The sequence below is a fragment of the Argiope bruennichi genome, chromosome X2 (genome assembly GCF_947563725.1).
Source record: "Argiope bruennichi chromosome X2, qqArgBrue1.1, whole genome shotgun sequence".
Taxonomy (NCBI): domain Eukaryota; kingdom Metazoa; phylum Arthropoda; class Arachnida; order Araneae; family Araneidae; genus Argiope; species Argiope bruennichi.
In genome coordinates, this window is record NC_079163.1 from 75063893 (window position 1) to 75185975 (window position 122083).

A 122083-nucleotide genomic window follows, 5' to 3' on the forward strand; every position below is an offset into this window, starting at 1 on the left:
CATTTCAAAGATCATAAGGTTTTGAAGTCTATTCTGAACAATTGCACTGCGCATATAACTTATTGGAAAATATGATAAACCAACTCATAAAGAAAATTAAAATGCACTGAAACTTCTTTCGCATGTTATTAGCACTTGTAGAGTGAAAAAACACGACGCATATTATCCAGATAGATTTTTAAATCTTGTGATTTGCTGCAGTACAACTGATCAAAGACAACAATATCTTTTGCTCTGAAAAATGTCAGTGACTGTGGTACCAAAGCATTTAAGCTTAAAAGCGTCCACGACCCAGCTATCCATGCATGCATAGTAAATCTCGTAATGTTTCAGATGAAATAAAGGAAATTTGCCAATAGGAGAAAATTACAAAAATTTCTTCTCAAAGAAAGTCTCTCCAAGATTTTTTTTTTTTTTACTTCGTTGAGGAGTACATGATCCTTGATGATGAGGGGAGGGCTCCTCACTGTTGACACCTCTGATCATACCGTTGATGGATTTCGTCCACATTTTGGAACATATCTAATGATAATGTAATCAGAGGCGACGGCAGAAATTTTCCATCATGAAGGGCAAGCAAAATTCCTCTAATTCGAAGTAACACACAATAATTAATTTTATGCTCAAATCAAAGCAACGTTCAAAGTACTTAACAGATGATTTAATTATAATAAATAAGTATCTGCAGTAATTAACTTTTTATATAGTATTGAGGAATAACAATTGTACGAACGAACGACAAGGAGTAATGGGAAAAGAAGGATCAATCACATGATCTCATATGAAATGTACCACACTAATATTGTAAACAAATTTTCATATTATTATTTAAATTTTATAACAAAAAAATACCTTAAAATAGTAAAGATAATTATTAATTTTATATTAACCCTCCAGCTGCTTATCCCACGATTTCTGCTGGTTGGCAATCAATCCATTTTGTATTGCCTCTCGCGTTTTTCGCAGTTTAGAATGTTTATTTTTACGATTACAGATTTTTATTATATCGTATTATTATCGGTAACATATAGGATCAATTCACTTTGTTTAAAAATATTTGAACTTATTTTGCAAACGCATCTAAATAGTGATTTTAAAAAATTACGCAGTCAGAGGGTTAAACTTGACAACTGAACAATATATAATGCTTATTGAATTAAATTTACAGAAATTAAATGGATGAATATATGAAATGAAATTAATTATATCAAATGTTAAAGAACATTAAAGAATCAAATTTGGATCGTTCACTAAAATATCAATTAATTGCTGTTATTTTTGTGAAGTAAATAAATACTTAATTAAAATAAAGTTTCTATTTCTCAGTAAAAATCAGAGTTTTGGTACCAAATTTTTTAACTAGAGATTGCATTTTTCAATTTCTTAAACTAAGTCAACTATGAGTTCTTTTGAAAGTAAGCATTATAATAAACACCACAAAGAAGTATTCTTAAAATGTAAACTTCCTGTGAACCACTAAACCCCTTAATAGGCAAATGATGAAAAGTTGAAGTAAAAAATTTTTGGAGTGCACATATTAACTAAGTAGTATATATAAAATATTTCTTGGAAGTTTAATTAATTAATATAACTTAATCATTTCTTAGAAACTTTAATTATTGCCCAGAAATCTTTATGCAAAAGCATGATGACAATATTCATATAAAGAAAGCATTTGGAGTAATACATTTCTCTTTAATGAAAACATGTTACTTATGAGCAAACATGCCAATTAAAAAGTTAAACATTAACTATTTAAAAAGTTTTTCCACTTTCATAAGTTTGACATGCATTAAAAGGTAGCAGTAGAACATTTTTAGCTTGAGAACATAATATATTTTTATTTTGTTACTGCATTAAAATTTAGTTCAAATAATAATACATTTTTTATGCAGTTTTTTTTTTCATTTCATTTTTTTTGTTTTTAACAATTAATACTTTTACCTTATTAAAATAATTAAGTTCAATATCTAAATTAAAACAAGGCTGACATTATGAAGTTGACGTTATTAAAATGATGAGTGAAGCAGCTAGTTGGCAAAGACAGCTGTTTTATAACATGCAAATTATATTAATTCAAAGATTTTTTAAATATTATTTTAACCTCTCTGGCACTTTTTTGGAAGGATTATGCAGATTATAGTTTAAAATATAAGGAGAAAGATAGCATTTTAGTATTTGCCGGGCAGCACTTTTCTTTGTATGTCTCTGGCAAAAGCATTAACTTTTAATCATTAAACTGGAAATGTGCCAAACAATTTATAATTATTTCTTGGAACTTAAGAATGGTAAATATTAGTTCTCAGATAAATTTTATTCTTCTCATGCTGCATTATTAATATACACTGGTTATTAATCAAATATAAGAAAACGTAATTAAGTTATTACATGAATAAATTAATAATATGATTAGAAACATCTTAAAAAGTTGGCAACTACAAAATTTTTATTTATTGATTCAGTTGACTATTACAAGAAATTATTATAACAAACAATTATAAGTATTAATAAGAAAATTGTCATGTTATAAGTTTTAAAATTTTATGGATGATACATATTTCAATTTTTACTAAATATTTTAAATTAAACAACCAAATTTGTTTTTTTATGATAAATAAATACAATGCTTTTAATGAATATTTCAGTATTATAAGAAATATTTTATTTTATATGGATTATATTGAATACATTCAAACTTTGAAAGTTGATTAATTAGATTAACTACCCAGTTTGAAATTAAGCCAGAACTATTTAGGGCATACCAGTGTCATCAATTAGAGCACTCAGTAATTAAAAAAGTGAATAAATAAATAAATAAAAAAGATTCAACTTTTAATGCAAGAAAGAAACACATATAATATTTATTCTTATCTGAACTGTAATATTTGTCATAATAAATTAACATTGATATAAAAGAAATAAAAAATTTAACTTTATTTTCCTTGCTTTAATCATATTTTAATTTAAATATTTCTATAATTTATTTTTTAAGGAAAATAACGGCAGGAGGTTAAGTAATCTTTCTTGTACAATTATGGACCTTAAATAGTTTATTATTGTTTTGAGCTTAAAAAAATTACTTTTAGATCAGTAGTTGTCATCAGGAATGATTAATAAAATTATTGAACTGGGAAATGCCTTTCCTCTTTAATGACTTTTTTAAGGCACTGAAATGGTGACTAACCTAATGACACACATGCATTTACAGAAAATGCTGCAAAATTTCTCTGTTTCCTCCAAGAGTTGATTTCAAGTAAAATTTCTATTATTGCAATCATAATCTTGGAGCAGTTTCAGATCTATGCATAAAGGAGTTTAGTGTGCAGCAATACTAGTTTTCCTAAGCATATGTCTAGTCGACTTGTCTTAAGGATAAACCTCAGAATTATGAACAGGAGTTGCATGAAAGAAATGACTCTACAAACTTTCATATCATATCAATATAAGGATATCTAACCTATGAGATTCAACAAGTACGAGGTTATCAAATATGGTAGCTCTTTGGTGGAATCGGAATTTTTAATCTTCCATCCATGAAATTCCTCAATTATATACTTTGAGAAAAAAGCTTTTTGAGCTTAAGAAATTATGGTTATCCACACTTTTACTAGAATTATTATGAATTAACATTTGACCTAAAAATTTGTAAAATGAACACGCTTTAATCTTTTTCTGAAGCAATGAAAAAAAAAAATTATATATAAAAAAAATACTCTTCAAATTTTAAGCAAAATTTAATTTGTAAAATGACTAAAAAGTCAGCCCAAAAAATAATCATTATCCATTAATGCGTCATATGGATAGTGATCACAAATAATAAGTAACATATTGGATAATAAGTAAAACTCGCAGCATTTATTAATTTATTGCAGGGTCTGAAAGAAGTTGATAACAGTTAGGATATCTGAAGATTATTTGAAATCATACTATTTTATTTTTTAAAACTTTTTTTCCTATATAAACATTCTAAATACTTAAGCTAGCCTGATACTAGAAAAGCTAGCTAGCTTACAAGATACTTAAGCTAGCTAGATTTAGAAAATGATCAGCTAAAGCCATTCGAATATTTTCTATTTGAGGTCCTATTACTATATTGCAAGATAGTGGAATTGGTTGTTTAAAAGTATTTTCAGATTTTGCTATCCAACTGTCTAAGAAAATTTCATTATTCATTTCACATATATTATGCAGAACGCAACATGCTGCAATAACAGATGGCAAGACTTCTATGCTACAAATATTACCCTGGACCAAACACATCCATCTTGCTTTTAAACGTTTAAATGCAATTTCTATAGTATTATAAGCAAATGTGAACTTTTCATTAAAATTTTTTTCTTTTATTGAAGCTTCATTTAAGAAAGGCCCTAAAACCCAATGTGATTGTGGGTATGGTGTTCCAGCCAATATATAAATAGGGATCTTAATACCATATAGTTCTTTAAGTGTATCTGGGAAAAGATTATGATCCTGACCTTTCAGCCAAAGCATAGAATTAGTGAAAACTCTAGATTCATGAACACTTCCTGGCCATCCAATGTTGACATCCCAAAATTTATAGTTTGAATCCACAACACCTTGCAACAGTACTGAACGCTCTTTATTACTATTTATGTAATCACTTGCATTTTCTGGTAAGTTTAATGTATTAACAGGCACATGTATGGTTCCAATTACACCAGCGCATTGAGGAAATCCCCATTTATTTTCAAAGTCATTTATATTTCTTTCTAAAACAGATTTTTCAGGTACTTTTAAATACTGAGGCATGAGAGATTTTATGGCATCACAAACATTTTCAATAACAATTGCAACACTAGATTTTGAAATACCAAACAATCGTCCAATGTATGCATTACTCTTACCAGAAGCCATAGATATAAGAGCAATAGCAGTCTGTTTTTCTATTGTTATGTTCATTGTACTTTCTGCTTCTAGATAAGGCGAGAGATTTTTGACTAGCTTCATAAAATTATCCTTTCCCATTCTTACATATTTTAACCACTGATTGTGAGAAGAGGTTCCTTTTACTTTTTCCCACCAATACGGAGATGATCTGTGATGCTTTCGAACCATACATGGATGAAACAACATTTTCATAAGGAAAAACTGCTCTTGATTGAGATAAGAAAGTAACCTTCGTAGTTTTATTAAACTTTCTACTTGTGATTTGCTGCTCAAGTGTAACTGTTTAGTTGCACAATGTCGATGGCTTGCACGAAAAAATATCATTTTATAAATAAGAGCACAAAATATGGGACTCCAATTAGTCATGTTTTTACAGAAATTTCCCAAAGGCGAATTATATTTGTTTTCTCTATTATTCGAACACATTAGATTATATTGATAATTTTTCGAACTGTATGCTTAATTAAAAACCGCTTCATGTTAAATTGCCCTTATAATCGAAATAACAGATCTTCACACATTTTCACATTATTATTTTCTAATTTGAAAAACTACAGCTGGTTTGTTGTCTTGCCAATTTACGTTTCGGAATCTCTAGTGAAACCGCAATGCATACCGAATCCGAATAATTAACAATAACAATCATGGATTCTTGTGATTCAAAAATATTATATTAGTGTAATTAACATAACATTTTATTCATAAAATTTTTTCGTAATTTCAGTAGCTATAATATTGACAGAAAAATTTTAATGGACTATTCAGAGACAATTCAGGGATCCAAGGACGTAATACCAAAAATACAAGACGTATTTTCGTGAGTATTTTAGTATTTTTTATATTTTAAAATAGCGTCTAAATATATCCCGATTTGAAGAAGGATATATTAATTCTAGGAGAAATATTAATGCAATTTTTCAATCCTTCATCATTTATAAATGTTCACTTCATTAAATATGTTACTTAGACTTAAAAAACTCTTGAATGCAAATAAGTATTTCTCACTTTTTTTTATTTCAAGCAATTTTTTTTTACAATTGCACTTAATTTAGCATTTGAATAAAGAAAATGGAATGGAATTTTCTTTAGAGTGTTCCTCTAGTATGACGATTTTAATTAACACAGCATTCTTTGGCTTTCCAAATTTAAACTTTTGAATGAGAATTCAAAAAAAAAATTATTGATATTTTTATTCCAATTCTTTACATTTTTAATAAATTTTTTGTAAACTATTAGTGATGAGCGGTGACGTAAGTAAAAAGTTGTAAGAAATGAAATTAAAGATGGCGAAAGAATCACGTGAGAAGACAAGAGTTTGCAGCTTCATTTGACGTCACATCCGTTACGCTTAGCCGAAATAACAAGAGGAGTGAAAAGAGTTGTCTATTTAATCAAGTCTAGTTTTGTGTTTTCTTGAATCTGGATTGGGTTGTGATCTAATTTTCGTTCATGTGGCAATTTGCTAAGATATTAGTTTTTTTAATATTTTAAAATGGCTCTTCGTAAAGTGAAAGGAAATTTGGAAAGAATTTTTGATAAAAATTTGACCGATTTAGTTCGTGGAATACGAAATAATAAAGATAACGAAGTATGTAAATCCAAAAACTTTTAAGTGTAAACAAATTTGTTAAATTACTATTTGCTTAACATATCTAATTAAATTATGTAAAGAATGTATGCTAGATTGAATGAAATTTGTAGTAATTATGACTGATTACTTATGACATATTTTTCCCCCCCTTTAAATTTGTGGGTGAATGACATTAATGCTCGTGACATAAGAAATATAATCTTTCAGGATGCTAGTTTCAAACATATATATATTTAATATCTTTTCTATTAATTCTTTTTTTACTGTTTTTAATTTCGTTTCAATATTATTTTATTTCATTTGTGATATTGTACTTCGCTGCAGAGTTTTTATGCCTTTTATTTTAGGATTTAATATAAGAAGATAGAGATATTTTGTATTTCAGAAATTATTAAACAACCTATTTATATTTAAAAACACTTCTCCCTGGATTTGTAAAATTTTATGCTGAGAAATGAGTTGGAATTATAGCTTATTTTCTATTGAAACAATGTATAGTATAGTTATGTTTGTGTGCTCTTGTATTGTTGGCTAATTGAAATTCCAGTTGTTTCAAGTCCCACAAATTATCTGTTGACTTGTACTGCAGTTAAATAATCAGTTTATTATTAATAATTCGTATGCATCAGAAAATAACTGCATTACATATAAATGAAAACATATTTTTTTCGTCTTTTGAGATGCTTAATGTCTTAAAACTTGCTGAAATATTTGAAGTTGTTTTTAAAATATCTTTTTAATTTGAGGATGGTATCAAAGCGGCTTGCAGTTTTCTGGTTTAGTCACCATGTTAAGTTAATATATTTTATTTATAATAATAGATAGTAAATAAGTAACATGATCAGTTTGTTTCAATAGAAATTTTTCTTCCAGAAGTATGAAATGAAATATAAGAATTTAGAATATTTCTTTTTGTACTGTGATTTAATATTTTCAGTTTTACAAATTTGTATATTTTTAATTTAAATTATTTAAAGAGCGGATTTTTTTTTTCTTGCATTGAAAAAATAAATAGCTTAGTTATTACATAACTCTTATGTAAGGTATGTTTTAATGAACTTGATGGTTAAGTTTATTGAAGTGAATACGTTTTATAATTATTTCCTTGGAAATATAATCTAGGTATTCGTTAATTAAAAAAAATCACCTATGTAAAAAAATGCATTGGAATGGGTGGAAATTATGTGTTATATAAATATTCACTTTTTTAGTCCTGTTTATCAAAAGAATTTAATTAAAAATATTGGATGTTGAAATGCATTAATCTTACTAAAACTCATTTGATCATTTGTATATTAATACTGATTTGGAATCAACAACATCAGAAATTTTTAGATGGGTATATTGGAAGTTAAAAATATTTATTGTGAATTTTGACTTTTAGACGGTTGGTTGAAATTAAGCATATGCTTTTAAAACCAATCTCGACCATTAGCAGACTTGTTTGGGAATTTTCTAAGTATTTCTTTTTGGAAGAAATGAGTATCCCAATCAAATAGTAGTGTTCATAACATTTTATACATGTTTTTCATTAAATAAGTAAGGGTTGCAATTTTTTTAAACAGAATTGCAAAAATTCCTTCTTTAAAATTTTTTAAGTTACATAATGACAGGAGTAATAATTTTATATTTTGGTACTTGAATTTAACTGAAATTGCATTATGAATTTTAAAATAGGTTTTTTTTGCACGATATCAGTAGTAACTTAGTTTATTTCAAAAGAATGCTTTTAGACTTGTTATTGTTTGTTTGAAAAATTGTTTTTGTTTGTTTTTTATTCATAATTTTAAATGATGGTTTATTTTAAGAGTAATTTCCAACTAAAACGTTGGCACATCTGTTTTCTGAATATAATTATTATCAGTTATTTTAGGTATTTGCTTTTGTTAATAGCTTAGATACTTGTGTTTCATTTTATTATAAGTATAATAATAAGTAGAAAATTTAAAATAATTTACTTATTATTTAGTCCTATGTTTATTGTTTTTAAAGATTGGTAATTTAAGGTTTTGTTCTTCTGTGGGTATAGTTAAAAAGAAAAGGAGGTGGGGGTCATTTTATTTTCAATTTGAAATATTAGTTCATGTAATGAGTTTTGTAATTGTTATTGTTGTTGTCATGTCGATGCATACAGTGCTAGTACAAAAGATTAGAGTCCTCCAAAAGCCTTGGTGACAGATCTGCTAGTTCTGGAGCCCAATGGCTATGGAGATTTCGATTGGGGGTGCTCCAAGTTGAAAGAGGGAACTGATTATAGCCTGGCAGTCAAAAACATGATCTGGAGTTAGTTGCGAATGGGGACAGTACTTGCAGATGAGATAGGATTTTATATTGGTTCGCGAGATCTTCATGCCCTTGAAATGCTCAGTACGTAGCCTAGCTTTTGTAGAGGAAAGGTTTCCTGGGCAGTTTAGATCGGAGATTATTGCCTTGCTAAGATGCTGGTTATAGTTCCTTCGCCTGGCGGCAGCATTCGCATCTGCACAGGTGACTACTCGAGGTTGGTCTTCGTCACATGCTTCCTTTTCAAGGGCATCTGCACATTCGTTCCCCTCAATTCCAATATGAGCTGGGATCCACTGGAGAGTGCAAGATATATTTAGTAAATGGAGAAGGGTATTAATTTCTTGCGTTATTGTTGTTTTGCCATTATGTATGGCTTCAAGTGCTGATTTTGAGTCTGAGAAAATCACAATTTCTTTTATTGAATCGTTTAGAGAATGAGAGCGAAAATGGGTAAGAAACTCTGTAATAGCGATTAATTCACTTGTGAAGTTTGAAGCAATTTGGCCAGTGGGTATTTTTAATTTGACGTTATATCCTAAGGGGTAAATGATGGAGATGCCAGCACCACCTCTGTTACAGTCAATATCAGAGGAACCATCTGTGTAGGCTATAGTGCTGTTTTCACTGGAAGTGTCTTCACCTTTTTGTAATAAAACTTAGGTTGGTTCTTTCTTAGAGCATGGTTCCAGTAGGTTAGTATTGATTTTAGTATTTAAAGGGGGCTTGGAAGGAAAAAGTGGGTCTTGAGTAATGTCCAGAGAGGAGTGATCAAGATATAATATTTATTAAGAGATTTTATTGACATGAGCATAGTTTATTTCATCTGTTGTTTAGATATATATTGATATGAATTCAGGCATTGCATTTGCAGATTGTTAAAATTTTATCCCATGTATATTTTTAGAATTTACAGAAAAAATTAATTGTTGCAGAAATGTTGTAATTTCATAAATTTGATTGTTTTTTCCTCCCAGAATATTATAATTACTTTTCATAAACATTAATAGTGCTTTTTTAAGATCTTCATAGTATTTTTAAAGTTAGTTATTTTCTGTTTTATCTACAAAAGTGTTTTTCTTATTAATAAAATTCCTTGTATCTGTTATCAGTTTCATTGCAAAACAATGAAGTGTTTTCTTTTCTGGTTTACATTTTTTTTTTCTGTTGTAAGTTTGAGTTTATTAGATAATAATTCTGAATTAGTGTCTTATTAAATTTGAAAAAGATATGATATTTTTTTTATTTTTTTTTTAAAGTTTTCAACCAGTATTTTTACTGTATATTGTTATATTAATACTTGCTTTGCTTAAAGTGTATTATTTCTGGCTCTAAATTGGTTTTCATATAATTCTTATATAAAATTCTTTTTATCATTTATATAATAATTTTTCCTATTGGAAATTCTAGAGTATTTCAGATAGTTTCAAATTTCAATTGACGATGAAGTGTGGACTAAGTTGTGTGATGTTTTTCTCTTGGGAGGAGGGGGAATATATATATTTAACATTTTTAATAATTCACTTGAACATCTGTTAATTATTTTTAATCTGAAGTTTGTATTTCCTAATCAAAGAACAAGATAAATTTACTAGTGGAATATCTGTTAGAAAGATTATTATCATATTATTATTGATCCATCTTCAAAAGCTGTTTATTATTATACCATATTTTATGATGGTTGGGTTATGTCATTTTTTAAAAAAACGGGGAATTTGGTCCACATTTTGTATCAAAGCTCTTAAAATTGATTTTATTTAATACTGTAACTTCATATGCAGTTTAAATTGTGAAAGTTAAATTATAACCTTAAATGATGAAGACTAAAAATAATTTTAATCTTATAAGATGAAAAGTGCAACAGGTATAAAAGCTAATAGTGAATGCTGTATTACAATAAACTACTAATAGTCAATGGCCTATTTTTAAAAACATACTGTACTAATAATTTTGTTCTTTGCTATCTGTATAATTTTTTTCTTGAAAATTAATGAATATTTAACTTACCTGTCATTACTCGCAATCATTATTGGATTTTATTCAGTGTTGTACTAAATTCATTTTCTGATCATCATTAGAGGGAAGAAGTGCTTCTTTACTGACTTGAAAAATAAATAAATATGGAATAGAGAAATGTTACATCCATCATGAAGTTTGAACTTTATGCCATCAAATTATCATTTATTTGTATTTTCACGGTTTACTTTAAATAGCAAAATTTACACTAATAATAATGCTGTGAGATTGCATTAGATTTAATTCTTTTATTGATCAGGACCAGAAGTTCTTGGAATGTAGGGTAAAGAAGTTGCAAAAGAGTTGGTTGGTTGTTATTGGAAAAAATTTAGTTTGTTGAGAGAGAAAGAAAAGCAATTTCCTACCAATGTAATATGATGCTGAACTGTTAAGCTCCTATTAACATTGAATGTTCATCTGGTTTTTATTGTTGCAATTGCGGTATAATCAATTTTGAACAGGTGGTCTCATTTTTTGATAACCATTCATTTTGTTTTTATCTCGCATGCCATTCAAGGTTTTAAAAAAACCTGCATCACAGGCAGAACATCACAGAATCTGCAGCTGAATACTGATAGATTCAATATTGTTATTCATTATAGTGTCATATGCAAATTGGACTTTCCTTAATAAAAACCTGTGAAGGGAACTTATTTTTTCTCTTCCCATCTATTGGTTCCACTGTCTTTGTTCCTTGGAAATTATGAATTTACAAGGGCACAACCAGAAGTCTTGTGTTTGTAAATATTTTTAAAACAATTTTCAATGCACATACAATCCATTAAAAAAGTAAGCAGTTGCATATTAAGGCTCATAATTGTCAAATATTGAAATTAAGCAAAAAATGAGTCATTTTATACATTAATGTGGGTCTTTAAATGCATGTAAAATCACATAATTGTGAGGGACCATCTTCATATTTATTTTCATGTTTTCAGATTTTTGAATTACAATCTCAGTCTTTCTTTTTTAAACGATTCTTCACATTCTGAACTCTCCAAATACCAAATTTTAGGTAATTTAGCTTAATTGATTTAGAAAAAACATCTAAGAGAATGGCTCAAAATGCACAAAAAGGTTGTTAGTTAAAACTCTTCTTTACATTTTATGTTACATTCGTTGGTTTGATGATTTAACCATAAGTCTTTCAGCAGTTCTTAAAATGATGCGTGCCGAAAGCATATATTTTACTTATCAAAATAATGCAATGCAATAAAAGCAAAACACGTATAAAAATCAGAATTAAAAAAAAAATCGTTTTTATTTTCATGTTCATTGTTAAAATAAATTAAGAAAAGATAATAAATATTAACGAAAGCTTTTTGTATTTTATATTTGTCTTTATCCATAAATAAACTTCAGATATATCAATTTTAAGTTTTCTCCTTTATTTTCAATATACAGGTTGTCCCAAAAAAAGTGAAACAAGGAATTATTTTCTTAACTATTGCAACTTAATTTCTTAAGTATGGCTTCCATTTGCCAAGTTTTATCATATAAAATAGCAAAATATATAAAATTAATTTAGCTTCTCTAGAGAAGAACAATAAAAAGTTATGATTTTTATAGGGGTCCTATAGTATAGCAAGTCGCTGAATAAATTTTCTTTCACTTATTTATACAATACAAAGTTTCGTACTTCTTTCTATAAAATTCACCGCGATAATTAAAGGCAAATGTGGATGTTTGAGCGAGACTTACGTTGTAATTTTCAGGATACTATACATATCGTACTAGATTATTAAAAGGGTCGAATGAGAAAATAATAAGCTTTGTTAATTTTCATTAATTTTTTAAAAATGGTCAGATGATATATTAATTGAAATGCTTAAATACTTATTCAATATGAACGCCTTCGATACCTTTACAAAATTGTATTCTTTTAACAATGCTTGCGCATATACGATCGAGCTCATCACTTGTGACTTTAAAGACAGGCTTTTTGAATTTTTCTGCAAAGATCCACAGAGTGAGTAATGCCAGAGCCAGTTTATCATGGTTGTCACGCAACTGGGAAACCTGGAAAACCCGAAAAAACACCGGGAACTTAAAAATCGACAGAAAAAAAAACAGGGTAATTTGAAAATTTTCTTAAAAATCGAGAAAATACAGAGAATTTTAAGTTTCTTTTAAAAATTTTAATTTTAACGATTAAGTTAATTAAGGAATTTTAAGTTATTTTTTTTCCATCTAAAAAAAATGCAGATTTTTAAAGATTGCAAGAATAAACATCACAGTCATAGTTTTCTCAAACGAAGAAATACCATTCGCGATTGTGCAATGAAGAAACACACCCATTTTCTACTCTCCCCCCTCTTTTTTTTTTTTGTATAGATCAATCCAGTTTCGATTTGTAAACCGTTGTTCTTTTTCCTCGATATTCCCGAATTGCAGCTAATGAGCATGCGTGAGACTTCTCTAACTGCGTGAAAGAATAAAATGCGTTTCTTTGGCGGGAACATTCAACCTGCGGAAAGTTAAGGTTTAGTCTACTATACTTTAATTTGTTCAGTGGTTTGTTTCGGGGCCTCCGAGAACGAAAAGAGCATTAAGTTTTATAGAAGAGAAAGCACTCTTGTTGGAGGCCCCGGTACTTTTCGCTTTGTAAGAAGGTAAGTCTGGGAATACGGAAAAAACAGGCACTTACTATAGTCATGCCAAAATAGGAAAACGTACAAGACTACGGGACAGTTTTAAAGAATCATCACTGATTGGACTTAGTATCTAAAAGGAATGCAGGTTAAGATAACACGTCAAATTTAATGCCCGAAACTAAACCGTTTTCGAACATTTTAGTTCAAGAACAATAATTTAAAGCTGAATTTTTATGGGAATTAAAACTTGATGCATCATATTCTTTCTTTAATGCATTCAATGATATATCGGACATATTTTCACATGTGTTCACTGAAAGTGAAATTGCTCAAAAATTAGGCCGTACAAAATTGTATCTTTTTCGTTAAGGGTTAGCTCTATGAAACTGATGGCTGAAAAATCTGCTGAAATAGATGCCCAAATGCATGAATTGACAAAAATGAATAAATTTTGACAAAGTAATCTTGCTTTAGTTTTTTTTAAGTAATCTGTAAACGATTTGTATCATAACAAAAATATTTTTTTGTTTGTTTGTTTTATTTCACTCGACTCCTTAATGTTTTGTGCAGTTTACAGTTAAAGAGTATGAGGAGTAACATATCCCCCCCCCCTTAATATATAAATTTTGTCTTGCTAAATTCCAGATAATAAATAAAGAAAAATTGTCTTTTTTTGTGTATAAATATAAACCTTCTTTTAATATGCTATTATTTTGAAAAATGTTAAATTGTTTCCTTTCCTTGCTTTTTCTACTCCTTAAAACCATATTCCATTATAACTAGCACATGAGTGCTATTTGTGCATTTCCTTATATCTTAAATATACGTAAAAGGAAAACACAGGATTTTTTTTTTCCAGATTTGAGTGCAACCCTGTTTATTCATTCAGATATAATTCCTATCATAAGTAGCTAAATAGTTGAGTAGCTAAATCCAACCACTGTAGTACTGAATAAAAACTACCAAAGAGTTTCTAAAATTACCATACCACACATTTATAGAAAATTGCCACTGATGATAAATCTCTTGTACGAAAAATTACTTTTGCAACTACAGTACACTCCCGATTATCCGCGGAATTGGGTGGCGCGGCCGCCGCGGATAACAAAAATCGCGGATAATCCGAAAAAAGCTAAAAACGGGTATAGCAAAAAAGAAAACAGTCATTCCAACTTTGAGAAATCGTTTTATGTTCAATGAAACCTAAAATAAACAGCAGGAAATGTTTAACTAACGCTTAATATTTTAGTATATCACTCAAAACTAACCTAAAATGCGTTTTTTTAACGAAAACAGAAAAGTGCTTAGTATTTACGAGAAGCGTCAAGGATGCACAGAAAAATTAGTACATATGTACTGTTTTAATACTGTAATGTATTATGTAATTACAAAAGCATAACTGTAAAACTGCACCTTTTTAAAAAAATCAGTCAAAAAAAAAAAAAAAAAAAAAAACCTTTGTGCGGCAGGCGCGGATAATCCGCACCGCGGATAACCCGCACGCGGATAATCGGGAGTCTACTGTATCAAAATCCATAGTTTTAAAAATTCATATTTGTCTCAATTAAAGCCAACATTCGCTCTCTCAAATTGCATTTTTCAGAAAAGGATTTGAGTAGAGTAGGGTACATTTTTCAAAAGGATTGAGTAAGGTAGGGTACAATTGTAAAATTTTAGACGTCGATAGTGTAGTTGCCTATATAACTGTTGTAAAAATCTGTTAACTCAGAGAAGGCTATATGGATGTCAGTAATTACATTGAAATATTCTCGACATTGTCGGTTTTAGAATGTTAAGTTTGGAATTGAATATTCGTATATTAGAATGAAGTTAACTTGAAAAATAAGCCAAAATGTCAATTTCTGTACACATACAACACTTCATTTACCCCGTTCCTTTCCGGGTTAGTAAGGATCTTGTAGTTTATAATCAATAAACCCTTGTAAATACACTTTCTAGAATCATCCCGGAAATTCGAAAACGACGTTTGTATTCTACAACTAGACCGGCATTGCGATTGCTTACTTTATAAATAGTCAGTATATTCAAATGTGCCTTGTTACTAAATGTCATTCTTTTAAAAAGCGCATATGCGCGAGCAAAGAATTGTGTTTTGTTGCTGAGCATTTTAGTACTTCTCCGAGATTTTAATTCAGTTTCTTTTCTTTTATGAATTTTATAAAGTCGCAACTGTCTACCAATGAAAGTGAGCAACATTATGCAAAATTAGCAAATTTCTTTGAAGTTAATGATGATCGGATGGTGTACTATTGGACAAATGAGTTTTCCTCAACTGAATAAATTTGCAATTCTGAAATTAATATTTTCATCTATATTTGTGAATAGTCCCTTTAAATTAAAAAAAGTATATCTGTAAATTTTGTAGATAAATGTGAAACTTTATGTGCATAGATGGATGCAAGAGAAACATTTTACTAATTGATTTTTTTTTCCTTTACATTTCGGGGGACGTATTAATTTTTTAAAAAAACTTTTTACTATCGGCCACCTCAACAACCAAAATGTTTCCATACAATTGCCCACCCTATTTAATGAAACTTTGTAATTAGAGGTATATGTCTAGATGCAATACTTGTGGAAATAAATATTGCGCTTTTTTTTTTTTTTTGACACCCAGTATAAAATCAGATTTACGATGGTCGCATGATTCAATATATCTTTCTTTATATTATCCAGATTAAAAAAGTAATCGAATGTCCTGAAAAACTTCGATGGTTAATATAATTTTTTTTTTTTTTTTATTACCAGAATAATCTTTAGACTAGCTGAAAAATGATAATTATGCGATTCTTTTGAAAAACTTCTTAATTATAAAAATTATATTTCTTACAGTTCTTTTCGAACGAAAATTAAAATCAAGTTTGAAAAATTTTGATGTGCCTCTTACTGATTTTTTTAGCAGAAAGACCTATGAATAATGTGATTATAAATCTTAAAAATTTCTATTTCATTTTTAAAGATAAAAGTATGCTTAAATATGACAATATTTGATCCACTTGTAGTTTCATTATTTTACTTCATTCGTTCGTATTTTTACTTATTCTTTCCTTTCTGTATTCGCTCTCTTTTTTTATCAAATTCTCCAAAAACCTCCTTTCATTGTTTTATAATTCAGTGACTTTGTAGAAATCTCCCTATTTAGTTCAGTATGCTTAAAAACTATTTCGTTCGAATGTCAGCAAAAGCAAATACATTTGCCCAATCGATTATTCGATTCTTTTCTGCTTTTAAAGGAAATTGTTAAATCAATCCATAATTGTTAATCTGAAGTAATATCCAACAATCTAATTTATTTTTTATTTCATTTTGACAATCTTTTCCTCCTATAGCTAATATGTTTAAATTACCATGACCGCTCGAAAAAATGTGGGAAAGACCGCATTTAGAATTTCGCTATATATCTTCCGGGATTATTGAGGAAGGAAGGGGAAGGAAAAAAAAAAAAAAAAAAAAAAAAAAAAAGGAAAAGCCGAAATTTCGCAAAGCGATGTTTTTCTGTTTTCATATATAATAACTAAAATTATAAAATATTTTAAATTAAAAAAATGCAAACTTTTTATTTATCACGTTGCAGTTTAATCTAAAACAAGAACTCTTATAACCGGTTCATTATATTTAAAGATGTCTAATAAAACTACAGCCTAATTCTAAGCAGGAAACAACAACAACAACAACAACAAAAAAAAATACCCTGTCGCAGAGAAGTGTTGGATTTTATTTGATTTCGGAAAAATTTAATCTGCTAGTTTGGATTTTGTCATTTGAAAAAACTGAATTAGTACGAAGTTTAATATGAAAACAACTTGTTACAAAATTACATTATAAGCAAAAGAGAAATAGGGAAAATACCTTCGCTTGATTTCATTCTTATCTTAACCTCAAAAAGGGGAAAAAGAAATTTTCTTAATAAAATAATATTGTCTTGCCGAGGAAGCTTTCTTATTAATTTCGTTCTAAAAGAGTCTCTTATTTTCTAATAGGAAGATAAATTTTTTCATAGGTGGATTTTTTTTTCTCTCTCTCTCCCATTTCTAGAAACTTGAATGATAATTATTTCGTGAAATAAATTAAAACTAACCAGAAACTATTTCATTGATTGAAAGCCTGCATTTTTGCTTATTTTGTTATTGCCAGTTTTAAATTTTGTATGATTCGAAAATATTTTGTAAGAACAACCGTGAAACTTCACACATGGTTTGAAATTTTTGAAAGCGATGTGACAAGGGTTTTAAATCTTTCTAAACTTTGCCAGGTATGGATATTTTTTCTGAAATTGTTGTATTTGTTTGACATTTTCTTCAATAATTTTTTCCTTTCCATCATATAATACCAACAGATTTCCTGTCACGTGTGTCATTTGTGTTGAAACGCGACCTGCTTCATTCGCATTCAAAATCCCTTCGAAAGAATAAAAAAACTTTTTTTTTTAAAATTTTATTTTAAAAAAGTTGACTTTTTTTGGGGGGAGGATTTTCAGCTTCTTTATATATGTTTTTCTTGCTTGTAGATTGAAAATGACTAATGTAACATTTACGAGGTGTTGCTTCACTATGAGAAATTCCACGATTAAAATTTATTAATGCAATAATTAATTTTTTTCCAATTGCATTTTTTAAATTATTAAAATGATTTGGTATAGTTGTAGCTACTTGACCTCTGATAATTTATGTGGCATTAGAACACCATGCGATCTAAATCAGGTAGTTCATTATTGCATTGCCCCGGGACAGTAGACGATAATGGGGCCTTCCTCTATATTTCTCCCAATATCAATCGCTTTTTCTAGTTATGGTTGATCATTTTATTAAGAATTTAAGTGGCTTAATACACTTTACCTGAAGAAAAAGTTTTCGATAAATATCTTTGATTTATCTCCTTGATAATGTCTTTTATTTTTTATTCCTGTAAAGTCATTAAAAATGTAGTATCCGAAGCTATTTGATATACAGAGCGTAATATGAAACATATGCAATATAATTAAAGTAAAATATATGCTAGAAAATTATTGAGTATACTATTTTTTTTTTTTTTCATTTGGATTACAAAAATCTGTTTATAACCATCTAGAAATCAACTCATTATTATATCAAGGTTAATTTTTGTGAGTTTAATGATATATTTCTAATGAAAAATAAACTTTATTTATGATTAGATAATTTCTCTGTTGAAAAATGAAAATATAATTTGCGAAGTAAAAATTTTGAATTAAAAAAATCTACAATATAAAAAAAATCGGTAATTTGTTTTTTAATTCACTCGTTAATTTGTTTTTTAATTTAATCACGAGCCTTTCAGCTCGCCCCCCTCCCGATACCGCCGTCATCTTAATTATGGCTCGGATTGTGTGAAATTATTGGACCTTTGAAATAACTTCAAGAATACGTTATGCCACTTATTTAAGAGACTTTTAAAAACGTAGAATAGTACTTCCAGCAGGTTGGAGCATTTCGTAATTATCTAGATGATAGAACTTGCCTTGATGGAATTCTGATGACTAGAAAATTCGAACGAAGGAGCGATATTGATTCCTTCCTCCCTACACATTTACGAGATGTCATCCCCGATGGATATCTTGTTGTGATGCATTGAAACTTAATGTGTTTGGCTAAACATTAAAGTAATAATTAACGAGTTGAGGGCATCTATTGAAAGACTTTGTAGTGAATAGCTTATAAGCCAGTTAACAACTATGCTGCACGGGCAATTGCTTTTGTATCATGGTCATGTTACTGGACTACTAACCGCAAGGTCCCAGGTTCTATCCTCGCTCATCACAATCCGCTACATTGATGACCTCGCGCGATGAACTTTCAATCTTCGTTCAGCTGTAGTGGTGCCATCTACCCGCAACCAAAGTCATCAGACTCACTTGACGCAGCAATCTCTCACCCACACACGCTCGCCATAACGCTTTGCGCTACTCAAATGGGTGCAGGCGCATTAGAATCAACAGTCATATTGTTCGTCTCACCTCCGACTCACTGGAGGGAGACTCTGTATTGAATAGCTTATAAGCCAGTTAACAACTACGCTGCACGGACAATTGCTTTTGTATCATAGTCATGTTACTGGACTGCTTACCACAAGGTCCCAGGTTCTATCCTCGCTCATATCAATTTCGCCACAACGTAATGCCCAAATATCATTTCTTATGCTTCGTGCCGTTTGCATTTTCGATCGGATTTTATCAGTAGCGCTTTACTATAAGCAGTTTTCTACCTATAATTCGTTTCCGATTAATAAGATTCTACAATTTATTTATTAGAATTAGAAAACTTTGTTATTGATTATGCAATATTAATTTAAAGTGTGTATACATTTCATGATATACCCTGTATTTGGTAACGTAGTTTTTGTCGAATGGCATGAAAGCTTTAATCAGTGAAATTTCAAAAAGAGGTTGTACTGATGTTTATATTTCATAGTAGTTTTTATTATTTGCGTCTCCAAAACATGATTTCATTGGCAATCTTGGTTAGATCAAGGTTAGCACTTTCTTTTAACTGATTTCAGGCGTTTGTTGGTTGATTCGGTAGTTGCATTTATATGCAGTGTGTTGCTGGAAAATAATTTCCGGCTAATTGATATTTTATGTTTCAGTTTTAAATTAGATGGTGATTAATCATTGAGCTGATAGATCGGATGTCTTCTATTGTTTCTGTATTAAGTTTCATAAGCGGATTAATGGGCAAAAATTTAGTGCTTTTGTGCTCTTCAGAATTCTTTAAAATTCTACTTATTCGAAATAGTTTAATGTTTTTTAAAGATAATGGATAATATTTAAATATCGTGTTGTTGCATAATAAACGTTCGTACATAAAATATCACTGGGAAGGGACAATTGAATCAGCAGCATCATTTTAATTGTGATATAACGGCTTTTTAAAACAGTACAAATTTAAATAATGGGAAGTATTTAGTTGCTTATGCTTCTTTGACATTTGAATACGGTTATTGCGACATTGGAAAATGTTTTTAAGTCAAAATGTATACTTGTCATCTGATTTTTAATTTTGCTGCTGAAATATCATTCGTGGAAGTCTATTTCTTCCTGCCTGCAAGTATCGAAACATTTTCAACTTTTTTATTACCAGAGACGATTTAGCTTCGTTTTAGGAAACACCTTTGCACAATCAGTGCTATAGGGAGACAAAATGGTTTTTGAATGTCATGAAAATGTATGTGTATGAAATTTTGTAAAGATAAATAATTATTTGGAAACTGATTCACCTTCAGAATTCGAAAGATTTGCTGAATTAAAAAAACAGAAACAGGAAGATTAGTTAGTGTTAATTACTTGATATCGTGTAAGTGGAACACAGTTTTTCCTACTGATTCATGTCATTTAATATTGGATTAGACAAGCAAGGTAGATGTATATAACATGCGGAAGTGTCTAGACAGCCGTTTAGTGTTGTTTTACAGTTCGTAAGAACATGCAGATTTTATTTATGTGACGAAATTTCTGTATTAGCTTACTGTGAATGAACGAGGCTATTAGAAGAAATATTTGCAGTGCAAAATTAAGTGATTGGATTATGTTCGCATCCATACTTCTAAAACGGAAACTGTCAATACTATTACAAATATTGTGGATGTTAAATAATATGAATTGCGCCTGAATAAATATATGTATAAAAATTTAAATATGGCAATAGCTGTAAAATGAAAGTCTGAAAATTCATATATGCTATCAATGATCAATAAAACTAATATCACATTGTGTGCTGCACATTTTTTAAGGTTAGTGAGTGAAGCATTATTAACCCTCCGCATGCTTATTCTGCGTTTTCCGCGGGTTGGCAATCAGTCCCTTTTCTGTTGCATCCCGTGTTTTTCGCAGTTTGGAGTGTTTATTTTTACGATAAGAGATTTTTATTATGTAATATTATTATCGTGTAACATATAGTATCAGTTCACTTTGTTTGAAAAATATTTGAACTTATTTGCAAGCAACATATCTAAATAGCAATTTAAAAAAAAAATACGCAGTCAGAGGAGTAAGGCTTGTATTTTATGACGCGGACATTATTTCCCAACTAAAATACTTCGATTCTCCTGTAATTCTAAGGTGTTTTTTCTCTCTCTCGAGTGTAATATTATAAGAGATAAACTAGATTCAATTTGAAAACAATACCTTTTATTTACGAAAATTATTCGTTCATTAATTGGAAGTTAGCAAAATCGCTTTTCTGTGATTATACTAGATTTGTTTTTTTCTTTCTGTTTTTGAAGAATATTTGAGTATATGGATATCGTAGTTTTGAATCGTTGTCAGTTGAATGAGGACATCCTGGATTCTTCACTACACAACTCATTTTGTGAATCACGATTAGTTTAATTAGTATAGGCTGCAAGTGTACAATCTATTTCTGGCAATGTCTAGGTTTATAAAATCATTTTTCTTTAAAGCCTGGCATATTTCATGTATTTTAAACAAGTAGTTTTTCAATTTTTATGTTTAATAAAGTTTGTTATTCTTTCATATTTAAGTTTTCAGTCAGAGAAAGAGATTGTGATTTAATTACCTTTCTTTAACACGTTCGCGGAAATGAATGTTATAGTATTCATTGTCATTATAATATAAAATGGCGAATAATATAACATTCATATTTATAAACCACATTATCATGCATTTAATTCTTATAAAATCTGACTATTTTGAAATTAATACGCGGTTTTAAAGTAATAACAAAATGAAAATAATCAACCAGTTAACCGTATCTTTTTTTCCCCGCCTACTCTTGACACATTTTTTAAACATATTTCTGTATAAAAATTACCGTACCGTATAAAAATTAACTGAGCGGTTTTAAGGATCGGTAATTTTTAATGCTTTTGAAATTGATCGGACCTAATATACATGATGATAAATTCAATTTATTCTGCTCTTTATTTCTCTTTTTATTTCAACTCCTAAATAGACGATACTTTTCCTTTCGAGAATGTGCTGTCCTACTTATTCAACAAAGAATGCATAGAATATTTGAGGTATTTGTGAATGACCTACAAATAGTGTGAAGGTTAGATTTTTAGCGCCTCTTAACTTCAAAGGTAAAAGTACTTAAGCGTTGCGTAAATCTTCACTTTTCCCGAGCCCCAATAAATTGCTGAATTAGCAAAAGTGAAAGGAATCTTATTTTCGAAAATATGCAAGCTCGCCATGGGTGAATTTTAACGCACTCTTTTTTTTTACGTTTGATGCTTGGCATATAACACGTACCGCCTTTGCGTGTGATATTTCTACTATTGTTATGGATTGGATGTATTCAAAATATCACCAAAAGATTAAATTTATTTTTCATTATTTAAGAAATTTTGTCCGATTACTACTCTTTAAGATATCTCTGCACTTCCAGTCAACTTATATATTGTGAAATAAGTTGTATGAAATTTTCAAAATTTTTGCAAAATTGATTGGGGAAAAACTCAAAACTATTTCATCAATTGTGATCGCGTATAAATAAAAGTTAGCTACTTTTCCATGACACATGCTCAATTCAAAATGTTATGCAGACGCACGTTGAGGGCGCTGCTATCATCACCAAGGTGTGATAGTGGCGCGAAGCAAAATGCAGAAACGCATGCATTTCGCTTTTGTTATCACAGAAACACCTATCATTGATCAACTCGGAAGGCTCAAAGGGTCTGTAAATCTGAGGTTCGAACTCAGAACGGATATTGATGAATTTAAATTGAAATTACGTAGTTTATTTAAAAGTTTGCTCACAATCACTGAAGCATAAAGAATATTTTAGTGAAAGTTTTTTTACTATTACAGTCGGTTTTTAACGTTAATTTTCGTAGATCTGCTAATATAATGTATATAAAACTGGATGCCCACTTGAATCATTCTCAATATCGTTAGAGATAGGCATTTATTTCCGGTTGAAAAATTGCTGTCGATAGCAAATATTTATTTAAGCCAATAAAAGCATTACAGGAAAAGTTAAAATCGAAATTTTCATACAACCCTTGGACTTTAATGTCAAAAATATATAGCTAAATATGATTAATGTTTAAAAAATCCTCTCTTTTGTGACCGAAACTGACCAAATAATAAAACTTTGGGCATCACTATTTTGGATATTTTTTCACCGTTTCATTGCCTCCTGGAAGTTCGTCAATTAACATGCAACGTTTCTCCAAGTGGTCATTGATAGGTTTAAAATTATGAGATTCAAAGCTTCATAATTCTGCCAGGTTCGCGAAAATTAATGCTGTCTAAAATTTTCAATTAAATATTTATGTGCCTTGATCTCTTATTAACTTCTTAAAATAAAATAACTTCTTCTAACTTAATAACTTCTTAAATAAAAATAATTTTAAGCTTCAAATTTTGATAGTCACATAACTCTTATTATGAAGCCTCAAGATGTTTTGTTCATTGTACTATATATCTCTAATTTGCTGCCAGCTGCCGTAAGATTTAAATTTGAATTTGAAATGATAAAACTCCGATAAATACAACTTTTTTTTTTTTTTCTGAAACCAAACATTTTTTATAAAAATATAAATACAGACAAGCGAATCCTTCTGCATTGTAATCTTTTGTGTACTACAGAATATATATATATATGCAATTTATGCAATATTTAAAGGAATCATTCGATAAAAAATTTCTGATTCATCGTAAAATTCAGTTTTACCTTCAAAAAGATTTAAATTTGGTAAATAATATTTTATTTTAATCATTAAATGAACTTTTGAAAACAATTATGAAGTCTAAATTTTACAGTCCTTCGATCCTATAATTCATATCTATCAAAATTATCTTGATGATTTCAATCCTCTGTGATCAAGCCTGACCGAGTTATAAAGCTTTAAATATCATTATTTTAAGACAATTAACAATTTCATTATTTTAGACAATAATACGGCAAGCTCTAAATGCCATATTTTCTTCAAAGGCGATCGATGGAGAGGTCTAAAATCGTGCTGTTTTATTTTATAGAATAGAGGCATTCAAATTTTGATAATTGAAAGTTTTAATTGAAAAGGAGGAAATTTTTTGCATTTAAAATATTAGCGTCTCAAGAATATTTTATTAAATATGACTCTAAGAACAGAGGATCTGCATAAAAATTTAATATTTATAATTAGTGATTTAAACTGTATAAAATATAATTAATTTCATTTAGTCTATTTTTCATTAGATATATACGCTAATTAAAAAAGTTTGAAAATTAGCTGTTGTGCGCAGATTAGAATTGATATTCTGTATACATTAAACTGCATATACCTTAAATAAAACTGAATTAATATAAATATTTTAAAACGTCAAAGAAAACTTTCTCTCACATTCCATTTTTTAGAAAATATTGCATTTCAAATTTATTTCATTTCATGTAAACAGGTACTGAACATTATACTTTCTTATACTTTAAAAAATGTTGGTAAATTTGTAAAATTTAACTTAATCTTTCAGTTTGAGTTTTTGTCAACGTGATTCGTATTTTTTGAACTTTGACTTGATGTAAAAATCATTTTTGTGCGATAATATTTTTGGAAGTTATAAACACCGAAAAAAAAACACCCCGAAATTTCGCTTAATTTTTAATTAATTAAAATTCTAATTAAAAATTCAAAACAATCGCTCCGAAATGCATATTCCCGACCTCTAAGGTACACATGTGCCAAATTTGGTAGCTGTAGCGTCACACACACACACACACACACACACACACACACACACACACACACACACACACACACACACACACACACACACACACACACACACACACACACACACACACACACACACACACACACACACACTTTGGAGGGTGGGAATGTACACCTAGCAGCTATATGTATATATATTTTGAAATTTTGATTAATTAACGATTAAGTGAAAATTTGCCGTTTTTCCGCTATAACTTCGAAAATATCTCAGTACAAAAATGGTTTTTACATCATTTTAAAATTCAAAATTCTTTTCAATCATAAGTGTTTTTACTGTGTAAATGTTTTTTCTATATATTTAATAAATTTTTTAAAAAATGTCTTAAGCATATTTTACAACAAAAAGACAGAGATACTTGAGGATTCTGAATGAATATTAAACGTATCACGAATGATAATACGAAGAAAGAAATTAAAAATTCTGGAAGATTAAAGATGCAGATATATTTTCGATTTTTTAAAATATAATCCGAGTTACTATCATCCTGTTCTAAACGAATTACTTCCGGTTCATAATTCTTAAAATATTACAAAAATAATTTTTACAACATCTTAAAATTTTAAATTTTTTTTTCCTTAATACCAATTTTTAACATCTTTTATTTTTAATCAATTTTTTAAAAAATATTTTAAGAATATTTCCCAACAATATATTTGACAAAGAATAAAAAAAACTTTTACCTGCACGAGCACTTTATATTTGCTTGAAGGGGGGGGGGAAGCTTTTATCATTGTATTGTCAGCATACCGATAAAAGATTTAATCTTCACTGCAAACTAAACCTAGAGAAATGTAATATTTAGCACGTCTGTCTGAATTAAATAAAAAAACATGATATTTTTCAAAAAAAAAAAAAAAAATGAAACGAAGAGGTTTTGCGACTCTTAAAATATCTGCATTATTTATTCAATAATTCTGTGTTACTTAAAAAAAATACATGGTTTTATATACACAGTATACCAGAGTTAATCGGAGCTCAGTAGCCAATTTCTGAACTATGTGGAATAGGCATACGCATCTAATCAGGAAAATAATCTACTGAATGAAGTAAATCATTGTTTTATGTAGTTTGAATCAGTAAATGTTCTGATAAATGTTATATTTTTATACCTTCGTTCCTATGAGTCGTATTTAGTGAAGTATTCTTGACACGTTTTAAATAGAAAGAGCGGTCCACTTTATTGCAATTGAAACTTAGTGAGTTTTGAAAATTTGAATATTACTATCTTATAAAAACGGGCGATTTTTAGACCACTCCATTGACCGTCTCAAAGAAGATACGCAAATCATCGCCCGGAGTTTTTCCAAGGTTGATTGGCTTAAAATTATGAAAATGTTGTCATAAAATAGTGATTCAAAACTTCAGGACTTGGTCAGATTTGATCGCAAAAGATGGAAACGCTTCATTTCATTCATTTATTTAAAACTTGGAGTGTCAAGAATATTTCGCTGAATATAATTCCTCATGATCAAAGGACTATATAAAATTTAACTTCTTGATTTTTTTTTTTGAAAAATACATTTGACTGAAACAAAATGAAATATTATTTACTTCATTTAAATACTTTTGAAAGTAAAATTTGAGAACATGCTGATTTAATCCAGTTTTAGATTTTTTTCTTGGCCCAGATTAATTTGCGTTTTGTTTGTACTAACATTAAAAAAAAAAAAAAATGGCAAAAATTCTTTAAATGCGTGGGAATTTTCAGGTTGGTATAATTTTAGAAATTGTTTATTAGCGTGTTGCACAAATGTTATTTGATCAAGTGACATTTGGAATGCAATTTTGATTGCCTATTTTTCACCTTGTCTAATGTTGGTGAAAATATCAGAATCCTGTTTACTACGTTTTTATATTCTATTCTTATTAAACTTTTGTCTTGCATATTTTTTTAAAAAAAATTATCTTCAAAAAATAAAAAACGAAAAAACTTTTTAAGAAACCGGTTTAAAAAAGGCTTTAAAAAGCTCATTCCGGTATCAAACTTCCGTTTTGTTTTAATTGTTCGCGGATATGAATGCCGTTGCATTTACTTTCATTAGATAAAAAAAAAAAAAAAAAAAAAAAATGTTCTAACATTCAGTTATCCATTTCAGTGTAAAAATATATTGCCTCTTTACCTCTGAAGCCCTTCAAAATGTTAACTGTCTGTAAACGTGTTCAAATGAGATGCTCTTTAAGAATAGTTATTACCTAGACAAGAGAAAAAAAAATTGTTTATGTAAATCATAAAAAGCGAATTTCAGTTTTGCTTAAATATTTAGTTCTGATACAATAGGATTTTTCGCCTATCTTTAGCCTATATTTTTTTAAATAATCCATTTAATTATTGAGAATTTGATAACTTTAAGATCAGACTTGCATTTAAATAAAACATAACATATATACTTATAATCTGTTTTTATTGTGAAAATTTGTAATATATTGGCGATTTTAAAAAGTTGACATTGCATTTGAGGTTTTTTTTTATAGCTTACTTGTGAAAATGGAGGGAGCCATTCTATAAAATTGTAGATAATTATTTTCTTAAAAGAGCATAGCATTGAAATGCTACATCTTTTAAATCCAAAACATTTTTGTTTTCTGACTTTTTTTGTTTAATCGAATTGATTTTACTCGGGGCAAGTTTACTCATTTTTAATATTTTTTTTAAAACTTGCCTTTTTCATTATTTGAAATTTGAAATATGCATTCAGAATTCGTAACTTTACGGTATATGTATTTTCGATGATGAAAATTAAATCACGAAAAAGTGGATTCGTATGAAAAATCTCCCCCCCCCCCTTTTTTTTTGACTGCTGAAGATCATATTAAAAAAAAAAAAAAAAGATTCCTCATGAATTTCTAATAACGATTATGCTATTTTTGTAGATCGAGAGATCATTTAGTTCTTAATATTACAGAGGGTTATCAGAATAATGGAAACACCTTAGTTTCCATTATTTTCATATAAAAAATTATATTTAGTTATAAAAAATCCTTTATTATTACGGTGTATGACGTCTTTGGCTTGTAATACAGCTGATTCATACAAGTGTTGAATAGTATTTGGAGGATTATTGTACCATTCTGCCTTGAGATATTGTGAAAGTTCTGAGAGAGATGCCGGTGGAGGATATCGATTCTGTATTGAATGCTCTAAAATAGACCATAACGGTTCAGTTATATTGAGGTTGGATGACTGTGTGGGCCAAGGCAGATGTTAAACTTCATCCTTGTATTCATCAAACCATGATTGAACAAGTCTCGCATCATGGATAGGTGCATTATCATCCTGGAAAATTCCATCTCTTGTAGGAAACCAAGTTCGCATGATGGGATGGATCTGGTCAACTAAAATTTCTCTATACTTCTCCAAAGTGATCCTTTCTTTCAGGGTTACGATTGGACCTGCAGAAAACCACGACATAGCTGCCCATACCATGACAGACCCACCTCCATGCTTGACAGTTGGAAGGATTTAATCACGATTAGGGATTGCAATATCGGAACAAAATTTCAATACCGGTATTCGGTATTTTTTAGATCTTAATACCGGTATTAGAAATTTTAGAAAAAGAAAACACAAGTGTTTCTTTGTTTTATTTGCCAGTTTTATTAGAAAGGGTAAATATCACAAAAAAATAATTTGTAACTTATAAATTATAACAATATATAAAGAATCACAAAAAAGTAAAGGAACAACTTATTTATTTAAATCACAAAAAATTGTAAATATCACTATTCAGTCTGTGGCACTAATATAAATTTTTGAAATGTGATCTTAAAAAACATAATGTATCAATTGTACTGTCATTAAGCCTGAAAAGTAATTGTGTAAAAATTACTAGCTGTCGAAAACGCTCTTTTGGCATCTACGATAGTTAGTGGTACTGTTAGCAATGCGCGATATACTTTTTCCAAGTATTTACCTCTAAATCCTTCATCTTCGAATAAATCGATTTCTTATCGTATGGTTTTGGATATAGCTGATTTCTGTGTTGTATTTTGGTTCGTTTTCTTTGGTTTATCGCTAATTCTAATTTTTGTTCAAGAGACAATTCCTTTTCACTATCGACATTAGTGTCATCATAATCTTCGATAACTGAACCGAATTCTTCTGAATGTTGATAGGTTTGTGGGTAAAAAATTTTAAAAAAATTTACTATAAACTTAATCAGATTTGAATTGGTTATTTTCTTTTTCATTTTCATTTTTAAAATCATTATAATTATGTAAATACCATAAGACATTTTCTATTTCTGTATGCCTTTCTTCTGTGCGATTTTTCAATGTAATATATAATCTTCAGATAGTGATGTGTGCAGTTCTAGTGTATTGTGTGCTGTTAGGAGTAAACGGTTCCAACGTGTTTTAAAATCTAATATTAACAAATATTCTGTTTTATTTTCAGTTAGTATGTATTTTAGTAATATGTCGTCTTTTATAGGGGAACGTTTAAATATCTTAACAATTTTTCAAACTTTATAAATTATAGGAAGCAATTCTTGATAGGTTAATATTTCATCCTCATTAGCAATATCTTCTTCAACAATTACATTGTCATTATCTTCATTGTTAATATCACTCTCACTCTTACTCTTTTCAAAGTTGGAATCCGAAGTTTCTATATCCACAGTATTTGGATTCTTCTGCTCTTTATTTTTTTGGTATAATACATCTATTACTCCTAACTGAATTCCATGAGCATAGCATAATTGCTGATTTGCATCAATCAACTTTCCATCTTTTTTCATAACTGTTGCTCCATCAGTCATTATGGATCTTCTTACAGGGATAATCCATGTTTCTCTAATTTAGATTTAAGCAATTAAGCCATTAATTAGTTAATTTCGCCGTTAGAGAGACATAAAAACAAAAACGTATACTATTTTGCTATGTTGGCGATCCCTGAACATACAGTGGAGACAATTTTAAAAATTTCTAGCAAATACCGAAAAACCTGTATTTAAACTTGTGAATACCGGTATTACAAAATTGTACAAATGGCTCAAAATACCGGTATTCGGTATACCGGTATTGCAATCCCTAATCACGATCATATGCTTGTGCAGATGTCCGCCAAACGTGCACCCGTCCTGTTATAGGGAAAAGTGTGAAACACGATTCGTCAGACCATATTACTTTCTTCCACTTATCGACCAGGTTTTGTGAGTGTGACGTCTCTGTAGACAATGTTTACCATTAACTTCTGTGACAAATGGCTTGGGAATTGATGCTCTGCCATAAATCTTTTGTTTAAGAAGGTGCCTTGTAACTGTAATCACTGACACATGAGAATCCAGATGGGTATTGAGCTCTGCGGTCACTTTTGCTGCAGTTGTTTGCTTTTTAGATATTACAATCTGTTTCATTACCCATCGGTCTCTTTCACTGAGCTTCTCTTTCCGCCCACTGTTTTGCTTTGCCTTGCCGAGCTTGTCTTGCCACGCTGTGTGTATTCTGTCAGGAGTTTAAGCATCGTATCTCTAGAAACGCCTAAAATTTGCAATGTTTCGGTCACACTTGCTCCAGCTAGACGGGCTCCTACAATTTGCCTCTTTGAAAATATGAGAGGTCCGACATTTTACGCTTTTGAAAAAAATCCTAGAATTACAGAACTTCATTAAAGCTAACACATAGTACCAGAATATATACATTGCTATTTATAAAAAAAAACAAGAAAACTGGTGGCTAATTTTTATATTTTAATGCTTACGAAGAGCATTCAAAAATGTCACTTTTATTCACAGGTGTTTCCATTATTTTGATAACCACCTGTACATGGGTAAAAAAAATATTCCTTCAAACAAATTAACGAATTATACTCGAATAAGATAAATATTTAAATAATAAAGGCAATTTAATGCTGAAATTTGTATTCTTCTGCTTAAATAGTAATGAAAAATAGTATTCATACAAAAATGCCCATTATTTATAGTTTGTCCAGTCGGATTTTTCGAAATGTTAAAAGCATTAGCATTCTCTTGCGACTATCAAATTACACGAAAATATGAACAAAAGGACAGGCAGAATTTCCTTTGATGGATTTTGAAAAATTTGATACAAATTTTCAATTTTGATATTAAGATCTTTTAATCTTTTAGCTGATTAAATTTTTGAACTGTGTTCAAAAATCGAACACACGAGGACAGACAAACACAATTCGTGAGTGTTTTTTTTTTCCCTCCCGAGTAGAGTTTAGAAATGTTGAAATTTGAACTACAGAATTGTCTGCGAATACATGAACCGTCTCAGTAAATAGTGTTAAAAAATCCTTGTGCTACACGATAGCTATACAGTCAAGTTTTGACCCGGAATTGTCGGGGATCCCTTGATAGGTCATATTTGTTAAGAGAGAAGGAATATTTTGGGAAGAAGTTTTACCTTTCGGATGAAAGACGAATCCAGCAGTTGCTGTAGCAGGCAATGTGTTTTCAAAATAATAGGTCCATTGCCAACTTCATTCATGATGCAATAAAATTGGACATACTGTCAGCAATAAAATTGGACATACTGATATCGATGGTGGGAACTTAATATTACCATAAATAAACCAAAACGATTGCCACATCTATCATGACTTGATTACTTTTTCTGACCTTTGAAAGTTTTGGTATACAAAAAGTCATTGATTGTGAGGGGAATATTATTGCACTCATCTTTGTATTTGCCGTAGCTGCCCAAAATATGCCAGGAACCTTAGAAATGCCCATGGTCAACGACATGAGGCATATTATATAACTCTAGCGACTGTTTGTTTCTTACATCTATCTGTTATTCATAAAATGTGCGTTCATTTACTTTGCTTTATTTTGATTATTCTCTCTGTGATAGCATGTGGTGATACGCTTCCGACGCTACTTTGCTATATTATCCCGGTTGGTATTTGAAACATTTACTCAATCTAGAAATTTGCACATTCGGTAATGAAATATCCCATTCCTATTGATTGCAAAGAGACTTAAATTTTACAGTTTCAAAGGTTCTTCAGAATTTGAAATTCTTTATTGAATTATTTTCGAAGTAGTTGTGTATTTAGCCAATGCTCTTTTTGCTGATAGTAATTGACTGACAGGCTCTAGTCTTGATTCCATTAAAGATGCATCTATGATTTAAATCTGGTCTAACTTGAAAGTCTCAGTCCTTGACTTATTAGATGCCAAGATTAAATTTTTCGTTGGGATTGTCGTGCTTAAGATAAACTGTTAAATAGATGTGATCCGCGATTTCTTTTTGTGACTCATAACTTTGGTGTTAATTTTTAATTATCGATGAGTATTAAAACTGCTGATGTGTAGCTACCTATACTTTTTTCACTCGCGACCCTATTTTCGACAGAAAAGCTATGAATCAAAATTTTGTAATAAATAGAATACGGATAATAAATAGGAAGTAGAATACCAGAAAATAAACTTAATTTAAAATGGCTAATCGGTAAATTTTGATGAAATGTTTCTAGATTGTGTTCTGTGACTCTTTTTACGTGCATAAATTCATGAATCAGAAATAGCGTACTGTAAGTTTTCGTTTTCATAATATTGCTCTAAGCGATCCCACCTGAATATCGTCTCCAACAGTTTAACTCAATTCTCATAAATAAAAATCGGTATATTCAGACCAACATTATACCTGTTGCCTTAATATGTATTTCACTGGCATAAAAAAGAAAGAAAAAAAAAAGAATGAACCAAATTAGTCAAATCTATACCTGATATCGTTTTCTATTGCTATTCAATTATATAAATTCGGTGTGGACATGACTGATCGAACATAGCATGAAATCCAAATTTCTCAAATGGGCTGTTCTATTTTTCAATATTCACGATTTGGTTGGCACAAATGTCGGAATTTTGTTAAGGAAACTGTACAAGACAGGAAATATACCGAGACAATGTTTTCCTTCAGCTAGCAGAACAATTTGTTGCTGAGTATTGAGAAACCCTGGAAGGAAAAATATTGATGATACAATCTGTTAAGATAGTATTCGAATCCTGCATGTTACTCTATAGCTTGTTATAGCCTATTAAAATTGAAACTTTCTATCATCCTATTAAAATGATCTCTAAAGGCGCATTTAACTTTTGTTTATGCAGGAATCGTTTCCATATTAAAATTTGTCTCAACTCAGTTTTTCCCCAAAATATATAACAAATTTGGAATTCGATTTTTCCACAGTAAATTGGCTCGAATACATTATAATAATGGAAAACATTTCCATTTTAAAGAAACGAAAACTGAATTATGAGCAGTTGAAATTTAGACTTCATAATATTAAATAATGTCTATAAAAGATCTTTTAATGTCTATAAAAAATAACCGAATACACTATAAAAAAATAACCGATATAACCGAACAAAGACAACTTAAAGATCCTCGTTACGAATATTATAATTCTTTCATTTATTTTGATTTGATTCTTGTTTGTAAAGATGGATTTTTTTTATTCGATTTTTCAGACTCTTCTCACTACGCTTGTCTTTACAAATTTTGTTCACTTTTGTGTTCTTAGTGGCAATATAGTATTTTAATAATTTCAGAATTCTTAATTACCGATTGTTTTCTATGCAAAATGGACGACGTGATTATAAATTTGTGAAAAAGTGAATACTAGATTTCAGCATATTTATAATAATAAATTATATTAAAATTATATTACTTTTTAGTCTTTCATTTGTATGTAATACAATTGAAAATAAAAAAAAAATCTACTTTATAGAATACTAATAAATGCGTTTTTAAAAACTGTTCTGTTTTAATTTAGAACCTTTAAATATTAGTATGTGCAAGTTATTTTAAAATTGTCTGATAATAAGCTAGATTAAGAAAAAAAAGGGGGGGGCGGATGAACTATTGAATAGTTCAGCTGTAAATCATAAAAACGATGACCCCAAACTTAAATTTTCGAAAGGATTAGTCATGTAAACGAAAGAGGAGGGGGCACAATATGCATACTCCAGGGAAAGAGCTCATAACCTGCTGATCAGAGCATTGCCTCTTTACTGATTAAGCCATTTAGTTGTAATATCAAGGTTATGTAAGGATAGTACATTTTTTTAATCTCTATATTTATTGAAATTTCAGTGGCAGTTATTAATTCAACATCTTGCAATGGAAATTTACGTTTTGTATTTAGATTTCCTTCAACTGCGAAAATTAAAAATTTTTAATGATGAATGAGACATCTGATAAACCGTGGAAACTCAAGGTGGAATTTTGACTGGAAAAGTGAGATATAATTTCATCACAAAAAAACTCCAGTAAATATTTTGCCTTTAACAAATTAAATTCATGAGGGCAGAGCCAGGCCAGGCTGGGTAGGTGCGACCGTACAAGGCACTGCTTGATTGACTGATTTTGTAAAAGAAAATTGTTCCCCCCTGCCCTTTTTTAAAAATCCGAATGCATATAATTTGAATACAATTCGGGCACTCTTCAGTTTCCACAGGAACGATTCAATTTTTTACGAACATAAGACTTTTTTAAGTACATAAGGTTTTTTGCTAGCTGATTGAAGACGATCTTAACAAGTTAATGCCGTGTGACACGTCGGCTCTTCACATTTATCTAACTAGTTCAGCCCTCCAATTTTATTAAAAAAAAACTCCTTCTCTACCACAGTTAACAAAGAACGGGTCATCTAATTAGATAGATTATTCGAATCATAGAACTGAATCATGACAGGAGCATGTTAATTGTTGTAAAAACTTAAATGCAACTTTGCATGACTTAATGATCCATTGACGAGTTTTGCCTTCCAGAATCTACTATAATATTCCGCAGTTACTTAAATATTACAATATTTATTTAAAAATAGTTTATTTGAACTTTATATTAATTTATTTCTGTTCTAAAAATTATATTGGCCTTGCCAATTACCGTAATCTCTGCACAAATATCTTGACTAAAGATTGAAAATAAATATTTTGACTAAGATATAATTCAAACTATTTATTGTTTTCAAACGTTAGTGACGAACGATTTATCTTATTACTACCAATTTTGTCCGTTAGATCCGAATGAGTTAAAAAAATTAAATCATTTATATATTGTCAATGAATTTGTTATAAAACATGCTAGGAAAAGAAGCAAAATTTGCGGATTGTAACTTAATTCTAAAAATTTACTTAACAAATTATATTTAATAAGTCTTATTAAGCTATAATTTTTGTTAATGGATTTACTAGCGATTATTTGCGTGATTAAATGTTAACTTTATAAAACTTATTTATTATCAGACATCTGTAATCCTTACAAGACCAGTCTTTGCAATGTAATAAATATTAAAACATAATAAATTTTATTTATGAAATTTGTTTCAAAGTCCCGCTATCCAGCTTTACACTAGAACCTTTTTTTATTTGGGACTGCCTTTCTTGATAGATTAGATTATAGAAACAAAATAATTCTATGCATCTAATAAAATATCCAAAAAACTTCGTCTTGTAGCATGGAATTTCGTAATTGCGAGTGCAATATATAAGCTACTTTACAGAAGTGAAGAAAAAGTCTGTCAGAAAGAATGTTGGAATTGATAATATCTGGAAATAACGTTTTATTCGTTGCTGTGCCTGCAAATAATTACTTCCTTTAATGAAGCGTGTAGCTAGTTTTCAAACTAAATGAAGCAACTGAAAACAAATTATATGTATATCAGCAATCAATGAAATACTCTTCTTAAAAATAATTCATATTAATGTGTTTTAGCTTTTCATTCGTAAATTTTTATTGTTCGTAAGGCCTTTTGAAACTATGTCAATTGTTAAAATATTTTTTTAAAAAAAAAGATGCTAACCTTTTTGCAGTTTTATGAATTGTAATATAATTAAATGAAAGTTTTTCTCCCAATTATTACTGCGTTCTAATTTTGATGAATTTGTCAAATATTGTAGTTCATTTCATATGTGATCATTTGCCTTTGAGACAATTTTTGTTTCATTAGAAATATTTTTTTTTCAGTCATACCATGATAAACAGCCAGTTCTATGCTTATTTATTTATACTATTTTTTTTTCAGACAAAATATATTGCACAATGTATCGAAGAAATAAAAGAAGAATTGCGCCAAGAAAATATATCTGTCAAATCAAATGCAGTGGCAAAACTAACTTATGTAAGTCTATTTCATATTAATTTTTGTATTATTTCTTATTTTTCATAGCATATTTAATGCTCTAAACAGTGTCTTTCTACAGAGCGAACTTTGTAAATGCTGTGTTGTTCTCGCTTCATGTAAATAACATTTGAGGAAAGAAGTGGGTGGGGAGTGTACTTTTTTCATATCCAGAGTGTTATACTTTTTTAATGTGAAATATGCACACAGATTTTTATTTTAAATCATTGAACAAAAAATATATTATTTAATAGCACAAAATCTTGAAATTTTGAATTTTTATTTTATCAGATTTGTCTTCTAGCTATTTGAACTAGCTATCCTACATGGTTATAGTGTTGTTTGTAGAGAAGTGTATTAATAGAATGCTGCTAGTTTTAAAACTTTGAAAGTGCTTTTTATTCTTTTTACTACAAAATATTTTAACTGTATGCAGAATTTCCCTCATAAATTTTTCTAATTTTATATTCGGCTTATTTTGATATGCAAGTAAGACATTCTTGAGAGGTTCCAAGATTATGCATTATTATAATAAAGAAAAAAATTAGAATGCAAAGACATTAAAAGTATTTTTATTTTTTATGGAATGTTTTTTACATTCTAAGAGTAAAATTTTTAATTTCTCTTTTGAAAAATATATATATATATATATATATATATTTAACTTTCATAAGAATTAAAAAAGAAAACTTACATTTTTAGATTTTTTTTTTTTTTTTTTTTGATGAAATTCGTTTAGTAGAGCCCTGCTTTCATATTTGTTCATTTTTTTTCTACAGCTTCAGATGCTCGGATATGACATTAGTTGGGCAGCTTTCAACATCATTGAAGTAATGAGTTCTACCAAATTTACATTTAAGGTAGTATGAAAAGTTTTTCGCTTTCTTTGCATAGCTACTTATTTTTTCAATAAGCAGTAAACTATAAAATATTCTTTGTATAAAAAATGTTTTAGAATCTCTTCAAAATATACAATTTATCTAGTTGAAATTTTTTTTTTTAAAAAGCTAGAATAAATTTTGAATTTTTTTTTATTGGTAGCATATTTTTAATATATGTTTCATTCATGAATATTAGTTCATTATTTACTATACTAGATATTTTTTTTGTATGGCCGTGTGCTTTATATGGTTCCAAAAGTAAAGAGGGTCAGACATCATTCTCTATCTGTCCACAGTTCAGAAATTTTATCTGTCACAAAATAGCTTTTTTATTGCTTATTAAAAAAAAAAAAGTAACTAGAAATGCACGATTATAATATAACACTAAAATATAACTTAACTATGCTAAAATAATTATCAGGGTTTTTTTGTCTGTCTGAATTGTGTATTAAATTTTGTTTAAACCATTTGCTTAAAATTCTGAATTGATATATTAGTATGGCCCAGTTAAAATTTTTCATTTTTCTGCCTGCACTTCCATATTTATGAAGTTGCAATTTTTTAGCAAATGTTCCTGTGAATTTCATTTAAAATTAATTTCTTATTTCAAAATTCCAAAAATGTAATGAATTAATATGAAATTTTTGAAATATATTTCCTAAATTCTCAATGAATTTCAATTTTGGAAGTGCAACACTAAATTTGTAATTTAGGGAAGTTTTTGATCATGAAAGATAAGTATCGAGATAATGCAAAATTAAGAAATTCCAGATATAACTCAGTGTTTTGATAAACATAAATATTTGGAACTAGTTTGCAGCATTTGTCTTGTTACAATACTTTTGTTTAGTTAGTTTTATTTTTTATTTGGCATTTTTGCCTTTAATGTACTGAATGTTAAACATTAAATCATTTGTTGTAACTTTCATTCAAAATTACATATTTTGAAATGAGAACATTTTGCCAGATTTGTTTTTAAAAGCTGTGGGAACTAAATTTTGTTAATTCTGCATTATCTAGATGAATTTTGAAATAATTCGTGTATTATAGATAAGTTTTCATACTTTTGTTTCCTTTCTTTCCTTTTTTACTAATAACATATGATGTTTATATGTGTTATGTAGAGGATTGGATACTTGGCTGCTTCTCAGAGCTTCCATGAAGATACTGAAGTTCTTATGCTCACTACCAATATGATAAGAAAGGTAGGATTACTAATTTTTGTGCATGAGTTCAATTAAAATATCTATCTTGCAAAAAAAAAAAAAAAAAAAAAAAAAAAAGAATGTCTTTTCATTGTACAAATGCTTGCTTTGGAACTGCTGTTTCATGTTAAAGAGAAGTTTCGTTTAATTTAAATTTCACTTTTTAAATATTAATGTTACTCTTTTAAAACCATGTATTAATTCTTCCCAAATAAACTTCATACTGTTTTGATCTATTTTTAACGAATTTATATAATTTTCTCTATCTTTTAAAGTATTGGAAGAAATGTCAAATTATTCATTTGTTTACATTCATTGTAAAAAAATTGTTTTTTTCATGTAATTTCACAATTCTGTGAATAAACTAGCACTTTCATTGAGAGAGCTTGAAGTTATAGAATTCTCGATTGTAAATTTCGAAATTCATTTTTGCATTTTCTAGAATCTGACGAGCTCATTTGAAAGTAGCATAAATCATGTTGAGAAAATATGATTGCTTTTTAATCAAGAATGATAAAGCACGACCTTGAAATTAATTGTAGAGCTACATCCCTCAACATTTTATAGTTTTTTTTTTTTTCTGTACATTTATTCCAATACTATATATTTTCCATGCATATTATAACTGAATCAAGTGAATTTATCTGGGAAGGAAGGAATGAGGTTTGTTTTCCGGCGTATGCTCCTGAACGGATTCTTAGCTTGTGCCGGGTTCACAAAAATCATTTATCTGGGCATAGCAACCTTGATTTTTTAATATGTCTATTTTTGTATCAATATTCTTATCATTAATAAAATTTAGGTCTAAACTAAGGTTAAATCATTTACATTAAGGATTTAAATCATTTACATTGAATTTTTTTTTACTGGAAATTATTCAAGGAAATTATCAAAACGTCTATGTATATATTAAATATGATCATATAAAATTGAGACATTTTTTTAAATTCTGCCTTTAGTAACTTCATTGATTTTCAGAACAAGGTCTGCTAAATGCTAAAAACATTATTCATTAAAACTCAGTGTTTAAAAAAAGTGTAAGATATTAAAGTTATGGATGGAACTTGGTGTACTTGTGGAGGGGTCCCTAAATTCAGTCCTGTTTAACTTGAAGCAGCTAAAGGTGAAATTTAAAATTGTATAATAATGAGTTATAAACTAAAATTTTATAACTTATTGAAAAATCCATAAATAAATGAAATATATGATAGTACTTGTTAAAAAGAATCATGCTTAGATTTTTTTTTATTTCCAAGTAATAAATTTTACTATGGAATGTTTTATAAATATAGTTTCCATAAGCCCAGTATATCGAATTTTGGGATTTCTCAATAGATTTTTTATCTATATAGCATAATAGTATCTATAAGCATAATTGAATTTGTATAGATAATAAATGACAATCAATTTTTAACTCTTAAAATATATAATTTTGCTTTGTCATCTTTATTAAATTTAAAGATTATTAAATTGATCCAATTATGTATCGTTTCTAAATTGTCTTAAAAAAATGTGTTAAGATGTTTTTTTAATTGTTTGTAAAAAAAAAGTCCTATATTGCATGTGTGGTTTTGATAATTTTCTTACAGGTTGTAAGACCTTACATTTAAATAATGCAAAAAATATAACTCTAAATTTTATATGATGCAACTATACACTTTATTTCGATTTTTTTATACTGTTTGTGAACCTGAATTGCATTTGAAATTAGATTCTTGATCTTAAAAATGTTATGTTTCATCTCTTGCAGGATTTAAATAGTCAAAATATGTATGATGCTGGTACTGCTATGAGTGGCTTTGCTTGTTTTGTAACACCAGATCTTGCTCGAGATCTTGCAAATGATGTCATGACACTTGTAAGTTATAAAAATGTCAATTTATTGAATGTAGTATTAATATTTTCTTGCTAATTCTTCTTTAATGGTTTTTAACTACAAACGAATAATACAAGTTATAATTCGTAAATGTTTTATGGGAAATAAAAACTATTCACATGAACATACATACGCACAAATCCGTCATTGTCAAAACTAAGTATTTTATACCGAAAATATGTTATTATCATTGTAAAATATGCAATAGCTTATCCTAATGAACTAAATAACTTCTTTATGTTTCAAATATGCTAGGCAAAAAAAAAAAAAAAAAAAAAAAAAAAAACACACACACACACACACACACGTCAATTTAAAGTCATTAAGATTTAAATTGTATGTTATTAAGCTTGATTATTCACTACTTACATTTTCTTGTATTGCTTAAGTGGAAATATTTACATTTTCTTGGGCACAAAATTCATTTTATTTTATTGAAGAATAAGGAAGTACAAAGTAAATGTCATTTGTAAAGCAACAAAAACTATTATATACTGGTGCTTCTGTATATGATACTAATCTTATTTATCAAGGAGATTATATCAGTCTTCAAACCAGAAATAATCATTCAAATATGAACTAATTTCCATTTCAGGTTGTTGTACATAATTCCTATTTTTTATGGTACATTTACTCTAAAATTACGATTCAATTGTTTCTTTTAAGGTTAAATTCTGATTGCTTGTTGTATATATTCTTTTGATTTGTTGCATACTGCATTTAGCTTTGTGGTTCATTGAAGACTTTGAAAAGTAATATTTGATAATATTTTTCTCTTATTTTAAATATTTATTATTTTTAATGACTTTTTTTCTATTTTTTTAGCTATCGTCCACTAAGCCTTATTTGCGAAAAAAAGCTATTTTACTTATGTACAAAATATTTTTGAAGTTCCCAGAAGCATTGCGTCCTGCCTTCCCTCGTTTAAAAGAGAAATTAGAAGATCCTGATCCTGGTGATTGAGTTATTTTATTAATTTTTTTTACTTCTATATCTATTATATGTTGAAGTTGACTTGCAAAAAAATTGCCTTTTAAAACCTGAAATGTTAGAAATTAAAAACATGCTAAAAGAAATATTAATTAGTGTTATATTTATGGATGCTATTTGAAATGTGTGCATTCGATTTCAAAACTTGAGATTTTACTTAAACAGTAAAAATGACAAAGACCATTTTGTACCAAAACTGATGCACAGCTACTTTTTACTTATTACAAATGATATGTAGAGTTGTCAGAAATAATGAGTATATTGAAATAGCTGTAGCTAAGAAGACAGTAAAGTATTTATGCTGTAGTTTGGCGTGAGTGCGCCATGGCTTTTTTTTTTTTTTTTTGTCTACTGTCATCTTATATGTACTTTGTTAATTTATACTTATGAAATATTTTTACAAGTGTTTAGTGGATACATAATGCAGTTAATTCTTTCAATTGTAGATTAGGGTTTAATGAAATCCTTAATCTACAAGAGTGTCTTAAGCTGGGGGATCGTAGCAGAGAAGCAGGACTTTTCTCTTTTCTGAATCATCAGAAGTTAAAATTGTAGTCCATCTAGATCAACAGAGGGATTTACTTATACACGTTTAGAAATAAATCTGTCCATCGTTTGTTTTATGAAAGCGGAGAACCAAGGAATGATATATACTTTGAATTTAGAGATTACTGCCATAAGGGAAATGAGAATATAATGGTTATAACATATCCACCATATGCTTGCAAAGGTAAAACTCGTTGCGTAGTATCTCTGTCACTCGCAAGAAAGAGAATAACAGACTACGGATTCTGCTACATGAACAATAGTATAGATTAGTACATCGATTTCATTTATACAATAATAGAACAAAATTCCTCTCCCTCTGTAGACTGCTTTAGGGCAATGGCTTCAATTATTTAGTGCAGCTGCTTAACGCTAGGAAGCTTGAATATAAATGCTGTCTTTGGAACCAAAACTCGCGGGAAAAAGTAATGAAGACAAGGTGTACTAAAATTATGGACATTGTTTTAAAAAGTTAAGATTTTGTTAAATTTTTTTTTTATTTATAGTTTTATATTGAAGCTTTTTAATTTTAAGGTGTCCAGTCAGCTGCTGTTAATGTTATATGTGAGCTTGCTCGAAAAAATCCCAAGAATTATCTCTCCTTGGCTCCAGTGTTTTTCAAATTGATGACAAGTTCAACAAATAATTGGATGCTAATAAAAATTATAAAATTGGTAAGTTTACTATCATTAATTATGTCATGTCTATAATTCTTTTGCTAGCAATTCAAATAATATAATAATGGGATCAGACATTGAAATACTTTTTATATAAGCTTAGATTAATTTTTTCTCTTTTCATTTAATTCATAATTTTTTTGTTCGAATAATGTCTGCTTGTAAATTTTGGCCTAAAATGGGTTAACTTTTAAATCCCTGGTTAGACTGCTCTTTGGCAAATTTTGTTCATCCTGTGCGAAGGTCTATGAAATTAGGGTAACTTGATTGTCTTCTTCATTTTTACTAATTCGTCTCGAGTAGAGGTCTTTATTTGGCTGTAGAATTATTAAAAAGTAAACGTTTCAAATTCCTTTTAATTGAAACTGATTCGTTCAATGGATTGTTCATAAGCAATTTAAGTTTTAAATATTTCTAGAGCATGTGTTTTGGTTAATAGCAGGCTATATAGGCTACCTGTTTTACCAGTAGAATGAGCTATTGACAGTGGCAGTTGAATTAATTAATCTAGAGCTGCATAGTTAATTTTGTTATACATTTCTGCTAATCATATGGTAGTAATCGACGGTTTAATATTCTAAAGTTTGATTTGCATAATTGTGTTTGCTATGGAAGTTAAATTGGTAAAATATTCACTCCATTTAAATATTTGATATAAGAAATTAAGAAATTTTGTATTACAATAATGTTTTTAATTCTGATATATATTTTCTATTTGCTATTAGCATATAACATTAGTATTTTTTTAGTTCATTACTATACCATTAGTAAATGTTTTTTATTATTCTTTACCTTGACGATTTTTTAGAACAGCTCTTTTCATATATGATGATTTCAATAAGTGTCGAAGTCATATTTAATAAACTATATTCTTTAAAAAATTATGCAACTTAGGATTCTTCTAATATGTAATATGATAGGGCTATATTAAATTATAATTTTACAGTGCAGAAAATTTTTCTTTAAAATTTAGTAATTTACAGTGTATTTAATTATTTTATTGATAAACGAATTTTCTTGTTTAAAATAGTAAATTTATTGTGTAATTCTTGAAATTGTTTTGGTTTTCTGCAACTTTTCAAAAATGTTCTTATATGCATTACCTACATGCATACTGCTTTATACACGAGCTAAAAATTCTAAAAGAAAAATTAATACAATTTTATTGCTACTAAATCAGTCTATAATTTTATTAGTTACCAATATTTTGAAAAGTTTTGAGAAAAATTAATTAAGGTTCATGCAGCTCAAATTTTTAGAATAATACTGTATAAGTGTACAATGGAGTATAATATACAAAAAGATCAAAAAGGATTCTCCTTAAATCAGGCTAAAAATGAATTCGCTATTGAACTCCATTCACTCAACTTCAATACCATACGAATATCTGAGCTCAAATTTTCATCAGAATTGCCAATACCCTTTTTTCCTCATTAAAATTCAAGAAGGTATTAACTGCAAAAATAATTTTAATATCAACACTTTATGCTGCTGCAAAGTCAGTATAGAATCTTTTTGGAAGAAAAATAAAGTAATGTGTTATCAGTATGCTGGATTTTTCCTCAGCGTGGGAAAGCGCAGATGTAATCTGCGTTGTACTAAATTAAATGTAACACGCCGCATCTCCCTGTGGCTTCATAAAGAAAGAAAGGGGGGAAAACACCCTTGCCGGCATTAATTGTCAACAGATTGGACATCTGGATCTTGACGTGGTTACAAAGCAATATGAAAGAACAAGCCTTTCTCCCACCCACTCCAACAATAAAAATAAAAAATAAAATCTATGCACAAACTACTAAGAATTTTCTACCAAGAAACTGTACTGAAAAAATACAGCAAAACCGCCTAACCTGAACTTTATTATGCTTCAAGCGATACTGGAAGAAATCGAAATTATTTTTCAAAAATTCACTGGACTTTTAAAACTGCCAGATATACAAAAATACAGCTAATATTGAAGGGAAAAACTTATTCAAAAAGTTGTCATGGATTAATTTTCATCCGTAAGTCGCACCTCATTACTTTTATCATTGGGTGCCACTCTTTTCACCCGCTTTTTTTTTTTCTGTATCAGTTGCAGTCTTCGTTGAAATCTCCTTTTCGCTTTTGCAATCCTGTTGACATGTTTCCTTTTTACTCATGGCTTCTAGACATGATCCCTTCCTCATTCTCTGATTTTGCCGCTTATTTTATAATGTAAAATTCCTTTCCTTCTTTATCCCCCACTTCCTTTTTTTATATTTTATATCTGCCCCTTATTCACAATCTTCATTATTTTTGTCATATAATTCTTTGCCCGCATACCTTCAACTTTTTTAAATTATATTACCATATTATTCTGTTCTTACATTTGTTTTACCCAAGAGGGTAAGTACCCTGAATTCAAGCACCTCGCCTACCCTCCTGCAAATCGATAGGATGATTTTTTATTCCCGCAATGTAAGGAAGAAGACTTGTTAAGAAAAACACAGTTTGCTTAATCGATATTAGTCCTTAATTTGAATACAATAATAATAATATAAAAAATTCTTTTCTATGTCATCTTCGCTTGGTAGTTTACCATCAGGCCATAGTAAGGTTTAAGTATTGGCATTATGTATTGAACTAAGAGGAAAACGTTTTTTTGTCATTTGATTACTGTTACTTTGTTTTTCCATGTCATTTTCTTGAATACATATTTAAAAGGAAATAAAAAGAAATGATACAAAGAACTGATAGGCCATACAAGTTGTATACTGGAAGAAAGATTGATGGAATGTAAACCAATGCTGACATTTTAATAGTTTTGAAATTTTATGAATATACGATGTCATTACAGAAAAAGGGGCAGATACTTGATAAAGGAAGGAAAAGAAATACGAGTTTGATAGAAAGATTGTGTCTTGTGGGCAGAAGAAACTGACATGTATGTGTACAAGAAGAAATGAACCGACATCAATTTCAATTCAATGCAAAAACTGTTTCATAAAGACACCATTAATTTGGCCTAAATTTCGTGGCGAAGCCATTTTTCATTCTCAAAGGTTTCAAATGTTAAACTACTTAATACTTGTGTTAACTACTACACACCACCACATTGGAGTTAAGAGTTGGAATTCTTTTTTGGCAGTTAGGCTTTTAAAATTTTATCCTTAAGTTTAACGAAATCAAAATAGAAACACATTATGAAAATGTATGATCTAATTATCTGTGACATCAGAAGTTACATGTAGAATTAGGTTAATGAGAATGTAATTGCTCCAAAAGGATACATGAATGGTGTGCTCAGATGTAAGCTGAAGCTTTCTATAAATTATCTTGTGCAAAAAAAAAAAAAGGGGGGGGGAGGTGAGAAAAAAAAGTGAAGCATTTATATTTTCAAGGGGATAGAAATCCATGCAAAAGTACCTTCAAGATACTCATTGCATTCCTGATATAACTTGGAAATAGCCGACTTGAACAAAATCAAAAGTTTATGGTGTTGACTAAAGAGACTTTTTTTTTTTTTTTTTTAAATCGACAGTGACTCTATGTAGCACAGAATTTAAACAGTCCATAAACGATTAAAAATTTTGTACGAAATTGTTCAAATATGTCCTTCATCTTTGAGAGAATTTTGGAAGTCAATTTCTAAAAAGAAGCCATATAATTTGAAGTGAGAACATATTTTGATCTGTAACTTCTTTACCCTTAATCATATTGGTATATTAATCTTCGGCTTTAAACGGTAGGTCGTTGTTTTATTGCATAACAATGTTTAAAAAGAATTGTTTTTGAATTTTTAAATATGCTTTTCGGTTCTAATAAAAACGGGAGAGTTGCTAAATGGACTATTTACAATGTTTCATTGAGCTTCAGTGTTAGTTTTTAGTTATTTGAATAAAAATTCCCAAAACAGTTCAGAAATAGCATTCTCTTATTCTTTATATAATTTACTCCCTGCCATTCATACAAGAGTACAGAAATATAATAGTTTTAACTTTACAGCAAATTTCAAGAGGCCTGAAATAACATAGGAATTTATCATCCATGTATAACTGTTTGCTTAGCATCTGGTATAATGTACTTCTGTTAATCGTTGTTTGATAACTATAAATTTTTTTGGACTTTATACTTTTATATCTGCTAGATTTTTTTTCTGGAAATTTGTCTTTCTATTATTGTCAACTTTTGTTATTTGAAGAGTTATTAAATTTTTATTTCTGTTGTAATATTTAACTTGTGTAAATAAGCTACTAATATGAATGTTCTGTATTGCTTTTTTAATGCAGATGCGCATGAAAGTAACTGTTACAATCTAACGCATCGATATTATCGCATGATATACCTGGGAAAGCATTTTTAAGCATTATTTTATTATGAATGCATCATAGAATTTTTATTTGATAAATACAAAACTTTAAATTTTTCAAATATACTTAAATGCGAACATTTGACATACATTTATAGAGTTACATAATTTGGGAGGAAATTTTTCTGTCGTATTGAAGAAACTATTTGAATGTTAAATTTTCTTTCTCTTAGAAAGTTCTTGCTAATGTAATTTATTATTGTACTTAAATTGTAGTTTATTAGGAAGTTGATGCTTTTTTTTATGTATTAGCGATTTTTTTTTAAATTGTAGTATTGCAGTATGCATGTCGGTATTTTAATGTTAGGTTGAAGATTCATAATAAACAGATAATGACAGACTTGCGATAATTGCATGACATGCCAATAAGAAATAGCACCAGTTTTAAGCCTCTTTTAAAGCCTAATAATATAAATCGTCAATTCTGTTTTGCTACTTAAATTTATGACTATTCTATGTAGTTCTCTTAAATGACTTTAGTTTTTTAATTGCTATTCCGTTTATCTTTTTTGATGTACATAAGTAATATGCTTGAATTTCAGTTTTCATTAACGATTTAATTTTTTGCATAATGTTTTGAACTCTGATCCTGAAATCTAAAATTTAGCTTTAACACTGATTTTCAGTTTTTGCATCGTTAAATTAATGTGCTGTTCCATTATTACTAATATATTCGATTTTAGTTTGCGTAAATAAATGCATGTTTTGCTAATCCTTTTGCTCTGGGCATGAGTGAATGTTGTTTCCATTCCACTCTCCTCAGTCATTCTCTCCCTCTTCCAGTTTGCTGTTCTGACCTACATTGAACCCAGACTGGGTCGAAAATTGAGTCAGCCTCTCATTAATATAATTCGCAGGTAATAAATGTCTTTCCAGTGAAATCCTTTTCTAATCTCCTTTAACTTTCACTCTTCTGAGGATCATTTTTTATTTTAATAATGAAACCTTATTGTATGATTGTTTTCATGAATTAAAAAAAAATGTTCTATCTTTGTGTGATTATTTTATCTTCCTTTCTTTTTGTTTCATGACAGCTCTTAATTTTAGCAATGAACTTAATTCGACTTTCCTTTATTACCTGCACTTAAGCATTGAAAAAAGCCTTTTGCGCAACTTTTATTTTGCATAATTGTTTAAATGCATTTTGCTTTGTGTATTGATGTATATATATTGGGATGACATTTTGCTGCACATATTATGTCTTTGGCTGTTTTTATTTAGTTTGCATTCATTTTGTGCTAACCTTTATAATACCTATGCCCCCCCTGTGAAGTTTGACTAACTTTTTTGTACTAGTCTCAAACTATTAGGATATTTTGTTCTTCTCTATCCAGTCGGGTTCACAGTTTAGTAAAAGCCTTCTAATAGGTTTCCCCCTTTTGCAGTTTGGTGCTCTGACTCCTCTAGAACCTAGACTGGGTAAAAAGTTGATTGAACCACTCACTAATTTAATCCACAGGTAAATGCTTTTGAGTTTGTATTTGCATGTTTTTATTTTCAGTTACATTTTTTTTTTCAGTTTAATTTATATGCATGATTTTCGCTTATTCTTAGTTTAAGTTAAAAGAAAGTTGCAGCCAGCTTTGCTTATTATTATTTTACTTGGGAAAGGGTAATAACATTTAAATTTTTTTGTTATGTATAAATTGAATGTAATTTAATTAACTTTTTTTTCTTTGTAAGCATGATATGCAGACCATTGTGTAATGATGTCTTGTTCTTTTATTTTTTTTATTTTAAAGGTACAATTTTTGAAATTTTAAATTTATTTTCTTTAAAGAAAGTAGGTGTTCACTTTTCTCAGTTTTTTTTTTTTGTTGCATAAAATTTAAGAATCTTTATTTTATATTGTATAATTTTTTTTATTCTGAAATGCAATAGGCATAATGTGATGGAGGTGGTTTTTTATTTTAATTCATGCATTTAATATCCTGCTCTGGCAATATTTTGCAAATTCTTTTGCTGTTGCAGTGAAATTAAAACTTCTCTGTAGTTAACAAATAATACAGTCCCTTTGAAAAATGAGTCAGAGTAAAGGAAAGATTTGTTGGTAACATTTTGTTGCAATAAAGAAGGAACAAAAGAGGATTTTTATATATTATTATTATGTAAAAATTATGAGTATATATATATATTTTTCATTATGCTATTGGGAATAATAGTACTTAAATATAATGGATCTTTTTGATAATAGTGAATTATTTTTGAAAGTTTTGAATGGAACTAATTTTATTTCAAGTACATTGTTCAAAACTACTCCTTTAAAGTTATATAAAAATAGTTTTCGTCAGCAGTTGTTATTACAAAAATGTAATTAAATCAAATATTAATTTGGTTTAAGTGACATAGATGTGCCACACAGGAATATTTTGTATGATGTGCTACATAAAATATTAAGAGAATTTTGTATTCATTTTGATCTAATTTTATTGCGATGCGAAAACAGTCCCATAATGACTGTTAGTCGTCCCCGAATTGTAGGTCAATACTTTCTAGGAACACAATAACGATATAGACGTGCAATTCATATCGTGATGCAAGTGTGGGATTTTAGGTAGTTTAGGTAAGAAAAGAGCGAAGTTTTAAAGAAGTATAGGAATGTAGCCATACATATGTACTTTATGAGTAAATAATAGTTATTTGTTGTCACTATCAGTATCATTGGTATTTCGAGAAGGAACAACGCAATCTACAGACTGAGCATTGCTCCATAATCCAGTCTTAATCTTCCATTACAAAGTGTTGATCAACTAATTTTTTAACTGTGAGAGATGGCAGAAACTACATAGTAAGAAGTGAGCTGATGCTTCAACTTTTATATTCACACATGCAACTAAAACAACTGGGGAGTTTAAAAATCAATGAATATTATTTTCATGTATGAAACTGAAAACATGTTTAGTTTGCTGTTATATAAAAAAAATTGTGCTACATACCTGTTATATTGCTTTGTCATCAGGTATTTGTTACTTAAAGATACAAGTACCATTGGCAGTTGGTTTGGGGCATCTATTATAACACTAATTGCAAATAGCTAAACATGTAGAAGAATAACATAAATAGCTTTTATTTTAAAGTGAATTATTAAGTTAAAGAATAAAATAGTATAGTAATGATATGAAATGATTTTTCTGTACATATTCAACACTTTCATTTAATTAATTTATTTTCTGATCAAACTAAAGTGTTGTTATGAGCTTATCCAAAGTATTTTTAAAAAATTTAATTGAATGGTTTCAAAATATGTTCATGCATTACATAAAAATAAAAAATGATCCACTTATATTTTTCCTAACTGCTATCTTAGGTGGAAGAGTAATAAGAGAATTCCTGCAATATTAAAAAGCATTAAGTAATGATGCTCGAATAGATTTTTTGTTAATTATTTACTGTCAGCATTTTACTTCTGTAGCATTCAATAGTATACATAGGCATATTGCAATTTCTAGAAATTCTGTAGAAATACTAAAAAATGATGAAATGCTATTACACCACAGTTGTAATCTGTGACAAAAATTGGATTCGATTAATCAACATTTGGTTATTAACAAAAATTAAAAGAAAAGGTTGTGGAGAAAATGCCTTCTGTAATTTAGTTGACTGAATACATTTTAAAAGTATTTGAAGCTTTTTAGAAATTATTTTATTCCTTGACAGAATACCTTCCATTGCAACATTCAAATATATTAGTCTTCAAAATGTACGGATATCAGATTTTTTTATAACATAGGTGCAATAATTTTTTGGTTCATTTTTGTTACATTCAGACTTAAGCCTCATTAATTAGAAAAATAATTATCTTTTAATATCACTAGATTGTTGTCAGCAGTCTCTAACTTGAAATTGGAGGCTATGAAATGCATATTTTAGCCTTCTGTTGTTAGTTTTTAAGCTTGACTGTGCGCAGAATTATTTATTAATTGTAAATATGATGCTTAGAACTGAACCAGAACCTGATGCAGATCATTATTTTTGAAGTAAGCATTTGGTTTATTTCCCTCTATTGACATTTCAATAAACAACTTTCTATGGTGCAGTTGCCTTATATATTTTCTATCATCCTACATTTCTGTTTATCTTCAAGTTGGGTGTGAAATGTTACGTTTATGTTTTAGTTTATGTTTAAAAACTTTATTTCATCAACTTTTATCTGTTTTTTGTTTCAATTTCAAAAGGCTTCTAGTGTCCATTAGGACAGTTTCTTGAGAACTTTTTTTGCCTTGAAAAATCTGAAGAAAATTTTTTTGATAGTATTTAGTTATTCTATTTGAAATTTATTTGATTCATTTTCATGACATTGCCATGGAAGGTTTTTCTACCTTAAAAGAAATTGCAAGTAGGGAAAAGTTGAATCCTTGTATTGTTACATTGCTCTTAAACTATAAAAAAAGTAAATGCAAAAAGCAGTGTTTAAAACATTAGATTGAAATGAATAGATAGTGACTTCATTTAGTAAATTTATTTCGCAGATAGGTCATCAGATGTACTAATGCGGGGAAAAAGGAGCCACCTAGCTTTATTCTGGGATTGTTCATCGTACAATTAAAAAAAAAAAAAAAAACTGTTATTTGAAAGTCTTAATGTTCTTTTAAAGATTTTTGGATACAAAATTTATCTGATAAAATCTAAAAAAATTATAATCTATAATTATATTATCTAAAAAACATATCTTATAAAAATAAGTTATTGACATAAACAATCTTTGTTATGGGAATATAAGGTACTCGAAATATTTTGCATACATATTTAATATGAAAAATTACTTTTTCATATGTGAAAAAAAATTTAAAGATTAAAGTTTTTAAACTGCAGCATATTTAAATTTTCGCATAAATCGAAGGACTAAACCATCTTATTGGAGACATGCAAAATTCCAGCTCATTTCTGTGAGCAGTTTTCCCCTTGCATTAAGTTTTCGGTATTGCTCCTGAAGCGATGCAGTTAAGGGCATATTCAGAAATTCAAAATATCGACAGCTTTTTGTATGACATTAAAATGCTGCTGATCATGCATTCCTTGAAACAAATAGTGTTTTCGCATCGTTGTAATTTAAAAATATATTTAAAAAAATTCGTCAGCGGCAGAAAATATGAAATCAAAGTTAAAAAAAAAAAAATCAATTTCTATATTTTATTAACATTTGTTATTTTTAAATGTGGAGGATAATCTACCCTTGTAATAAGCTAAAATTTTACTTCTCAGTTCATATGTTTATTGTAGAATATAACTAATTCTAGAAAACTGAAATTTTATTTCATAGTTATTACTTTGTAGGGTCCAACTATTTAATTTTACAAACATTCTAACAAATTATTTCTCTAAATAATTTGTGGATAGCAAGTTCCATATTTTCTAATAGTTAAAGGAGCCATTTGTGTTTGTTTAAAATTACTGATTTCATAAGATTAATTTTATTTCATAGTTATTACTTTGTAAGGCCCAACTATTTAATTTTGCAAACATTCTAACAAATTATTTCTAAGCTCCATATTTTCTAATTGGAAAAGGAGCCATTTGCATTTGTTTAGAATTACTGATTTCATAAGATTAATTTGCCGTACTTATAATTAATAATTAAATTGTAATTGTAATTAAATAATAAAAAGTAAATTGAATTCTATATTTTTTACTCGTACAACAAAACTTTCATTTTAATGTTTTCAGCGTAATGGAGAATCAAGCTCGGGTGCAATTTAAGCAAAACTTTCAATGCTCTTGAATATTTCTTTCCTGAAAAGGATCAAGATTTTTCTAAAATTTTCTTTGTAAATATTTTGTCATGAATGAAATAGGAAACGATTTTACCATGTGGAGTGATGCTTTAAAGATTCTTTAAAGTACAAAAAAAAAAAAAAAAAAAAAAAAGTATATTAACCAAAAGTTGTATTCCGGTTATTTTTCCCATGGGAAATCTATTCATGACGTCAAAGCTTGTTGCCATGGGAAATTTCAAAGCTTGTAAATTTTAAATATGTAGATAACACCCATGAAAATTTTAGTCACGACGACTTTTTAAATAATATTTTTAGTTTTCAGCTAGAATGAACGATTGCAAAATAAATCTGGGTGCACCTTTTTTTTACATGACTACATTATAGAGTACATGCTATACATGCGTTTAAATTTTTATTAATTTTTCTCTGCTTTATTTTGTAATAAGAAATTGAAATAGTATTTAACTAAAATGCTTTAATGTCATTTATTTCAATATTGATAATGCTTTGTTAATAATGGGCATAAGAATTTCATATTCTATTTTTAAACATTTGCAGTACCTCAGCGATGTCACTTCTGTATGAATGCATTAACACTGTGATAGCTGGTAAGTTATGTTGCTTGTTAGATTATTTACAAATAGCTGGATTTGCTTATTTTTTCATCGGTTGTTAGTGGTCTTAACTGTATTTAAGATAATTTTCTCCCTTGAAATTCTTATTGATTGTTAGAATATTAAAAGCAAAAAATATCGTTTGAAGAATTTTAAGAATGAATATGTTGACTCAATTATTAGAAAATTCAATAAAGTACTCTCAAGAAATGTCAATTTCTTGCCAACCTAATTTCCTATGCAACCTAAAACTAATGCCAACCCTAATTTCCTATGCGATTTATATTTTACTTTTTTATTTTTGGCAACAGGACACCATTCAGCATATGCACTGCTCATTTCAGAATCCCACCCTTATTACTTTTGGACGATTTTATTCCACAGAAGAATGCTGTAAAAAGCAAGAGTGCTTTTCCAGAGTTTGATAGGCGTGTTTCTTTTTCAGTTTTTAATTTATGCGGTTTATTTTCATTTTCTTTTTGAATCGTACTATTTTAGTTCTGGAAACCTGCCTAATGTTGATATATAGTGTTTGATAAAAAATAAACATTTCCTCCATTCTTCATCTTACTCTTATTTTGGTGAAGTCAGAACTATCCCATATACAGATTTCCGATCTGAAAATAAATAGTATATCAACATATTTTTCTTTTTTGTAGTCCCCCCTCTCTATTAAACACATCTATCCCTTAAAATGTACCTTCTCTGAAATTTTTTTTTTTTAATGTGTTTTCCCATCTCCTAATAAAAAGGAGTACGATAGATTTTGTCACACATTTTTCTGTGCATATGAGATTGAACTTTCCAGAAAAATTCAATCTTATATGCAAAATTTTGGAAACCAGATGAGTTTGCAATTACAGAAAGGATCAAAACATCAATTTATAATTGTATCAAATTGCAAATGATATACATTATCAAATGTCATGTAGTATATTTAGCCATCACGTTTAATGATTTTTACCATTAATGAGGGAGAAATATGGAAATTTTGTCAAATGAAACTGATAATTTTTTTATGTAAAAAGGTTAATGTCTTTTCTTACATAATATTTTTGTTGTATTTTTGAATACACATGCGACAGTAGTACTTGTCGCAAACTAGCCAATGATAATCAGAAATTAGAATAATGATATATATTGAAAAAATTATTCTAAATTATTGTTACTTTGAGCTAGAGAAGTACTTTACATGCATTTACTTTTCCACCGTACCATAAGTTTTTTATTCTATTTTAATAATGACATAGAAATTTCAGTGTCTGAACTTTTAAAATATAGACATTTATATCCTACATTTTTGTTTGTAAATCACAGCAGCAGATAACTTTGTTCTCTTAATTTTTGTTTCATAGAATATAATTTTGGCATAAATTTAAAATTGGAATTATCTGATTGATAATTTATTTTTCTTCAGTTCTGATTTCTATATCATCTGGGATGCCTAATCATTCTGCATCAATTCAGGTATTTTTAAACTTATAGCTCACTATTTTATTGTTAAAAATGCAAAATATTTTACTTTAATAATTATATTTAAATTATTCACCTACATATTCACATAGCTTTTATGTTTATTTAATTATTTCAAGTTATTATTCAATGACTTCTCTGCTTATAATTCTTTTAAAATAAGTTTTTAAAGAATTCTTTTGAACTTTTTATTCATCAATATAAAAATAATCGTTCTAAAATTTTTAATAAAATGTTGGTTAACTTATGTGACATGAACTTGCCTTTTCCTCTTGTAGCTTTGTGTTCAAAAGTTACGAATTCTTATTGAAGATTCTGACCAAAATTGTAAGTTTGTATTTTCTTGAAATTTATTGTTTCAAATTGATGTTAATTTATATGTGTGTGCATGTGCGCAGTTAAAAAAAATTCATAACATTTAGATTAATCAATAAAGCCTGGTTAGAAACTAAAATTTTTATTATATGTTAGTATTGTTTTGCTGAAAAATAGTATTTATTTTTAAAAAATGACTGCTATCTGAATACACAGAAATTCTTCAGTCCATTGTCTTTGTAAGCTTAGTTTAACATATCAGTGCAGAGATCCAGCTATACTTTCAAAGTATTTTATTCTTATGGAATTGATGTAATTTAACGCAATATTTTTGGAACACTCTATTTCTTCAGAGAGAAGAGAAAGGAAATGATCAAACAACGTGTATAAATTATTGGCACCTTAAATGAGAATTTTTGTGGTGCAATTCTAAATCTTGATCTCGAGTCTTTGGTTTCAAAGTGACTTGTCAAATTTAGCTTACAACGACAAAAACAGTAATAAATTATCTTATTAGTACAATCGCATTCGTATTTGAAGTATTAAACATATTATTTTAAAATGACTAAAAAAAGTATAAAAAGTATTGAATTTCTGATCCTCTTAATTGTTGATTAATATAATGTACTATGACTCATAATAATTTGATCGACCGACTTTTCACCAAAATTTTATTCAGTTGAAGTCAAAATTTCTGAATTTTGAAAAAATGATTATATAACTCAATAAAAATTGATTTAGATTGTTCAAAAACCTAAGTTTTGCAAATATCGTCCAGGCATTATAGAAGCAGAAATTCAAAATTATTTTTGGTAGAATTTCAATTTTTTATTCTGCTCTATGTAGTTATGTTGGAAAATATATTTACAATGTACTTTGAAAAATAATACTGTATTTTGATGCTGTTAGTTTTATTTTTTTTTAGAAAAATAACATTTTTTAAGTGATATTCACAGTAAATTTGCAACTTTCATGCATGGGATGAGGTACATTATAAATATAATATAAAATGAATGTGAGATTAGCTAAGCTTGAACTCCGTCTTTACTGTAATTTCGGAATTGTGTAGGCTCTTAATTTTCCCACGAAATCTAAATGCTGAGGTTTGAGGATTCCTTCTAAAACTATATAAAATCGAAATTCTTTCTCACGCGTTCTTCCTTTCTTTCTTTCTGCTAACTTACTCGATTTGTTATTCTCTAAATTATTCTATATCCATGGAATTCTAAGGAATAAAATTCATTTAAGAACTCCACAACTGTTTCTTCAAAACATGTTTTACGTTATTTGTAAAATATGATTTGAAGAAACAATCGGGAAATTCTTTGACGATTTTTATTCTTCATAATTTGAAAGAAATAATCCAACTTTTATCTGTTACCTGTATTATCTTTTATCCAACTTGTCAAAGCCATGACGAGTGCAGCACAGAGAACCGAGTACAAAGTCAAAATGCACGAAAGAGAGCTAGAAAAAGTTTCAGAACTTATATAGTTTCTGAAAAGAATTTGTCGATACAGTATTTAGTCCCATGGAAAAAAATAAGTTGTTCTTACAACTTAGAAGCTACAGTGGAAACGGAGTTTCAATAATTAGAAATTACTTTTAGAGTGAGCATTAATTGGAAATTATTGAATAATATAATATTAATGAGACATATCTCTTACCGTATTCTTAGTATCTTGATAGATATAAACAGGCGGCGTTACCAGAGAGGCAAGGGGGGGGCAAATGCATTGGAAGTCCGCAGATTTTTAGACATCTGATTCAATTATCGTTCACAATTTGTACTGTATTTTGCAACATAACCGAAAAGGTAACAGTTGAATCAGATATCACATTTTGCCAGAAATTTTTGATCGGTCCACTAAGAACTTAATGCGATGAATGCCGACGTGTTAAGGCCGCAGATTTTTAGATATGATTTATATGTCGCTCATTAAGCTTATAATTTGTGCTATATTTAGCAGAATAATCAATAAGCTGACAAATAAATAAGACGTCGCATTTTTGTCGACTAATCTTTGTCTTTCAGCTAAGTTGTTATCATAGGTTAGGAGAAAAAATTGTTTTCGTTGAGTATTTCGATTACCTGCAAGTGGAGTTAGATGAATATACTTTTATATTATACATGAATAGGGCGATAGAGTTTTCCGTAATCCAGAGTTCAATAAATAATAGTTCTAAAATTAATCGTAATTTTTTTTATCTTACTTCTTCCATGACGAGTTGGCAAATTTATTTTATTTATTTCAGCATGAGATTTCTCAGACTAAAGTCTATTGAATGGTTAGATTAAATTTAATGAAATACTCTTTTCTCTGGACACTCTTTTGCAATATGCATGCTAAGAAGGGATATTTTGCTGTTGCCAAATTATGTTAATTCATTATAAACCACTGGAATAACTAAATTCCATGACTATGAATTAATTTTATTTAATATTAAAATATAGTTTTTTACAATCTAATTTACAGGCTGAAATTATTACACTAAAAGAATATTGCCAACTTCAATTGACGTCAAAAAACAAATATATGTGGTACGATAGCTTTTGAGCTATACTAAAAGAGCTAAATTTATTGAATAAATTACTACCGAAATTCTTCAGATTCTGCATTCAGAATAGCAAATATGTTATCAGGAAACGTATTTTAAAATTTTTTCTTTTTCATTTTTCTTTCAATAACTCTTCGCAGCAAGATCTTTATAATTTCGAGTGTTTCTAAATTTTTAATAGATTTTGGATAATGATGCCTTGATGAAATGAAGATTAAAAAAGTTATTTATAGAATATTCATATATAACACATTAACTCGTTTGCATAGTATAGTGTAAGTATAGTAATCGACAAAAAATTTGAACTCGAGATTCTGACGAATCTCCACGTTTTAGACATCTCTGAATTCGAAAAACACACTTTTAGAAAATATCCGTCTGTCTGTGACAAAGATACTGAAAAACTGTTTGAGATAGACCGTTGAAATGTGCTATATGCTCTTTATATCAAATTTGCAGATTTCTATTAAATTTTGAGTAAAGTCTGCTCAGGGGTAGTCCGTCTATCCGGTTGTTCGAATATAAGTTAACACGATAATTACAAAACGAAAGGAGCTAGATCAGTAAAATTGGGTACACAAATTCAACATCTATAGTATAAATTCCTGTTAAATTTTGAGAAAATTCCACCCATTTATTATCTATCGATCTGTGCTTTCAGAAACATGCAAACTCGATAATTCGAAAACACAATGACTTAAATATTATAATAAATTAATATATTAAATTTTCTATGTGATTTTATGACTACAAGTGCAATTTTGTTTCAATCGATTGAGAAAAACGTGTCTAAAACACAAATTCGATTTTTGAATACTATTAATGCATGCCAGAAACTAAAAGCCAAATAACTCGCCACGGATGCCACGATAGATTCAGTAAAAATGCTAAATTAACACCAAAGTTAATATTTCGTAACTATTATACACGAATGCCACGATAGATTCAGTAAAAATGCTAAATTAACACCAAAGTTAATATTTCGTAACTATTATACACGAATGCCATGTTAGGCGTATTCTGACATGACAAGTTTATCAGAGTGTGCGATAACGTTTTGGGGGAACCACTTCCACTGTTTTAATTCTAAATACACATTGAAAAATAAATATATTTGAAACCTAATATTTAAATAGCTCACTTTTCACAAGTACATTTTTCGTATCTTACGTAAAATCGCAACTTTGTACATATATTTAAAAAATATTTTCTTCAACCTTCTTAAGAAACAACATCTTTGTATCTTTTCAGCATTCTATATTGTTCGTGTTCAAACTATAGTAAATTTTTGCTTTGTACACGCGCGTATTCGCATCAGATCCGAAATACATCCGAGTTCCTGCTCGTTGTTGCAATTCTTATCAAAATTATTTTAGGTAGGAAACTACTTTAAAAATTTGAATTTTGGCGAGAACATCAAATATTTTTTAATTTATTATTTTGGATTTCTAAAAACATTCTTTTATAAAACTCTTTGAATTTAGTTTCTACATTCATTTTATATAGCTTCCATGGTAAGAGTATATAGATTTGTTCACTGAACATGCTATGGCATTCTGGCGCAATCTGTGTTTCTGTCTATATAATACAATCTAGAATGAAATATAACTATTTTTTCCAAAATTAGATCTCAGAACGAGTAGATATCAAGAATCTCGTAAAAAAAAAAAGACTAAAATGTTGACAATCTTTTGATAGTTAGTAAAAGAAACCGAGAACAATTTTTTACAAATAACTTTATAAATTTTTAATAATGAAAGAAGGGGTTAGTATTTGAATAAAAAAAAGTTATGTAATATTTTAATTTTTTTTTAATTATATGTAAAAATTAGTTATTATGAGTTACTTCGAAGCCAAATTACAGAAATTGGGCTTGCCTCCCCATCGACAAACCTCTGCCGCCGCACTTTGATATAAATGAATTTTATTTTTCAAAGGGTTTATGTTTTTTTGCATAGAAATATGCTATTCTGTACATTTTAGCTTAGTTGATATGCAGCCATGACTATTTGTAAGGCATGGCTTAATTTCATTGGCAGTCTACTTATTTGCAGTGCAGATACTACTTTTCGGAGCAAATTTCGGTATTATGAAACTTAGCAGCATGAAGAAATGTCTGCCCTGGCCAATGCCGATTTTTTTTTAAAAACAGCTTATTTCTTTGAATTGAATTCACTTCCGAAAACATAATAAAAAGAAGTGGCTATTCTATTTTACACTTTTTAAGGGGAATATTGTATTTGTAACTGATAACTTTTACCTGGTGATATTCAACATGAAATTATGTTTCAATGATATTTTTGCTTATCTTACTAATTTATAATTCTTATATAATTTCTTTTTTATAGTAAAATATTTAGGCCTCTTGGCAATGTCAAAAATTTTAAAAACTCACCCTAAAAGCGTTCAAGCCCACAAGGATTTAGTTTTACAATGCCTGGATGATAAAGATGAGTCAATACGTCTACGAGCTCTAGACCTATTGTACGGGATGGTAAGTGTTTATGAAAAATATTATAATCCTGTATATTTTGCAAATTATGCAGAATATACTTAAGAATTAGGCCCTGTTAAATGTTTAATTGTTCATGGAACATCAATATGGAGAGTTGGGTAATAAATATTAAAGAAAATGTTATTTATTTTAATGAAAAATAAAATATCAAAATAGTTAATAAATTGAAAAATAATGAATTAAAGTAACGAATTCTTAAATAGGCGTATTTTTCAGTCTTAATGAAAAAAATAATCATTTTATGTCCTGATAAAATTTTCCATTAATTTAATAAAGCCAAATATTTACTGCAGTGGTAATACAGAATAATATTAATAACAATTGTAATTAAAAGTGAAATAAGTTCGTTCTTAATCAGATTTGTTTGCAGTTTTGAATTTATCAGCAGATATTATGTATTCAGTTTAAACTCAATACAAAACTAGATTATTACTGTAGATTTTAATAGCATAATTCTAGTTATTTTAAAAGGATAAACTGTGTTAGCAAAAATTCTAAATATGAATGAATAATATCTGGAGTCCAATGATAGTTGAGGAATTAATTTTTAAAAAAAGAAAGATTATATTTGCTAATATTTTAACATTATTATTATTATATTAAATATTTTAGATGAATTTATTGTTCAGCTGTCCTAATTCAATAAATATTAATGCTAACGGGGGAAAAAAAACTGCATCAAAAATTTTCTTTTAGACTTGTAAAAAAAGTGGTACTATTATATTCAATATGGCAGTAAAAAAAAGTGGTACTATTTATTCAGTATGGCATGCCTTTAGAGTAAGTGTGTACATGTGCTGAAGATCGCGCTTTCACATTTCACCGAGAATCAAAGTTAAGAGTCCATTTCTAATAACCTCTGTTGAACCTTAAACTAGTTTTATGAAAACAAATCATGGTTTTTTGCATTTGTATGCATATGAAATATTAATGTCGAACCATTTTCTGTTTTTAATTTAAAGGTAGCCATTTTCTCCTTTCTTTACAATATCTAGTTTTAGTAAAAAATGGATATACGTTACACGACTAAGCACATAACGTCCCTATTGAAGAGACAAAAATTTCAGTCACAAAGTTGTCGAGAATGATAGAGGAAAATAATTTAGCAAAAAAAATATGATAAATTATTACAACACTCGCTAAAATACTCAAAACAAAAGTTAGTCATTTTATTATTTATACGTGAGGAATAAAACAAAAATGCGAAGTGTAATTTTAATGGATTAACGAATATGTATTATGTCGGTAAAAGCATACGAATTTCATATAGTCAGACAACTACTATGAAGAATTTATCTGCAAACGTAAAACCGTCAGTGCAAGCATTTGGCATTAAACTACTTCATTGAATGATATTAAACTTTCCAAAGAAAATTTTGATTTTATTGTTGATAGTTTTTAAGATACAATTTCATTAACTCTTGAATTTACTAAAAGCACTACAAAATATCTTAATGTGTGGCACAAAGACATTTTCTTGGGCTTAGACACTGCGTTCATGACAATAATTGACTTGGTTTAATAGTTATATGAACTGGAATGGACTTGAATATTTTCCTTTTATATTAATGTGACTACGAGGGGTGATCCAAAAAAAGTTTACAAAGCAAAGGAAAAATGCTTTATTTACAATAGGCACAAGATACAAATGGTAATTAAGAGACATGTGTAGCGGTCACTTCTCTACATTATCACCAAACCTGTTTAGGCATTTATCACACCGCTGGACCAATTTGTTTAACTCGTCTTGGCTTTGAGCAACCTTTTTGGCACCTCGTCAGCACCTTTTTGGACATCCTCGTCTGATATGAACCTTGTTTCGAATAAATGTTTCTTCAATGCCGGAAAAAGAAAATAGTCACTGGGAGCCAAATCGGGGCTGTATAGGGAGTGGCTAGAGACCTCCCACTTAAACGTTTCCAGCAATCGCTGTCTGGCGAGCTGTATGGAGCCGGGCATTATCATGCAGGAGAATGACACCTTCTGTCAGCAATCCAGGACGTTTGCGTCAGATGGCTTCACGCAATTTTGTTAAGATGCCACAGTAACGGTTGGCATTAATGGTATGGCCACGCTCCAGATACTCGATTAGCATAACACCACACGTATCCCAGAAAACGATTGCCATAACTTTGCCGGTAGAGTGTGCTACCTTAAACTTCTTCCTCGTCGGTGATCCAGCGTGCTTCCACTCCGTTGTGGCTGTGTTGGATGTGGATGTGAAAGGATGCAACCATGTTTCGTCCCCAGTAACGATGTGATCAATGAATTTTGGCCGTGTGCGTGATATCGCTGAAGAAATGTGAGGCTGCACATCATTCGAATGGCTTTATGCTCCTCAGTTAATGCACGTAAAACCCTTTGAGCACAAACTTTGGAATGTCGCAACACATCCACAACGTAACGATGCGCCATACCTCATACCATACCTTGGCTCATTCCAAGCTGTGCGGCGATGTCACGCATAGTTACTCGTCGATCCCTTTGGATCATTTCTTCAACACGTGCCGTGTTTAGTTCGGATGTTGCAGAAGTTGGACGTCCCCTCGATTCCATATTGCGGCTTCCCACTTTCTCTCTTCCCGCTTCAAAAGAACGACACCATTTCGCCACCTGTTGTTTACTGATTGCTTCGTCCCCGCACACTTCAACGATTTGTCTGTGAATGTCTGATGGGGACACATTCTTAACCCATAGAAATCGTATAACGACTCGCATCTCTGTTCTAGGCCAATTCTCTAGCTGTTTTGCCATTACGGTCGCTGTTTCTGGTCTCAGTACTAACACTATCTGCTCGAACGGCCTGTCTAAGACAACTAGCGCCATCTGTCTCCTCTCTGGATAACAATATTTCCATCCACAATTTCTACCTTCCAAATACTGCTGCTTGTAATTTTTTGGATTACCCCTCGTATATTAGTGTAGTTAGTGTTTTATTCATCATTTTACATTATCTTTTCTGATTTAATGTATTACATAATTATGTCAGACTTTGAATTATGTTCTTTCAATGTACTTATTCTTCATAGGTTTCAAAGAAAAATTTAATGGAAATAGTGAAAAAGTTGATGTCTCATATGGATAAAGCTGAAGGAGCTCAATATCGTGATGAATTGCTTTCTAAAATTATTGATATTTGTTCACAAAACAATTATCAATATATTACAAATTTTGAATGGTGAGATCATGCTCCTCCGTTTTCTTTTCTTTTTATTACAGTTTGACCAAAATAAATTTATAAAATGCATATCAGTCAAATACAGTGACAAAATAATTTAATTAATTTAAACCCTAAGAATTATTTTGTGGGAGAAGCCCTTTTAAATTGATGCAAACTTTGCAAGAATTGCTTGGCTTAGTTATGAATTGAGTAATTTGCCAGTTGGGTTTCCGAAAAATCTGCGTTTTAATGCGAAAGAAATTTTAAAATTTGCGCCGTTCCTGTATTTGCCATATTAAAATGATTCCTACAGCAGATTTGTAAAAAATGAGAATATAAATATTTGATTTCCTAGATAACATATGCTCTCCAATCATTATAAATAAACTATATTAATGAAGTTGTGCGGTATTTAGTACTCTAAGCTGAATAAATAAGCAAATAAACGAATAAAAGTATCAGAAATGATTTTCTTGCTACAAATTAGCATTTTTTACATGAATATTTATTTATGTATATTATGTGTAGTTTTTCAAGAATACTCTTCATAAACTAAATCTCTGATATATTGCATTAAAAAAAGATTGAACAAACTCTGAAAATTTCCTCCATTAAACAAGAACTTTTTATTTAAACTTTTATTTTCTGAATTATTTTATTATCAATTTTTCAATTTGATTTTTGCATAGTTAGATATGATTTGATTTAGATTAAGTCCATGAAAGAGAACTTTAAAGTTAAAATAACATAATTATTTTTAATTTCAGTTTTTAGCTGAAATGTACTACCTGCTGTCAAAAGTAGCATCGGGATATAAAATATTTTAATAGGGTTTATAGTATTCTGACGCCTTTTTGGTTTATATGGAAGCTAAATGCATAAACTATGAGGAAGCAAATTTCTCTGCAATCGGTATATTTTTTCTACATTTTATTAGAGCTAGGGAACTAAATAAAATAAGATTTTACTTATCTTCACATTTTTTTTTGTATCTATTTCAATATCGATTTAATTAAAAAATCAGGCAAATGACCAAATATTCATTTTGCACTATTGATTAAATTTTGTTTATTGTAGTTCAAAAAATTGATGCAATGAAATTTTATATGCGATTTTATTAATTTACTTTTTATATGCTATATGTCGAGATCTTATATCATAAGAAAAAATAAATAGTTCGTTTGTATCTTCCATAATATTCATATCAGATCTGATTAATAAGTTTCATTGTTTGATTTTCTATTTCTACATTTTTTGGTATTTTTGTTTCTCTTTCTTTATGATAGAATATGAAGAAACTTGCTTATTTTCTCCTTAATTAGCTTTTATGAACTCTACAAGATTATACATGAAGCATACCTATTAACTTTGTCGAGAAACTTGCCATTTTTACTCAAAATTTTCGAATATTTAACATGCAAGAGTTCGAATTCAATAAATGTAACTTATAAATAATTATCCTATGATGAAGAGTTGTGTCATCAGCCATATATTTGAAGTAATAACCGTAGTTGTCTTAACTACATTAAAGTCTTCCTTGAAATTATAGTAATTGTAATGAGACCACAAAATGAATTTGAAAATTCAAATGAAAATAGCAAATAAGGATGTATTAGATCTGATTAGATTACATAGCGAATAAGGATGTATGAGATAGGTTTTGAAGATTACATGAAATGTAAATATCCTAAAAATTTTAGTATGTAATGAAGTTTAAGTTAATGTCCCTTATATTTATTAAAAATGTATTAGGTAAAAAATTCTTTAATAATGGAAAAGATTTAAGACTTTCTAATTTAGTAATGAATAATGTAATGAATAATTTAGTAATGAATAATGTAATGAATAATTTAAATTTAAGATGCATTAAAATTTTCAGATCCTAATAATTTTTATATTTTATATATTAAGGTGCATTACATAAAAATATTTAAATATATATTTAAGTAAACCATAGGACATAATTAAATTCTTGCATTAAAATGTTAAATTATTATTCCCTGTTCATAACAAGTTATATACATACATGCAGATGAAAACGAATCGGCATTTGTGAAAAACATAATTATTATTTTTCTGCTTGTAACAAAGTATACACAAAGAAAAGTAAAAAACGAAAGATCTATTTTATTTTATATCTTTCTTTCACACAGCAAACCTGTGATTATTTTTTTAAAACTTTGACTACAGTGTTGATTCAAGCAGTTGGAACAAAACTAATTCTTGAATTTCCTTTTGCTGGAAGGGAATCTCTATATTTCCACAATTTTTTGACGAAGTGAAACTTTGTCATGCATCAATTAGTAATTGATTACAGCATGTAGATTATATCTTTAAAGATAGTTTGTATTTATGATAATTTAAAAGAATTTTATGGACTTTTAAACTAAAGCAAGGAGCTTATGTATCAAATATGGAGGACAATCTCTTAATAAAAATGCAAATTATCTTCAGATGTAATCAATGTATATTAACTAAAATTTGGATTTTGAATATCTTGTTCATGCTTATTCTGTCAATAAAAAAAGTATTGATAGAGAAATTTTAAAGTTAATTCAATCATAAATATGTAGTTCATTCCTTATGAAAAGGTACTTTTTAGGTACTGAAATTTTTAGTACAGATTGTTTCATTTAGAGTGGCTGTAGACACTTTTTCTTTTAATTTCCTTATATGAAAAACCGCAGCAGAATGGTGCTTGTTAACTGCCCCTCCCCCTTTCTTTATTAGGTATCACTGCGTAGAAACTTGCATCTTATGCTGCGATTTTGCAAATATTCTACGAATACGTTGGTTGGGGAAAAAATAAAAATATCCTTTGGAGATATCGTAAATTACTTAAATTTGTAATTCTTCTTTTTTTTTTTTTACATAATATTAAATATATATATTGCTAGATTTCTAAAAATAAATTTAACTTTGGATCCTAATTAAGGCGAAAAATAATTGAATTCATTTAATTTTCCTATTTAATTGTCCATTGCTTGTTCGTATAATTGTTAATTTTATTATGTACAAAGAATATTATACGGAATCACTAGATATTATTTTGGCATCATTCACCATACATTCAAACAAAACATACCATTTTAAGGTTAACGATCTTTTAACAAAATTGTCATACAAATGTTCAATTACGAGTTGTTTCAATTTATGACTTTGAAAATGCATTTCAGCAAAATTTATTGTCCTTTAACATCTTAATTGTTTTGTTTTATCTATTATATAATCATATATTATCGTTTTTTTTTTCTTTTTGAAAATGAATTGTAGTATCAATTCAGGGGCATATAAGAGCACTTGAAATGTTTACTTAATGCAAAAAGAAAGAAAGAAAAAAAGGGACCAATAATAACGTCTATGTATACTTAGATTATAAGATGAAAAATATTATATTTCGATGCACGAATGCCACTACTGAGAAGTTAAAATCTACTTATAGCAATGACTTGATATTTTGCATGATCATTTAAATTAGAGGAAGAATATCAGATGTTAAATACGCGTGCTTTAATCTGATGTACCAAGTTGATATTTATTTGCAAAATAGTTGTAGTTTGCTTGATATCCCTTTTTTATGTTCTTTCATCTTGGCGTAAAGAGCGATATAGAGAGAAAATCAAGTGAATTTTAAGTTTTTTTAGATGCATTAACAAGGAGAAAGAAGCTGCATTGGATTTTTTGTTATTTATTTAGATTTTTTTTAATTTAGCTGTGTGCTAGTTATTCTTTGGGATACCCCACCCCACCCCCATTACAAAATATAAATATTCCTTTTTTGATCCTTTAAAATTGAGCTAACAATGGAATTTCTCTAATATAAGAATTAAAACCCATCAATTTTTTTTAAAAAAAAATCTCATTCTTTGATTTAATCTCAATAGTATTAGATGATCGTATCTACAATTCGGGTATATTTCTTAATACAGTTTTTTTTTTATTTGTGAAAACTTATTTAAAAAATAAATGGCCTTAATGATATTTTCTAAAATTACCTTCTAGTATATTGATAAATATATAAGAGTTAAAATTGCGTCACTATCATAAATAATATAATAGATCAAGTATTGCATTATTTTACCTTGTGGAATTTTTATCTTCAGGTATGTAAGTATACTGGTGGAATTGACAAGGATTGATGGAACTAAACATGGCTCTGTGATAGCATCACAAATGCTTGATGTTGCTATTAGAGTCCAAGCAATCAGAAATTTTGCTGTTTCTCAAATGGTGAGTGACAGTGAAATTTTATTTCACAATTAATACACGAATGAATAGCATAGCATTCATAGCTGTAAAAAAAAAAAAAAAAAAATACATTACTATTCAATAGGCACCATGTAACATGCAAGGAGAATAATTATTTAAACATGTGTATGTTTCAATTTAAATTTTCTCTAATAATTTACTGCAATATTTTTAATTAGCTTGATAAATTTTAAATTTTCATTAGAATCATATTTGAAACTGTAATAAAATAATTTTAGGTAAGACTTTCATGTTACATGTTAGCTATTGAATGGTAGTGTATGTTTTTAAATACTACCTAAGTGTTACTTTGTGTGTGTATATATATAATATATAATATAATTGATTTAATTTAGAAATATATCAAAGCAAATCAGAGATAAAAAATATTTTGAAATATTTGAATAATTACCATTCTTTGTACATATAAAAATTTTATGACACAAAAAGGAACTTTATTTCTATAATAATTATGAAGCATGTATTTGTGTTAATAATTATTTCTTGTGTATACAAACGCGAAAATTGAAAGCCTTTCTCAGTGTTTTTTTTTTCTTCTGGTAGTCTTGTTTTTAAAATTTAAATCAATGATCTAATTTTTGAATTATTCTTTAGTGTAAATTGCAGAAATATTAAAATCTACAGTGACTAAGAAATCATATATATTTTATAGAAAACTTGAAATGAAACTGATTCTAAGAATTTGGAAAAATAATTTGACTTAATAAATTTTTATACTTAAAAACGGAAGATTTAAGCAAATGACGCTATCTAATTATGCACTTATTTTAGAATGATTAACTTTAAAAGCAGTTCAAAGACATTAAGAACTTAATAAACTTTACATTCTTAACATTTCCATGAGGAATGGTTTAATTTTATTTAAATAATCTACACTTATTAAAGCTTACATTTATGGAATAAAAATAATTTGAACTTAATATACTGATATTTATGAAGAAAAACACAATCAAAAATTTATCACATCTTCATTTTTAGTAAACTTGGTAGGCAATGCTCAAGGGAATTTAAATCTATTTAACAGCAGTAAATGGTAATCATAGAATACAATGATTCTGACCTGAATCGCCGACCTCGGCTGTCTTCAATTGAGCAGTTACTTAAGATATACTATGATTGAAAGAATTTAAAATTAAAACGATCTAAACCTAATAAATTTTTATTTATAAAAACATGATTGAAGCTAATGACTACAATTAATAAAATAATATATATTCGCCAAATTGACCATGAGGGTATTGAAAGTTAGTTTAGTTGTGATGTTAAAATGAAAAGTAATATTGCAAATATTCTAACTGAACCTGAACATTATCTTATAAATTATATGGCGTTTATAAATTTCTCTTTAGAAAGTAATTATACATATGTAGGAGGAATTGAAAGACCCTTACCTGAATCGCCGACCTCAGCTGTCTTCAAATGAGCAGTTACTTAAGATGTACTATGCTATTACTGAATGCAACAAGATTTCATAAAACATTTCAAAATTTGTTGTATTGTAACATTTCAAAATCAACTCGAATGATGTTTTTTTCCTTCAAATGTTGATATAAATTGAAATTTTTACTGAAACTAAAGTGCTTTTTTTTTAATTATTGGATCTGCCCCCCTCCCCCCCCCCCACGTATTACTATATTAATGACACTTGTTCAATTCTTAACTCCTTCTAAATGAAGTTTTAAGGTTGTGCTGATGAGGAGTGCTTTTATCAGAATTTCACTTTAGTTTAATTGATATTATGAAGTAAAATTATTGGTTTACATGTATGTGGTTTATTATGATGGAAATGAAAAGGAATTTTACTCTGCTATTTTATACTATTTGTTACAACTGTAACCTAAGGTTCTGTAAATATCTTATGCAAGGTTATAGGAAATAGATATGCTCATTTCTTATAAATTAAAATAACTTTATTAACATGAACACAAGCAACACCACACAAAACAGAACTACGCCGTTGCGTCTTTTTCATCGGATATTATATAATGTCGTAATGACAGAACAGATACCTCATCACATCCCTTTAACTCTTCGTCGTAAGGGCTGTGACGTCACAGTTGCGATCCAAGAGAAATAATGCAATGGCATCGCAACACTATGCGTTGTTTTACTAGTCATTGCATAGTAATTTCGGAAATAAATGACTGCTTTCATAAATACAAAGCATGGTCATTTAAGCCAGTTCATGTTGATAGAGTTTTGCAGTGAATTTGATAGAATTAAAAAAGTTAACAAAAGGGAAAAAGGTTTTAGTTAAAAAAAATGACTTTATTTTTAGTACGCTTGGCTTTTTTTAATCTCTACTTATGAGCGTTTGTCATGATATTGGATAATTTTTAGCATTTTACATCTTTCATTCAAATGAAGTTCAAAATCAACTGGAATTAATTTCTTCTTATTAAGGCTACTCTGTATTCATCTAATTTGTAAGATAATATCTTGTCCTTGGTTTAGTTTCTACTACAGAAGATATGTAAAAGGTAAGATATTATCAATAAGCTTATTTGATCAAAGCTTTGGGCATGAGTTATGTGAATATTTTTATGCATATGCGTATTTCTTATATATTCAAGTGGTGAGATTGTTAGAAATAGTTCGAACTAAGTTTAAAATTCGTTCTAGGCCATTTTACTGAAGAATGCTCAGTTTCTTCAAGGAAACTCTGACAGGAATAGCATTGCTGAAGTACTTTATGCAGCTGCTTGGATTTGTGGTGAATTTTCCGAGTAAGTGTATTTCTTTTATAAAAGACAAAACAATATTGATTTTCATTGTACATATAGGCTACTCATTTGTGTAGTGAACTTGTAATTTAAATTCATTTATTTGAAAAAGGATTTTGTAATTGTAAGTTGCTGAGCTTGCATGCTTGATTTACAAACTAGAGTTTCAGTATTTTATTTAGCATGTTTATATTTAAGCAATATTAGTGGAAAAGTTATTTTAAATAAGTAGTTTGTGATTAAGTTGCAGCCCTGTGTTTAAATTTTTTACTTACGATATGAAATATGCACTGTGAGATTTACTTTTTAGAGCGTCAAACAATGCACATTTAATTTAAACTGTTAAGAATACATAATATGTGTTTTTAGAATTTGGGCAAGATGATGTTTGTTATATTTATATTTTTGTATTGTTATTGGAGTTTATTTTGACTTTGCCTTTCAATGTTAAATTTGTAAATGTGAGAAGAAAATGTGAGCACAAAAGCTTTTCATTTTTTTTCTCTGGGATTACAATAGTCTGATCAGATTTAAAAAGTAAGATGTGAATTGGATTCCAAAAAATCTTGTACCATGCAGTCTGCATTTTTATTTACCATTACTGCTTGGCCACAATCTTTGTTATTGTAGCCACGTTTTTTATTGAATTTTTTTTTTCTATTTCTAAATGTGCATTGTAAATCAAGGGAATATCAAGTACCTCTTTTTAGTGGTGAGGGGCGTAGCGCCATTAAAAGCCCTTTAAAACTGCGTATTTTTGCTTGTCCTTGTATTACTGCCTTAAAATTAGAGCATTTGATTATTTCTGGTCCATTTGCTTAGTTTTTTTCTTTCTGGCAAAAAAAAAATTTCACCATGCTTTAAAACCACACTAGATCTGCCCGATTAGGTGACTCCATTTCTTTGTAGTACTTGATCTTTCAATGTTTAATGGATTTCAGTGAATCCAGAGGTCAGTGGAAAAGGTTTTTTTTTTTTTTTTTTTTTTTTTTTTTATCTCAGTTTAGAGAAATATTTATAATATGAGAAGAATATATCCCTTTCATTTACTTTATTTTTCGTTCGCTTCCTTTTATTTGTTTAGAGGAACGTCCTTTCCTTTTAGGTATAATTTTATTTATTGAAGAAAAGTCACATTAGTTTTTAACAGTAATTTCGGCTCGTCATTACTTTTCTGCACATGATCACTTTTTCGTAGAATATTTGCTAATTATATTTTAACATCGTTTAGTTAATCGCTATTAGCGCATTATTTAAATATTTTTCTTCAAGTAATTTTTGTGTAAAATCTAGGAATTTTTTTTACTATATGCTGGAAAAATGTGTATTTAATTCAGTGTGGACTTTCAAGAACAACGAATGATTCAAGGCTCTCAAAAATAGTGAAGCAAAATATTTAATACTCTTCCAAAGTAACTTGAAGATCATTTGTTGCTCTGGCCAAAACATACCTAGCTAAATTAATGTCAATTAAGTAATTTTTTTTGTGACGTTTTTAAAGTTAATTATAATCACGAAAAAAAAGTGTTTGAGCTTTCATCAATCTTCTCACTTTAAACCTCTGAAAAACACATTCTTGGATTGTCTTCAAAAAATGCTAAAACAAGATCACCTAGAATTTCTTAACGCCAAATTTCTATTAAATATCGAGCGAAATTCGGGAAATTTGTGGGTGTGTTTGTACCATTTGCAAGTGCAGTAACATCAAAACACAAAGAGCTGCTTCGATAAAATTTGATACACTGTTTTAGCATCAAAAATATAGATCCATATCAAATTTTGAAGCAAAACCCAACAATTAATTAACAGCTGTTCTGTATGTTCGCATACATGTAAACATTTTAACACCCTCCCCCCTCCAACAGCAACAACTTATTTGTTTGGCGTAATATGTCGTTTTTAAAATCATAGTTCTGTCACAAATTTAAAATCAAGTGGCCAACCCAAATGAACTTGTTTTTACTTTATTGTGGAGCACAAAATACTCGTGTAGGATTCTGGAAGAGAAAAAAAAAAATGTGTACTTATGGCTAATTTTTAAATCGGGAGCAGGAGCAATTACAGTTTTATTGAGGTGTGTGCCAAAAAGATTTGTAGAAACTACTTCCATTGCTGTCTCATAAATTGCTGACCGTATTAAACTATTTCTTCAAATGCATCAGAGTGATGACCCATTATACATGCCTGTATTTGATTATATATGTTTAGAATTTAAATTGATAATCTAATTTTTGAACAAAAAATAATTATGAACAAAAAATAATTATGATCAATTAATGATAAATATTAATTATAATTATTCATGTCATAAAAATTATTTAATATTTCTTGAAATTTATTTTACGTTTATTCAATTACATACAAGATATGTAAATATATTTTTAAAAAATGCAAAATGCATTATTATCTTTCACTATTGTATAAATGTAATTGGTCACAAGAGCAGTGTTTCTTTAAGAAATCTGTAAGAGAGCAGACTTCATTTATATCCAAAAATATTTCTTTCATCTGAAAGTTACTCATACCAAACCTACTGTATCATTTTACTAAAAATTTTGAAACATCTGCATGTACATTCAATAACTTAATGTTGCTTTCTAATACTTCTTTTCAATTATTAATGTTGAGAATGTTTGCTCACATATTAAAAAAAAAAATATTAGCTGCTTTCTTTAATTTTCAATATAAATATGGTTCCATTGATTTAGAACAATTAATTTATTATTAAAATCCAAAAATTTTAAAATTTAAGTTCTTTTTAACATAGTTTAAATTATTTATAAACAATATACTTACATTTATAACTATTTTTCTTTAAAAAAATCAATTAGTAATTCAAGTTTAAGGAGAATAACATTAATTTTGCATAAAAAAGAAAACATATTAATTTAAACTGCCTGTATTTTTTTAATTTAATTTGAATAACTTTTAAAAGAATTAAAAGGGCAGAAAAAAGAAAGGCATTTTGAAGAGCTGCAACCTCTCACTTTTGAAACAATTGTTTTGACAACCTTGCGAAAGGGCTGCTGAATGCAGAAACAAGTTAATATATAAACTATGCATAAAGTTTAATCACTATTTTGTAGAAATTGTCTGGCTATTGCTCGTTTATATTTTGATGAATGAACATCCTGAAGGCATACTACCCTTTTACTAAATCTCATCCTGAACTCAATTTTTCAATCCCAGCCCTCTGTTGTGCGTATAGCTCAGATTATAATTAACAAGCATCATATTGCCACTATTTATACCACTATTTATAGGTCACATTATACAATTATCTGAATGTGTTGTTCTGTCCCCCCCCCTTAAATATTGAGATGTCTGGTAATAAAAAGATTTTATAAATAAATTTTTGCTCATTGCCATTTAGCACTCATTATTTGTACAGTATAATCGGTCTGCAGTCTATTGCATCTAAATAATTTTTATTTTAATCTAGGTTATCAATGAAACCTCACTGATAAATAATAAGGCAACCAAGTAACTTCCTAAATGTTTTAGTTATTAGTAAAATCTCAGAATAACTTGGCATTTTTGAAATCCTGCTTATTTATTTTTGGTAAAAGGAATTCCATTTGCTATTTTTGTATTAATATTTAGTTTCAATGTCAATTAGATATTTTGAAGCATAAATTAATAACCACTGAATTAATTCAACTATTAGCAAGAATTATTTATTATTAATGAAAACATGCTTTATCTGTTAATTAATAGAAGTAGACCGTAATTAATATAAGTAAGCATGATTAAAAAGTCACTATGAACATGCATAAAATTGATAGCATTGTTCAGTTCAATTTTCTGTAACTCATAATTGCATAGCACGACTTTTTAAAGTATTATATAGACTGTACTTATAAAAGCTTATTAATAGCTAATGTAAATTTAATGAAGAGTTCGAAAGAAATATTGAACATATAAGGAAGTACACATTCCTCAAATTACTCATAATTCTAAATGGGATTATGAAAATTTCTATTAAAAAAGATTTTTTTTATTTAAATAAAAAGAAAATTATAAACCAAAAAAGAAACTATTTAATTAAAATTCATGAATTAATTGCATTACATTTTAATTTCCTTTCCATCGTTGTTAATGCCATGTTTACTATAGCCTACAACTACAATTCATATGATAATTTGGAATGGCAGGTTCCTTACTCCAAATTAGCCAAAAGGTCATCATTGAGAAAAAAGATTATTCTAGAGCTTTATTTACTGTATTTGCATTTTATACTTCGTTGACATATCTATTTAAGTGTTTAAATTGATAACCCTTAAGTTAATAAAATTAGTTGTTTTAATGTTAACTTGTTTTCTGAATTCTTAATTTCATAATTGGCCCACTTAAAAAAGGAAATACTAAATTTTCTCTCTCTGCATTAGTGTCCTTTGAAATGCTAACATTTATTTACATTCATATTTTTAGAATGCTTAGTTCCCCTCTCGGTACTCTAGAAGCAATGATGGATACGAAAGTAATGTTCCTTCCTTCACATATACAAAGTATTTTGGTACAAAATGCTGCAAAATTGTATGCTCGTGTTATTGAAATCTGTGAGTCAGAAGATGATACAGAAAGTGCCTCTGCTGCTTCAAATTTGCTACTTGATAAAATGCCTATGTTCGTCCAAAGCGCTGACTTAGAAGTGCAGGAAAGAGTATGTATATTTTCCTTTCATGGTTTTATATATATTATTCAGCTAAAATATATTTTTATTTTGCTACAATTGTGCTTTTGTATTCTTTTAAAAATTTTCCCACCTGTTTTTATTGGTGTAGTCTAAGTATAAATTTAAATATGGTCAAACTGTACATTACGAAAAATTTAAGATCAAATGTCTCAAAAATATCAGTGGAGTTTTAGTGTTATTTAAAATTAAAATGAATAAAAAAAGGCTTTCAAGAACTGCATTGAAATATGAAACTATTATAATAATCTGCGTATGAGTTGAGGTACTAAATATTTTCATTTCTTCTTTATAGTCTGAAAAAATCTTTCTGAAGGGTTAATTTTAATTTCCAACTTGTCTCACATTTAGAAATTCTCAAATAGAATATATTTACTTACACGTGCATTTTGGAAATATTTGATAGTCATTAACAATTAATTTTGAATTTTTCAGTAATCAAATAAGGTATTTCTGTGGAAAAACTCTTTTTGAAATACGAAGACAAAATATGTGGCATCTGAGATTAATTGAAATCTATTCTTGTTACACTTCATTTATATCTAATTGCATATCATTTATTTAATGTAGGCTTGTTGTGTATTGAATTTGGTTAAACAAATAGTCAAGCTTCAAGGAAAAGGTGAAAAGGTAGCTTGTGAATTGCTCTCTTTATTTGCTGGAGAATTGAATCCTGTAGCTCCAAAAGCTCAGAAAAAAGTGCCGATCCCCGAAGGGTATTTATTTAATTTCATTGAATTATGTTTGAAGTTATCTGTAAAATAATTACACGGCTATAAAATGTTATTTAAGTATTCTTTTATGATGATTATACATAATGCCCACTTTTATCATGGTCCTGTAGCTAATATCTAAACCGTTTGAGACGGGCATATAGTTCTAGTAGGAAAATGCTTTAAATGACTTGATTTTATTATGTTGTTTTACTCAAATATTCTGCTGAAAAAATTATGAAATCTAAATTTTTATGTAGTTCAGGCTTTCTGTGAATTAATCTATAATAATAATTGTTAAAAGGTATCTAATGAGAAAGTCGTATATTATGTCACCAAGAAAAAAATCAAACAAGTCAGTCATCATCAGTCATCAAAATGCATTGGGGGACGTTCTTCTGAAATTAAAAAAAGAAGAATCAAGAAAGATATTTTTTTCATTTAGTCATTAATTTTTTCAGAAATAAATGCAAAAGCTATTCAAATTGTCTGAATATGTGCTCACTATAAAGTAATATATTTCCGCGAAATACTAAAGTAATTCTCTTTCTAGTTTGTCTGTTGAAAATGCCCTTTTTACCTAAAATAGAATATATATATATACACACTTAAAATAGTATATATAATATAATATAAAGAAAGGCAAAAATTTTGATTGTTTTTGACATTTTAAACTACCTGAATACAATAAATAAAATAAAATCCTCTGCCCGAGTGTGTATATACGTGAGCGTGATAAATGAATATTTAACGAAGTGGACAAACATGCATGTTCATGTGCAGAAATTGCGAATTGCGGAATGAAACGGACCAAAAGAAGTCTATAGTTTCCGATTCTTTCTATGGAAATCTACGAAAACATATTGCTGACAAAAACCCAAGTTTTTAAATAAAAAAAATTTCTGTATAGTGATTTTTGATGGAGAAACGCTTAAATAGTTATGATAGGCCATATGTTTTTGATATGTGTGTGCTGTAACATCCAATCTTATACTTAGTAATTTAATTGGTAATAAAATAATATACTTATCACATTTTTTTACTTGGAACAGAAAGGCACTTTAAATATAATTGACTCTCCTGTAATACACGATTTCGTTTAATAAATTTTAATGAATTAAGATTAATTCTTAACCCTGTATTGTATATAAAATAAATTTAACATTGGCAATCCTTTTCTTTTTCTTTCACAGGCAACATACTTGAAAGAAAAGTATTTTGAATTTGTTTCTAAACATGTAGAATGAAAGATTATAAAATCTTTTTGTCCTTTAAAGAATATATTGAAAAACAGAAGTTTTCAAAATTAATTACAATAATTTAGATACTTATATTCCTTTGAATAAAAATAATTTAAAGTAATAGAAAATTTCTACTCAAATATTGCTTTCAATTCAAATCAAATAACTTTGTTCGAACATTAACCTCAAGGCTGTCTGTAACCGTACAGTGCTTGTGAATGTAGATGTGAATGACGGCAATAGCTGTCCTTTATTCTTAATATTAATAAATGAATAAAATGTAAATTAGTATAATGTTAAATCTGTTCTTTTTAAATTCTTCCAACTTTTCCAATAATAAATGATGGAATATTTCTGATTAAGTTGTTAAGTTATTGTAATTACAGTTATTTCAATTATTCCCATATTTGGAAACTGTATACGCTAGCATGAACGTAGAATATAACGACGTGTTTATCCGCACGAATTTTATACATTTAAATGTGATCGTGGTAGCATTAAAAAATTTTGTTTGAAATTAATACTGGAATATATTTATAAAATTTTCTATTTTCTTCCTCATTTTTGGGTATACGGGTTTTTCCCCCCTCGTTATGGACCGTTTTGACTACAACGGGAAGATTACTATGAAAGTGATCGGCTTTCTTTTCAGATTAATGGAATTAATGTGTTCTTATTATTAAGTTATTTCTTTATAATTTTTTAAATCTTTTTACTAAATTATTTTCAAATATCTTTGCGATTTGTATATCTATCAAAGCGTCTATAGCCGTCTTTTGTATATCGGAGAAAGCGAGCTATTTTACACAAAGGGCGGCTATAGACAATCCCATTTTTGAATCAAATAATTAATGGAAAAAAGATTTGTCCATCATCAATTTCAAAATGGACATCTAGTAATTAAAAGTGTTTTCTCCATTATACAATTTGTGTGATTATTTTTTATATGTGAATATAGTAGAGCTAATGTATCAAACATCACAGCTGCATGACAAATGTTATTGGGCATATTATCTATGTATATCATATAACAGAACATTAAGCTATATTGAACTGTGATGATAGCATTTTCTCTTATTCTGTAATGAAAAGGTTCTTGTTCATTATGCATATTTAAATCACAGCAATACACTTAATCACATCACATGAGTATTAATTTTCTTCATTAAAAATTAGTTATTTTGTTGTATTCAATATATATTTTCTCTTCAAAGTACTTCAGTTTGTATATAAAATAAAACTTTTCAAAATAGTGAAAACGAATAATTTTTTTCACATTAATTTTCTTGATTTAAAAAAAAATCTGCAAAAATACAGACAAGGCTTATGAATTCGAATTTGGCTGGGATTTCCTTCTAATAAGTCGAGAATTTAATATGAATGATGCTAAATAAAATTCAATGACAACACAAACTCATTGTATGAATTATATATGCTATTGTAATGGTATCCAGAATACAAAATAACACAATTATTGCCTGTGTTTTAAAACGGTATTTTATCTGTGTCATTTGTCTTCAATCATAACCTTACTTGATGAGTTTGCTTATTTTATAATGAGTAAAATAAGCTAATTCTAAACTACATTTTTTTTCCCTTGGAAAATTTTGTGAACATCTTTTTTCTCCATTAAAATGATTTTACTTGGATTTATATATAATATGTAATGAATATTCAATACGAAATATATAATTCTTCACTTCTAAATTTTAAAAATCTCTTTTTGAAAACAACATTTGCAAACTGGTTTAAACGTTTTTGAAAAGAAGCGAATTTACATAGATAATGTTTGTGTGTAAAAAAATCTTTGAAAAAACAGGTATGCAGTTTTTTAATAATGTTTATTCATCATAATTTTGAGAAAAAGGCCCAATTTTATCGGGGTTTTTTTTTTGGGTTAAAATTATGGCAAGTAGAGCACAGACAACTGAATAGAAGGACAGAAAACCGGGAAGGGGAGAGACTGAGTTTTTAATTAAATAGTTTTAGAAATAAATTTTCCTCAATACCTCATTTTGGTTCTGGGGGAAAAATATACTCAGCACAATTTAGCAGTGGAGCATTTAATTACGTTTTCTTTTTTATTTGCATTGCATTTTGGTTGTTGTGCATTTAGTGTTTTAATGTGTATCTTTTTGTCTTTGTTTTTTTCATGTAGACTAGATTTGGATGCTTGGATTAATGAGCCTCCGTCTGAAGCTTCATCTGAAGAAGGCAGTGGGGATACTTTCTCAAAATATGATAAACAGTTAGTTTTAACCTTTATCTTTAACTGTAATTTATTGACTTCAATTTTCAAATGATTGATTCTTGTTTTTATATTTGTGAATATAGATATTAATGAAATGTTATGAAATTTTGTATGCTATATTGAAAATTTTTATGAAACATAATTTCAAACACGAAAAAGGGGGAAAGAATGTAGTATTTGAAATTCAACCTCGGAAGTTTTTGTAATTTTGTGGCAAGCTACTTTTGAGAATGAATAATTAACTAAAATCGACGCGTTTGATTTATCAGAAGGTACAACTAATTGAGGAATCCATGTTAATGTTTTGTATGCTTAGAAGGATTAATTATTATGATTTATTATTATAATAAATCATACTTTTAAGCTTAAAAGTCAAATTGATTAATCAAAATGGTGGAAATTTTTTCTTGAGTTGATAGAAAAGCTCTTACTGTGGTTTGAAAAGCTATTACTCTTTATTGTTTGTAAATTAATATTATCAAATAATATTTAAATCTTGTTTCCTGTTTAGTTTCATTGACCTCAAGGAAATTATATGTCCATGGCAGCCCATTAGATGAGTGGCACATTGTTGGTCTTTGCGTTATCAATTTGTCTATTGTATCCTGATACCATTTTAGTCTACTAGGTATCAAATGAAAGTAGTCAGCTCCTGGGGCTTGGCATTAAGACTAACTGTTCCTGGAAGTACTCTTAAACATATATGTTGGAGGTGGCACTAAGATGGATATCGAAACTTGGAATGTCTTGGGCAAAAACTTTGTCCTTTGTTGGGCATCGTGGTGGGTGGTATTGTCAAAACCTGAATCATAATTCCATCCATATGGTTTTTCTAAAAAATGACTTGAAACTGGTTGTGTTCGCATTGTCACTTTACCGATTTCTGATGGTTAACTTGCTGAAATTTCTTCGTTGGCAGTTGAAAAGGAAGAAAAGCTATTGACAGACTTCCAAAATCCGTTAAAAATTATAGTTTGCTGATTTACTGGTTGAAACTTTTTCAAACAAAGTTGCTTTTTTTTCCCCGAGCTATTTCTTTCCCTGCCTCTTGTGTCTCTGTTATATTTCTTTGCATGCTTAATTACTGCTGTTAGCTCATAATTAAGAGAATTGATAATTTCAATGAAAGAGAAATCTTGGATAGACTGGCAAGCAAAGGTGTAATAGCTATAGAGCAAGTATGTATTAAAAAGAGGAGCTCACTTATTCCCACTAGTAACCATTATTCAAGTGTTCAGTGCTATGAAACTTCTATTTAACATTAAAGAAGGTTACTTGAACTGTAAAAATTCTCCCTTATGTACTGAATCCTTGAGGTTGTTTTAAATGCCAACGTTTTGGCCACTCTGAGCAACTGATAGAGGAAAATGGATTTGTTCTAGTGTGTGTCAATTGGCCATTTTACCACTAATTGCAGGCTTGAGCCTCTCTTTGTAAATTGTAAGCCACCTTATCTATCTAACGCAAGAAATTGTCTAAATTGGAAGTTGGGTACGGACAAGACAAACCCCAATTTAGTCAAGTGGCCATACGGAATACTAGAAGCTTAACCCCCATCGATTAGAAAAGCACAAGCAACACTTAGGTCTAATAATAAAATGCAACAACACAACCATACAAAAAAAAAAAAATCACTAAGGTGGAACATTCTCAAGCTATCCCAAGTAGCAAAACAGCCACCAAACCAACAATTCCATTTCAACTAAATGTCAGCCCTTAATATATTAAGAAATACCTAAAATCTTGCTGAATAAACATATTACTTCTAAAAAAAGCACTAAGCTCAAATTGCATGAGTTCCAAAGAAGTCAGCTGTGCAATTATTTTCCTAATGGAGTTTAACCGAAGGATGACGAAGAAGTGGAGGTAGGTTCAGTCGAGTCCTATTGTCCGGCCAATTAGGGGTAAGTTAGCGGGTAAAAATCCAAAAAAAAAAAAAAAAAAAAAAAAAAATCTGTATTTTGAAGCTAAAAACCTCATTCCGGAGCAAAAAGTCTACTTCTTACAGTTAAGTAATTAAATCAATGAGATGTGCATCTACCCTAATTGATCAAAATATAGCAAAAGTCGCCTGTTCATTATCTAAATTAAGTTATTGTGGATAATCCTTCTCTGAAAAGCATATCTACCTTTAACAAGTCTTTTAAAATTCTCCTCCGTCACCAAACAAAAGATAGAAAGTCGGTTTTTCTGACCATTGGCAACTAATAAAAGCATGTAAAACGACAGGAAGAACCAAATTTTTGGACTAGTGTAGAAATTTTATGAAGCAATTATGAAGAGAAGTAGAAGCATTATGAAGCAATCTCATAGTTAATGCTCATTCTTATGAAGATATGTCTTTTAATCATATTGAGGATTTGCTTTCGACAATGAAAGTGTAGGTTTTTTTTCTTGCAGTGCTTTAAAATGCCTTCATTTATTTTCGGGAACTTCTATAGTTTTAGAAAGAAATGAAAGAAAGAAAGAAAGAAAAAAAGAAAGCTTTGAACTTCAACACCTATACCCTCTTTGCTTCACTTTATAGGAAACATATTTAAAAACAAGTGACGATTTCCGCATAATTAAACATAAAAACTTTTACAATTATAATTTTAGTCTCCAGGATTAGGACCTCCAGGTATAGTAAAATTACATGTAGTTAATGATACCCCGATCCAACAGGCGAATCTAAATATAATTATACAGGTTGCTGCTTTAAGATTCCATACAAAATCTTTGATTACAGTTTGTAACGTATTATTTGCTACTTAATCAATATATCCTCTAGACAGATATAAATTCAATTCGAGGCCTTCCAGCTCAATTTCTTATTCTCAAGGACTTACACTACTGCAAGTGGGTTTACAAATAAAATAACTTTTAAAAGACAAGACTATCCCTTTTAAACACAATTGAGAAAACCTTACATTAACCGACATGATATTTTCAGTCAATCGATCTTGTTATATGCTCTGAATTTTATTTGATGTTTTACCATAGAAACCTGACTTTCTTTAAGTAACTCGAAGCATGACACCGTTTTAACCCATTTATGAATTGGTCACATTAGATATACACATTAAATATCTATTATGCAAATGCCAATGTGTCCACCCTGTAATTGCGACAGTTTTTCAAATTTTTGTTGAATGCCCAATCTTAATTTCATTTCGAATACAAAAGTAGTGACAGCGAGTAGTTTGGCAGCTACCTACATGCTAATTTTTTTCTTTTATAAATCCATGAAATTGTATCATCTTTGTTAAACTAAATTCTGTGGATTTATTTTTATTGTGGCCTTTTCTATTCAATTGCTTATTCCTTGTAATTGCTTATTCCTTATGGGTCAAAGTAATCCTTGATTACTTTGACCCATTTTCTTGAAACTATTTTTCTAGTAAACTTTGGACAAAGGTAATAACTTGTTTGGCAGTTTATTTGATTTTTCGCTATAAAATCCCCCCCCCCCAAAAAAAATTACTTTTCATATTAATTTATTTTTAAAAATCTGAAAGTAAAGTCTTTAACTTATGTTAAATTCATTTTTATTATAGAATGCCCGACAAGATTAAGCCTTCATCAAAAACCTACGAACCAACAGAGGAAGAATTGATGAAGGTATATAACTTGTTTTCCTTGTGTATCAGTAACTTTTTTAATATGTACTTTTGCACAAACCAAATATCGGATTCATTTAGCAGTATATATAGTTGATTGTAATCATATAATTAGATTATCAAGGTTAATCATCTGTAGAGGGCAATGTTAATGACTTATTTTGTAGAGTATCATTCTTTCATTTATATTCATTAAAATGATCTAATGTAGGTGTTTGTACTTATGCAAGTTTTCTTTGTACTATGTGCTAAACTAAAATTGTAGTTTTGGTGTAATAAATTAACCTTCATTGTTTAGATTTTAAATAGCATGATTTTATTCTCTGTGTGCAACTGCCTGCTCTCCAATGGATCGAGTGAATTTAATGCACATTTTAATTTTGACTTATTTTCCTATTTCTTTTACCATTTGTTAATAATTTGGAATTATTTTTACTGTTATAACTATTTCTTTGTCAATTTTTATTGAAAGATAGAATAGGTAATTCGATAATTTGTAACAAAGATCCAGATGGATTGTAGTGTGGAATGGATTTTACTGATTGGATTATTCTACTAATAAACTATACTCAAATGGTTGAAACTGCATTTTTGACGTTAAATGGATATTCGCATTCATGCGCAATAAAGATTAGACTAAGATATGCACATTTCTTTTCGATAAAGGCGTTAAGTAAATAAGTTCCTTTTATTTGCAAATGAGGTTTTAAGTCACGAATTACAATACAGACTGAAAATTCAAGTTACATGGGATGTTTTGGTATTGCTACTCAAATTTTATTGATCAGTTTAAAAATAAGCTAATGTTATACTAGTGTAGTTTAATTATTTTTTGTTATAATTTCTTTACCCTTTTATTGACCGATACATTGTTTAAAATGAAGAATAGTATTGTTTTAAATAGTTTTATAGATTTTTTTTCATAAGATATTTCGTATGTGCATTAATGGTTTTTGTATCACATTCTTTACAAACTATTCAGAGGGGTTTTTTTTCTAGTTAAGGTATTTATTAAAATTATAGACATGAAATATCTCAATGTACTGAAATTACCTTTTTATTTTTATCTTTCTGCCTTTAAATTCAGTTACTCTAAATTTAGTATCTATATAAATGTAAATGTGCATAATATTGAGAAAAAATTATCTTTGCATAATTTGGTTTTCAATTATTTGATTTATAGAGGAAAGAAGCTAGAATGTTTGAACAAGCTAATAATCCTCATTACTTGAAAAGTAACGATAAAGTGAGTATTAACAAATATATGAATATCTTTTGTCGTTAGACATTAAAACTCATTCATTGCCTTCAAATCTATTCATTCTGATATTCACTCTTGGATATTACTCATATAAAAGATTTGTTACGAGTTTTTTAATTAATTTTTTCCATGCTCTTTAGATATGATTTTGTTGCTTTTATAGTAGGAAGCATCTAACTTGCTTACAAACTTTTAATCTTTTTTCTTCTTCTTAATTTACTTATTATAAAAAAAAAAAAATAGTACTAAAATCATTGAGGGAAAAGAAAGAAATGAACTGTTTAAAAGTGAAGAAATTTCTTAGGTCAAATATCTGCATGCATAGTATGAATTTTAAAAGCAAAGCATTTTTCTGTTATTAATTCTTGTTGAAGCTTTGCATGGAATTCTAGTATATCTCTTTCGCCTTTGTAATCTTTACAGTATTGTACCTTTTTCACAATATTTTTTTGTGGTCTTCATACTGAAGACTTTATATGCTTTGTGTCGATTGCATTTCTTAGAGTGACTTTTCACGAATTACAAGGCTGGAATAGAAACATAATTGCAACTAAGGTCCCCGAAATTAATCGGGGGGAGGGGGGGGGAAGGGCCGATTTTTTAAAATCTAAGCTTTCTTCTTTTTGAAAAATTGAACTTCGCTAATAGTATTATAACTTCACTTTTCAAGAATAGTAACCTATTTATCTAGTTAGAACTAAAAATTTCTAATTAAATAAAAAAAAAGTGAAATGGCTAATACATTAGTAACTAACCAGATTATGTAAAGCCTACATCCAGATGGCACCATAATACCATTTATATTCTACTACCAGATGACTCCATTAATAAAAGGATGAGTTAAAGTAGAGATTATTAAAAAGTAAGACTAAAATGTTCATATTGAATCCTGCAATTGTGTGCTCACAATCGCAAGGTTAGGGATTCCTGGATGAATATTAGTTATTAACAGGCGAATCGAATTTCGGAAACTGTTTTTTGTTTTACTCTTAATTATACATTGAGAAGTTTTAAGATTCTTAAAAATTGTTTCAAATCTTTGCAATTAGAAATTACTCTATCACTGTATCAGAACTACTGCAAAATGCTTTGCTTAACATTATAGATATGCTAAAAAAAATTGGAGATCTACTGTTTATCGCTTTAGGCTTTGGGCCTTGATGAATAATTAAAAGCTTTTGTCAGAATAGGGTTAAGAAAGTTTAAAAAAATCTTATGATGAATTATGCGAATATGAACAATTAAAAGATTCAGAATTTTATTTATTAGAAAAATTGGGTATATGCTTTGTTCCCAGTCAGGAAAAAATTTAGATTGAGGAATTCCATAATTTCTGATAATTTTCCCATGCATGCTGTATTGCTTTTTTCTAAAGTTACTAACCATGTAATAGATTAAGAGATTTGATTGATAGTCAATTCCTTTTCTGTATGGTGTTAGTAGTTATTTGATGCTTAGTTATATTAAAGTAGTATTCATTAGTTTATCCATTTTGAAGCAGCATTAGAACAATTTTACGATGAATTTTGGCCATCATTTGGTCATAGTTCTAAATTAAAAAGACAGCACTTAGGCCACTTTCAGTAGACTGAAAATTTCGCAGAAAGGCATTCAAGTAATGCAAAATTCTACATTCTTAAAGTGTTTTGTTGAAAAAGCAGCTTTGAAATCTGTTTCTGAAGCTCTTGAATTTATTGGAATAAGCGAGAATCGCATTTTCATTAATGCAATTGAAAAAAAATTAAAGCCCTGATGCTTGAAAGAGGTTAATGTAAAAAATATTAACTATACATCATACTGAATGCGAAAAAAGGAATTCAATTTATTGAATATTGAACTTTATAATTAATAAACACAATTTTTTACTTGATTCCTCTTAAGTATTTTGAAAATAACTGTAATTTTAATGTTCTATTTGGACATTTTTAAGTTTACATTTTTTAGTGGTCATTTTTTTTAGTGAATAATGAAAAGACTCACTTAAAAGTAATCTAATAAACATTTTTCTTTTTACCTTACACCCAGTCGGATAGAATAGGTCAAAGTCAAATATGTATGTGTATTTCATTTAATATAGAATATAGGTTATGCTTAAATTATGGAGCATTTTTCTAGATCTTTTTCTGAAATATTTCGGTTATTTTTCAACGAATTACTAAACTTGTATATTCAAAAAGTTTTCAACGTGCGTGGTCGTCTAAGAGAGAGAAAGAGAGCGAAAACAAACCTAAAGGTCGCTATTGGGGGGAAACTTCAAGAAAAAAGGAAAATAATTAACAAAATAAATGTGTAAAAGCAATTCATATATATTTGAACAGGGATTCACTTTAAAAGCAAATGACATTTTGTTTCATTTCAGTGTTTACAGCTTACAAGCATTAATTGTGTGTGTGAGTGAGTGGGAAGTAGAAGTATATGAATTTTTTCTATTTTAAATTCATTACTAAATTTTATTATGTTATAAACAAAAATTAAATGTAACTATTTTTAAATTATAAATCATTTGGCCTCCTCTTATTTCAAAATTTTATTTGAATGATTACGAAAATCTTCCATAGTTACGATTTTATTGGCTTTATAAATTTTTCTTTTTAACAGTTAAGGTTGCAACTTTTTTGAAGAGTTACAAACTCTCAATTTTTATTCTTCTGTGCATGAGATATCTTGAAACAAGGTCCAAAACTAATAAAAATTAAAAATGAATAATAATGTATAAAATGAAGGGGAAAAAAACAAACAGTAATGTGCCTGAAATATTTTCATGAGTGAAAAATGCTATGTGTTTTGTCAGAAATTGGAATATTATCTCAAAATATCATCCTGTTATAGGTTGGAGATAAAAATGCTGATGATATACCCGTGGTACGATTTCATTTGAATGTGCCACTCCAGATTCAAGGTAATTTAAACTAAATTTTTTCGCTGTTGTGTTAGTTTGTTGTGGAATTACTTTGTTTGAATTATATTGCTTAATTTTATAAAAGTAAAATCTATAAATGTGAATTACAAGAATAATAAATATTATAAATCATTATTTCATTTTGAAACTATTCCGAATGGACACTAATATTGTTCAAAACTATGTTTTTTAAAATTTTACTCCTTTAGAAAGCAATTTGCATTTTGGGATTTTATTCACAAACCTCTCTTTCCCTTAGTATAAATTGATGATTTGAACAAATTATTTCTTAGAATTAATGTGAATTCTGGGGTTCATTGGTTTATGCAGAACTTTTATTATAATTATGAAAAACACAAATAATTCGTTCTTACCTTGATAAAAAAAAAATGATTTATTATAAGATTTTATATTATTTTCATAAATACCGCTTGTAATTCTTAATTATTGTAAAAATAACCATGTTTAATCTTTTTATTTTATGCGCTTCTGTTGTTGCATTCAAAAAATGGTATAGAATTCAGCAATAAAATTCTTTTGAAAATGATGATCATCGTTTTTTAACTTTTTATACATGTTTTATAAAACTCTAAATATTTATCTTAGTTTAAATTGTAATCCATTTAATTCTTGCTGTTTCAAAGGACTTCGATTAGAGCTACAATTCATTTCAGCAAGGATTGAATGGAATGTGCAATGATAATAGCTTATATGAAATAAAACTCAGAAATGTAACAAATATATGCATAATTTTTAACCTTTAAAAGACAGTTATTATGAATATTATAAAATTCTACAAAGTAAAATTGATTTTCTCTTGATAGCAATTTAATATTTATTTTGAGAAAGAATTATTTTGTACCTGAATTGGTAGTCAGAATTTTTTTTTTTTTTTTTTTTTTTAATTCTCGAGATATTTTCTACACATAATTGAAAAGAAAAAAAAAGGGGGGGGGGGAGCTTAAATATAAGTCGGACACAGCAATTTTGTAGTATCTGTGCAAATATCAATGTAATTATATGAATTTCTTTTTTAAATATGAATTACCGGTTTGTAAGAAACTTTTTATATGTGCAGTATGCTTTAAATTTTGAAGCAATTAATACTTAAAATATATATTTCAGGTTTGTCCTCATCAGAGAAGCACAGTTATAAGGATAATGGTATATCCAGTAAAAAACAACGAAAGGTGAAGCGAAAAAAGAAAAGTAAAAGTTCAAAAGCCCATACGGAGAGTGAAGAAGATGTTCCTCCTGTACATGTTGTAAATATAATCGAAGGAGAAATGCCCGATGGGGCTAGGTCCAGTGAGGAGGATGAAATAAATCCTGATGATCCTCACAGAGCCTTGGATATTGATTTAGAAGAGTAATGTTTATCTTTTATAGATGTTAGATTAGAACAATCTGATAAATTAAAAATTTTAGTAAAGTTAAACTTTATTTATGTTTTTCACCTACCTCTTAATACAAATCATGGTTGTTTTTTTTTTTGGCCAATTTATTGAAAATTTATTCGTTTCTAAAATTATAAATATTTAAACGAGTATAATCTACTTTTAGGCCTGTCAATAATGTTGAAATGGTTCCAGTAAATAATGTGCCTGAAACAATAAGCAATGGGACTGAAAATGTGCCTCATAAACATAAATCAAGGAAAAATAAGAAAGATAAGGATGTAAGTACTTCGTGATCTATATTATTTATGTATTTGTAAAGACAGTATTAATCTTTTAATATTTCTTGGTGTTCATAATTCGAAAAGAGTTATTAATTGGCCCTCCTTTCAATTGGTTTATGCTTCATGATAAATTATGGTGTTGCGGAATTATCGATGCTCCCGTTATAGTTTTTCAGTTGCTATAATTCTTTTATTTCATTTTCTTATTAACAGTTTAAACTGCTGACTTTGCAAAAGCATTTTATTTAGATGAATAATAATGTGTACATGTTACCTGTTTGTACCTGTAAGTAAAAAATGTTTTTCTCTAGTTTCATTCATTTCATTCTCTGATAATTGTGTTGGAAAGCAGTTCGTATTGTTTATTTAGAATACTACCAAATTCATTTGCTGATTAATTTGTTTAGTGGTTTAGGCATGTGTAGTGTTTTTTTTTATTTCTATTTTCTATATTTCTTTGCAAAAATATAAGTATTTTATCTTATATAAACCAGCAAAAGTTCTTGAGAAGTCGTAATTATTTGCTTTTAAGCTTCTTGAGATATTAAAACAAATGGGGGTAACAACTTCTCAAGAATTTTCGGTTGAGGAAAAAAAAATCAAGATGGTTGACAAAGATATCTTCACAGTGGAATGTTAATCTATAAAAAACAGAGTAGTTATAATTAAAGTTCCAATTCGAAATGGTCATAAAAGGAAAACTACTGGACCAAATGTTATCAAACTTGGTAAAAGTCTTTTTAAAAAGAAGGTCTTGGGAATTTCTTTTCCTGCAGAAAAAAAAGTTCAAAAACTCATCACCAGGGGAGAAATGGCGTTGTATGCAATATTGTTAAGTAAAATAGGACATGAAGGAAGGCATTGGTTTAAGATGTGTTTTAATAATTAATAATAAGATGTGCTAATTAAAACGTGTTACAAAGCATGTTCAATCTGGCGTCCACCATTTTCTGATACCAGATTAAATCGCATTACTCCATTCTCAATAGAAGTCTTAGCATATCAGGAGGAATGTTACGCACATATCGGTGCATCGCATCTTTCAGTTTCGCCGAATTATTCAGATTATCACCATAAACAGTGCTTTTTGAGATAACACACATTGAACATGCTTTGCAAAAACGTTTCAGAAATGATTAGACAAATTTTAAACCGATGTCTTCATGTCCTATTTTGTTTAACAATATTGCAAACAGCGCCATTTCTCCGCTGGTGGTGAATTTTTGAACTTTTTTGCCAGAAAAGAAATTCCCATGCCCTTTTTAAACTATTACCAAATTTGATAACATTTGGCTCATTAGTTTTCCTTTAATGACCGTTTCAAAGTGGAACTTTAATTATAACCACCCTGTATATTAATTTCGTCCAACACTATTGGAACACTTTTTCTCTTCGTGTATCAGTCATTGGTATGTTTTATTTTGGAAATTTCTTCAAGAATAAAGATTCTGAATCGTATTGTTACAAATGTGTACTGTTTCATATGAGAACATAAACCATTACCCACAGTTAGTTATATATATTTTTTAATTAATTTTTGGTCTTCATCTGTATATTTTATTCGATCATGTTGCGGAATTTTTAAGATTTTATGTTTAAATTTGAAATTTGCAATATGTAAAAGTATCGGCATTGGCCATTCTCAGTTCTATCTCTTAGTCCGTCATAATGAATTTTTAAAGAAATGTTTGAAAAATAAAATGAGAAAAAGTGAGACATTTTGGAAATTTTCTTGTAGAATTTAAAGGATTTCCAAATTCTGCGCCTTTTATTTTCTAATTCTATCTTTGCCAAAAGATAATTTTCATGGTTGAAAGGCGTCTGTAGGTAAAACTAACGAATGCAGTGAAACCAATTTCACACATGTATTATGAAAGGCATTGGGAGATGAATTCCACAAAAATATTCAGTAATAAAAATCGTCGACAGGTGGGAGTTTAGTAGGTAAACAAGTAAATGAATTACAATGAACGAATAGTAATGCAAAATTTTATTAATGTTCAAATTATAAAAATATGCACTTAATAAGAATGTTGTGATTTGTAGGATTGATAGGATAGGTGGAGTGTATAAAAATTTATATTTCAAAAACACTGCCCCTAGAAATTAAACTGTTCTAAATTATTTGTAAGAAATATGTGCAGATTTATTTATAAAAAAACATGTACTCTATAGAAACGATACGAGAAGGGGGAGCAACCTGCTTTTATTGCTCACTTATATGGTATATACGCAGTTTATCTTATGTCTGAATTATAAAATTCTTTGATGAAGGGGCTATTCCTTTTAATTTGTACTAGTAACTAAATATCTTTACATGAGGAAGAAAACTGAGTAACTACAACTGAACTTTGTAGTTTACTGAACATTATAAGTTGTATCTTTTGAGGGATTTTTTTATAAATTTTTTTCCCGTCATTTTCATTTAGAAACACAAAAAAAGTAAAGACTCCTCTGGTCATAAAAGCAAAAGGCATAAAAAAGAAAGGAAAAGAAAAGATAGTCAAAGAGCAAGAACAGAATCGCAACACGATCAGACAGACCAGACTAAAGATAAAGCAGAATATGAAGAAGCTCCTGGAATAGTAACACCCTCTAAAGAACGCTTTATTTCTCCCATCACACCAATGACGCCTTCATTATCAGTATGTATTATATGTATTATGCATCGAGATTATCTGTAACTTTTTTATTCAATACATTTGCTAATTTTCTTTTCCATGTAATAAATTTATCAGTCTTGGTTATGTTTATTTAGTTATTTAGAGGTTTCTTACTTTTTACTTGGCCTTTTTCATAAGTGCGAAGATACTTTATCGAATTAATGTGCCGACTTAAAATCATCTAAATCTCTAAATATTATCTGTACTATATTTAGTTTATAATTATGCACATTTGTAAAGGATCGGAGAAAGGTATATGCATGATTGCAACTTGTTTGATTAATTGGGATTTTCGCTGGTCTTTTGTCTTCTGTGTAATATAACATGTATATGTAATTATATCAAATAAACTAAATAAAGATTAATTTCATAATCATTATAATGACCTCATTTCACTAACCAAAAACTCTTCTATCGAAAAGAACTTTTAATTCATACTCGGCTTATAGATACTTTCATCTGAATTAAACCAAATGACGTGTAGTTTTAGGTCTGATTGTAGTGTAGATTTCTTAACCAGAAGACTACATGTTCAAGGTCCATTTCCTCAATAATTCATAATGTACTTAAGCCAGGGCATATTGATTTGTCTTACTGAAATGTTCAGGTACTAATGCTGTGTGAAGAAAAAATGTCTGTTTTGGAATCATTCGCATCTTCCTATCACAATTCAAAATTCCCAGTGACCATGGTGTTGTCATATAATGTATGCTAATCTAATTAATCAGTTATAAATCTGATAAAATGTGTCTATTTAAAAATTATAGATTTGCTGAAGATGAAAGGTTTTATTTGATTTCGATTGACATAATTGTCAAACTTTGTAAATAACTGTTTTCAAAGTTTATTGTTATAGTGTTTTTTTCCAAATTTCATTACAATTGGTTTCCTGTAATAGACACTTATGTGTGTTGACCTAACAAGAATAATCTTGTAGAATTTTTTAAATAGGTGCTCCATAAATGAAGAAAACAGTGAGAGGATTTTGCTAACTAAGAAATAGATTTGTTTGACCCTACATAATGCACAAAAATGAACTCGTTATTAATGGAAACCTTACTTAATCATAATTTGAAATAAAACATTTTTTTGTAGTTAATAGTGTCAATATTTTGTTGTAAACATAAAATGCACTTTACTAGTTTACTTACTTTTTTCAGTGTTTATGAAAACTGTTTATTTTATCTGATAAATTATTACAGATAGTGCCTGTATGTAAAACCCTAGCAAAGGACAATAACATTATAATTGTAAGTATTTTCATGACAATCACTTTCTATATATATTATTATCTGAGATTTTTCTTTTTGCATAAACATGTATTTCTTGTCTTAAATTAAATTGAATTTTATTGTTTGTGGTTGTAACTGTAAAAACGGTTATTACCGTGCATATGGAGTTATCATCTACTTGATTAGTGCTATAGTGTAAAAAAAGTTTTGCCTGAAAGTGCTCCAAGCTTAATTTTTTGTGTGTCTGAATGGTGGATTCTTTTGTCTGTTTACATATTTTATATTTTGAATTGTAATGTCAGGATGAAAGGAAATCTAATTAAAATAAGTAATGATTGTAAAATATCTGGAATTAAATTTATTAGGAATAATTTACACTTGTTAAGCTGTTTAAAATATATTGAAACCATTTATATGAAAAAAGTGACAATTTCAATAACTTTATTCTGAATTCAACGACACCATTATTAATCTGATAGAAAATTTAAAAAATCATATTTTTTTTCTTAAGTAGTAATTTAAAATGCATATTTGCTAGATTAGAAAATGCTTAGGTTCTAATTATATGACAGTACAGTGAAGCAAGCACTTTTGATGCTTTCTCACCCATTCTTAAATTTCCTCCCATAAACATTTATTGCCTAGTATCTTATTTCTTATATAAATCTTACTTTTTTTTTACCTTGTATATTATCAGAAATATGCTTGAAGCTTGTATAGTTTTTTTTTCATTATTTATGAAAACAATTGATTATAATTGTATTATCAACTTTTGCTTCACTATTTATTTTCAATATATTTGTTTCCACCAGTTCTGTTTTATGGTTCAAAAGGAATTCACCTTTATGAAATTTTGATGTATCTGTAGCTAACATGCAAGTTTATTGTATGAGTTGATTGCATCACTTTATTCTGTGTTGATTTTCTTCTTCTTTATTTCAGACATATGAGCCAAGAATCCTTCCTGACAGTAAAGATGAGCTGTTAATTGTAATGGTCATAAGTAATGTTAGCAGTTGTGTTCTGAAAGATGTTGAAATTAGCATCATTGAAACTGTAAACTTAAAGATAGTAAAGGTAAATTTTAAAAAATTAATTTACTTGAAATTTTTAAAAGTTAATTAATAATTCAACAGTGTTTAGCAAAAACGACAAATACTAAGCATCTTATAGTATATTATTTGTTCTTGTAAATTTTGTACATACCATTCTATCAGTCAGTTATATCAATAAGAACAATTACTTCTATTGAGAGTTATTTTACCCTATTTATTAATGGCTTATTCTAATCTGCTTTCCGTACAACTAGAATCTTAATACTCCTTCCTCCGCTTTTGACTGTGGTCGCTGTTTCCTAGTGATAAGTTCACGGCCCCGATTTTACTAAATATCCATCGTATATGTAGACGTAGTGGATGTTAAATTTGATACCATGAACCAAACGTTCAAGTATCGTCCCGACCTATCTTCAAAGTGATGAGGTTTGTCTTAAAATAGACCTAGCATTGCTTCAAATGGAACATCAGTATAATTAAACTAAAATGAACAATCTTTATTTGACTAAATAATGAACACTGGTTTTGGATTTAACACTATTTCTGAAATTGGTATACATGTTTCATATTAAAAGTCTAAATAAGCAGGAGTCCTTTATAGATTAAAAGGCTGCTTTTAAATTTTCGTTGTTTATCAGAGGAATGTGTTACAAAACATATTTTTTTTAGAGCACATATCAATCTGATGTATTTTGTTCTTCACTTTTCTTACTTAATTGATTAATTAATCATTAACTTCATATGTTTAAGATAATGCACGATATTATGATCAACTGTATTATTTTTATACCTTTTAATTTCTATAGTTTTGGTAAAAGTTTGGTATATTTTAATTTCTATGGTTTTTGGTTCTTAGAAACTAAAATCAACCATTTTGTTACATTCTAGTAGAGCAAACCATTGTGCGTTTTTACATTATTTTTAATTTTTTAATGGATGGAATTTAGTGATACTATTCTAAATACGATGAATACAAAGCAATAAGTTTTATTTTTTAAAAACCTTTTTAAGTCTAATATTTCTTTTGGTTTCTTATGTAAGTGTTCAAGTTTTCTTTTCTATCTTATCATTACATATGGAAACATATTAATGACAGTTTTTATTGGACAACTGAAATGTTAATTGATGAATCACTCTGTAAATAGTAGTAAATCATGCTTAACTTTAGCACTTTTAAATATTCCTAACTGCAGATAACTTTGCATTCTGTGTTTTTGTTATTTTCTACTTATATGGTAAATTTCTTGATTTCTCTACTTTAATTCATAGATAGACTTTGTATGTGGAGCATAAATGAAATGATTGATAATTATTTCCACATTTCTGATAAATTTTCATAATTTAGAATTATATATATAACAATTCCTCTTTCTTTCAATTTAGTTTAATTCTTTTCTTATTGATTGTTGTCATTTCTACTTTAAATTCATGATAACTGGAAACCTTATGTAAATAAAACTTGAAATTATGATTCTATAACCTAGCTTTAATTGAGAATAGAATGTATACTGAATTTTGACAGTTATGGTTAAAATTGATTAGGAAAAAGTTTTCCCATTATTTTTTTTAAATCTAGAATTTCTATATTCTGATTATTTGCTATTCCCTTTCCTTTTATCTGTTTTACTACATTGCCTATAAAAAGAGGAGTTTTTTTGCTACTAAGTGTTTTAATGTCATTATAGATAAGCAGTGAATCGAATACCAGCCAGAAAAAGGCAACCTGTTTATCAGAATTAGAATTCATTAAAATAAAAAAAGTAGAAAATTAGGTTATAAACAATTCATGTAATAATTACTTATAATTATTAAGGATGCACTAAATGTTTTCTATTATAATTTATATACCTGAAATTTTATTTTCAATAATTAGAAGATTAATTTTTTATTAAATATTCTTGAAAGATCATTGTTGCAGCCATAGCATTTCATTACAATTTTTCTTTTCTCAGGAGAAAGAAGATGAGATGAATGGGAAACTACCTTCGGTTATTCTTCCTGGTACATCACCTGAATATCACGTTACTTTGTCTGTGGATAACATTGCATTAAATCAGACAGTTAGAGGATCATTTACATACATTGTTAAGGTAATTTATAAAAATTTTATCAGCCTTTTTCAAAGTATTTTTTCAAATGTTTTAAAAAGAAATTTAAGGGACAAGCAGCAAATTGAATTGTAAAGTTATTTTTATTCACTTCCCAAAAGTTTAGGAAGATATGAATTTAAATAAAAATAATTCATTTCAAAATATTTAAAAATCAGTGTAGCTTATTATTTGGGGTAAGCAGTTTACCATCTCAGATTTCTTTGAAATTAATACTTATTTTAGCAAGTTTTTTTCTTTTTCTTTCATCGGCTTGATTGTTAAACTAATTAAATGTTGTAAACGTTTTTCTTAAATTTGCTTTCATACTGTTTGTTTGGAGCTTCCTTTCTTACTTTATATTTTACTATAACGAATTTGTTAATGTTTATAAACATTCAATACATGCCTTTGTGTTTCTCCATTGATTATATTTCAAATTTAAATGTTGAGAGTGTGATTCTTTCTACCATACTCAAATGCACTTGAATTTAGTAGAAATATTTGATACAGATATATGACATTGATCCTGAAATGCAATCTAAATTGCATTATATCGCATTGTTTATAAGTAATGTTTCTGTAAGTTTCGTTGAAATTATTTGAAGATGTGCATTATTCCCGAACTTTATTTATGATGCCCATTTTATTTCCATAGGATACATCATCTACAAGTCTTGAAATGTTAGACTTTAAGCTCAATATTCCTGCTTCAACATTTATGATTGGGGAAATGCATCCTGGGTAAGCAAATATTGTTATTTGTAAAGAATTAAATAAATATATATATATTGATTCAGTTAAATATGCAACTTAAAAGACCTTTTCTTATTTTATATATTAAACTACACATTTTCAAATTCCATGAAATTTATACTCTTCATACATCATAGTACTCTTCGAAAATTCACAATTTTGGATTATGAAATGCAAATGCTGTTTTTTGAGATTAGGAATATGAATATGTTGCTTGCATTTTAATTTTCGTTGTGAAAGTCTTAGCTATTAATTTTCGATTTTTGTAACTTTTCCACGATTAGTTTTAGTTGTTTGTAAATAGTTTTATCATATTATAATTTTTTTTTCAGGATTCTTATGTTTATCCAGCCATTATTAGAATGCATGCGTTTCAGAATTAGCAGCATTTTGTGTAATAATGGGAGGAGAGTTACTGAAGTTATGAAATACCTTCAGAATTTATGTAGTAGTTATTCTATGTAATGTAAATATAAAATACGACTAGCTACAGAAATGTTGAAGTTGTTTTTGTTTAGTGGATTGAACTAGTTTTTTCATAACTACAAAATTTTAAATTTGAATTTTTGGTGCTCTTTTTATAGTTGAATTTTCAAAGAATAGCTTCATATCATGTATTCAGCTTTTGAATGATGCTAAATGATGATGATGATGATGATGATTTTGAATGATGCATTTTAAAGTTTTTGCAAATTATTATGTAGCAATCTGTATCTTATCTTACTTTACATTCTTTGCATAAATTTTGGCTAAGTACAACCGGGAGAATGAGTATTTTTTCGTTTTTATTTCAATATTTGGTGATATGCTCAAATGTTTTTGGGCATGCTAAATGTTTTTTAATGAGCATTTCTAGTTTTAAAAATGTTTAATGTAATTTTTTTTAGGGACACAAGAGATACGTTTACAGAATTACTTAGCAGCAATGATCTTAGTGCTAGAGATTCTGTCATGATTGATGTGCAGCAATATGATTTTAGGCATATTCTTGCAAAAATTTGTTTTCATTGTCATTTCTTTGGTATGTAAAATTGTACTCATTATTATTATTATTATTTTGCAATTTTAATCACGTAAATTTTCTCATTGATTGTTCAATGAATATTCGATGAATGATTTGATTGCTTCGCTCATCTAACCCGTTCAATACCGTGATCATGCAATTATCCCTGCTCAGCCCACAGTATCTTATGAGATGAGCCCTTCCGACTTTAGCGGCCCATGGTCCCATACTTCAGTTTGGGACGTTTTTAATTTTTAAATACTAGACGGCGGATGAAGTCCATTATAATTTCGAATAATGTCATACAGAGCTTTGACCTTCAAAATGCGCTTTCTCTTCGGAGTTTGTAAATTTATTTTGTCCGGAGTATTTAAACATATAAACTACTGCATTTGTTCGACTCCTTTTGGGGGGACTGGGCATTTAAAAAAACCCTTGATTTATAGCGCTCTGGGTTTTTATTTATATTTTGACTGAATGAGAAAAGGATAAAATGCTTATTGATTTATGTGGGAGTAGATTTGTCGTTTACAGTTTCGGCTTCGCTACTTAGTATTTTGTATAATTTGGATCAAATTTTAATTAAGTCATTATGACGAAAAGAGTGTAATATTTAACAGTTGAATCGTGTAGCATTTGACCTTCACGTGCGGCCATTAGTTTCTGTTCTGTGCTTCTAGATTTGGTAGATTTATTGGTGTAAAGAAACGTCTCTTAAAGTGCACATGTGATTTAAAGGGACTCCGGCGTTCTTGTTGATTGCTTTGGTTTTTTCTTTACAAAAATATGGGGAAATGCGTTCAGCTCACTATTGCAGGGAATGAGGGTGAAATAATATATAACTTTTATATTTATAACGTTATTTTCGTGGGAATATTTAAAAGTTGAGTATTTTGCTTGTTTACTTCTATTAATATTATTGTCCTTATATATAATATACTACACGTATTAAGTTGTAGTATATTATATACGTTACTTGTAAAATTGTCTTGTATTAAAACGACGACTTTATGACTTTATATGTAAAGTTAGGCTTAATAGCAAAAACTGCGTCGTCCCGTGGTAACGCTCCATTTCGGAGTGTTCGGTCTCGTGAGAGCGCTCCATTCTCTGCGCGCTGTCCTGAAGGGGTAATGCTAATTATTTTGTAATATTGATAAAAGCTCTGCTAATTTAAAGGTTTAATAAAAATTATCTGGTGTGATTATGTCGACTCCGAACATCACGCATTTCATTTTCGAAGTAAGAAAGAACGACGATTTGATCTTAGCATGGGCAAAGACTTTTAGATATTTTTTTTAATGGAACAATGTAAATTTGTATAAAATGTTTACATGAGTGGCTGTAATTAATATCCTCTAAAAGGAGTATTTATAAACTTAACTCTGTCTTGGATTAAAAGATGGGAGCTTTAAAAGAAGAAATATTTGATATACTAATCCTTGTTGTTTTAGTTTGGTAATTTAATCGGTTTTACAGTAGTGGCATTGCCCCTTATCAAAAAGGGAATGATTATCTCTTTTTTCTTTTTTTTAAACTCCATTTTAACTGCTGCGATTTTTCCATTTTATCCTGTCATTTATGTGAGCATTTTGAACTTAAATTTAAATTAGGAATGGCGTTTTTTTTTCTACTGAATAATTATTAAAAAAAAAAAACTTATCCATGTGTTGAAAATTTACGATTTGGCATGATCTTTGGTATGTTGTTTTTACTTCCTTGTCCAGAAATGTTCGGATTCAAGCAATGTATTTTTAAATCAAATCTGGGCAATTAATTTTATTTCAGATAAGGGATCCGAATTCTTTTGTGACCATCCGTTAGATGTTTTTAAAAGTGACCTTTTTTTTATTATAATGCACGTTTTTATGTTGACGTATATAGAAAATCATGTGTTCAGTCTCTACTTAGCATTGTAATGTATATTTTGTGTATATTTTTTTAATTATTCAAGTTTATTACATTATTTCTTATGAGTTTCATAGTTAATACATATTTTTATTTTCAGTTGTTGAGCAATATGGTATTAGCGCCTCTTTATATAGTCATTCTACCCAAGATGACCATGTATGCCTTCTAGTCAAACTTGTGGTTAGTTAATCATTTTATTGCTTAACATATTTTTTGTTAGTTATTTGATTTAGTTGATTTTTTAACTGTTATTTTAACCATATATAATGATTAACTTAAGGAAGTAAAATATATAGTGATATTTGAAAGAATTTCATGCTTTGTAATTATGTTATTAATAACATGGCTAATTTTGTTTCAGCAGTGTAACTTTTTTTTGTAAATGATTTAGTTTGGGATGAATTCTGTGCCATGCTTTAATGCTAAAGTTACTCAGTCTGTTATATCCATGCAGTATAACCATTACATCAAAATAGTAAATATGTTGTTTCCGAGCATGCTTTTCTGCTTATACTTTTATTAATTACTTGATACTGTATATTATAAAATTGTCTTTTTCAGCTTTTTAATATACTTTTAATATGAGTTTAAAATTTGTGATATATAGGTTATTAAGTTTGCTGGTAGTTTAAAGTGACGCAGTTGTAGGTACTTTCAGAATTTAGATATTCTTATATGAAATCAATAGTTAATAAAATTTAATAAGTGATATTTTAATCTAATGCCATTAAAAAGCATGAACCAAAAATGAATGATAAAGATAAATATGCTATTTTTGTCTCAAGTTTTTTTCCAGTGAAGAAAAACTGATTTGGTATAGTAAATAGATTTTTTAATTATGTAAATCTTAATGATTCGCATTTGTTTAAGAACTTTAATTATAAAATAGTCACTTGATTATTTTTGTATTTTTATTCGTAAAATAAAAAAATGACCTATTTTGCAAAGTTTCTGAAACAGTACTTAAAAAAAAAAATTAAAACAAATGCACAAATGTTTGATTGTGAATATACAAGAGTACTCTTGCATGTGAGTAATGCTTTAAGAGGTATGAGCTTTATAAATGCACATAATATTCGTTCCCTATTCTATTGTTCTTCTGTTTTTATTTTATTTTTACAATTTCAAACAGTAAAAGAAATAAATTTTTGGATGATAGAATGCCTTGAATAATCAATGGAGAATTAGAAGCAGTGCAGATTGGTAGAAACTGATTACGATGGGTATTGCATTCAAATTATGGCAACAGTTTTATGAATTTCATATGTATAGAAAGAAAACCTGGTCTAGGGATGTGAAATTTAATATTTGTTTATTATACTACATGGGTTTATACTCCTATAACGCGGTGTTCAGGAGTATAACAAGTTTTTGTTTTTCAGTTCAGTTTTTAACCTCAGTTTTTCAGTTATTTCGCAGACTTAATACCGTCACAAGTAACATTGTCAAAGATAATTTTAGATATTATTTAGCTTGATAGAGAGGACATTGAAATGAAGATTGTTGGAGGATGCTTCCATTTATTCACCATCTACCCTTCTATTATTCCATCGAATGTAGAGAATCACAATTTCAGTAGAACTTCTATCGTCTATATAGATATCTTGCTAAGTAGACCATACACAGATCGTCATGTTTCTGATACAGATTGTATGACTGTTATGAGTTTTAGAGGTGAGATAGTGAAGCCTTATATTTATCGTGTGATTGGCTAGTCTTCAAACCTAAAGGCTATAGAACATACCAGAATTCTCTAGAGAGAGCAATTGCAACTGGTCCTCCTCCTTTCAGTACTATAAAGATTTGAAAAGTATAATTGATGAACAGGAACAACTTGGCAGAAATTCTTTAACTATCCCATTTTCATTAGAATTATCACTGTGAGAACTGTGCAAACATATGAGACGATTATATTTTTTTTTTTTCTGTGCAATATTGCAATCTCTGATTTAAGTCTTGCTTTGTTAACTAATCTTTTGCTTAAACATATATATGTACCATAACGATTTTATGATTTAAATCAATGTGTATGTGTGTACAATTTCATTAAATTATGAGATTACATGTGTATACATGAGTAGACCTGGGAATAGTTGAACAAGAATGCAGTTTCTAAAACATGAGTGTAGTTTGCACTGTTTTAACTTTGTTCTGTAGTAAAAGTATTGGAAATAAAATTCTAAAGAAATCCTTTTGATAAATTCATTTTTATGTTCACGACTAATTTTTAGTTATAAATATTTCCTGGAAAGTGGTTTTGCAGTTTATATATTTAATCTTTTGTAATGATTTTTTTTTTTTTAGAAACCACATCATATAGCTGTTGAAGCTAAGGGATCAAATTCTACTTTGATAACTTGCCTATTAGAAGAAATAAAGGGCTTATTTTCTGAAACAGAAGGAGAAACCCATTAACAATGATTTTAAAGACTTTTGAAAACATTAGACAAGATTCATTTTCCCCCCCTTTTTTGTCCACAGAATGTAGTTTCTACACTAAATCTTGTTATATACCGCAATGCTTGAAGAATCATTCCAATTGAATCGTATGTTTTTTAATATTACTTTAATTTATATATGAAATAAGTGAATTATTTCAAATAATGTAGTTTGCTTCAAACACGTTTGTAAATTATGTATTTCTGAATTATGAAATGTGGTTTATATATATGTATGTATTTTTAGACTTAAAATCTTATTTTTCAAAGAATATAGCGAATGAATTTTTATAATTGTAAGGCTTTACATCGTTAAAGCATATTTTATTCACAGAAGATAGATTATACTTCATAATTTTTTTTATTAATAACTGTTTATTTTATTTAATATTATTACGTACTTAAAATTCTTTTGTGTGAAAGATGCTGGAACATCGAAAGTTTTAATTTTCCTGATCGTATTAATCGGCCATTGATTGTGTAATATAAATAAAAATCCAAAGCAATTTTATTTTAAAATCTTTTGTTTTTAAGGTTTATTAAACTGTGGGACATTTTCATGAATATAGTGTGTGTTTTTTTATTTTATTTTAATCTATGTTGTTGCTCGAAACTTATGCAGTTAAATGCCATTCTGTGTAAACCATTTAATATTGTTTAAAATTTTGTACATAAATTATTGTAATAAAAAAAAATGCCTAATCATCATGTGTATTGTTTCTTTTATTTTTTTTTCTGGTTAATTTCTATAAATTACTTTATTTGAGCATTTATTGTTGATTATTCCAGTTGTTAATTTATCTGACTAATTCAGCCACCAGCTGGTTTGCCTCTCTTAAATAATTATAAAATTCCGAACGTTGTGTACAGTAGTCGTTGTTATACTTTATGCTAATATACTGCTCAAAACAATTAAAGGATATTGTGAGTTCAATATGGAACAACTATATAAACCATAACTTTTTTTTAAACATAACTGACAGAGAAGAGAGGTCCAAAAGGAAATTTATAATGTTTAAAAAGTTGGAAATATGCATTTTTTTTCCCCCTTTCTTTCTTTCTTTGACGTAGAAAATTCCGCATTTTAGGAAAGGAGTGAACAGCGACCTGCAGCATTCCTTCGGTACGAAGAGACTGAAAACAATTGATACTTGTTAAATGTTTTGTAACAGTGAATGTTATCTCTCAGCAACGTGACTTTGATCAATCGGTAACTTGGAAGGCTATCGATCATTTAGAGGCGGACCAAACACAATCCGTTGTAGCGCAAGCGTTAGGAGTTTCTCAAAGTGTGATTTCCAGGCTATGGAATCGGTTTTTGGAAGCTGGAAATGTTCGCTGAAGAGCAGAACAACGTCGTACGCTAGCGAAAACACAAAATGAAGGTCGATATGTAACATTATGAAGAAACCGCTCTATGAATGCCACTTTATTGTAACAGCACCTTCAGAGCGCTACTGGTAATAGTTTCGACGCGAACTATTCGAAACCGACTTCGGAATGTGGTTTGGTATGCTCGCAGACATGGTTTGTGTTTCGTTAACAGTGGCCCTTCGTACTGCCCGCAGAAGGTGGGCACAGGAACATCTCAGATGGGAACGAGGTGAGTGGAGTAATATAATCTTCACGGATGAGTCCCGTTTTAGTGTATAACCTGACAATAGGCGGATTCTTATATGGTGAGAACCTGGAATTCGGAATAATCCTGCATTTGTGCATATAAGTGCCCGATTTGGTGGAGGCGGAGTGTTGGTCTGGGCCGGTATTTGTATCAATGGCCGCACCGACATTATCAGAAATGGAGCAGTAACGGCTTTGCGATTAAGGGATGAGATCCTCAGACCTGTTGTGGTCCTTTACGCAGCCATAATTGTGGATGAATTCATTCTTGTGGATGATAACGCCAGGCCACATCGTTCTTAGCTGGTGGACAATTTCCTTTGCGGCGAAGAAATTTTTTGAATGGATTGGCCAACATATTCCACAGATATGAACCCAACAGAACATATTTGGGACATTCTATGGAGAAGATTTCTAATCACTCATCACCTCCAGAAACAATACAGCAGCTGGAAAGCTTTCTTCCGCAGGAGTGGGAGAGAATACCCCAGTCCCTTGTTGAATCGGTGCTTCGTAGGTGTGTGACATTGCTTTTGATCAGAGGAAACCATAGCCCTTATTAAAACTAATTTGTATCGAAGAAATCACTTGTTTGTTTGTATGTATATTATGCACGAAACGAGCATGATTTTTTTTAATGCTAAATATCATCAATAAAATTTAATTATTCATTGTTCCTTTCTCATACCTTACATCTATACATAATTAATTAGTCAGGAAATCATTTCCTCATACGCAGTTTATGTCCAATCATGGTATCTCATAATAGTTTTGAGCAATGTAATTTGAAATTAAAGCTATCCAAGAAAATGATCGGTGTTGAAATAAAATTTCTGGACGAAATAAACTGTTATTTATGTACAGGTCTATGGATAAAATTGGGGATTGGTTTATCGGAGTAATTTGTTTCAAACAGAATGTATTCTTTAAAAAATATGAACTTTTAAATGGTTTTTAGATAAAATTGTTAATTCTGAAATCGGAAATAAATTCATTCGTTTTCACGCATTCAGAGTAAAAAATTAGGAGCACATTAATTCACACTTCAATATTAAACAGTGTTTAAATTAAATCTGTTTTCTACAGATCTGTAAACGAGTGCAGTTATCCACTATCCCTTCCCAAATGTTGATTTGAATTTCTTGTTACGTTATTAAAAATTGAAAATTTGAATTTTGAACATGAATAAAATTTTAAGAAAAAATGCATAAAATTAAAGAAATACTATTACAAATTTTAAAAATCGAGCGAAATTTTTTTTATATCTGGAACTAATATTAGTATTTAAAAGAAAGCCATGTACAGTTAGAAAATATTTAAATATTATTTATATATTTAAAAAGAGAAAATATTCATGTGGGCAAAAGGCTGTTTTGATTTAATGTTTCATCTCTTCTCTATGGTATCCAAACTGAATTTCTGGAAAGAGTGATTTGGTTTAGAATTTAAAACAAGACTGATTATCCGATATAAAATCTCACTAAAGGATCCGTGCTATGAAGTTGAATATAAGAAAATAGAATCGTAAAATTGTTCCATTTTCATGTAAAAAGCTGATTTTGTATTGAATGAGCCTCAAAATTTCCCTCCCTTTCTCCTCTATAATCTGTTTTTCTCTTTTCCCTTTAGCGTGGAGAATACGTGTAAAATTTCTTTCACTGAGATCACGATACTTAAAAAAAAAAAAAAAATTAAGTTGACGAAACGTCGTACTTGTATTATTAGAAAGAGAAACACTTTTACTTTAAAAAAGTGTAAAACTGATTTTTGTGGAAGTTATGATACATGGAAATTTGATTTCATTCAAATTTTAATTATTTAAAATTTAATTTCATAAAAAGGCGCATTTTTATTTTTTAAAGCATATCTGTACCAAATTCAGTATTCTAGATTCAATGGTCAGTTTTGCAGATCGTCACCAGACTTACAAACTTTCCTCTTTATTAATATTAGCAATGCAGTTTTAAAGTTAGCAATAAAGAATTTACACTTGAAGAATGATGTGTAGCAAACAAGGCTGTTTTCAACTTTATACAGAATTGTCAACATACACGAGCACAAATTGCAGCAAAAGGGAAGTTTCTGTCCATTTATAGTTGTGGAGCAGTATCTGATGCGGTTCAATTCTTATTAATGTTTTCCGTAAGTTCAAAGAATGTTTTTACTGGCTTCTGCTACGTGACAAAGAAGTTTCCAAAATTTTGTTCCAAAAGAAGAGGTAGAAGAAAGCGAAGAGTTGAAGAAACAAGCAGAGGGGATTTGGATAAAGAGGCCCATCGTGGTCGCCACATAATGAAAATGATACAATTTTATCGGTTTAATAATATAAGGGTTATATAATGAGAATTAGTTAATCAATCAGCGAAATTATTGCTTAGAGCTGATGAAAGGGTTTCGCAGCAAAGAGTGTGATGCTTATCAATATCGATAAAAAGGACAGTAGGCTGAGACAAAGAAGTATTTTGTTCGTTCATCGAAGCATTCTCTGACATATAAATTGATGAAAATTAAATTTGATTTTTGGAAATTTGACTTCGACTGCTAAAATTTTCAGTTTCAAATCTTGTGTGGCATTGTTGAGGATTTCTTTGCCGGACATGTTTGCAGGAATGCCAATAAGATTACTAGCTGATCTATGTTGACTATGGTTACGAAAAAATATTCTGTTAGAAAAGGTAAAAGTTTGTTTCCTGTTAAAACATCTGAAAAATCCAAAAAGAGGTAGTAAGAAATGGACGGATTGTAAGCTAAGCTTTCTTTTCATAAATACCCCTGCGATTCCACTGCAGAAAGGTTTTAGAAAAAACTGACTGAAATAATTAAAGAAAAGAAACTCAGCTTGCTTCTAAACAAACAAGCCGGAAGGGATTGGAAAACAAGGAGGTCCGTGAATTCGAATTCGAATCCGAAATTTGGCAAAAATAGTTCGTCATATGGAAAAACAAGCAGTAACTGGAAAATGATGCAAATAAAAGGAGCCGTAAATAAAAGTATGGAGGTCCACCTGCATCTCATTTTATAGGTTTACCCATATGTTGAAGCACGATTTTATAGTCTTTTCTTCTACCTGGAGATTTAATTCCCCTTGGTTAAGCACGTTAACAAGATATTGCATAAATAATGCTTCGGCAATTTTTTTTGAAGAATTTTAATTTACATGATTATTTGATGCTCTAAATTTCCATACTGTTCTCTGCAATTGCTTCAATTTTTTTAGTTTATGGTTCCTCGACGTCGGAGTCATATTTGTTTTAGTTGTATTAAATTAACTTGATTTTCATATTGTTTGAAGGGATGTCTAGCTTCTCCAATTTTTAAATGATTTCGGCATTTGAATTGAAGTATTTTTCCTTCTTTGATATAGTGCGAACAAAATTTTGATGTCACTGGATGAAGACCCTGACAGTGCACTTTTTGAGATCTTGCCACCGGCCTTCGTGTGTTTTCCTGCATAGGTGACAATTTTTTTTTTTCGCATATTCTAGTTGGATGCAAGAAACTGTGACATTTCATGCATTGTCTTGGTTTAGCAAGGAACTTCTGGACTTTCTGGTTTGTAAACCATATTTTAATGGATTCTGGTTTAATGGTCCCAAGAATTGTTATGAGGATAGGGGAAGATTCAAATGTAGAATTAGATTTCACAAATCTCATTTCTACAATTTCTATATCATTGTTACGTGTTGGTTTATTAATTATTCTGACAGCGGAGCTTGAGGGAAAATAGAAAAAATTAGGAATTTATCTGTGACATTTTCTCAAATTATGCTGGTAGAAACTGGAATTGCAAGCATTTTGTCTAAAAATTGGGTGGCGCACATGAAATCTTTTTTTTTTTTTTTTTTTTTTTGAGAATTTCATATTTAAAATGTTATTGTGCCGACTGATATGTTGTTTAATATAGCTTTGAATAAGGAATGGATTTGATAAAGGAATTTTGGATGTAACATCTTTGTAATGCACAATTATGGTAATCTTTTCATATTGTCTTTGACTTATCCGGATGATAAGTTCGTTATTATATTTCCCATTTAAAAAAAATTTCATGTGAAGTAGTATGCATTATGACGATTATAGAATCTTGCATTATTGGAGAGACATTTTCCGAAGTTGTTTTCAAAACAAAAAATTTTGCATGACTCAGTTTAGTAGAACGAAGATTACACAGCTCCAAAGGAGAAAAAATAAGAGCAAGAGAGAGAGAGAAAACAATTACAGCAGATGTTCTTACTTCCTCCTAGAAAATAATAATAATAAAAAAAAAAAACTGACAAGAATAAACTTATTTTCAGGGAAGTCGAAACTTTGAAATTCGAAGGACGCACAGTAAGGAACGCCTCATCAACCAACCTCCAAGAACATATACTTTGTAGATGACTTAAAAATTTAGTAATTTAAAACGAAATATTATGTAATTTAATTGAAAATGTTGAAGTTTTTGTATTTATTCTTATTTAACTTGCTTTCTTATTTTCGTGAGCAAAAAATGCTGTTGGATAATCAAGATTTTTTTGTTTTATTTACATTTCTTAAAAAATTGCATTGATTAAGTGTATGAAAGAGTTAACTTTTCTGTGGAGGGAAAAATTAATTAAATTGATTTGAAAGTAAAATAATAACAATAACTGAAAATTTTTCATTTTACGCTCAATAGTTTTTCTATCTAAGCATTGTAGTCAAGCTGTAAATTTGTGCTACATCACTTTAAAAAAAAATTGTTGCGAGAATGATTTATTGATGGATTCTCTGATTTTTATTTATGAAATCTACTTGGTATGAATTTCTGTATCGAATAATTTGTTTTTCGTTTCTTATATTTCAAGCAGTTTTAAATTTTTAATGGTAAAAATATAACTTCAAAAAACTTTTCAGATATTTTCCTTTACATAAAGTGCAGAATAGGGAAGGAGCATGGGATAAAATAAACTTGTGTCACACAGCTGCCCTAGCATACTTTCTTACAGCAATTCGGCGAAGGCAGAGGTGGTCATTTGTATGCGAATATCAAAAATCTTGCTGGCATGATTTTACTTGAATGCAAACAGTTGTTGTTGTTTATAATGGCGCTTGACATGGACAAACTCACTCACGAAGTCGGGGATTTTAAGCCAAGGAAGCATCTCTTGTTTTAATAGGGCCCACAGTACGTCTTAACTGCTCACGCATCACATTCACTTGCACAACCTTTTTTTCACAGGGGGCATATTCACACATCTCACAGATAGAACAGATGAAGAACAAACATGCCCGAACCGGGACTTGAACCCAGGACGCCCAGATCACGGCGAAGACACGCTACCCCTATGCCAGGACGCCGTCGAATGAAAACGGAATGGAATGAAGAGAAATAAGCCGCTTTCTCCTTAAAACATGGAGGTTACAATTAATAGATTTCAAAATGCATAGGAGCTTGAAGGAAGATGAACAGGTGATTTGGATTGATAAAAACTTGAGATAAAAGGAAATGTTTCGATGGGAAATTTGTAACCAGTTAAATGCGATCGATATGTAGTGTGTACGTCAATCCAAATCTTTCTTTGGGCGCGATCGATATATAGTTTTTTTTTAATCTAATAAAAATAAAATCTTATTCGCTTTATAATAATTTTTTGCAAAATTTACTATGCAACTATTTTTATTGTTTTCGACATGTATACGCTTCATTTCTTAACTTCAAAGAGGGGATCTTGAGGGACTTTAAAAAATTAATTCCGCGGTTAACTGATTAATTTCTTCCAAAGCTTTATTCAAAAAGTTAGATATCATTCCAGACTTTGCATCATTTTCACGTTTTTGATTATATAATAAGTCGATTATCAATTAGCGATGATATAACTGATGATTTTGTGAATTTAGTTGTTAACTTCACACCTGTGCCATTATGTTGTGTTTCATTCTTACCCATGTTGTACTCATTAACTTGGTATATGCCTGATTTCAGGATCATAAAAAATTAGTTTTGTTGAATAACACTAAAAAGTAATTTAGCCCTCATATCTAAACCATGATAACAAATCGCAGGATTTTGCATGCCCTGAAACCAATAAGCTTCATTCATTCTTAGATTCTTTGTTATGTCATTTTTATACAGTTGTATATATTTCGGCAAAGTGCAAAACTTTCACAGACGAAACTGAATAATACAATCATGCAAGACGAGAAGCATTTTTATGTGGTAAATAACATTGAAGAACCGCTATGCAACATTAACACTTTCCGTAAATGTTAGTCTAGCATTGTCAGAACCATTCAAGGCGTTCATTGATTTTACCACATTTTGTTTTTTTATTTTAAGGAATCCAAATGGAGTGACTACTGAAAATATATCATAATTTGTAGGTGAAAATCCATCCAGCAAAATGAGCTAATACCCGCTTCAGATACAACATTCATCAACTCTTAAACATGCCGTTTTAAACAATGTTGGATCATCTAATGTGGTCTCATATATTAGCTTGTCGCGATCATTGCAATTGTACTGTAGTGATAATATATTTTGGCTTTGCTAGAATAAATCAATAAATCTATTGGAAGAAAAAAAATATTTTAAATAGATCTCATCATGTTTCCATTAAAATGATTTATATAAAGAAAACGTCATAACAGCTTGATATGTTGATTTAAGAGATTAATTTATTTGTTTTAAAAATGTTTAATCCAATTCTGAGCAAGTAATACTACACTGAAAGCGAAATGGAATCTTAACAGGATATCGGCGTGCTGTAATTAAAATTATCAATTTCACAAATTTAATTCATAATTAAAGAAAACGACGTTGCAGTTAGATATTATAAAACAAGAAGCGTTTTTTAAGTATTTTAAACATTTCCTCATTTTGGCCCGGTAAATCCGGTAGGAACAAAACATTTTTTCAAGCAGATATCGATGTGCTGTCATTAAACTTAACCATAAACAACAATTTTCTAAAATTAATCAAGTTAACAAATTTTATTAAATTAAAAAAAACATAATGACATATATATTAAAATTTGAAAATGGTTTTCTGTATTTTAAATGTTTTACCCACTCCTGCACAATTTATTATTTAAGAACAAAGTGTGGAGATTTAAATGGGTCTCGGCATATTGTTATTAAAATTATTTTTTTCACTAATTTCTTTCAAATATGAAGAAAATGAATGTTGAAAACGAAAACAAATATATGCTTTCTGAAAGAGTTTAAACCAATTCTGTCTGATAAATCTATTGGGAGAAAACGTGGATTTTTAAGCGTCCTTGGCAAATTATTTTCAAAATTAGTGTTTTCACAAATTTTGCCCAGATTTAGAAAAAAAAAAAATGCCACGATATCTTGATATGTCGAAACAGAAGAAGAATTTTAGCAAAATTAATTATAAACAACTGATCCAATGGAAGCACAACTTTTTTAAGCATATATCGGCAAGTTGCAATTCAAGCTACTTATTTTGAAAATTTCATGCAAATCGTAAGTAAATATCATAACTGCTTGGTGTTTTAAAATGGAAGAAAAAAATGTGTATTTTGAATAAAGTTCAACTAATCCATCATAATAAAAACATGGATTTTTAGGTAGATCTCGGCGTGCTGCCATCAAAACTGTTCATTTCACGAATTTCATTCCATTCAATCAAAGCAGTTCGATATACTGAATTTTGAAATACATTTCTATAAGTTAAAACAAGTATGTTCTGTATTTTAATCCTAGTTCCGCGCAATTGATCCATTAGTAGCGAAATCGATTTTTAAACAGATATCGGCATTTTGCCTCTGAAATTACTTCACTTATTTCATACAAATTTGGTGAAAACATCATAACGTTTTGTTATGTTGATAAGGAAGATTAATTTCTACAATTTAAGCAGGTTTCATCTAATTGAACCCGATAAGATCGATTGGGATGTTTATAGATATTTGAATGTAGCAATCGCATTGATATATGAGCACCCTTTATTTATATACTATTCATACTTCGTTTGTTTTTAAATGGCAATATCAAAACAGGAGAGAATTAATGAATTGCTTCAGTCAAAAGTAGAAATTTGTGAAAATAGGAAGAATAGATTAATAAAAAATTATTTTTTGTTTTCGACATCCGTCTTCATGTCAATATCATGTGCAAAATCATTTATTTAAACTACTAATTCATTAATTGGTGTTTGCATCCTAGAGCTAGAGTTTTAAGTATTGAGATGAGGAAAAAGTTTCAACATATTTCTACAGAATAAGTTTCAAAATAGAGAAATTTAATTATTCACTGAAAGGTTATTGTGCCTTGAACATGAATAAAAATATACGAAAAAAATCGATATATTTTAAAATTTTATGAAAGAAAAAGATATATAGGTTGGTAAACATTTGGAATTTTTCTTATCATAAGACATTTGTATAAAGAATAGCTAAAACGGTCTTTGTAATCTGAAAATTTTTATTTCAAAATTGCTCTTCCTTTTAGTCAGCGAAAATATAGATCAAGATAGACATAATAATGGTTATTTTATCTTCTAAGAATTACACATCAACAAAGAATTAAAAAGAGAATCCTCCGACCAGCCTGGGCTAGAGTAATTGAATGACACATCAACACAGAGTTCAATGATTTGTGCTAAATAGTCTCATCACGGTGTGTACATGCACAGATCTTTCTCTATGGAGATACGTCCCGTTATTGACGATGGGCCCATTAATCAAACAACATTACCATTATTGTACCCTTTAGGGATGCGAAAAGATACTAATTACTTCGGATAACTCCTCATCTCCATTTATGAGAAACCCGCTCCTGGTAGAAATAACTCCAAAATTTAAAAAAAAAATTCGGTGATTAAAAAAAATGGAAAATTATAAGTATTTCAGTTATTTATTATAAAATACTACACAGAATAACAAAATAAAACAATTTAAAATAATTTGTGATGGTTTTTCTAATCTATTTAGCTAGCTTTTTTCCCGCAAGACACGGACTCACGATAAATTCTTTATGGATCAAATCTATTTACTTATTTTAAATGTTATTTAAGGTGGAAGTTCTAACGCCTTTACATAAAGATAGGATTGCCTTCCTTGAGCAGCTGGTATTTTCTTGGATGAAAACCAGAAAAATCTTTAGCCAGACTGTAGCAAGTAGTTCGTTGCTAATGCGGACATCGATCTATCAATTTCGGAATAATGTTAGTTAAGAATACGCCAAAGCGTAGAACTGTAACCTTTTTTTCCAATACCTATTCATTATTAAAGTTATTATTCATTGTATAACTCTTCCACCAATTATTCATCTTCAAAATTTATATAAATCCTCAGATAATATATTCTTTATAATAAAATGATATTTATACTTAATAAATTCGTAAGAAAGGAGGCAGCATTTACATTTATGAAAAATGAGAATTCTCTATACGGCATCATTCGCTATTCTTAATCACAATGGAATTAACAACTTACTAATGCGTTTTGGAGTTTAAAATCTTATTTAATCATTTATTGTCGTTTCATAGTATTAATAACCTTATAAAAACGATGAATGTATCTATATAGCATGAGTAATTTCGATTTTTCACCAGGGATTAGAAAACGCCTGCCCATGAATTAAAAAAAAAAAATTAAACAGAAAAAGGAGCATTTATTTAACCACCTACAGCCAATGAGCAGGACCATAATTAGAGACTTTGAGACCCAGGGAAAGATATGAAAATTTGGCCCCTCTTCATTTTTTTCATCCAATAATAACCATTTTTTCCTAGTTAAGGTGATCATTTTCCTTAATAATAAAAATAGTTTATACATTTTAATCGAATGAATAAAAATCTCGCTGATGTGTGTTAAAATATATTTTTTTATTCCTTTTAATCCTGATAAAACTAAAAGAATATGATATTCGAAGCTTTTTGACGTCTCGCAGAGTAAAACAAAATATGAAGTCTATGCAATATAATTGAAGTGAAATGTCTTTTAGCAATTATTCAACAGGCTTTATTTTTACAATGAATCACAAAAATCTCTGTTTCCTAACTTTTGCGGTGTAAACTCCGTTATTTTATCAAGGTTCATTTTTTTGGCTTCCATTATTCCCATTCGAAAATGCAACTAAACTTGCTCATCTTTCCTATCCTGTACTTCTCCACAGACATTTTTATTACTAATTTCAATTTTGGGACCGCTCAGTTTCAGCTACAGCTACAGCAACAGTAACAGCAACAGCAACAGATATGCGTTCTGACACCAAGAAAATTCGAAGAAAGTGAAAAATGATTTAATATCAGCAATTTTGTTTATCCGCTGAAGCTATTATTTTTTAAAGTGGTGATTTAATCCTAGAACGCATGAGTATTTATTTATTTACCAAAAATATATTTTTTGAATAGCTGCATATAATTAAGAAAAATTATTTTTTTAAAATTTGAATTACTTTTAGTGAAATTTAAATATGGCAAATGGTTACGTTATGACTTAAACAATATTCCAGGGACTAAAATCCAATTGTAAATTAATAATAATAATAATAAAAGACTCTTTTTTCCAGTATACTTTTGCAATGCAAAAAAAGTATTTTTATATTATTTTTAATGGTAGAATACTATAGCCATCTTGGTATTTTCCAAAGTTACCTGTTTAAAACGTATTGTAATGGTAGAACCATCTTGTTAATTTTCCAGATTTTCAGCATAAAACTAATTCTAGTATCATATATCGATGTTTTCTACAAATATTTATCAAAAAATATTTAAAAAAGGATTTCCAAACACTAATTGATGACCTTTGGAACAGCCATATGAAGATTCTAAATAAAAATAAAAACGTGCAGCCATTTCGTAAATTTAGTTAACATTGCAATCCATCGTGTAGCCAAATGGCACACGATGAATTGTAGTGTTAACTAAAGATAATTGGGTTGGAAATTTTAGAATTCTTTTAATTTTCATACAAAATCAATTACTTTATAGAGGAACCTTTTTTTTTTTAAATTTGATTTCAATAGAAATTCGAGTTGGTTTAAATTAGTTGGATACATTAAATACATATTATTGAATTTTTGAGTTTATTCTATCCAGAACATTTGTTACAGATTTTACTTAAAATATTTACTTTTGTCCTAGTATTCTTTGGCAGAAAACAGATTTGAATAAGCGATGATAAATTTTATTAAATCGAATTACATTTTTGATTGTTTTTTATAGTTTTATTTTAAATAACTTTGGCTAGATGGAGATTAAAGCATTTCCTTTTTACTTCGAAGAAAGTTTGGCTCTCTGATTGTTCAATCAGCTGACAACATCTTTTGTGTGATAAACAGGTGTTGCCTAAATTCGACAGAAACAAAATTTCTTCTCTGTGATGCTGTTGTCACCCGAATGAAATAAAATTTTCTTGACATATTTGTGTGGATATACAGAACTATTGGAAGTTCTCTCCAAATAAACAAGAACTGAAATATTACTTTTAATACTCATGGCCATTAGTCATGAGATTTGAGAGATATTTTCTCCGAATTTTCTCCACATATGTGTAGGAACATTTGTCGAATTGCGCCGAATGATAGTTTATAACAGCATAATGAGTATTAGTAATACAGTGATAGCTCTAAAACGTATTGTAATAGTCGAAATTCCAGTACTTATAATAACCACAATAATATTCATATAAATTTACAAATATGTAATAATATTAATAATCTATCCCAAAATGAAAAAAAAAAAAAAACAAGAATAACATTATGAAGGAGGTTAAAATGCCGAACAATTACTACTCAGTTAATAATAGGTTTTTGTGACAAAATACTGCACTGCTCGCAAATGATTAATCAGTCGTAAAAAGTCTCACTTTGAAATTTTTCTTTTACTCTGCAAATAAATGCTCACGCTCTACACTTACCCCGAAAAGTCACATGATCAGTATAAATGAGAAATGATACAATGAGCATAAATTCAACAGAACCTATGATGAAATGGCGAAATGAAGTATGAATCTTAAACATACTTTTTTTCATTGCATCCAAAATCGGCAAGAAAGGCAAGGATATTGGCCTGTTTCGAAAGGTTAAGTGATCGGTGGGAGTAAGAAAGAATATTAAGTACTGTGCATGAACTCAACGAATCAGTAGAGTTTTTACCATTTATCAAAATGAAGCAGGGATCACTTACTTATTTTAAATAGACATTTCTTTGTATCTCTTCAAAGATTAACTGCAAAGCCAAATATTCTGATGGTAAGAAAGATTCAATACGATGTCCGCTCACTCACCGGTCCTTTGCGATAAAGAAAACACAAGCTTTCTCCTAAAAATTTTCAATCGAAGGAAAAAAAAACTGGAACACTTAACTAGAAAAACTAAAAAACCAAACTGAACTATCGCTGCTTCACTTGCTTCGGGTTAAATGTACGACACTGAAGTAACGCATGATTTGTATTCTGTGCGAATTCGAATTCTTCAGTGGATAAATGTTTAAGTATTTTTTGATTTGCGGTCTTCTGTTAGGATTATAGCTATATTCCATAGGTTCTATGTGGATTCTCTAAGGATACAGCACCATTCTATATTTTACGATAAATAATGGCTTTTGAGTTTTTAAAGTTTACTAAAAGCTCCTTTTTTTATCATCACTTTATTAGCACTTTGTGTAGAAATATTCACTTCAACTGCGATACAAGTATACACATCAGTTCGACGAAATTTTGTTTATTTTGGTTAAATTAATGCTCAATTTTGAAGATATACAAGGCCTATTTTGGAACAGGCATAATTTAGATCCGTGGTTACATGATGAGCCGACACCTGAAAACACTTCCTTTCTAAATGTCCTCACAAACTCTGGTCAATAAGACCAAAAGTGCTTTAGAGTTTGAGCATCAATTTTGTCCGTCTTATAAACGCCCCAGAAATTTTTCTTTTCCTTCTCTAGGGTGTTTTTTATTTTGACAAAACAAGTAAAAAGGTATACATGAGCTAATTATGTAATTGTAATACATAATCATATTTTTTCTCACACTTTTACAATTGTAAAATAGTTACGTTTAATCACGTAACTAATAATAGTTACGTTTTTAAACGAGTTAACTTTCTCCAATCTAATTTCTTACTTTTTCGTATACGAAGAGCACAAAGATCGAGTATTGTAACCGAAAAAAAATTTAGTGGACTTCGATATTTCATTATATTTAAACGTTTTAGACTTTCAAATTCGAAAAAAAAAATTGGAATATTTTTTATCGGCTTATAAACACGATAAATTATAAATGAAATTCGGCATATGAGCTTTACTCCAAAACTGTAGATCTATCACTAATTTTAGACCATATTAGTCACGCAGAAATATCTCTTTGTGTCCATGTGCATTTAAACATAACTGAAAAATACAATAAGTTTTTTTAATGAATTTTTGAATGGGGTCTTAGCAAGAAAACTGTAAATGAGCATCAAATCTCGGGGATTGACTCTGTTGGTGTATCTGCTCATTCTAAGCGCGATAACTCAGAAACGTCACTAGTTAGATAAATATGGTAAGATGGTTGGATAAATTTGTTACATGTTTTAGCTAAAATGGTAGACATTGTCGACAATATTATTTCGAAGAAGGATATAAAAATACACATTGAAATTCCTTACTCGAATCAAGAATACTCTTTATTCTCTCTATTCTGCACTAAGATAAGCAAAATTCAAAATGCATTGTGAACTGCAGAGACAGCACGTGTAATACCAATTATATCACGTTCTACTTAATATTGTCATATTTCTTTATTCGATATACCCCCATCTCAGAATTTTGTCTCGGTTGGACAATGATCTACTTCCGTATATTGCTTTCTAATAAAGTGAAAAAATAACTTAATCCGCATAATTAGTGATGTAAACTTAGTTACTCTGATTGAAAGTTATGCCGCATCGTCTCCATATAATCATTCTTTTTTATACTTCACTCTGTTTTGTATATATCTGAGCAGAAGAGCTCCTTCACTGTCTTATAAAGATAAAACTGATTATATATTTAGATTCTATTCGAAACATAAACACTGTTGAAATGCCCATGTTAAAATTCGTGTTGTTTTGGTATTTGGGTTGAATAGCCCATTCTGATATCATTTATTTGATTAGTAAGATATCTTGCTAGCACATGAGATTAGATGTAAAGTCACATGATTTGTCTAGTCAAATAGACTGACGCTGATGCTATCGTAATAAGAATTGGTGTCATGGGATAAGTGTCTTGCTTTCATGTGTTGCCATATCTTTATCTCGCGCATTTTTGTTTCATTTTTATTTTTTTACAGAAAACACTGAATTTTTGAATAGTACAAACACTGAACAATTTTTATTTACATATGACTATATTATATAAGATAAATTATATTTTATTAAATATAGTTTTATAACAAACTAACATTTCAATCATAGTATTCAAAACAATAAATCGATAAAATAAAACACTAGCTGAATCTGCTTTTTAATTAATAAGATTATCACAAAAAAAATGAAAAGATCTTTTTTTATTATTAGCTTTTGCTCTTTATTTACGTTTAAAACAAAATGTGTTTCGACGTTGCTGCGCTGTTAAATAAAACCAACAGTAATGTTTTCCTCTAACAGTTCAAGGAAACAGACTTGTGTCTTTATGTTAAAGCAACGACAAAAGCTTCGCAAATGCTCGAGTTAATTGAAAAGTTGTTTGCCTTAATTGATCTTATAGCTCTGTATTTCTAGTACATTGATAGGTTGATTAAATACTAAGAACTTATAAAGTGTTAAATTTTCATCTGTTTAGCTTTTATAGAATAATTTCCTTTTTAAAGTTACACAAGAATTATTTTGGCATTGTCATGTAATATTGAATCATGGTCACATGACACAAATTATAGTTTGAAACTAAATTAGGTATTAAAATATCATTTCAGTTGCCAAGAACGAAATTTGAACAATAAAAATGTAGAATACCACTTTTTTTTTTTTTTTTTTTTTGTAAATTTAAAGATTTGATTTTCTATCATGTCTGAAAACCTTTCTATTTTATAAAGACTAAGATCTCTCATGAAATAAGGCGCATTATCTGATTTGTTACAAATTTATCAACGAAATTTAAAAAGTACATAAATATAAAATTTATCTTCTTAGTGTTGTCACAATGATTGTTATTCCTTCATCAACAAATTTACATTTTCAGGAAATAATTCTGTTATTTTCCAAACTTTCCTTAACAAGAGTAACCTAAATATAGATTTCCTGAAATTATGTAGGTCTAAAAAAATATCTTTTAAATTAGAAAAATCTTTATTTTCATTAATTTTATCCTACTAATATGACTAATGGCTGGTGAACTTAAAAAAAAATATTTTGTTACGATCAATACAGTTGTTTTGATGATAAACTAAATTATCAAATAAACATCGTGCTTAACGATAAATGAAGTTTGTCTTAGTTGCACTTGAGCGTATAAATAGTCACATGGCTACTCTAGATAGATAAACTAATTGACTAACCATGTGATGATTAGTTAAACAAAACTTATGTCAAATCAATTCCCACGGTATGATAATCATGTGACTTCATGTTCTGCCTCAAACATTGTGATTAGGTCGAATAAACATACTGACAGGCGAGGTCTTGGAATATAAAATTAAAACTAATTAAAAAGATCTTAAACTAATAATTAAAATTATGCAAGATGAATTTTAGAATACTAGAAGATCATTGATACTAGAAGATACATGAAGAATAGATAGATACATGAAGAATGCTAGAAGAAAATTTTCAAGATAATTTTAATACTCAAGATAATTTTTGTTACTGATTCTTTAAATTCCAAAGCTATAATAAAACTCATTCTTTGAAGTTTTATTTTTCAAGAATTTCTTAATTAAATGACTATTATTGTATAAGCTGGTGGTTTGAGAAATAAATGTATTATAATTTCTTTCATTCGAAGATTACATATCAGATTATGGTCTTTATGGTAATAAAAATGTAAAATTAATGGATTCAAAGTTAATAGTACAATATCTTGAAGAACCGTAGTTTTAGATTAAACTTATGTTAGAAAAATTAAGATTGACGTAATGAAAAAAATATTGTAAAATGTACTTAAAGTTGCAACTGCAAAGTTGATAGAAAACAACACTTTAATCAAAAAGCCATGTCAATGACTTTGTTGTTGCTGTTTTGATCTAAGACATTGTTTGTTTGTTGTGATAAGAAACACAGATAGATGTTTATTTTACAGTTAAAAATGAAAATCTGTGAAAATATTTCCATCACCTTTCGTAGATAAATAGCTCATAAAATAATCCAACCGCTTCCAATGCTTGACACTTGGGATGATGTTTCGAACCAACAATTTAGAAACAGGGTTCCATCAAACGCAACATTCGTCATCATTCTCCAAAAAGTTAAATTTACTTTTGAATTTGAACATGACTTGATTACAGAATTTTGTAAAATTTCGAAACTAGAGGCTTTCTTGTGGATACAAAATCATTAAAGTATGTTTCGTGGAGTACTCCTTGAATTGTTTCTATAGAAAGAAATTTCTGTTCTATGTATTCTGATGATGATTAGGTGTGTGCCAAAAGTGGCGTTACACCGGTAAAAAGCTCATAATTAAAATTTAAAAAAATATATAATTTAAATAGCTATCAAAGGATTATTTATTCAAAAAAATCTTTCATATGCGTGTGTACTAGATGCAAAAAAAGCTAAAGATAGACAACGAAAAGAAAAATTAAAGGAGCAGACATAAAAAGAAAAAAGTGGAGAAGGTCTAAATGGCTCAAGCAGAAAAGCCTTCATTATATTCCACAATAACAGTATCATTGAAAAATAATTAGTAAATAATAAAATTTACCAAAAATAGGCAGTTTAAACTTTGAAAACAAAAAAAGAAAACAAGAAAAAAAGCAAAGAAAACAAGAAAAAAAGCAAAGAAAAAAATGTAAATAAATAAATGAAGAAAAAAATATGTAAATAAATGAATAAAGAAATAAATAAACAGAAAAAGTAAATATATACATTGGTTCAGTCTAAGGTAGAGTATACATGATCAGGAACAAAGAAACTTTCAAAGTATGCATAGATAAAGAGTTTCTTTTGCATATTTTTTTCTTATGCTCACAAGATATGTCCACTTTTAACAGCGCTTGACTTTCTCTATGTGTACTTTCAAGAGCTCAGGCAATGGTAGAGTTCCATTTAAAGTTTGCAACTGTTAAAAAAGCGTTAACACTTGACGTATTAAAAGGATTGCAAAATTTCTTTACCACAAGGTATAACCGACAAAAAGTCCTTTTTTTTTCTTTTTTTCTTTATTGTAAAATAACATACGACTCCAAAATTCCTTTTTCCTTTGTAGTAAAATAACGTATGGAATTCAAAATAAGAAAAATATGGAATTCAAAATAAGAAAAATTAGTCCAGATAAGAGACAAACTAGGATAAATTATTATTCCATTTGGAAAATTCTGCTTTCATTGTGATACAGGAAATCCAAGATAGTTTGAGCTTCTAAAGTCCATTTATTATTTGATAGAATTTGGGAAATATTTTGTTGAGGTTTAATAAATTTTTTCAAATGATGAAGAATGGGGCAGTGAAAAATGTAGTGTGGAATGTCATCATAATCATTTCCACATCTACAACTACAGTTTCTTAAGCCGTTCTATGTTTTAAAAAAAAATGTAGCAATCATATTAGAAACTTCATTACTTGTCATATGATTTTTCATATCGCCGTATCATAGAAAATTCTTTTTCTTATTCTTACAATTCTATCAGCTATTTTAGAAAACCAAATATTTTTGAATACCTTTTTTGAACACAACCACGAATAGTAGAATTTTCTTTTCAATTTTAAGTACAGACTCCTACAAAAATTAGAATAACTAATTCTCGTATATCTATGCTTATTTTGTTTCTAGAACTCATCTTGGTGACTGAATAATTCTGCTTTCTTCGAAAAATAACGATCAGCTTTCTAAAGTTACAAAAATATTGCGCAGATTTATTTTTAATATATAGAGTTAGCTAAACAACACTTTTAAGATACATCCATGTCTCAATTTTGAGAATAGAGATTTGTATCAAACACTGAGCAAAATCTATGGCTATCAAAGCATTCTCAAATCTTAGTTTCGACTTTCTAGCAAAATACGTTCTTTTATTATTCCTGTAAATAATATTCTTAAATGAGACTTTAACATTTTTATTTCAGACCTTTGAAAAATAAAGAAAATGATGCAAGCTCAATTTTGAGAGTCACTACAAATAATATAAAAAGAATTTTGATATTAATTTTTTAAAAGTCTGAAAGACATTGAAAGGAAAGACAAATTTTAATATACACCACTGGAAAGGGAAGCAGTATCCAAACAGACATGAAAAGATAAGTTAAAATTATTGAAAGTTTGAGAATCGCTGCTTCGCGCATACAACAATTAATTTTACAACTCATTAACGGAAGATATTTTCTGTTGAAGTTAGAAAGTACAACAGCAGGATATACTCGAAAATATATAAACACTTTGAATAACTATCACATAAACTCAATGAGATGCATAGAAAATTCAAATGTAAATTAATACAAATGTAAGGTTTCGCCGTGAATTATTAGAAGTTTTATAATTCAAAAGATTTCATATTATACTTTCTCACCTTTTTCAAGTAATAATTGCTAACTCAGAGCTAAAATATTTTAAAGACTTTGAAATGCCTAGACAACAATTTGGACATTCCTATAATTGCATTAATTAATGATGTTTTAAATTTTTTTTTATTATCTAATAATTATTCAGAATATGCATGCATTTTTGGACATCCTGGATACTCTAAATGTACAAGCAAATGAAGTTATTCGTAAATATGAAACTATAAGCTTCAATTATATTGAGAGATGAAAGTGTCTCAATGGCTCACTCAAATCTTTTAACCGTAAAAATAATTAAAAACTACTTAATTATCATCTTAATGAAATGTGCATTGATAA

At 28.8% G+C, this 122083-nt stretch overlaps 2 protein-coding genes across 2 annotated transcripts; one reads left to right on the forward strand and one right to left on the reverse strand.

Annotated features, from left to right (window-relative positions):
- Positions 1–3010: 3010 nt before the first annotated feature.
- LOC129960298 (uncharacterized) lies at positions 3011–5479 on the reverse strand. The gene has a single exon (XM_056073622.1). It carries the CDS (start codon positions 5332–5334, stop codon positions 4009–4011), a length of 1326 nt encoding a protein of 441 aa, XP_055929597.1. The 5' UTR covers positions 5335–5479; the 3' UTR covers positions 3011–4008.
- A 770-nt stretch (positions 5480–6249) lies between these two features.
- LOC129960193 (AP-3 complex subunit delta-1-like) lies at positions 6250–102211 on the forward strand. The gene is made up of 31 exons (XM_056073414.1): positions 6250–6496; positions 36099–36194; positions 36974–37054; positions 38200–38280; positions 40031–40138; positions 40982–41111; positions 42227–42366; positions 48085–48158; positions 52972–53021; positions 54445–54494; positions 54779–54827; positions 59723–59868; positions 62919–63067; positions 67153–67279; positions 69941–70044; positions 74473–74704; positions 75305–75450; positions 78847–78936; positions 82476–82539; positions 83722–83784; positions 86629–86698; positions 87824–88067; positions 88262–88376; positions 90809–91024; positions 92245–92292; positions 93217–93351; positions 95282–95419; positions 96075–96160; positions 97060–97193; positions 99184–99266; positions 101391–102211. Exons 1-31 carry the CDS (start codon positions 6401–6403, stop codon positions 101499–101501), a joined length of 3456 nt encoding a protein of 1151 aa, XP_055929389.1. The 5' UTR covers positions 6250–6400; the 3' UTR covers positions 101502–102211.
- Positions 102212–122083: the final 19872 nt, after the last annotated feature.

Bases quoted from the DNA above. Each gene is read 5' to 3' on its own strand.
- LOC129960298 (XM_056073622.1), bottom strand. From the start codon at position 5,334: ATGTGTTCGAATAATAGAGAAAACAAATATAATTCGCCTTTGGGAAAT.
- LOC129960193 (XM_056073414.1), top strand. From the start codon at position 6,401: ATGGCTCTTCGTAAAGTGAAAGGAAATTTGGAAAGAATTTTTGATAAA. The intron at 38,281-40,030 runs GTAGGATTACTA...CATCTCTTGCAG, and splicing joins CTACCAATATGATAAGAAAG to GATTTAAATAGTCAAAATAT. The intron at 92,293-93,216 runs GTAAGTATTTTC...TCTTTATTTCAG, and splicing joins AGGACAATAACATTATAATT to ACATATGAGCCAAGAATCCT.